General features: G+C 38.9%; 9 protein-coding genes across 17 annotated transcripts; 5 read left to right on the top strand and 4 right to left on the bottom strand.

Annotated features, from left to right (window-relative positions):
- The first annotated feature begins 17,400 nt into the window (after nt 1–17,400).
- On the top strand, nt 17,401–31,690 carry mrtfbb (myocardin related transcription factor Bb). 3 transcript variants are annotated; one of them, XM_054608040.1, is made up of 14 exons: nt 17,401–17,582; nt 21,029–21,094; nt 23,078–23,133; nt 23,232–23,307; nt 23,565–23,726; nt 24,412–24,587; nt 25,025–25,171; nt 26,079–26,326; nt 26,665–26,800; nt 26,911–27,777; nt 28,427–28,531; nt 28,731–28,856; nt 28,950–29,010; nt 29,119–31,690. In XM_054608040.1, the coding sequence occupies exons 1-14, from the start codon at nt 17,501–17,503 to the stop codon at nt 29,580–29,582; spliced, it is 2,772 nt and encodes a 923-aa protein (XP_054464015.1). In that variant the 5' UTR covers nt 17,401–17,500; the 3' UTR covers nt 29,583–31,690. The 3 variants fall into 3 exon arrangements, with proteins under 3 accessions (XP_054464015.1, XP_054464013.1, XP_054464016.1); XM_054608038.1 differs by having other exon boundaries at nt 17,401–17,597; XM_054608041.1 differs by lacking the exons at nt 17,401–17,582; nt 21,029–21,094 and adding an exon at nt 21,964–21,994.
- A 4,242-nt stretch (nt 31,691–35,932) lies between these two features.
- On the bottom strand, nt 35,933–38,176 carry snrnp25 (small nuclear ribonucleoprotein 25). Of its 2 annotated transcripts, none has more exons than XM_054608156.1 (5): nt 37,924–38,176; nt 36,828–36,918; nt 36,510–36,615; nt 36,335–36,409; nt 35,933–36,249 (listed from the first exon to the last, which is right to left on the bottom strand). In XM_054608156.1, the coding sequence occupies exons 1-5, from the start codon at nt 38,107–38,109 to the stop codon at nt 36,192–36,194; spliced, it is 516 nt and encodes a 171-aa protein (XP_054464131.1). In that variant the 5' UTR covers nt 38,110–38,176; the 3' UTR covers nt 35,933–36,191. The 2 variants fall into 2 exon arrangements, with proteins under 2 accessions (XP_054464131.1, XP_054464132.1); XM_054608157.1 differs by having other exon boundaries at nt 36,510–36,609.
- Nucleotides 38,177–38,385: 209 nt separating this feature from the next.
- polr3k (polymerase (RNA) III (DNA directed) polypeptide K) lies at nt 38,386–40,123 on the top strand. The gene is made up of 3 exons (XM_054607127.1): nt 38,386–38,609; nt 38,747–38,834; nt 39,981–40,123. Exons 1-3 carry the CDS (start codon nt 38,499–38,501, stop codon nt 40,106–40,108), a joined length of 327 nt encoding a protein of 108 aa, XP_054463102.1. The 5' UTR covers nt 38,386–38,498; the 3' UTR covers nt 40,109–40,123.
- Nucleotides 40,124–41,953: 1,830 nt separating this feature from the next.
- Nucleotides 41,954–45,535, bottom strand: cdip1 (cell death-inducing p53 target 1). 3 transcript variants are annotated; one of them, XM_054607126.1, is made up of 6 exons: nt 45,463–45,535; nt 44,845–44,886; nt 44,001–44,150; nt 43,376–43,522; nt 42,550–42,826; nt 41,954–42,068 (listed from the first exon to the last, which is right to left on the bottom strand). In XM_054607126.1, the coding sequence occupies exons 3-6, from the start codon at nt 44,074–44,076 to the stop codon at nt 41,957–41,959; spliced, it is 612 nt and encodes a 203-aa protein (XP_054463101.1). In that variant the 5' UTR covers nt 44,077–44,150; nt 44,845–44,886; nt 45,463–45,535; the 3' UTR covers nt 41,954–41,956. The 3 variants fall into 3 exon arrangements, with proteins under 3 accessions (XP_054463101.1, XP_054463099.1, XP_054463100.1); XM_054607124.1 differs by having other exon boundaries at nt 43,376–43,525; nt 45,463–45,534; XM_054607125.1 differs by lacking the exon at nt 45,463–45,535 and adding an exon at nt 45,376–45,405 and having other exon boundaries at nt 43,376–43,525.
- A 4,032-nt stretch (nt 45,536–49,567) lies between these two features.
- On the top strand, nt 49,568–58,873 carry mgrn1b (mahogunin, ring finger 1b). 2 transcript variants are annotated; one of them, XM_054607079.1, is made up of 17 exons: nt 49,568–49,879; nt 51,556–51,674; nt 51,840–51,928; nt 52,045–52,191; nt 52,752–52,869; nt 53,328–53,394; nt 53,543–53,586; nt 53,682–53,729; nt 53,886–53,954; nt 54,049–54,208; nt 54,348–54,457; nt 55,481–55,695; nt 55,915–56,026; nt 56,110–56,155; nt 56,259–56,363; nt 56,772–56,817; nt 57,085–57,173. In XM_054607079.1, the coding sequence occupies exons 1-16, from the start codon at nt 49,792–49,794 to the stop codon at nt 56,810–56,812; spliced, it is 1,578 nt and encodes a 525-aa protein (XP_054463054.1). In that variant the 5' UTR covers nt 49,568–49,791; the 3' UTR covers nt 56,813–56,817; nt 57,085–57,173. The 2 variants fall into 2 exon arrangements, with proteins under 2 accessions (XP_054463054.1, XP_054463053.1); XM_054607078.1 differs by lacking the exon at nt 56,772–56,817 and having other exon boundaries at nt 57,085–58,873.
- A 5,547-nt stretch (nt 58,874–64,420) lies between these two features.
- aanat2 (arylalkylamine N-acetyltransferase 2) lies at nt 64,421–65,714 on the top strand. The gene is made up of 5 exons (XM_054607760.1): nt 64,421–64,466; nt 64,585–64,599; nt 64,641–64,814; nt 65,107–65,261; nt 65,409–65,714. Exons 1-5 carry the CDS (start codon nt 64,421–64,423, stop codon nt 65,712–65,714), a joined length of 696 nt encoding a protein of 231 aa, XP_054463735.1.
- A 671-nt stretch (nt 65,715–66,385) lies between these two features.
- rhbdf1a (rhomboid 5 homolog 1a (Drosophila)) lies at nt 66,386–92,897 on the bottom strand. Of its 2 annotated transcripts, XM_054607062.1 has the most exons (19): nt 92,509–92,897; nt 75,256–75,400; nt 75,018–75,157; nt 74,077–74,184; nt 72,542–72,755; nt 72,013–72,219; nt 71,657–71,779; nt 71,375–71,538; nt 70,787–71,038; nt 70,557–70,668; nt 70,369–70,443; nt 70,090–70,251; nt 69,881–69,981; nt 69,735–69,798; nt 69,331–69,425; nt 69,145–69,220; nt 68,650–68,750; nt 67,605–67,758; nt 66,386–67,409 (listed from the first exon to the last, which is right to left on the bottom strand). In XM_054607062.1, the coding sequence occupies exons 2-19, from the start codon at nt 75,370–75,372 to the stop codon at nt 66,990–66,992; spliced, it is 2,685 nt and encodes an 894-aa protein (XP_054463037.1). In that variant the 5' UTR covers nt 75,373–75,400; nt 92,509–92,897; the 3' UTR covers nt 66,386–66,989. The 2 variants fall into 2 exon arrangements, with proteins under 2 accessions (XP_054463037.1, XP_054463038.1); XM_054607063.1 differs by lacking the exon at nt 74,077–74,184 and having other exon boundaries at nt 92,509–92,896.
- Nucleotides 92,898–101,654: 8,757 nt separating this feature from the next.
- On the top strand, nt 101,655–104,683 carry mpg (N-methylpurine DNA glycosylase). The gene is made up of 3 exons (XM_054608084.1): nt 101,655–102,029; nt 103,503–103,707; nt 103,939–104,683. Exons 1-3 carry the CDS (start codon nt 101,796–101,798, stop codon nt 104,382–104,384), a joined length of 885 nt encoding a protein of 294 aa, XP_054464059.1. The 5' UTR covers nt 101,655–101,795; the 3' UTR covers nt 104,385–104,683.
- Nucleotides 104,684–105,061: 378 nt separating this feature from the next.
- nprl3 (NPR3-like, GATOR1 complex subunit) lies at nt 105,062–120,143 on the bottom strand. 2 transcript variants are annotated; one of them, XM_054607137.1, is made up of 14 exons: nt 119,736–120,143; nt 117,208–117,277; nt 115,222–115,260; nt 114,367–114,499; nt 113,140–113,214; nt 111,989–112,142; nt 111,750–111,831; nt 111,497–111,634; nt 110,259–110,415; nt 109,687–109,793; nt 109,253–109,382; nt 106,312–106,501; nt 106,024–106,216; nt 105,062–105,447 (listed from the first exon to the last, which is right to left on the bottom strand). In XM_054607137.1, the coding sequence occupies exons 1-14, from the start codon at nt 119,920–119,922 to the stop codon at nt 105,282–105,284; spliced, it is 1,821 nt and encodes a 606-aa protein (XP_054463112.1). In that variant the 5' UTR covers nt 119,923–120,143; the 3' UTR covers nt 105,062–105,281. The 2 variants fall into 2 exon arrangements, with proteins under 2 accessions (XP_054463112.1, XP_054463113.1); XM_054607138.1 differs by lacking the exon at nt 115,222–115,260.
- Nucleotides 120,144–120,556: the final 413 nt, after the last annotated feature.

Below are 120,556 nucleotides of genomic sequence, written 5' to 3'. Positions count from 1 at the left end.
ATACATTTTGATACGACTAAAAAACAATGTTGAGCAAAACAGGCACTGTGTTGCTAAAGGGATGTGATGTTTACGACTCACAATTTCGAGCTGAGTGATAATAAATTCAAATATGACTTTCATATGAAAAATTATAGCACAAAAATGTAAGGCTAAATATAATATACAAAGCAAAAGAAATAGAGAAATATGTTAGCATTCTGAAATAAATAATACAAATAATTCACTACTATGGAGGTTCAGGATGATATTACAATACTGTTTAAATAATCTATAATTTAAAGATTCCCTTGCCAGAAAATTATATATTTGCACATTTCACTGTCTTTTAGAGCTCAACTATTACATTTATCACCAACTATTAATTGATTTTAGATTTTTTTAAAAGAAAAAAAAGTAAAAATTCTAAAATGTGAACATTTTCTGTTTTCGATACCCCTCTATGACAGTAAACTGAATATCTTTGAGTTGTGGTCAAAATGACATTGAAGCAAAATAACAATACCATTTGAGGACGCCATCTTGGGCTTTGTGAAACACTGATTGACTTTTTTCACAATTTTCTGACATTTTATAGACAAAACAACCAATCAATGTTATTGAGAAAATAAGTGACAAATAAATCAACAATGAAAATAATAGTTTGTTGGCTTCTGCTTGTTCTCTGTGCTGATAATGTGACCTTGACTTGTGTCCTGTAAGAGTCTACTGAGTGCTGATCAGTGGAGACCTCAGTCTAGAAAAGTGAAGAGGACATCAGTAAGAGCTTTAGCTGCATGGGTCTCCTGTGCAATGTAATATGAAACACTATTCTTCGATCAGGCCTATTTTCAGCCCACACATTTTGCTGGAGCAAAGCTGATCTCCCTGACATGCACTCTGGGAGAATTGGCAGGAGTGACACACACACACACACACACACACACACACACACACACACACACACACACACACACACACACACACACACACACACACACACACCTATAGAGCAGACTCTTGGCTGGGCCTCTCAAATCAAATGGGGGCTAATTTTGACCTTTGAATGAAAGTCTCAGGTCTGCACATCCTCCTCATCTGCAGTGAGTATGTGAAAACATTCAGTCTATGCTCTGTGTTTATGTCTCTGTCCTTCTTCTTACTTTGCATACTCATTGGAAGTAACAGTTCAAGGACAATCATCACATAAAAGTTGTCACTAATTTTACAGATTTGTCTTTTATAAATCAAGTTGGTACTTTGTCATGTTGAGTTACAGTACTTGATGTCGCCACTGCATTTCAAAACACGGTTTGTGACTATTTTCACAACGTGATCCAGCTGCCCAATTCATTTGAGGGCCAGAAGACTTTTCCATTTACGTCAAATTGTGCCTTTATTTGCGAGAGCTTTTGTCAGAGCTGTATGTCACTGCTGCTAGGATGGACATTTATTGCTGCTGTTCACTTTCTCTCAGCAAATTTACTTTCTCCAAGTCATAAATCTCTCCACGCTGTTCCGTCTGCCCATTATTTTCTCAGCTTTATTGCTGAAGTCATTTAGTGGAGTTGAATTGAAACTGCCAACTGTCAAGCATCAAAGCTATAAGTTTATTTTTTTATGGAACTTGTTTTCTGACAGCCTCGCATATTTATTTGCTGTCACCCTCAAGCAACACATGCAAATTTAAAAACATAGTGATCAATTAAGAGTCTCTGTGTGTTGTTGTATTATTGTTATTTTACCCATGGATTCCACTGGCTCCTCAGTTACTGAAATATATGAACACATAAAGGGGTTATTATGAAATACAGAGCATATCTATGATTGTTATATTAATTAAGCCCCTTTAAATTACAAATTCACAATCAATTTTTATTCCTATGTATAAAAAGATCACATACTAAACATTATATTTATTTTTCAAATCATACAGTATAAAGATTGATAACCTTTACACCACTGTTGGCAAAACAAAACTTAACTGTATTGAAAGTGCTGCTTCAAAAGAAATATCCAAATCTCCACTTTCAAGGGCATCTAGACGAGTCTAAAAGGGAACAAACCAAAACCTCATTTTAGTATTTGTTTTGTAAAAGTAAACATGTCCGCTTTGCTGGACAAAACTATGCAGCACACTGTCAAATAATGTTATTTGTAATTACATCTTAAACATTTAGTAAATGAGTGAGTTACTTAATTGACAGAAAAACCTCCAGCTATTTTGATAATTGTATCATCGTCAAGCACAAATGTCAAAAATGATCAGCTTCTAGTTTTTCCAATGTGAGGTGAAATATGTATGCGAAAATTATGAACACAAAATGTTTCATCACGAACCTAATTGACAAATTGATGTATAATAAGAAATAATGGTTAGTTTTCAGGCCCACCTTATATTACAGTTGTTTATGTTTATTCTAATATACATTTGTACTCATGGCTCCTTCAAAAGCGGTATTGATACTGATTATACTGGCTAGTCAATTTAATTTAATTAAGCATAAACTACCAGTGAGCAAAAGAAAATGACAGAAAACTATCTTGCAGTCTGCCAAATATCCCTTTAACAAATAGCTGTTTGATTATAATGTGAGTGTGTTCTTTTGTGTCAAAGTAGGCTTATTGTGGAAACACTAATGAACAACTATAAACCAACTAATGAGCTTTTCAGCTACTTTACCCAGGGGGATTTCATATCAACCCTTCAACTGTTATCTATTTAAACAAATGTCATGCTTCTCCAGATGATAGCGCTCCGAAACTTCAGTGGCTACAGGGAAGTTCTTGCCAAATGACAGTGTCCCACCTCTCAAATTGTTCTGACATTTACATTCAGAGAGAGTCAAGTTGAAGCTGGTTTATTTGTATAGGCCATAATCACTGCTGCAGACTCTGAGGACGTAACTGCAGCCACTGTGAGGGAGAAGCATACTGTTTGGAAAGAAATGACTCATGAGTAATCAAGTTATGCATTTAATTAAGAGCTTAGCACAAATTGCTGCCAATTGGTTGGTGCCAATTTTGTCATAAAAGATCACAGCATATGTTTGCTCTTGTGTTTTTTTGATATTTCTTAGTAAAATATGACAAAGGAAACTGAGCACTTGGGCTCATAAGATAGTTGGGCTGTTAAGAGAAAATTTGAAGGCATATCTTTGGACAAAGCACCAGGAGTAATGATGGCAGAATTAGTAGAAAGGTAAACCATTTATACTTGTTGATGATTTAGGCTATAGGGTGTGTTTATCCTCAGAACTTCTGATAAGGACTTTGTTTTCAGCTCTGTTAACTTGCTTCTTCATTTGCAGGACATCTCAAAACAACTTCATGGATTTCAATGAAATGTCGAAAAAAGTTCAGAAAATAAAATAATATGTTTTCACCAATTTTGAGCAGTTGAAAAGTTATTAGTTTTTTCAGTTTTTTTATTAAATTAAATTGCCTAATTCTCATAACCCTTGTGCAACAAAATTAGAATGACACACGCACATATGAACTCAAAGCATTATTGCCAAGTTTATGAGATTTTACCTGCAGGCTGCACCACAGCAACATAATGAATTTGTTTGGAAGTAACACAGCTGAACATTTTTTACACACTTTAATTTTCAATCTCTATTGGGCCCCCGGGTCATCATGGTGCCCCAGAAGCCACTTAAATGGATTAAGCGATAGACTCGAGTACGCAAAAACAACAGTTTTGTGCAGAACAGATTCATGAGCTTTCAAACAGCTTTGTGTTTGATGTAGTGAAACAGCATAAACCCCCTTGTAAAAAAATAGTACTTACACCAACTTAGATACAGTAAGTACTTCAGTGAAATGTTTTTATCCTTCCCCTTCACACTTCATGAATATAATATATTGAAATGAGTGAAATAAATGTGAATGTGAATTTAAATTCAGTCAATCTGATCATGATACCTCAGCATTCGTTTTTATTTTTTATATATATAGTTGGACATTTGAGATAACGGATCCTGCAGAATCATAATGGATTCACTCCTAACGAAATGCCTCCAAGGGGGAAAACCACAGACTAATATTATCACACTCTTGTAGCTTCATACTTAGCTCTATATTTGGACAGAGCTGATGGAGGGCATATGGACTGAAACGATTTTAAAATTATCACTGTGTGATACTGAAGCAACACTTATAATTTTAACCTCCCAGATTCAAAGGAGCCAACTAACTAGATGTGTCTCATAAAGAATTCACTGCCCCCATGTGTCGGTGATTAAATTCAGGCTAGTGGCTTGTTCCTACTTAAAAGGATGAGGAGATATTAAGGTTTAGTCAATCATTCATTTATTCTTACAATGCTCGTCTATCCAAAGCAGCTGAGGTACAGGGTTTGTTTTTGGGAATAATAACATGAGGTCCTCTTAAAAGCCAAACTTGACTATATGAAAAGAAAACTCCTCCACAGTTTCATTGTCCCACTCTAGATCCTCTAGATATATACTCAGCCTTCCAGTCTGCTGATTTCAACTGTCAATACTCTTCAGAGAAATTAAATTCAATTTATTTTGCATAGCCCAAAATCACAGATCATATATGTTCCTTAAAGGGCTTTACAATCTGTACACATGCGACATCGGCACAATCCTCTCTGAATTAGCAAGGTGTTGGTTTAAGTTGACAATCTTTAAGAAAACTATGATAAATCTGTGTTATTTGTACCGCTAATCTATTTCCTTTTCTTAGTTTGGTGTGTATAGCTAGGCATACCAGTTTGAGCATTGGATGATACTTGCGCAGAAGATAGGAGTTATTTTTGGTCAACATGCTCAGTAGATAGAAACACCTCAGCTTGTAATTTATGTCTCCATCTGTGGGTCGACTGTCCAGGAATTATCTGATATTTTCTTCCACACAGCAGGTGATAATGCATGATTGCTTATCATTCTGATTTAAATAGCAAAACAAAATCCAAAGTGTGAAAAATGTTTTTGGCCACTTGCTTGCCCTTGTGGGTATAGTTTCTCTGATGGGTAGAGGAGCTAATAGGTTGCAACTGCTTTTGGTTTCAGCCCTTACCAAATCCTCAATATACAATGTCACCTTTTGCTGTAGCCTCTGTCATATGTCAGCATATGTATATGGAGTTAAAACAGGGCAAACATGATCGCAAGCTCCTAACTCCTACTGCCACTGTTTGGAATGGAAAGGACGATACCTATGGGTTTAGATTATACTGGAAAAAGGATGAAGTCACCTATACATTTCCCCATATGTTACACTAGATGGCAGTGTAATCCACCCATCCATTAGCTAGGAGACTGGAGCCTATTCAATTGACATTGGGTGAGAGGTGGGGGACAGACAACCATTCACGCTCACATAAACACCCATGGGTAGTTTAGAGTTTCAAGTTAACCTCACATGTTTCTGAGCTTCTGAGGAAAACCCACATACAACGGTTATGTGTAGAGATCACAACTGGCCCCATTATTGTAACCTGCCTAGAACTCTAGAGACTGATATTGTGGCATCATAGATTTTTTTGTTCACTTCACGTAAATTCAATAAAATCAAATTTATAGGATAGCTTTAACTTTATTTGCAAGGCTGTAAATAAATCTGTAATATAAAAAAAATCTTATTTGACCTTAATTTCATCACCACACAGCTACAATTCCAAAAATATACATCAACCATTTTGAGCTGCTAAGTGTCACATTTTACAACATGTCATTTTAGAATAAAAAGCACATACATAAGTTATATTTGCCACAATGTAGCAAGGTACAACAGATGATAGGATATTTGTTGTGAAAGTGATGGAGTAGAAAAGGTGTGTCAAAAGTGGAGGTCAGATGTAAAACTAGGAATTGGGGGAAGTTGGAGAATTACAGGTAGAACTTTCTAATATACCAGTATATAATATAAACATAATCATGCAAGATTGCTTTACACATAAGAAAGCTGAGCTCATAGTGCCCTCCTCTGGTGAGACTTTCACCAGAGGAGAAAGTAATGTGGGCCAGCTTGTATTGCTGGACATATTTATAGAATTGCTGGTCCATCTCTCAGTGATAGTGTGCAAGACCAGGTCTGTTTTTATCTAATTATGTCCAGCAATACAAGCTGTCCCATGTTCCTGCAAGTGAATTTCCTGATTGTTTTTCACAATTCAAAATTGGTACTGGTAAGTGCAGCCTTAATTTAAGGAGCATAATAGATTTTATTTTTTTTGGTTTGGGTTAGTTCAACATCAAGAGTGGTGGAATAGTGTTATAACTTCCAGGACCCACAGAAGCTTTAAAAATAAAAACCTGTTTTTCGAGTTTGAAACCACACCAGTTGAGGGAAATGTGGGGGAGTTTCAGGGGGATCAAAACCAGAGGGGGGCGCAGTTTGTGGAGCAAATCCAGTCTTGGGTCTGGTACGGGCACCCATGGATTCAGGCAGTTCAGAAGCTTTTGACATATCAACCAACTTGATTTGATTATGTAAGTTTTATCATTTCTCTTGCTAAAAGACATTTGTTTCTGTCCCTATTAAGAATAATACTCTCCCAGGAACCCTTGGCCTTTGTAGCCTTGATGCATATGCCATGTGGGTGTGGGATCTGCAGTTTACCGCTTCAGGCCTGAGTAAATATTGCAGCCATTCCAGGCATTGCTGTGAATAGTGGAGGAAGGAAATGTCTGTAATCAGGGTAACTTCACTGTTTCCCATAGTTGAGGCAGGAAGTAAATTGGTTGCAGAGAGATGACAGTAGATGAATAGAGGGAGCATATCTAACAGACAGAAAAAGGGAGAGGTCTTAGGTAAGCTTTTAGTTTACAGTTTTGCTTTAGATTACAGCTCAGAGTAATGTATCATATTTTTTTCTGATATGCATCAATAATAGGACATTATTTTTCACATTTTTATAACACATTTCTGCAGGGAGGAAGTACATTTGTGTTTTCATCAATGTGACCTTGTGCTACATTATACATTGTCCCTTTGAAAACAAGCCTGCACACGTTATACTCCTGGCATTTATGGAGCGATTAATGCTTCCCTTGTGGTCTGGACTTTGTTCTGGCAGCCCGCTGCTCTGACTGTCCGTCTCTCCTTAGGCTGAGGCCATGGTAACACTATTATTGTTACCTGTTATTCCAATGAGCAAATGTTATTCCTGATTTTTTTTCTGGGGATACATAAATGGTATGCATACCGCTTTGCTGTGTTGATGGTGAGTATATTATTGGAGAGTTCAGGAAGAAAATGTTCAAATTTAAGATTTAAAGAGGGCATCTGCATACTGAATTATAGCTCCTGAAATTTAGATTCACTCACGTCCCCAGAGTGTCTTAGTTGCAAAACAAAACTGAGGTATAATATTCCATACTGAATAAGGGCAGAGGTTTCCTTTCAGGCATGGAAAAGTTATGTGGTGCCAAATGTTGGCACCTCATCTCTCTGTAAATTGGTGCATTAACAGTAATTTGGATAAATTACTTTTTTCACACTCCAGAAACTCCACAACTCTATTTTTCTGAAACGCTAAAACCAGGTTTCTGTAAATGTCATTGGAATTAAAAGAACATACATCAAATGCAATGTGAATACCATAGCTGACATAAAGTAAGAGGCTTTACCCTCGATAAAGCAGACATGCAGGCCTGTGATGGTATTACGTAAAGTATAGCATATTTTAGCAGTCCATCTTCTCAAATGCAAAATCAACTAAAGCTACTTGAAGAACTGCTTTTTAAGAATTATTATGTATCTCATTTGAAGGTAAGTAAGTAAAGTTTATGGAGTAAAGCAGCGGAGTAAAGTCACAACGTGCTTCACAAGAATAAAAATAATTGAAAATAAGACCATGAAACAGTGAGCAGCAAAAAAACATAAGCAACAGCGGACGTTAAAATCACAAAATCACAAACACCAAACAGCATAAGGCGAAGCAAATGCTAGTTTGAATAAGTGAGTCTTTTGCTGCTTTTTAAAGGTGTCAACAGAGCCTGCAGAAGAGTGTCACACAGTTTTTCTTTTTCAGTCGAGCTAGAGTGACAACCACTGAACCCTGGTTAGAAGAAGAATTGACCTAATGGTGATATATGGATGGAGCAGATCAGAGATGTAAACAGGTTCCCGACCTTGCAGGGCTTTATATGTGAAAACAATAAATGCAGAACTCGAAAGGATGCCAAGGTAAAGAAGATGACTTTCTCAGGCAGGTGAAATGGGAGTTGCAGTAGTCCAGCCAGGATGATACAAAAGCTGAATTATCATCTCTAGAAACGGTGACTTGCAATGAGTGCAGGGGCAGAGTTTGCCCGTCCAATCATTTCAGAATGTGGATGCACTTATTACAGTCCAGCGACAGCATTTGATAAATAAATTTGATATTCTCAGGATTTAGAGAGAATTTTAACAAATATAACAAAGATTGTTTTTGAAAAAGATTAACAACCCTATTAAGATTACCAACCCTGATTTAAACTTGCTAATAAGGGAAGCATATATAATGCAAATAATATTGGACCCAAGAGAGAACCCTGAGGCACACCACAGGAAATAGCAGCAATTTTAGACATGTAGGGACCAAGCGACACAAAAAACTCATAGAGATGGCTGCCGAACCCCACTGCCAAAGCCTTTCAGTCAGGATGATGTGATCTACAGTATGAAAGGCCTTGAACTAATATTCAGCAGCACTAAAACAGAGCATTCGTTCACCCACATCAGAAGACATAATTATGTCATTGGAGACATTGGTTTCTGACTGACACCAGATGGAATTTGTATAAATTGTTTTGTGCAAACAGTGAGCTGTTTGGCAACAACTTTCTCCCAAAATGGACGCTATTTATAATAGTCGCTACTGTACCCTTCTACTTTTACGCATGAAACAATGAATAGTGTCATTTAACCATGGTAAAAAAGAATCACTTTAAGAATGGATTAAACATATTTTCCCTTTGCACTCATCTTATATGAACAGATAAAAAAGACAACCAAGTCTATGCAGTATAAAATATGATAATTCAGAGAGGATGGGCTTGTTTTAACTCAAAGCCTGTAAGTAAGAGTTTTCTGTTTTCTTGAGGCTGCCACTCACAGTGTCATATAATGTCACTGATTCTTGGTTTCAGGATCCACTATGATACTAGATAAAAACACAGAGGCCCTCCCTGGCTCCCAGAACAACACCACGAGTTGCAGCATGCCAGTGAGCAAACAAGAAGTTATTTCCGTCTGTGGTCGACCCCTAACCGACCCCCTGCCAAACACACTGCTTGCTGGGTCCACGAGGAAGAGAGAGGGGAGGTGTGCATTGTGTGCAAATTCTCTGAGTAAGCCACTCGAGGGTTAATTAGAGTTATGGGAAAGTTATGGTTGTTGAAATCAGGGAATGTTAGATGGGAGGTGTATAAGAGCAGCCGTTCCTTTGCTGTAGTTGTCACGTTTTGTTTTCTTCCATGATGTCCAGATTGTGGGGAGACACCGCTACCCCAGACACTCACAGAAATGGAAAATATCTTTTTTTTCTTTGTCCAGCTGCTTTTTCCTGGCTATACGATCAGCTATTTTTAGCAGCATAGTCTGCGCCTGCTTTATAGTGTTGAGTTAACCACTGGTCAATGGGGACATGTTTCTTCATAACAAGGTTTTTGTGGTCTCCTGTTTAAATCATTTCCCCATTTTATTCTTTAGTGCTGTGTGCACATCACTCTCTCAACAAATATTTTCTTATGATGCCTTTCAATTTAGTGGACTCTCATAAACCCATTTTAAAACAACCATTATCTTTTATTGTCCTCATGTTCCAACATGAAACCAGATGAACTTTATGATGACCGAGTGAGGCTACCTCTGTACAGTATAATATATAATAAGCTTTGTTATACTTGGTCATGGATATGGGGACTTTGGAGATACAATCCTTGATGTGTAATCACTTTTGTCTATTTGAGTGTGAAAGAATTATAGAGAAGAGAATTGTTGAGAAATCAACCTCAAGTAGATTTGATGGGATGTTACTCATTAAAATGCCACAGATAATGAAATAAATGCATCCATCTGATGCTGTGACATTACTCAGTTATATTGCCTGGATGTATTGCACCATTGTGTTTTAGTCATAGTTATGGTAAATCAGTCAAACAATTTCCATGGTATTTGGATATCATGGAAAAACCAAATGTTTAGCAAGCCTCAGCTTCACCATTTAATGTTGTCAATATTAACTTATTAGTAATATTTGTGAAACAATTGGCAGTATGATAACTTGCCAATGTTAAAATGCGGGAAGGAATATCTTTTAATGCCAATGGTTCATCCAAAAAGGAAAATACAAATGATATGTGGATGTTGATGCTCATGTTAAAATGTAATTACAGTTTGCCTTTGCAGCTGTGAGTATTTACTTTTTGGTAAGTATGTGCAATTAGTTGTTTTTGGTAATGATGTTAACATGGCCCAAGCTGCCACAGGCCTGCCTTTTTCAGCCTCCCGTGGCAGCTGCATGTAGCTCAGCTTCAAAGAAAACTTGAGGCCTACAGGGATTTCCCTCTGGCTTTCCCACCATCTGCAGAGGCCTTCATGGGATGGGATGTTAGCGGGCGCTGTGGAGACTCCCCTGTGAGAATGCATAGCCACTTTGACTGCAAAAACCTCTCAACACATGCAATCTCTCTGGACATTATTGAAAATGCTCATAATTATGATTTCAAATCATCTACTTTTTTTATCCATTTATAGGCTGATGTTCAGTCACCAGCCGGCATTCATAACATTTTGAACTGCATTCCCATCATTTCTGTCTTTGACTAAATTTAGGTCAAGGTGTCATATGATACACTTAATGCCTTTACTGAAGATAATGCCATGGCAGCCACCCAGACTTTTCATTACTATGATAAAGAACTCTACTCTAGAGTTTTAAATGTCAGTGTTTTATAACCTTGCAATCAGTCCTGCACAGACCAACACCTGATACTTTGAGAACTAGTTTGATTAACAGATTAATAGTTTGATTAAACTGAACATCTGTCTTTGGTGTGGCAGCACATGCTCAACAATGTGCTTTGGATCTTATTCATTCTGACGTCTTGGCTCAGAGTGGGCCAGAAATGAGCTGTGTGTTATGGAAGGAGCTGTCTGCTTTGCATACCTGCACCTAAATTACTCCAAATGTGCAGGGACTCTTTCTGGAACCAAACCAATGAAAATCCACAAAGAATGAAACAGTCTGGGTTTTATAGAAAATACCTATGTGAGCTGAAAGGGGCTGTATTGATGACTCCTTCATCACTGCACCTGAACTTGATTACAGCGTGCCCATCATCAGGAAACTTTAAAAAACAGGGCAGGGTTACTCCCAAAGCCTTTGAGTGGTGGTTTGGAATCAGCTTACCATCCATGAAGAGTGGGGTTTTTTTTACCTTTAATGTTTTTCTTACTATGTAATGAAAGTTAACATCAGTGTTTGACCATGACACTGTACTTTATTGTACTGTTCGCAAAAAAGAAACTGAGCATGATTTGGTAAATCTAAGTATGTGAAGACCCCACATGGGGCTTGATGTTAATGAATGCTTTGATGTTCAAAGAAACTTGATCTGGGAAAAGAAAGTGTGGATTTTAGCTCTGAAGAATACTTTGGCACAGAAGGTCAGGAGTCTAATGAGATTGCCGGGATCACAGTGATGGGGTTGGAGTGCACTTTCTCACCAGGACAACAGTATGACAGCATACCAGCATGAACTATCAAACATTACTTCTAAAACAAAAATACTGTAGGAAACATCGTGGACTGATGCATAATAACGAGCTATTGTTTGTGTCATTTGCTGTCCTTTTTATCATTCACTACAAAAAGGAAACATTTTGCAAGAAAGTTTTTAGTGTGTAGCTCTTAATGATGATTTTAAATGTCTGTAAAGCGTCTTTGAGTACTCTGAAAAGCGCTCTATAAATAAAATGTGTTATTATTATTATTAAGAATCACTTCTATTTCAGTGTGCTGTCATGACATAAGTATTAAATATAGGTGGATCAAAAACACAGGATGTGAAGTTACTGAAGGGTGTTATTGCATTGTCAGTGCTCTAAAATAGTGTGTCAAAGAGGAATAGGAATTAATATTAAATACTCTTCAAAACATAAAGAACGCCCTTTTAGTCATATAAAAGCAGAGAAGATGAAAGATTGTGATTGAGTGAATGTGTTTTACATTCAGTTGTTTAAAGGACACTCAGCAAGCTGTCAGTTTAATCACAGGTGCTAAATACAGATTCCAGAAATTGAAGCAGTTTAACAACACACAGACACAGCTAATAAAAGCCAAGAGTTGTATCCTGTTGATTCAACCTTGCCAAAGCCAGTAATAAAAAACCACGCAGTTACAGATAGTTTAACTCCAATTAGTTCCTAAGGTGATGATACTTCAACTTCCCTGATCAATGGATGATCAGACAGACCAGCGTATACTCCTCTTGAGAACCTACATATTGTATTTTTTTGAATTTATGTCCTATCAAGCAAAATCACAAGAAATCCTCTCTTCATCTTGCAGGAACGAGTGAACTATGTATGCTCTGGAAATCAGCTTTACCTTAATTGATATAAAGAGAAAATTAAATCTTAAAGAATCACTGGAGCATCTTCTTTTTATGTGGAAAAAACAGCAACAGTTTTGTCTAAAAAACCTTCAGGCCAGTAGTGTTGATGTTTTTTTTCCACATAAAATGTAAAGTACAATGAATAGTAATGTCCCTGCAATTTTATTATTTGGCTCATCTGGAAGATCTGGAACAGAACTAATTCACGCAAACTTTATTTAATCACGGATATTTGCCATAGTGTGGCCTTTGACCTGGTCCTGTTGTGACTTTGAGTGCTACTTTACTTAATGTTGTGGATAAGATGAAACAAGGATGTAGAGCAGTGAATACAATCGTTGCAGATATTCTTGACCCGGAGTGAAATAAATGGACACGCACCCGACATTCATACAGTAATCAATATTCCTTTCAGGCCTAGGTATAACAGCTTTGATGTTGAGAGGCATTGGGAATGAGAGTATGGATTTAACATGGACAGCACATTGAGGCCTGGCATTATTCCTAGCTAAGATAAAGGCTCATGTTACAAATTGCCCTACAATACCAACAACATTAACATTATTATTACCAAACATTAGTTTAACTTCTCATCATTTGAAGGAGTTTTTGTAACAAACCATGTAACGCAGCTGGTTCCTCATTGAAAAACCATGACGCTGTGGTAATGGGACAGATGAGAATGGCATTGTCCACTGTTGGGGAATGTGCAGCTCACAATTACAGAGATTCTCATCTAGAGGGGGAGGCTCAGAATGAACTGTGCAATGTTTGGCTCTGCGTCACAGATATTACTCATCCCACTGTCACTCTGCAGTTTTTCACATGAACATAAAACAAGCTAATCTGAGCACATACATTGGAGTAATTGACATATATGGCAAAAAACTCTCAGGTTAACGGTCATTTATAGTAACTTGAGAATTGAATGACTTTTCATGAACTACTTTATGTGTGTGATTAATATCCATGTATCACTCATGCATAGATAAACAAACTGGTAAATAAATGACGCAGTATAAATTAATACAATTGATTTCCTCTCCCCCTGCAGAATCACAGCTTCAGGATGACCAGGCGTCAGGTTTCACCGACATTTAAGAAAGTCTTGCTCTTCCTGCACAACCAGAAGATCTGTCTCTACAGCCTCTGCTGCCTCAAAGACTGCAAGATTGGTGAGCTGACCTAAACAGGGCAGAATCAGCGAACAAAAGTTCGATAACACATACTGTATTTTGACCATTTAAGAGCAAGAACACTCTGGGAAAACAAACGCTTGAGTGATTTGTTTGTGGAATTACGTTAGGAATTATATCAAATTGCCCTTGGATCCAACACATAGTCACATCTTAAATTGCTACTGGTATCAAAGATTTTTCTTGGGAACATGGATTTGTCACATGTTTACAGTAAAGCTTTTTGGCATTGTCGCATCATTAAAATATTTTACTTGTGATTCAATGTACCAAATATTTTTAGCTACGACTTTTTTTGACTGAGAAAAATGTCCATCTCTGAGTATCCCAGTTCACACTCTGCTTTCTAGAACCGATCACTCTTAAACAGGACATACGATGAATTATTAATCATGTATAATTCACAAAACAGATACTTTCAAATAAATTCATTAACTTGTTTAGAGTGCCTTGAGTTGTTTTCATCCTGTAAATACACAGTTCCCTTTTGGTAACACTTTATTTTACAGCCAGAGTGTTGCTTTGTACACATGGGGAACCAAATAAAACAATTCCAGGTGTCTTCTGGTACAAATATGTAGGTACACAGGAAGAAGGCGATAGTTGTGGCATAGGGGGGATCAATTTTGTGTGTAAGAGGGATGCAGAAATATATTCGACTGTAAGTAAGAAAGAGTGTGGGGGAAACAGTACTGATGTTCTGAAGAACTACTTAATAGTGGCATAATTTCTTTAAAATTATGATAGTGACTACAGTGTGGAATATGTGTGCTGCGATAAGCTTAAATGTGGCCTGAGTAAAGTTCAACAAGCATGACTAACAAGTTTCCAGATGGAGAATGTGTTTCGTCCTTCATTTCTGCACTTAAGTATTAAGATATTTTTCTGTTCTTCCGTTGTGATTAAACACAATTTAAAGCTAAGTGCTTAAATTCTGTTCTTAACTCCCCACCTCAAAACAACATGATTGTACCCCAGCATCATTAGTAAGTGGCTATATTGTTAATTAGCCTAATACCTCTCTTCTCTGTCTCACCTTAACACGTTTTTTCCCCTTCCCTTGTATTGTAAGTATTTTCTAGGTATTTTCTAGGTACTTTATCCGGTACAAACTACACTGTAATTGGTATGCTACTATTTAATACTGTTCAAAAACATATTTTCTTGAACAAAAAAGGGTCGAAATCTTCAATCCTTTACTATATAATCCATCTGATGATTTGTATTTTGACAGTTTCTCTTAAAAAAGTGAAGGAAAAGTAGCAATCATACAGTAACTGAACCTTAATATGACTTTTAAAGCCCCTCTTTTTGCTTGCTATTTCTACCAGGCAGCAACATCAGGGTCTAAAACGTGAAGCCAAGTCTTCTTCAATACAGCATGAAGTTAATTTAGTAAATGATTGTCCCATTTAGAGTAAAATAGACCATAAAGCAGGGTATGCTTTAGGGCAGGGCTACCTTGTGTTTGAAGGGTTGCTGTCACGGCATTATTCAGCATTGGGTTGAATTGAGCTCAACCATCTCGTATCACTGATGGTTGCAAATACCAAGATTGGGACGGCTAAGGTCAGGACAGTGATTTAAAACTGATACAGTCTATGGTTTCTTCCTGGTCACTATTATTAAAAAAAAGTTTTTTAGTAGGAGTCTCAACTTATAAGTTATTTCTGATGAGCGCTTTATATCCACTAGAGAAAATATAGTTAATAAACACAAAAGGGGTGAAAGGTACAGCATGTCAGTCCTGCAGGTGGGGCCATGTAGCTCTGATTATACAGGATGACGTCAAAGCTGTCCAACAAATGGATGAAGGAGTTGCCTCTCTGTCTATTTGGCTTTGTGTTTACAGCCCTTGGTTTGATTAATGACTGTTTTGTTCCTTGGTCCAGACACAAAGAACAGATCTGCAGCACTCCCTTGATCTTCTCATACTTGTTGGGACATTTCAGACAGTGATGTGATTTGATGTTAAGTTATAGAAAAAATATCTTTCTTCAACACAAACCTGCAACATGAATCAAACAATGCTTATTGACGCTAACCGTTGAGTTGACTTTCTCCATAAGTGAGTAATTATGATGTGGTAAATTAATGAAAAACAGCTGGCCAGCGGGAAGCAGATGGATATAATACTGTGAGCATGATCATCATCAATGCCGTGACAGTGTTGTGGTGCTAAAAAGGTGTTAAATTACAAATGTCCTTCATACAGTCTAGAAAGTCCTTTTTTTAATATATAAATATATTTGTGTGAATGGAAAACATCATGAATCAATACACCTTATGGTTTGAGATGAGAAATTAGACTTTTAAATTGTTAATTGTTAATTTGAGAACCCACAGCTGACATTGATGCAGGAGAAATGTTTTGATTGTGGACAAAACAGGTGCAAAGCATTCATAAAGTCTGTTGTTTTATTTATGTGGCCAACACAGTTGCGAAATAGTAATTTGAAAGTATGACATGTATTTATGGACGGTGTGACAAGAAGAAAGATGTTTTTTCCACACCATTATTCAATCCCAGCTGTGCTGTCATAACATATTGTGCCTGACTGTACTAGTCCCATTTACTTTATCAACTCCATATTTACCCTCTCCCATGCTGTTCAACAAGCAGATGTCTTGATTATTAATCCAGAACACAGCGGTCTGATCTTCCCTGGTCAGCATTTATTGTCCTGCTTAGTCATATCCCAGGAACAGCCTGAGGACTGAGAGCGTCCTGATTCTCTGCAGCTTCACCTTGACATCAGACCATTCGTGGGATTAGACGCCTGCTCTTTAGCATTGACATATTTTCTAACCATCCTTCCTGGATCCGCTGAGACACACAGAGCTCACCACAATTAGTGAAATTCCCTTTTTATCTCACTTCCTGTTAGTGCATTTTGTAGTCATGGATGGCATCTAACCACCATTGTAAGCCACGACTAAGCATGTTTTTGCAAGAGCTGCTGCATTAGCTGCTCCTTGCTCCCTCTTTGAATGTTTACACATGTTATCTGTTTAGTTCAATGTTTTCTCATAAAATGTGTTGAATAAATAGCTGCTTACAAGTTGGAGTTTCTGGAAATGAATACAAGTTACAGATTCAGTTAAGATAACATTGACTGCTTTAAATGAATAGTGTTGTAAAACAATGAAAAAAATCACTTAATGTTAAAAGCTAAAAAGAAAACCTCATATCTAATCATAAAAAAATGTTTAAAGATAAGCTTCCATTCCCCTGTGGACCCAGTGTGCTTACTCGTGTCATTGTTATTTATTGCTTCAAACAAATTCTGGAGAAATGAACAGCCATGATGTTTCTCATGGAGATATTCCAACTCAACAAGCAGCTTGTTTTGATCAAATATGTATTGGTTGATTTGATCCCCTGCTGGTTATGCAAAAAGGAATATCAAAAGCTCCCCGGGGTTGTGTGCTGTAGTATGATGAGCCCTGTGAGTAGAGCAGAGTGACCTAGCGAGGGTTAACATGAGCAGAGCTGTGTTCCCTCCTCCTGACATTGACTGAGCACTCACTCTCTCTCTCTCACACACTCTCTCTCTCTCTTTTTCTTTCTCTCCCTCATACACACACACACACACACACACACACACACACATACATATACAAACTTTCTCCTCTGAGGCCAGCACAGAGCCAGAGAGGAGGGACTGTAAGCAGCCCTGAGAGCCAGCTGCCGGTCGCTCCGAGTCCACTCTCCCCGACTCCCTCGATCTCCCCCAGCCTCATCACTCCATGGGACTCCAGACCTGGCCACCAAGCAAACCATTGCCCTCCATGGCCTGCCTTGATGTGGAGAACCCTTCCATCTGCAGGGGTAAATTTAAATCAGGTGCTTTTTCTTTTTTTTTTTTTTTTTTTCAAACCTGCATGCAGTTTATCATTTTAATTGTATGTCTAGGTAAATAAACAAGAAGTTTGTTTACTAATGTTTACTGATGCTGGCAGCCCTGGCAAGCGGGGTTGTAGTCACGTACATGCAGCCCCAACAGGAAATGACAGGGCAACAGTAGGGTTCATCACAATGATTCATGCCAAGCATCGTTCATACTGGAGACTATTGTGTTCTCATGGATAATAAATCAAACTCACTTTAAAAAAACAGTCACAGCCTATGAGAGAGGGAATACTCTGTTTATATTGGCACTCTGTTGAAACACTATTATGGTTTTCTGTCACAGTATACCAGCACAAAGTCACTCCTGTTATGTAAGTTGACACAAAGAGCTTCATTCAGATGAAGTACAATAACCAGATATGCTTCTGATCAAGATTCTGATCATTATTTGCATCTTTTAAATTTTCCTTGTTTGCATTCATCTGTAGCAAATTCCTTTGATTAGACCAGGCCATAACTGGACTCTTTTTTTGTTTTAAATAAAACACAAAGCTGTCCTTGAATTATTACCACTGTTACTGGGGTTTATGTTCTATTGTAGATCAAGGTTTTCTTACTGTTACATCTACGAAGTCACATTGGATTTAAATATTTGCCAACTATGCTGGTTCTTGTGAGGGCCTTTTGAGATAGATTAAGAAGATGCATAACATAACATCTCATGTATAATACTGAATATGTATGGCATACAAGGAAAATGTAAATTCCATTCTGTCAGGGCTATTGTGCAAGATTTGCAGGTTAAATATAAATTCTATAATAATACATTATAAATCATGACCCGACTTAAGATAAATATTTCTTAACCAAACCCAGACCAGTTTGCCAACACAGACTCAGAGGACACGCCCACTCACGGGAAGGGAAACTTATGTGCTTTTTTCTCATCTCTCTGAGTTTAGGCCCTTTTGCTTTGGGAAAATAACACACCACCAGGATGCGCTTACAAATTATCGCAAATTAAGAAAGCCACTGACTACCCATCAGTGTTTTATTCAGACATTCATTTTTTAAGTAATAGTTAAAGTCCATTGTTCAACAGGCGCATATTGTCTTTTATACATTCTCAGTCATTATTAACAATAACCTGATTCAAACTGCTTGAGCTTTGCTGATACATTTCTGCTTTGTTGAACTGATTTATGATGAAATGAGTCACGGTATAGTTTAATTTTAGAACATTTCACCTCATATGTTTATTGACATTTCATACAATCACAAGCTGAATATGCAATACTTCATACAAGACCATGTCTATCAATTCAGTTGAATTCCTGAAGATTTTTTGCCCCATGTGAGTGCAAGTTTAGAAATCATCATCGGAAAATGCCTCTGAATCGGCCACCGCACACAGAAATAACTTTTTGATAAACCAACGTAATCTGTATATTCATGGTTTTGTCTATCTCTGGTTATAGATGCCTCTTTGAAAAAATGGTGTCCTGTTTATAGTCACACTAAAGTCAACATAACCCAGTGTCAGTCTGTTTATAAACTACAGTACATTCAGCTTAAGTGTGGCTTCCAATTCTCTTTGCACAGAAAAAAAACGTTTTATTATTCTTGGTGCAGTTTCTTAAAAAAAAAAGAAAAGTCAAATAAAATAAAAGTTCTGATGGGAGACCTCCAGGGATGATTTGCTGAGAACAACATGGGTCTGAAATTAGAGATTACATCATTAGACAGGGATTTCAGCAGAGCCCTCTCTCTGTGTTTCTCTACAACCTCTGTTTACGCTCTGCTGGTGAGCAGGAGAGCAGAGCCAGTTTGCATCATGTAGGGGTTAGCCAGGGTTCAGGTTTTACACAAGAAGTGAGGAGCACCCTGGGCATGAGGTGTACCCCCATACTGATGCTCAAATCAAACTTTTGATTTTCTTGTGGCCCTGGAAGGCAGCTTTTGATGTTATTGATATGCAGCAATGTGCACTCATAAATGTTCTTGCCTGTGGCATTTTTTTCCAAGTCAGGGTGGATATGAATATTGAGAGAAACCAATGGCAATTTTTTACAATCTCCTGGTATAATCTGTCTCAGACCGACCATAACCCCCCTGGCCTGGGTTTGTAATAGAAAACACAGCAGGCGGGGCAGGCACACTGTGTTCTGTTCCCCAAAGTTGATGGGCTGCTGTGAGAGTAGACTCGGCTTCCCACCCTTTGCCTCGGCACTTGTCACTTTTTGTTCCCTTGCCCACCAGTGGAAGCCCATGAACGTCCCCCTCGGCTCTGCATACAACCAGAGACCCCACCCCCTTAACTACCCCTAAATTTCATGATTCCCAGGCCTTGTTCTCACAGCTGCCCAGTTTATTTTTGCTAGAGTGAGTCACAGAGACTTGTTCAGACGCCATTCCCAGGAGAGTTGAGCAGGTCTGTGTGTATGTGTGTGTGTGTGTGTGTGTGTGTGTGTGTGTGTGTGTGTGTGTGTGTGTGTGTGTGTGTGTGTGTGTGTGTGTGTGTGTGTGTGTGTGTGTGTGTGTGTGTGTGTGTGTGTGTGTGTGTGGGAGTAGCTGTTTCCCCTGAGCCACTGAGTAGCTCTAGCAAAGCCAGAGTCTCTTCACTACAGTGGTGACCACAAGGGTCCCATGTACCACACACCGCTGCCTAATTTGTCACCATCACCCGTTACCTTTCTATTCAAACAGTTTTTTTTTCTCTGTTATTCTACTGAAATAACATGACAACGCTCACTTGTTTATAAATGTTTAAACTGGGATCTTACTACAGTTTATATTTATGGGAAAATAACAGGGGGGGGACATCCAAGTGTACGAGGGGCCTGCATGCAAGACTCAACAATTACTGCTGGAAGATAGTCATGTCTTTGATATTCCACAATAACATAACGGATCACTGCTTTCCAACCAAAGCAAGATTACATTTTAAAAACTATTTATTAAATACCCATGACTCACTTGGCTTTTGCTGGTGTCATTAACATATCCAGTGTTGCTGATTATTGTCACTGCAGCCCTGACATTAATCCCTTTTTTATCCGTTTGTATTCTGTACTGTAGTTACTTTGTGCGACTCCTCTGTGTATTTGCATCCAAACAGAGATATTGAGTCTCGGTGGGAAGGCTCTTGGCCAATCAGGGTGAACTGTTCAAGAGCAACTTGTGGTAATCTTAACAACCCTAGTTAAAACCATACAGGAAGTGAATAGGATGTCTGTGGTGGTGAACATGGTCTACTGTCGGGCATTTGGGTAGCATATTGATTGAGAAATAATAAGTACTTGGTTTTATTTGAAGTCTGGCCGGTTTCGCTTTTAAAGCCAGAGAGGGTAGTTAGATGACTCGTAGGACTTGGCTCTGAATGGTAGCAGTTCAACTCTGACCTCTGTGTCTCTGCACTCCCACAGTCCTCCAGCTCTGTTTGCAGCAGAGGAGAACTCGGGAGCAGCTTGTGGAGCAAGGCATCATGCCGCGTAAGTATTCACATCACACACAAACAAAACTCTCACCCTACGCTTTGAATTGTTTTTAACTAATTGATTAGAACCTATGGATTTACAAGAAGAAAGTAAACAATACGTCTTGCTATTACTAATACTTGCATTATTTATCTCATAAAATAGTATTAGAGCTTTTTCTCCTTTTTAACTTTTTTTAACATCCAGCTCAACAACAGCTTCTTCGTAAACCAAACTTTTTCAAGGCTTTTGGAGTGCATATTTGCAGTTTCGTTAAAACAACGTGTTAAAGACATTATGCTGTTATCTGTGATTATGCAATTACTTGTTTTCAGTGTATTCACAGCAACATGCACAGTCCTGATTTACTTCTAGTTAAGGCGATGATGTTGAAGCTCGTACTGATCTGACAAAGGCTAAAAAGATGGCATTTGTAATCTTTCCACATAAAACAGCTGTATTATGGCGAGTTTTATGTTATAGAGTTGTGCAAATGGTTTAATAACATGGCCTGTGTCTGCACATAAATAAATTGCTTTATTTAAGACAGTATGAAGTGTATTGTTCTACTCAGACGATTGCTAATGGGAGCGTAATTGTGCTCATGTAAACATAGCCAATGATGAAAATGACTCAAAGATTTAACACGGATGAGGCTTATATCAGAAAGAACTCGCTCCTACTTTATACTATTCCTCCTTTGATGTGACAAAAGTGGAGCAGACTCAGTCCCTGTGCTGCACCTTATAAAAGATGAGCTGAATATGTGACAGAATTGTGCTGATAGCTGGAAACCTAGAAAGAGAAAAAGACAAAGCTCTTTCTCTGTGTCCTGTTTGCCTCCTGCAGTCGGGCTTTCAGCTTCTCTCTGAGTCCACACGGCCACATGAGTCAGCGACTGAGACTTCAGTGGAGGTCAGTGGCCTGGCCAAGCGTGGCCTGCACACAAACCTCCCAAGCCATTCTCTCTACTAAAGCACTACGCTGCTCCCACACTTATAGGCTTATGGTAGGTATGCAGTGAGGTTTAGGTGACGAGCAGGAATGTTTTACTTTGCTCCTCTGACACGCTCCTCAGAGCATCCCCCCCCCCAAGGCCAGCGGATCCTTAAAACAAACAGCTCTCGTCATAGCAGAGGTGACTACTCAGTGAGCCAGACCCGCTTAAAGCAGGATGAGTTTGTTCTGCGAGATCAAAGATTAACTCTCTGCTATAATCTCTCAACTTGAGTCAGTAAAGCTGGCACTTCCTGTTTGACTCCCATGAGCTGCTGTTTATTAATATCACTCTCATGCAAAATGACAAAGGCAAAAAAATATGAAAACAATGATATGAATGATGGATTATACTGTGCTCAAGTCAGGGTGGAAAGTTCTTGTCGTGATATCTGGGAAAACAATAACAACATGTTAGAGCTAATTACTGTATGAAGTTTAGATGGATTTGTGCATAATTTGACATAAACGTTGCATATTTATATAACAACTTTCAATTCTTTTGAACTTCAGGCACATTTACACTGTTCTGAAGTTCACTTAGTGCATTGGCAACTTTAATGTTGTAAAAACTATTCGCTGCTGGATGTCGATGATTTACATTACATTAGGTATCTAGCAGTCTTCATTATCTACAGGGATGTAGCCTTGTTATACTTTTTATGAAGCTCATTTATAACTTTAAACTGTTTCCATAAGTCCATTACAAAGAATGTTTACAGTAGAACTATTGTGTAATTCACATTATTCCACTTATGTTGTTACATTATCCTTTCTGTTGTTTTGGAGATCATTCTTATTAATAAGTGGTTTACTAATTAAAGGTAATCTGTCATAACTGCAAAAACAACCAAAGGGAAATGGCCTTTTGAACTAATAGGAAGGAGACCTTAAGTCAATATCTTTTATTTTAAAATGGATGGAACATTATGCTCATATGTGGAAATACACTTTTTTCACCTGAGTAAAGTTATGTTGTTTTTTTTATTCAACTTCTCACAGCTCTGAAAACACCTGCTGCCTTTCACGAGCAGATTCGCAGCCTGGAGAGAGCCAGGGTAGGACAAATATCATAACACTGCAGTTTGTGATTTTAATTTGTCCAAATCTAAATAATGCCCCCAAATGCATATTTATTAAATTATCTTTTTAACAGACTGGAAGCTTCCTAAAGCACAAACTCTGCAGCAGACCTCAGCGCTCCGAGCTGGTCCGTATGCACATTCTACAAGGTAATATTCTTTCTGTGTGTTCTTACTGGGTAAAGGCTTCTAGATAACATGGAGATGAATAAGGTACTTATTCATACAATCTCATTTATTGCCTGTTTGAATTTGTTTTACAAAGTTAGAACCAGATAAATGTCTTTGAGGTTTACAGAAATGTGTGAGGTCTGTCTGAGCGTGCAGTGAGTCATTCTGACAAAGCAGTTAGGAGTTTGATTGGTCACGCTCTTATCACAGCTAATCATCCTGCGTTTATTTATCAGAGACGCAGGCTGAAGCCTCCCTGCAGGCCACACAGATGAAGCTGAAAAGGGCCAGACTGACTGATGACCTCAATGAGAAGATCGCCCAGCGGCCTGGACCCATGGAGCTGGTGGAGAAGAACATCCTGCCTGTGGACTCTGGGGTCGAAGAAGACATCAGTGGTAGATACTCAACAATGCCCTCATATCCTCACTGTCAGAGGACAAGAGCCATTCAAAAAAAATGTTTTTAGCCCATTCTGGTGCCACTCTCACCGCTTACTGTTCACCACTGACAGTGATAGCCAGAGAGTAAACTCAAGCCTGCATTGCAGCACATCAGGCGTATGATTTAGCCATTATTGGTGTTATTACACCTGTGTTTGAGAGTTCACACTAAAATATATTTTAATGGATTACCAAATGTAGTTTTGTACACACATTCATGGAGCCCGATGGATGAAGACTACTGACTTTGGTGACACCCTGACTTTTCCTCTGGTGCCACCAGGAACATTTTTAGTTGTCATAGTGAAATATCTTGAAAACCTTTGTAGTGGTCTGTTATGAAACTTGGTACAGATGATCTCGCTCTAAGAATGAATTGTATCATTTTATTTATATCCAGACTCCCATGCACCAACCCCATCAACAGGTCAAAATATAAATGTGTATAAAACAGTGTCACAAAGCAGGCTGAACCCTCCCTGCACACACAGATGAAGCTGAAAAGGGCCAGACTCATGTATTGTCGTGTGTTCATTCAAGTGATTGCTTCTTTACTTTGTAGTAACTGATAACTCAGTTTTGATTTATCGTTTAAGTATAATAAACTGTATTTGTTTATGTTTTGATGTTGGGCCAACAGGTGGTGAGGCAGACCGTTCTAAGCCAATAGACATTTTCCACTTTGATGAGGACAGCAGTGATGCCTTATCACCACATCGGCCTGCCAGCCAAAAATCTCCCAGCTCCACCTCTCAAAGGGAGTCTGAAAGGACTGAGGCCACTTCTACTTCCTCTTACTTAAACTGTCCCATAAAGGTACACCAATACCTTGAACCATTACAATTTATAAAACATGAACTGGTAATGTTAGCAGACAAACTAGCCTTCTTGAAGTTCTATAATGTAGCAGAGGCTTAAAAGTATATTAGAAAGTTGTGTTTTAAGGATAGTTAGACACTGGTAGCATTTTTTTACTCATGAGAAAAAAAATATTTTGAGACTTAATTTTAAGTTTATGTGTTTAGTTTTTAGTATACGCATACACACTTTACCAACAATGTATCTGTCATTAGGAGAAACATTTTGTACTTTTTGATTTTATTTATATGTTTGATAAGTGTTTATCCACCTGTTTTTGGTTCCCGTTGAGGTTCTTTTCTTTTCTTGCATGGGATGATGATTAACAGGCATAGCGGATTGACTGTTCTTACTAAACGGATCATGTGGTTTCTCTCTGTCTCTGCTTTTCTTAGCATTCCCCACCACCAAACTCACAGTCCACATCAGATGTAGTCAGCGTTGTTTCCGCCAGTGAGCAACAAAGCAAACAACAAACGTCTACACCTCAGCAAATCACCACTGTTGTCCCCAGTATCACACCCGGACCACTTCTTGTGAAGGTTGGCTTCAGAAGTAATTTCAAAGTCTTCTTAAACTTATTGTAAGGAGTACTGGGGTTTTTTTCAGAGGATGACTTCATTTCCTCACTTACAGTCTCCTAATGTTTACAACCAGCTGACATGAAATTGACCTGTGGTACTGAGCTCTTCGTCTCTCTGATTTATTGACTTTGTTTTTGTTTCTTTTTTTGTTTCTTTTGGAAATGTGATGAGGGGTGCAATGTCAGAAGAACAGAGTCTGTGTTTTGTCACACTGAAAGTCAGTTTTAGTTTTAGAATGAACTGAAAATCAGCATTCAGCCAAGTTAAACGTAGTTCAAAGAACAACAGAGTTTAAAGTCATTTTCGAAAATCCTTGGGTTAAAATATGTTCCAGCCACAGTTTGTCCTCAATTAGGGTCAAATGACAGGCTGGCCTTCCTCATTCAGGTTGTGTGAAATATAAGCCAAAAATCAAAGGATGGGAGTGAAGCAATAACTTTATCATAATCCAGTTATCCTCTCTGAGCATAAGATGAACTCTCCCTTCCTTTGAATACAGCAGGAGAACGAGTTTGACAAATTGGAGGGTGTGCAAGCTTGAGTTTCTGGTTTCATAGCTAGAACCTGCCTCTTAAGCCAAACTGTTTTCATGTGTATCCTGTAACTGCAGGTGGTAAAACAATAAAGATCACATTTCCACTACCCGTTTCCTCATCCTGAGGTTTTCATCGGGTGTCAGAACATTGTTCTACCCTAATGCTTCAATCTACAAATACCCAGTTCCAGTTCCAAGTCTTGTAGTTTTGGTACTGACTGCTAACTGTATTCCCTGATAAACTGGACTGAGATCAATCATAGAAATCAAATATCCTCCAGATGGTCCTCTCAGCTTTTACATGCCCCTTTTCTATGTTGTGTTCTGCAGCAAAGCCTGCCCAAGCTACCCAGCGATAAAAGCCGCAGCAAAAAGAGCAAAGAGCCCAAACCACGGATGAAAAAGTTAAAGTACCATCAGTACATCCCCCCTGACCAGAAGCAGGAGCTCAATGAAGTGCTGATGGACTCAGCTTATGCCCGTCTCCTGGAGCAGCAGCAGCAATTCCTGCAGCTTCAGATCTTGAACCAGCAGCAGCAGCAGTACAGCTACCAGGCTGCCCTGCCTGCCTCACTCAAGTATGGCTCCATTTATCAGGACAAACACCCCTTCTAAGCAGCCAGTGATAGGATTTGGCTCACGCACAAAGTTTGCCTTTATGTGTAAACATTGATAAACAACTTTAAAGAACAAATGTCGCTTCCTTTTAGAGTTACGTTATTTGAATATTGTTTTTCACTAAACTGAATAAAAAGTCAATACCTGGTTTTACAGAAATGAATAACTGTTTAGCCAAGTACTTAACATTTCCTGCCCACAGCTTCCTACTCAGAAGTTGTTTATTGTGAAAAATTGAGAAAAGTTTAGCTTCCCTTTCTAATCTCTACTCCCTTTTTTTCTGGTCGTATTACTACAGACCAACAACTGAGGTACAAACCAGCTGTTCCAGTGTTTTTCTGAGTGGAAACGCTACGTCTACCGCTGTGCAGCCCCGGCACACTCGGACAAACCGCAAGCCAGATCATTTACCAGCTAATCTGGATGAGATGAAGGTGACACATTGCTGCCTGCACATGGTCTTGACTATCTGCACCTCATGCATGTTGCAGAGGATAACGCTACATTTTGAAAGGTATTTTATGCTAATTTGTTATCTTTACAGGTTGCTGAGCTGAAAATGGAACTAAAACTCAGATCTTTGCCTGTTTCTGGGACTAAAACAGATCTGATAGAGAGGCTAAAGTTGTACCAGGAGAACTCTAACATTCAGATTGCTGCTGTCATGGAGACATTAGCCGTCACAGCAGCCGCACAGTCTGAAAACAAAAAGTTAACCCCGCCTGTGTCCCCTGTAGCCTCCAAGGTGTCCAGTCTGGGCATAGAGGACAGTAGTGTGGCAGACAGCCCCACCAAGCTCCCAGAAGCTCCAACTCACACTGCTCCCTGTGTGAACTCCTCACAGAGAGCTCCACGGGAGACAAAGTCCTATGAGAAGGACTCTGAGAAGGACAAACGTCTCCACGATAAGGAGCGTCAGATTGAGGAGCTGATGAAGAAGCTGGAGCAGGAGCAGAGGCTGGTGGAGGAACTGAAGATGCAGCTGGAGGTGGAGAAGAGGAGTCAGCAAGCAGATTCTCCAGCTCAGCTCATACATCTCGCTCCCATCCAGGTCAAAGAGGAAAACAGGACCTTTTCAAACTGCTCAGTGTCTTGCAGTTCTCCTGGTCTGACTGTGTTGGTCAAACAAGAGGAGGTGGCTCCTCTAAATCAGTGTTTCATCAGCGACCAGACTTTCAAGCAGCCTAAAACCTTGCAGCCAGTCAAGGCTGGAGCTCAGATCCTCCGACCTGCATCCCGTCCGGCCTCAGCAGTGACTATCCAGCTCCCTGCCAGCAGCACTAAATTACACACTACTGTTAGCAGCACAGTCCCAGGCCTCATCCAGACCTCTGGAGAGGTGCCACAGAAAATAGAGGCCTCAGCAGCATTACAACAGCAATGCAGCACTCAGACTGAGCCACTGACTAAGGTAAGAAAACACACTAATGATTGCACACACTATTATGGTCCATCTCTTTATAAGTCATCACTATCAGTTGTGATTTTCTGGGAGTTTTGTGTTTCTTTAAAAGGTGCAAACTTGAGTTGTATGAGATCATCTGTATATGTGTCCAACTGATATAATACATTATATTTTCTCGGCAGTAAATTCAGGTCAAGTTGCACATCATACATCTGGTGAAGTGTTTTTGATGGCACCGGCTAATCACACATCACAGGTTTCTTTTACATTGTTGATGCCCTATCATGGTTGATGCATATTTCTTGTTGCCACAGTAATAACAGGCCTCAGCTGGGTAGTAAACTCTTTCCCTATTCACATCAAAAGAAGGCTTGTGGAAACTTTGGTTACTGGAGCAGGCGCTGAGTGAAAGTTGACAGTAGTGCCCTGACTGCCCTCTGTCGTCCCTCTGTGCCAACATACAACCAGCCAGAATTAGCAACAGAAACCACAACTCAATGCTAACTGATGAGAACACTCCAGAGCCAACGCAGGGAGTGCAGAGCAATCTTCATTTAGGCTGCACAAAGTCATGTGGTGCACTACTTTTCTGTGATGGCATTAATGCATTCATTAAAGTATGCCTCCATGCTGACCCATCTAAATGTCTTTGCAGACACAGAGAGTGAGTCCCACTGCACAACTCAACACATTCCCAGCGAGTGGCTGTCCTGTGGGAGCCTCCTCTAGCCAACCTGGTCCTAAAGATCCTACAATAAAGGTCCTTAGTCTCTCCTACTTTACCTTTGTTTTTTTCTTTTTGTCTAAAGCACCTTATAAGTACTGTTTGGCAAAGTATTGGGACCTTGTTTATTACTTTTTTGTACAGTGCCAACTGCAATTGAATGATATTTTTTGTTAGATGTAGCCTGTTCTTTTTATTTGATGTAAAAGACTTTTGTCTTTTGTCTGTTAAACAGTCTCCCTCTACCAGGCAGCGAACTATGATCATGCCAAAATTCACAAACCATGTGGCAAAGTGTAAAGACCCTCCACGCTATGAGGATGCAGTTAAACAGACACGCAGAATGCTAACAGCTGCTCAGGTGACAAATAAATACACTCTTAAGTACAGTATATCCTTTAAATTGTTATTTTAGCCACACAAACATTAACTGGTCGTTCTGGTTTCTCTGCAGGGTCCCACTGCTGCTAGCCAGCAGATGGATGATTTGTTTGATGTGTTAATCGAGAGTGGTGGTGAGAAATACTGCAACTTTTATTTTATTTTTTGGGGGGGGGGCACTTGTTAAATAAGACCTAAAGTATTTATGATTATGGGATTCTCACACTAAGCTTGTTTTTTAGAGATCTCACCCTTCATCAGACAGGATCCTCCCAGTCTGGACAAGCCTCTCCCTGTGACAGCAAGTGTAACCACCCTTCCCATCAACACGGTTTTATCCCGCCCTCCACCCGTGGTCAAAGTGGCCCAGCTGCCTGCAACACAGCTCAACACCTCGCCCAGCTTGGCTGCCCTAACCTCTAACACCCAGCTGGAAACCCTCCTGGGTGCTCACACCGAGCCACAAACACTGAAGCCAATAGAGGAGCTACACTCACCTGGGGTTACCATGGAGGGATACTTAAATGAAAACACATCACCCTCTATTTTGAACTTGCACAGCACCAACATAGACCATATGGATTGGCTGGACCTTACCCTGTCCGTGCCAGCAGAGGGGGTCAACTCTCTGGACATGACAGCGCCAGTGGGCGTCTTCTCGACCGACTTCCTGGACTCACATGAACTGCACTTGAACTGGGACTGACTGCTGTCAATAAAATTCGTACACCCATCAGACAGGTTCAGATAAACATACTTTTTATGAAAGGGAGGGTGCCATTTATTTCCTATGTGGAGAAATTAGGGCTTTTGGAGGTTGGGGCAGCTCTGTTTATTTTCTGGCCATATAAATTAGCTCAGTAATAATCTAATTGTGCTGCGTCAGTTTAGAAGTTCCTGCATTGCTTCCTTTGTGGTCTTCAAACCCTCTGATTGTACAGGGAGATGGTGACTGGTACTGGCAGATTGAGCTGACAGTGGAAGTTGCCTTTACAATTTCAATCTGAATTCATGCCACAATTTTGTTACCAATATGTTCTCATGTTATTGCTTTCTCTTTGTCCTCTAATTGTAAAATATGTACAGTGTTATATTTGCTGTAGAAATAGCAAAAAGAACAGGAAAATGTCCTAAAGCTGGTTAAAGAACCAATGGACAAATACTACATTTAGCTGGGGGTTATTATGCACTTCACTCCACCCTGACTCAGAATGATTGTCACTATCAAATTAGATTAACACACATATGCAAAATGTTACCTGTTTATATGTAAATTGTGAAGCATAAATCATATGTTTAATTGAATCAAGAGTGTGAATATGATAGTGATATGAGACCACTGAGTTACCACGGTGTCATATTAGCCTGACCATCCAAGTATTTACTACATAATACTCAAAATTGCTCCATATCTCAATCAGTTCTGGCAAGATTTCTAGCCGATCAGCCAAATCTTACACTATGTAAAACATACAGCACATGCATTTGTAAAACCAAAGTAGAATACAGGTAAGGGCAACTAATCACAAAAGTAATCTGATGTGCTCTGTTAAGACTGTTTCCAAATGAATAATGATCAAATCTCTTAAAGGTTAAAAAAAGAAATTGAATTATGCTTGTTTTTTGTTAAGCTAGTTTATTTAAGAGGTGTAAGCATGGCAGCACATACCAGACCACAATCTCTCTAAGTAGCAGACATACTGTACAGACATATCTTACAGAAAAAATAAAAAAATATCCATCCATATAAACCATTGATCACTTCACAGTGAAATAACATGAATGCATTACAGTTGATTTGTATTGGAGCGACATCTGCTGGCCACATCCAATCCAATCAGCTTGAGCAAGCTGTCTGTGGGACAACCAGGCAGACCACAGGCTGCCTGGTTGTCTATTATTTTAGCAAATTGCAAACGATAGTTTCTGGTATGATGAAAATATAATTCAGTGTCAAAGAATCCGCCATAGAAAACATGATGAACCACAGCAGGATAGTTTCTGGTCACTGCGCTGAATTATTAGGGATCCATTGTCTTCCTCTGCAGGTTATCTGGAGCATTGCTGACAAACTCCTCTAAATGTTGAGGGAATCGTTTAAACAGAAAAGGAAGTATTGGCTCTGATATCCGCTGGCTACACCGGAACCCCAGAAATATAGCTTCTTGCTCCCAGAGGCTTATCCGGTGTCAGACTGATAGCCGTTGGGCTCTGAGTTTGCTATATAGTTTAACTTAACATCAAGTACCACTGCGATGCATAATTTGTAGACCATCTCTCTTGAAACTTTGTCTGAACTGTTTTAGAGTTGTGTTTGCTTCTAAACCAACTACCTCCTTGTCAACCCTTTCAAGCTTAACTGATTCCTGGACGTTTCTGGGAACTACAATGCTGAATATTGTTAATGTGGTAAAGTCTTACTTATCTGGGGGAACACAGTGTTTTCTTTAGAAATATTACATCTACATGTTTCTAATGTTAATTAATGTTTTCCTCAGGGCTCTGTTTTTGCCATCGGCTTTTCTCTCTTCACCTTTAACCTCTTGGCCTGATTACATTCCACTGTTTTGCTGATGATACTAAGCTCTATGGGCCTGTAAAAGCAGACTGTCATTCCCAAATTATAATTTAAGAGATGTGCTTGTTTAGATGTGTGTAATTTCCTGTTGCTAAATTCTGATAAAACTGAGATGCTGGCCCATCTTGACATAGACAACAATTTGATTAAGAACAGTAACAGTAACTTGATTCCTCAAAGTTTGACATTAAAGAAATCACCAAGATCACAATTTTCTCACCTTTGCGACATTGCTAAAAAAAATTCTGATGAATGCCTTTGTTACATCCAAATTTGATTATTGTAATGTATTTTTGTCTGGACTGCCGCATGCTTGTATTAAAAGTCACGCAGCAGCAGCTAGAATTTTAGGTAAAACTGAAAGTACCACATTCGACTAGTTTAAACTCCGTCCATTGGCTCCCTATCCTGACTCTGTTTAGGCCTTTAAATCCAAACTTAAAACTCATCTTTTCGCCTTAACTTTCAGTTAGTTGCTTATTCTTTGATAACTTCAAGCCTTGTACCCATTACCATTATCCTTCTAGCGGGTAGGTCTCTCTCTTTTTTTTTTACTTTTCTCCTTAGCATCTCCTCCTTGTCCTCTCTTTTCACAGAGGCTTCTCTGCGCTGGACCATCGGCCATCAAGGTACCTCGCTCTCTCTCTTTCTCTTTTTTTCTCAGCTGGCGCTTCTTGTGTAATTTCAGATGTTTTAGATCTAGATTTTTGTCCTCCATTAGTTTCAGCTTCTTCCATTGCCTCCCACTCTACCCCGTGTGCATGTTGTCCATATCCTTGTCATGCTTTAAGGACACCTATAAATGGTAAATGGACTGTACTTGTTCAGGTAGTCTAGTCTTACACCTACTCAAAGTGCTTTACCACTACATGTCATCATTCACCAATTCACAGACATTCATACACTGATGACAGGGGCTACCATGCAAGGTGCCACCTGCCCATCAGGACTAGCTAATCATTCATACACTGCCGACACAGCCTGCAGGACCAATTTTGGGGTTAAGTGTCTTGCCAAAGGACACATTGACATGGACTAGTAGAGCCCAGGACTACCCTGCTCTACCACTGAGCCACAGTCGCCCCACAGACCAGTGTTAATACTACAGTATATTTACAATCATATTGATCAGATTTTCTGATTCAGTGAAAGTCAATTTGATACAGATATTTCTCAAAAATTATTCTAGAATAGATATTAACATACAGGCAGACTGCATTAGTCAACACCACATTTTCCTTCTAACATGTGCTCCATTAAAACCAACGTGATTATCGACAAACATTATCCCTCAACCATTTATATTCAGTGATTATGATGAGAGTAAATGCAAACAGGTAAACTCTGCAAGGGATCCATGGTGTGGAAATACTATTTGGCCGATGTCTGATGCTTCCTCATTCTGAGCTTCAAGTTTCAACCAGCTGCTTTTTTCTCAGAGCCTTTTAACAGTCGTAATTTGCGTTCGACACTTAGGACATTTGTGTGTTGTAGATTTGAACCTATCCATGCAGAAGGGAATGAGGCAACAACCAGCCACGCAGCTGCAAAAAAGGGAACAGGATCAAAATAAAATGTTGACACACCTGTAATACCAGCAGCACAAATAGAAACAGGCCCATCAAGATGTGGTTATATTCTCATGCAAATATTTCACTGGGATGGAGGGAATGGTTTCATACCCAATAGAAGCTAGCATGAAGCACATAAGCCAGGTGAGACTGTTGACAGAAGTAAATGTCTCTGTCGTTATGAACTGCTTACACTCAGGACACTGCGTCCTGCATGAACATGGTGGAAGGTTTTCCACATCCAGAATCACTTTAGGGGCTGTTAACAATAGGAAGATTTTAGTTATAGTTTTTTTTTGTTAGTTTTTCCCAAGAAAACACTCTGAATATAGGCAAAACTGAGGGACATGATCAGTGCAAAAAGTGTTTGAACTTATGAAGCAAAAAATATGTTACATTGATGAAAGACAAAAGTAGGATGAAAAGTATGTTGTCACTAGATGTGACATCAACAAGTGTGACTGGCTGCAGAACCTGCTATGAGAAAACAAAATTTTAAATAAAAAGTTGTGCATTAACAACTCACCAGGGATATTAGGTGGACCCTCAACAGAGAAAATATCGAAGCAAGGAACAGGAACATCAGGCACAATCTGACAGGAAGTGATACTAACCTCTAACAAAGAAGAAGAAGGTTGTTACAAAACCAAAGTATGGTGAAGTAATGATTTGCGACCACTGAATTTGGACACAGATTTCTTGCCATTTTTCATGTCTTTGGCATTTAGGATGTTCTCGTGGCTTTTTTGGAGCTCAGTCTTCCTTTCTGACAGTTGTTCCAGTTTGTCATCAATGCTGTCAATCTCGTGCTGATTTGAGGCTGCCTCCTCTGGCAGAAAAAAAAGGAAAACATGTTCATATAAATGAGACAACAGAGGCAAAATATATAATATGCAAAAGACTTGAGATAGCCACTTTATCTACATTATGCAAATATGTGTTGCATTACTGGTTATGAAAGTCTTTAATGCTCTGTCATATGTCACCTGTTTGTCCAAATTCTGCACGATTCCTCAACTCATGAAAGATGCACTGGATTTTTTTCCTTTCCAGAAGTTGTTGTCTCTTCAGTGAAAGATAGTTCAACTCAGTCACTATCTTTTCAAGATCGCTGTCGGAAGAAGTCATGGTGGATGCTGAACAGAGAGGGAGTTGTTGGATTTTTTTAGATGTAGTTTTGATATTTGGTTGACTGTATATGCTTGTTTGGAGTAAAAAAAATTGCCATACTGGGGCAGTGATAGCCAAAAGATTAGCAAAGGGAGCTTGTGAAATGACCTTGAGGGCGTTGGCTTTATCTCCGCCTGGCAGGATAAATCTGGGTAGAGAAACCACAGGTGCCCTTGAGCAAGGCCCTATACCCCAACCGCTTCAGCGGAGCTGCTCAGTGGCCAGCAGATCAGACTGGTTACACTGGGCAGCTTCCAGATGTGATTATATGTATGAATGGGATCAGGGTGTTCCTGTAAATGAGAAGCATCTTCTCAGTGTAACATCCCTGAATTAACACAAAAAGAAAATAAATAGAAATTAACGCATGTACCTGGACAGAATGCTGAAGAATTTTTTTTTAGGTTATATAGTGAGAGAGAAAACAGTTACTACCAAAGATAAATTCATATGTGACCAAACTTTTTCTGTCGAGTGACACATTTTCAAATTGTGGAGTTTACAGTGGGCTGCATGGTGGTGTAGTGGTTAGCACTGTCGCCTCACAGCAAGAGGGCCAGACAACCTTCTGTGTGGAGTTTGCATGTTCTCCCCGTGTCAGCGTGGGTTCTCTCCGGGTTCTCCGGCTTCCTCCCACAGTCCAAAGACATGCAGTTTAGGTTAATTGATGACTCTGAAATTGCCCGTAGGTGTGAATGTGAGCGTGAGTGGTTGTTTGTCTATATATGTCAGCCCTGTGATAGGCTGGCGACCTGTCCAGGGTGTACCCTGCCTTCGCCCATTGACAGCTGGGATCGGCTCCAGCACCCCTGCGACCCTTAACTGGATAAGCGGTTAGGGAAGATGGATGGATGGATGGAGTTTACAGTTTCATAAATAGTTGTATCTATTTAGGTGAATCTATCATTTGTATACTTATACCATGTGTAATATGAGCCAGAGAGAAGTTTCATGATTAAAAAAAGATGGCAGGACAAAGTAATAAAAAGACCAAATGTTTCTGATGCCTGCCTTGATATCCTTTAATGGCTGAACAAGTCTTTTGATAAAATAGTGAGTAGACAACAATGGTGATGTACATCATTGAATTGTCAGCAATAAAGTACAAATTTACATTAAACAAATACTTATTGCCTTTAAAGGTTGACTTAGAAACAAATGCTCACTAACTTTCCACTCTACCTTAACTTTATTTATATCAAGTCCTAGATTAAATCCATACTTTAAAAATGCATTTTAAGTTGGTTGGTAATGAAACTTTGCTTTTCCTCCGAAAAATAATAAACAATAAAGAGAGCTTTGGTTTAAAAAATAAAATTAAAAAATCTGGTTTGAGCTAGCAAAAGCACCAACAATAATAATTAAGACTAGATAAAATGCTGAAATTAGTTGTCAAAGTAACATGTAACACAAATCTCAAGCTGATAACTAACTTAAGTCAAAAAATGTACTCAAACATCCAAACTACTGACTCCATTAAGTCACATTTAAACTGTATTAACTTGATTATGTCAAAGAGAATTACCGTATTTTCTCCGCTGCTCCCAGTGTATCCTGTACAGGTAACATTCAAACCAGGTCAACAAGGCCATGTAGTGTTCACTTATACCAGGAAATATTCAAATCATTGGCTTACAACTGCCCTCTCTGGAAATGTAACAGAAAGCTCTTGTTGAGATGCAAATAAAACACAAACACAAAATAAATAGATAAATAAATAGAATACTGTAATATGTTTTAATATTTGCAGACAACAATACAAAGTGACTTCACACTGGCATTAAAAGGGGAGTTTAACATCTCCAGAAATGCTATTTACATGGAACTTCTTAGAGTGACAGGCTCAGTTTGTAATGTGTACAAGAAATGCCCCAAAACACTTAAAATAACAAGTCATACAATAAACAATACTTGGTGAAAGTCAATTTCCCATCTGCAAGGCAAGCAGGACCAGTACACACACAGGAACCGGTGAATTTTCCTTGCTTGACACACATCATTTTTTCCTGAGTCTCTTCATGAACGTCACTTCATCTCTGTTCCGGATCCCGTAGCTGAAGATATAAAGACATAGAAAGTCAAACAGAGCTGATGATAACAGCATCACAAGTGAAGTAAGTGATTATTTTATGCAATTACTCTTTAAGCCTCATCTTGTCATCTTCAAGCTTTTCTCCTTGAAAAATTAACTGATAGGTTCTCCAAACATATCTCCTGTAAAAGAGAGGGAGCACACAGTTTCAATCAGTTTGGCCATTTCATTTTAAATCCCTTTTATGTTATCTTGTGTTTGTGAGTGCGTGAGTGTATTTACCAGCTGACATGTTTCACTCCACCTTCACGTTGTTGTTTCAGCTCCATGAATCTGCGAATGGCCTTCTTCAGATCAAGGACGGTGGCATTTTGCACCACCACTATGGCTTAGGGAGGAACATATTTCAAGGTATGGTTAATAAGAATAAACTTTGTTATTACAAACAATTATTTTGATCATTCATTATCATTTGAATAATTGTGCAGTAATGTTCACAAATGAAACATAATACATAAGAATTATGTGATCAGAAAACAGTGTATATGCAATTAATGTTTAGGGTTTAAAATAAAACAACATAACAATATCTACACTCACGCATTATCTCTCCATCTGCCTTTAAAACCCTCACAGTCATCGCTTGGCCGTACTCCAAAGCAATCTGAGAGTTGACCTCCTCCAGAGTCACCTAAAGATAAAGAAGATAAAGGTTTAGTCAAATATACAGCACGTCTTCTATCAGCACTTTATTCCCAAAAACACACTGCTGTTTCTAAAACCTGGGAGCTGACCTCCCCAAGGTGTCAACTCAGACACAAATAAAAGCAAACAATTTTTATAATGTAATTATTTTCATTTTACTTAAAAACCCTTTTCTGCAAGCATAGGACTAACTATAGTGTATTCTATTTGTATGTAAGTATACAGTACTAGTGAAAAGTGTGGACACACCTTCTCATTCAACTACTTTGAAGAATCTAAAATATAAAACATATTCTGGTTTGTTGAGCATTTGTTTGTTTACCACATAATTCCATATGTGTTCCTTCATAGTGTGGATGTCTTCAATATTAATCTACAATGTAGAAAAAAAATAAAATAAAGAAAAACCATTGAATGAGAAGGTGTCCAAACTTTTAGTACATGATGTCTACCATTTTAGCTTTTTTTTAATGTATTAAACATAGGGGTTGGTTATTAATAAGTGTATTTACAGTTTCTCTTTTAAAGTGAAATTATCTATATATTTGTTTCATAACAATTTCCCAAATCTTATCTATAGTGTATATACAGTACCAGTCAAAAGTTTGGACACACCTTCTCATTCAACTACTTTGAAGAATCTAAAATATAAAACATATTCTGGTTTGTTGAGCATTTGTTTGTTTACCACATAATTCCATATGTGTTCCTTCATAGTTTGGATGTCTTCAATATTAATCTACAATGTAGAAAAAAATAAAAATAAAGAAAAAACATTGAATGAGAAGGTGTGTCCAAACTTTTGACTGGTACTGTATATGTTTACATTTTTATATATATATATATAGTGACCAGCTCTGTATTCAACCAGGAGTGTGGATGAATACACTGAATGTTCATTTCATATTTCTGTCTTTTAACACTTAATATTTTCCCAAAACTTTCATCACGAGAATTCCTAAAAAGTGTATTACCAACAGATCAACCCAACCTGAATTGGCAGATCACAGAGTAAAGGGTCTTGCACAAGTCGAGCAAGTCCCTCCTCAAAAATATCCAGGATCTCTGAGTGAGGAAGAGCCTCCTCATCTTCCTCCTCTGTGTCTAAAGCTGCCACCTCTTCATCCTTTACAGACAGTCCTCCTTCAACAGTGTCCCGACTCTGCTCCTCCATCATCAACAAATATACATGTGTAAACAAAAAATGTGCAAAAAATCCATGAAGTAAACAATGCGTACAGCAACTAATGCGAGCCGGGTGGCAACCGTAGCTCAGAACAATTGGTTCCCCCTCAGCGGCGGCATTTCAGACTCTTCTTTAATATTTTATTACAAATAAATATATTTATATTATTTAATATTATTCAGTGGTGATGGTATTTTTGGGACGTGATTTTAAATCAATATAAACCCACGTTCCTTATTAAAATGATGTTTCCCACCGAGCCACAAAGAGAGTAGCACCAGCTTCCACCAGCCACATCCGCGTCTCCACATGTAGCAAACTGAGGAGCGTTTTTTGAGATTATTTAAGTGTGTATTGCTACATATATAATCACAGGTATCATGCTTCTTTTCTGTCCAACCTGTGGGAATGTTTTAATAGTGGAGGAAGGACAGAAGTGCATGAGATTCGCCTGCAATACCTGTCCCTACGTGCACAACATCACAAGAAAGGTGAGTAATGTGATGAAATATCACATGTAACTGTTAGTCTGTGTTAATGTCTGTGTGCATGATGTCAGACAGGAGGTGTGACTGCTCTGCTCACAAGTGTCTCTGTGTTAAGTTTGACATACTTTTGTTTTCTGCAGGTTAATAACAGAAAATATCCCAAGCTGAAGGAGGTGGATGATGTTCTTGGTGGAGCTGCAGCTTGGGAAAACGTGGACTCTACTCCTGGTAAGTGACATCAGATCATTTCATGGTGTTTGAGGGTTTATAACTGTATCAGAGGCCAGTTATCCTGTGTTGTCTCCATCAACTCAAACCAAACATGGTATTGGTTATATAATGCCATAATAAATAATAATAAAACCACCTATATCACTCTTCAGCCTTGTCACCCCACATGCCCATGCTAACACCCAGACATCTTTCTTGTAATGCATGTTTACATTGCGACACATGACATTCAGTGCAATTTTTTGTTGCACAAAATTATTTTTACCTAAAAAAAAACGTTTTTTTAATTATCTCAGATCTCCACAGTTTTTTTAAAAAACATTAAAGTAATAAGCAAATTGGGAGTCACAGAAATGAAAAGTAGGATATCCAAAAGTATGTTCATGCATTGTGTAAAGCCTGATTTGGACATCTGAGCACTTATTTTTGGGATATATGATATTTTAATTATAAATCGTATAATTGGATGATGCTGTGTGTGGCAGTCTACTGTCAGCTGTTAATACAGTTCTGTGAAAGTTTCATGATTCACAAAATGTTGTGATTATATGTGATTCTTCAGCTTTTTATTTTAACCCATCGATGAAACTCGCGTTCAAAACTAATCTCATGTTCTCTGAATTTAAACTATCCTACTCCTAAAATCTATTAATCCATTATCATGTTTGAAATTAACTAGTAACTGTATTGATTATTGTTCAAAACTTAAAGCATGCAGTATGAAATTCCTATCAGTATATCTTACTATTGCAAACACTGTTGCCAAGGGGATGTGCATTACTATGAATGCACTGTTGTTATAAACAGTGCATTCATATTTTATTACTTATTTTCAGATAACTACATGTGCTGTTTCTTTTCATGTTGAACACATTTTTTTTATAAAAACTGTATATTTCAAAAAAATATTTCTATTAAAGCAAATCTCTCCTAGAATAAGTAAGTGCTGCACGCACACAGATTTGGATTTGTTTTTCCTGGAGATGATTCTTGTATTAATTTAAATATGAATCAAGTGCACTTTTACAGCTGTATCGTCTTATACACGATGTCTTCTCTTTTGCACGGTATAAACCAAATATGGCAAACTCCACAATTTCTTGTGATTGATAGCTGACACTTACTACTTGTATCCGTTTCCAGAAACCTGTCCCAAGTGTGGGCATCTTCGAGCGTATTTCATGCAGATTCAGACCAGATCTGCTGATGAACCAATGACCACTTTCTACAAATGTTGCAGTGCTCCGTGTGGACACCGATGGAGAGACTGAAACCTTTGCACTTTGAAAATCATAATGTATTTAATGCTGATGTGCTTAAGATACTATTCATATACCTCGTCTCATTTTTGAGACTATATTTAATGCCAATGGGTTCTGGTAGTTATGGAAACTGTTCTGATGGTTTTCAGTTTGTGCAGTTTCTACTCTGTGCATAGGCCCAGCTGAAGAAACTTACATATTCTGTTTGTGTTTGCAGATCATACTTACATACTTGTAGGCATAGTTTATTTTCCAAATTATATTAAATTCAGTTTCAAGGAAAAGTCATGTTCTGATTTTTATTGATAAAATAATACCTGTATACAACGGTCAAACAAATTTTGACTTACATAGTTATACACATCACAGACATTTAGAGAGCAATGCAGACCAGCATTATCCACAACAATAGCATACAGTACTTTGTATTAAAAGTTCAATGCAATCCTTCAACTCAAAATTCACTTTCTTGCACAGTTTAGCTAGCCTCAAGAAGAAAATAAATCAAATGCATAGAGTCAAGAAACTAGCAGGTGAGAATTATTTGTTTTGATGTGTGACTCATGCAGACAAACTGCACTTCGTGAGTGAAGGTGAACAGATTGGGCATGCTCTGGTGGGCATACAATGTTTTTTTCATTGTTAGCATTAATCTCAATGGAATCACAATGTTTGATACAATCATTTATTTTGAAGCTTATACCTAGCAGAGAGGTCACTATTTAGTATTGGTCAAAAGACATCTGTATTATCTAACATGCATCTTAGCAATGCGGGTAATCTTAAAGGGCTTGTGCCATATTAGTAGGGTTACAGGCTAAACAATGTTATGTGATCATGATGGTGCCACCACTGTAACGTGTTTGCCAACATCCTCTTTTAGAGCAAGGACACATGATTGCTAAAGTGTCAGTGTGTCTCTACTAGTAACTACTAAAATTATACACCGCTTTTAAAGAAAGTCCTCAAAGCCCAAATCTCTCCAGTACTAATGATAGCTGGGGTTGAAAGTTAATAAGAATGTACCAGCGGGGGAAATTAAATTCCAACTTAAAGTGCAAATATTGGCTTTATTATCAAAATTAAATACATCATGGACAGAGGGCAGTAACCGTAAGTCACTCAACATTTTGTGACTACTGACTGAAGCCCAGAAGATTAATAAATATAGCAAGTAACATCAATCTTGGGCATTCCCAAACAAGCGACTACATCAGTTTATCTAGCTGAAAAATGGTTCATTAGTTGGCTCACATTAGAACAGGGATAATGATGAAAGAAAAACTAGGTCCGTTAGAACAAAATGATCAGAAATGGACAAAAAAAGATTACAGTTCTCCATATTAATCGTTAAAATATTTAAAATAAATACAAAAAAAACAAGAAGGCTAACCCAGTATGTTTGACCTCAATACGCTTGCTTTTCAGTAAGATTCACAGATGAATTCAAATAAATAGTAACCATTTTCACAGCTTTCGCTAAATGCCTGTCAATCCAGATCTTTTAACACCGTTAACATGCGATACATCACAAGCCTTTTCACCAGGATGCAACACAGGATTAGATGCACCAATGTGCCTGCTCCATTTTAATTTCCGTGTATGTTTTAGTGCCCTACATCTTCTGTAGTTCGGTGAGATTTGTACATTTCAAATGTTAAAACAAAATAATTATGATGAAAGATATATACAGTAAATACTCTGTGAACTAATGAGAAAACTGCACTTACAATTTAAGAGGGCTACACAACACTTTGCAAAAATGCGGGGCGGGGGGGGGCTGTCACTACCAGCAGGAGGAGCTGTGAGTTTACGTGTGTGCATGTACATGTCTCTGTAGCATACAGCTGTCGGTGGTTAGCATATACGCTTGTATGTGTAAATGTAGCCCTTACAGTAAGGGCAGCTGTGTGTCACATCCTTGAGGTCATCAATCAGACAGGGAATCAAGCAGCAGCCAAGATCACACCTGAAAATGAGGAACAAAATAACATGTTTACTGTAATGGAGTAATGGCACCCTTAGCAGAGAGAAGTCACGAAAAGAAGAAGTGGAAGTCAAAGTGAAGCAAAAATGAGACAAAATCTGCAGGTGCATAATACGAAACCGACTGGATAAACTCTGTGAAACTATTGTAACTCTAGATGTCTGCATGTTTTGTCTTCCAAAGCAACGTTTGATTTGCATGTGTCAAATCATATACAGGTGCACTTGCTTTGAATATAGACGGGCTGCTGAGAACAGGCTGTGAGAGTGAACTAAAGGACAGTTTAAAAGGCATGATCATGAGTTTGAGCTCCATATTCTGACGCTTAGTATTTTGAATGTTTATCAATTTAGATTAAAATATATCAAGACACGATGACATGTCTGTAATGCCAACTTAAGGGTAATACTACAAAACCCATCACAAACCACTGTTAGGTAACCTTTATCAGTGTACTGCTTACCCTACAAAGAAGCAGAAGAGGCAGAAGAGTGAGTTCATTAGGCCAACATCATGGGAGATGCGGGTGACGATTGCCTGCTGACAGTGCGGACACACAGTCTGCACCGGTGAGGTCTGGAACATTTCCCCCTGCAGTACGGTCACAGTGGTGGCTGCTCCAGGAGGAGCCAGGACGGTCGCTGTGTGACCTCCCATGTGGACAAAGTGACTGGGACCAGGGCCCATCTGTCCTGGCATCGGGTGAGGAAAGTGACCGGGCGGAGCTGGGTAGTGGCCACCTGTACAGAGTTAAACAACACTTATTCCTACTCTAATGTATATGAAATTAGACCCAGATCAACCTGTTATGTATCATGATAGTTAGGGTTTCAAATGGTAATTTGATTTAAGGTGAGTGGCTTACAGTAATGGGGCTTTACCAGCAGGATAAGCGATATCAACAATGAATTCAATAAATGATCAAGTGTCCCTAATACTGTCAAACTCCCTGAGAATAAGCAACCAACATTCTAGCTCTATGTAGCTTTAAGACATTATAAACCCTTTGTTTTGGTTTTCCAGCTCCTACTAACGCAGCCCAATTACAGTGTCTGGTAAAGAAAGTTTGGGTAAAGTCACATGTTTTTCTGAGGTGTTGGTGGACTGAACATAGATAAAAGGTGAATAAATATTGGAATTTGTCCAGTAAAGAGGCCAAAAACATGGCTCTGAATAAAAGCTAATGTAGCTTGATCTGAAAGTAGGGAGTCATATGTTATGACAGTGTGTTTGTCAGCTTATTTTGATGCTTCATGTGTCTATTGTTATTTGCAGACTATCAGCAGCACCTTGTGGTGGAGGCATTGGCATGGGCATGGGCCCCTCTCCAGGGACATGTGGGGGAAGGAAGCCTGGCTGTGTGGCCTCATAGGGTGGAGGACCGTAGTCTGGAGGCAAGGGCTGTCCTTGTATAGGAGCATTTCTTACAGGACCTGCTACTGAAAGAAAACACAAAAGGGGGAAAATGGCATTGAAGACAAAAAAACATCATACTGAAAAATTCTACTTTATATTTTAAGTAGATAGTAAACAATTGCTCCTTCTATATACATTTTTGCAGTTCCTGTTTTTTTAATTGGTGTTTGTTTGAAAACATCCAAGCTGCTATATGATAGCAACAGCTAAGTGTTACATTTCAGTGCTTTGCTGTGTGTCTGGAGCTTCTCAGGTTTAGATTTCAGTCTAATATCAACATGAAACCAAAGTCTAACCACCACACAGCTGGCCCTGCTCGGTTATCACTGTGCTCAAAACGTGTTTCCTCTTCAGGAGAGTTTTCTAGGTTGGTGAATCAGAGGTGCACCTTTCAACACACATGGACATTTTTAAGTGTCCATGGTTACATTTACCCATGCAAAATGATTAACAATAAGTTTTAATATTGATCAAATCCTGCATGTTTAGTCTTCTTACCAGGTTGTCCATTTTTCTCCTCAATGAGTGGGGCACTGGGACCTCCAGGGTACGGAGGAGGAGGATCACTGGACATACTGGCCGGATGTCTGTATAGGGAAAGGGGATTGACACGAAGCTACCAGCAGAACTCTCCTCTGGACTTTTAACCTGTGAGGAAAAAACAAACACACACATGCACATGTAGAGTCAGACTTCTCTCAAGTCATAAAAATATTCCAGCAACAGTCAGAAACCTTAATGAAGTGTGTACATTTTAAGAAACTTTGTGATGGAAATATGACAGTTTGTCGGCCTGCTTTATTGGATCACTGCCTGATATTATTGAGGAATCAAATCATTTTACTTTGACGTGACTGTAGAGCTGTGGGCAACTTTGTGGGCAACTCAGCAAAGTAGAACACTGTGTAACTGTGAATCCTGTGACTTTAAAGTGTGTTAGTGAAAGCAAATGGGGCGGCTGTGGCGTAGTGGAGAGTAAGGTAGTTCTCCAATCAGAGGATCGGTGGTTCGATACCCGGCTTCGGCAACTTGGGGGCACTTAACCCCAAGTTGCTCCCGAAGGCTTGCCATCGGTGTGGACTGGATGTTGCATGAATGTTAGTTAGAGTCTGATGGTGGCACCTTGCATGGTAGCCTGTCATCAGTGTGTGAATGGGTGAATGATATGTAATATACTACTGACTGTAAGTCGCTTTGGATAAAAGCGTCTGCTAAATGACTGTAATGTAATGTAATGTAAATGTTTGTTCTTTCTTTTCTCTAAACAGATTGAGGCCTTTTTAGTTTCCATCTCTCAACATATTTACAAATAAATGGCTTCAAAGGGGAAACATATATTTACCTGCAATTGGGGAAAGAAAGGCCTCCAGTTGTGTGCCACAACCTGTAATATAACACAAAGGTTGATGTTACTTTCATAAAGTAAACAACACATCACTTACATTGCTGCATTGCCCAACATCTAGATTATTCTGGTCTGTACAGGACCGCCCCCTGACCTCGTGTCAATGAACCCCAGCTGAGTGACACCAAGTCAAAACCAAAAATGACTTTAAGCAAAAACAACAACAATCACTGTTATTTATGGAGGCTAACGCTTCTAAGCTAACCAACTAGCTAGCTGGTGTTATTTTAATCCCACCCCAGATAATCCAGCTCAAAGCTACTTGCCCAACTAGCCATGCATAACTGAGTTACATAACAGAGTCCTGCATCACCCCTGACCTTGCTTTTTAAACGTTAACTAACTTAAAAGACAATGTTGTTGTTTTATTTCCAAGCCAAAGCAGAGCATGTTTGCTAGCTGTTGTTAAGCTAACTAGCTAGCATCGCCAATTCTGTGCATATAAAACAAGAAACCGGAGGTAATAACCGAGACATGCAGCTGAAATAGACAGTCTGTAGTGTTGTGGAACAGGGTGTGAGGTTGAAACAGGTGATGTTGAAGCCGATGCATTACCTGGTGGAGAGAGAGAGAGACGTGTCCTGCAGACGGCGGCGTAGCTTCCACTGCAGCCTCCGAGAGAGTCAACTTCCGGTGAGACGGATTTACAGCCCACGTCATGAATCATGTGGGGTTATGTTTTTTTTTTATGTTGTACTATTTGCATACATATGACCATATTAAGTAAACGTGCAATGATCTAAAAAAAATAATAATAATACAAATAAATAAATATATTTATTTTGAAAGTGCTCACCGGAAGAGGTGAGGATTTTCAGAATAAGGTATAGCAGAGTAGTTAATCCTATGAGATAAGATAAAATAAGATAAAATAAAATAATCCTTTATTAGTCCCGCAGCGGGGAAATTTGCAGGTTTACAGCAGCATAGAGTAAAGTGCAACAAGATACATAGTAAAAGAAAGACAAGATAAAAAAGTATTATAAATAAGCAATAAATAATAATAAGCAATAAATAATAATATAATAATAAAATGCCTTATTCTGCAATAATCAACAAATAATGAGATGTACAAATATTTAATAATAATGATTATATTTATATTAACCCGGTGTGTTAGCCTTTTGCAGTTCATCTTTGTGGAGGCAGTAAATGCAAATAAATAAATATATTTATTTTGAAAGTGCTCACCGGAAGAGGTGAGGATTTTCAAAATAAGGTATAGCAGAGCAGAGCAGTTAAGATAAGATAAGATAAAATAAGATAATCCTTTATTAGTCCCGCAGCGGGGAAATTTGCAGGATTACAGCAGCATAGGTAAAGTGCACACAAGAGACATAGTAAAAGAAAGACAAGATAAAAATAAAATGCAATAAAAACAACTATTATAAATAAGCAATAAAAAACAGTAAAATCCACAATAATTGAAATATTATATGTACAGACAGAATAACTATTATAATTATAATTGCACGGTGTATTTGTATTGCACAGGTTTTTAGTGTCATGTGGTCTACTGGGAGCAGAGCTGGTTGTGCAACCTGACAGCTGCAGGAAGGAAGGACCTGCAGTAACCTATAAAATGCCTTATTCTGTAATAATCAACAAATAATGAGTTGTACAAATATTTAATAATAACAATTATATCGATATCAACCCGGTGTGCTAGCCTTTTGCAGTTCCTCTCAGTAAAAAATACAAAAATAATCTCCATTTATATACTATACTATTAAAGTTTAGGTAAATCCCAGTCAATAATAATACATTGTACAAATTTATACAAAAATGTATTGCACTGTTACTATTTAATAACTGACGGTTGAGTTCTCAGCTGGTTATTTGTATTAAAAGATCTGTCTTGATAACAATTTGCTGCAAGGAAACTGCAGCACTTTATTTAATAGCTAAATCTTTATGAGCATTAAAGCTGTAAAACAAATTACTAATGTAATTTTTATAAATAAAGACATAGCACCAGTATTGATACAAATGTTTCCGGTCAATACTTTAAAATTAATGCAACCAATAAAAAAACTAAAAGAAAATAGTTTCATTGTTCTATAACGGTCACAGCTAGTAGGAGCTTCATCTCCACAGCCTTCAGTGGAAATGCAATAGATATTTATGTTTGTATGCATTATTTGTGTATGTGTGCACACAAGAGACATCACTCACAGTTAGCAGTCTAGGTGTGTAACAACACAGCAGTTATTTTGACAACATGGTGTGGCCTACACCATGTTGTCAAAATAAAGGCCTGGTGAAGGTGCAGGGAGCTGGCAACATGAACGTTGGTGGTGTAGTGCCCTAGAAATTATTAGATAAAATAAGATAATCCTGCACAACCAGCTCTGCTCCCAGCAGACCACATGACACATGACAATAATAACATGACAATAAAAACCTGTGCAATACAATACACTGTGCAATAATAGTTAAATAATAGTTAAAATAGTTTTTCTGTCTGTAAATATAATATTTCAGTTATTGTTGTTTTTCTACTGTTTTTTATTGCTTATTTATAATACTTGTTTTTTTTATTTTCATTTTTTATTTTTATCTTGTCTTTCTTTACTATGTCTCTTGTGTGCACTTTACTCTACGCTGCTGTAAGCCTGCAAATTTCCCCGCTGTGGGACTAATAAAGGATTATCTTATCTCTTATCTTATCTTATTATTATTATTATTTCTATTTTTTGATTGTTTACTTTATTTCCAAAGTTCTTACCGGTGTTGAACGTCTGCATGGAGTGTAACGAAGTTCTTCCTTGTGGCCACTAGAGGGCAGTACAAACACGTTGATAGAGGGCGGACTTGGCTCCACAACATCAAAACGTTCATAATAGGAAACTGCAATATCACATTGAATTCCTCCCTTGAATATAGGGTAAATAAAATGTATTACCATTTTTAATATTGATATTTTAAACTCATTATTAGCATGCTATTATAAATATAATAAAGTCATTTGTATTAATACATTGCAAATTTCCCCGCTGCGGGACTAATAAAGGATTATCTTATCTTATCTTAATAGATCGGTCTTCATACCAATTTGGTGTGGGGAAAATGCAATACAAGTATAAAATCAAACTGTTCAACATATTATTAAAGTGATTATTATGAATAAAGACAGCACCAATATTGGTAATTTTTGTATTAACAGAACTTTTAAATAAATGTTTTCTCCTGTGGAGTCTAAAGGAGAGACACAGTTTCCTTAAGTGTATTTAAGTTATCTGCCCTCTGGTGGACACAGTTGGGAACTACAATATTAAATTAGTCAAAGTAGCTTCAATGCAGAAGTTAAACAGTTAGAATACTTCCGGTTAATACTTTCAAATTAATGTGACCAAGATTAAACGAAGAAACAAAAATCTTTTTTAGTAGTATCTATTAATGCCATAGATATTTATAAGATAAAATAAGATAATCCTTTATTTTGCAGGCTTAGAGACATAAAAAATGAAAATAAAAAAACAAGTATTATAAATAAGCAATAAATAATAATAAGCTAATAATAATATAATAATAAAATGCCTCACCATCCTTCAAATATTTAATAATAATGATTATATTTATATTAACCCGGTGTGTTAGCCTTTTGCAGTTCATCTTTGTGGAGGCAGTATTAATGCAAATAAATAATATATATATATATATATATATGTCTGTCTGTCTGTCTGTATATATAAATCTCCAGGGAAATAAAGCATACCTGTAATCACTTGTTACCGATGATGGTTCTCTAGCATCTCAGTACCGCCCAACTTCTTTTTAGATTTATGATTATTATCATTATTCCTAAATTGTTTTATTTACTTTATTTTGAAACAGGAAATCTATACCTTCTGCATTGATGCTATTTTGATTATTTTTGTGTCATGCAATTCCTCACTGTGTCCACTAGAGGGAGGCAAACACATTCGCACATAAATTACCATCCACACCTAAAATAAAAACAATACAGAAAATGTTAAAAAGTTGAGTTTCTAATATGTTCTCTACCGTCAAAACATTCACAAGTACATTATTCATTGAAGTGTTTTTATGGGGCATATTGTTGAACATGATGATATGCTTATTGATACTTGAAAATGATCTGTCAATTCATTTATGTATGTCTCTTTGGAGCACAATACACGTTTATTTGGTCATTTTAGAACTAGTGTGCACATTATTTTATTAATATCATGTGTTATGTGCCGACAAGATATAGATCGATATATTCCTTTATTGATTAAAAAATAAATAATAATAAAACATTTTTTAAAAAGGCGACATTTGTTTTTATTTTGCTCTACTATAATTTTAATTTTACATATAAAAAAAAACAAAAAAAAAGGCGACATTTGTTTTTATTTTGCTCTACTATTATTTTTATTTTACATATAAAAAAAAAAAAAAAAGGCGACATTTGTCTTTATTTTGCTCTACTATTATCTTTATTTTACATATAAAAAACCAACTTGCGCTGACATCAGAACACCCGGACAGCCAATCAGGGACGCGTCTTTCATACAGCCAATAAGAACGCGTCTTTCATACAGCCAATCAGGAACGCGTCTTTCATACAGCCAATCAGGACGCGTCTTTCATACAGCCAATCAGGACGCGTCTTTCATACAGCTCTCGCAAAAAAAAAAAAAAACCACAACAGCCGTCTCTCTCGCCTCGCTTTGCTTCCTGTTAGCGTTAGCATTAGCATTAGCATTCATAAACTGAACCCGTAACATGTCAAACTAACGGAACGTGTTCGTGTCTGCTCTGCTCTGTCTTGTTGTTGACCGTAGTGTCCGTCTGGAGGAAGAGGTGATCAAAGCAGGTGACGCGCTGTTAGCTGCTAGCTAAGCTAAGCTAACAAGCTAGCACCAGCAGAGGAAGATGGGCTCCATCCTGAGTCGCAGGATTGCTGGTGTCGAGGATATCGATATCCAGGCCAACTCTGCTTATCGATTCCCTCCCAAATCAGGTAAAAGATCAGCACTTCAATGTGATCAGCTGGTGTCCACAGTGAGGTATTGATCAGGGTGAACCACGTGCTGCTGGACAGGACTGTCAGCTGGTTTGTTGTGTTTTTGTGGCATCTGGATTATAAACACATGAAGCCAAACAAAGTGTTTTAATCACGTGGTGTTAAAGCTACAAACGAGGCTGACACACAGAGACATGACAGCCATGTCAACAAAGCTTTCCCATCTTCAAAACAGACCTTTAAGGCAGTGTTTGTAATGTGATATTACCAAACAGTATTGATTTAACTCATAACTCTCATAAAAACACGTTACTGTCAACTGGCCTTTCACCTGGTCAAGAGCTACCCTGAGCCTTCCACTTAGCACTTATTGTATTAGTATTAGTTTGTTTGTTTCACTTATTGTATTAGTATTAGTTTGTTGGTTTCACTTATTGTATTCCTATTAGTTTGTTGCACTTATTGTATTAGTATTAGTTTGTTTGTTTCACTTATTGTATTAGTATTAGTTTGTTGTATTAGTTTGTTGCACTTATTGTATTCCTATTAGTTTGTTGCACTTATTGTATTCATATTAGTTTGTTTGTTTCACTTATTGTATTAGTATTTGTTTTGTTGCACTTATTGTATTTTATTTAGTTTGTTTCACTTATTGTATTCGTATTAGTTTGTTTGTTTCACTTATTGTATTAGTATTAGTTTGTTGCACTTATTGTATTCATATTAGTTTGTTTGTTTGTTTGTTGCAATTATTGCATTCGTATTAGTTTGTTGCACTTATTGTATTAGTATTAGTTTGTTGCACTTATTGTTTCTATTAGTTTTTCTATACTTTTGCTCTGGTTTATGCTCTTAGATGCTTGTTTAAGAAAGGAGATGCTCTTATGACTTCTGGTGACTAGTAGTTCTCTTGAATACCTATGTTGAATACACTTATTGTAAGTCTCTTTGGATAAAAGCGTCTGCTAAATGACTGTAATGTAATGTAATGTCATATAATCTCCTGCATTTCAGGACACACCTGTGAGGATTGATATGGTGATGATGACGATACTCTTCATCATATTTAATCCTCCTATTTTTTTATGGATGGTTAGAATGATTACACTTCAAACAAAAACCTGAAATGTAATGTTGTCATTACAAGTGTGACATTGTTTTGGGGTTCAAGACTTGCTGAGGCTACTGTACTCGTGCCTCTGAAACATTACATTACATTACATTACAGTCATTTAGCAGACGCTTTTATCCAAAGAGACTTACAATAAGTGTATTCAACATAGGTATTCAAGAGAACTACTAGTCACCAGAAGTCATAAGTGCATCTCCTTTCTTAAACAAGCATCTAAGAGCATAAACCAGAGCAAAAGTACAGAAACAAACTAATACGAATACAATAAGTATTCGACTGTATTATTAACCAGGAGCTCAAACATATATCTTAAAATAGTCATATTACACTTTAGCCAACCATTTGTACAGCTAAACCATTTTATTTTTCACAGGCAGATCATTTTAAGTAACTATATCATAATTGAGATGTTGAATGCATTGACACAGACACACCTTTATAAAGAAATGTAGAAAAACAAAGTAAGAAAATGATCAGTGTCACTATATGATGTTTCTTGCAGCAGCTTTGTTATTCATGTTTTTTTTCCTCTGGTCTTCAGGGAATTATTTTGCGAGCCACTTCTTTATGGGAGGAGAGAAATTTGACACACCCCATCCAGAGGGATACCTCTTTGGAGAAAACATGGACCTGAATTTTCTTGGAAATAGGCCAGTGCAGGTGAAAACTGATGTTTCTTCATTCCAGTTGTTTTAATCATCTGAGGACAGCTTTAAAACTACTATGATGCAGTTCTACATTTTATAGCAGTAAAAAGATTAGTCAGACCATGTTGATAATTACAAACAAATATCATCATCCATAATGCTTTTATTATGTCAATAGTTTCCATATGTGACGCCTGCACCCCACGAGCCTGTGAAAACCCTGAGGAGTCTCGTCAACATTAGAAAGGACTCTCTGCGTTTGGTCAGGTAAAGATAACAAAACAGTAACACGATACAAATCACAGTATTAAAATACATAACTGTTTTCTGAAAGAAAATAATCTCCATTGTATCAACCTAAAGTCTAAACCTCTTGACTCTAGGTATAAAGATGACTCTGACGCCACGGTGGAGGAAGGTGGAAAGCCAAAGGTTCAGTATGGTGTGGAGTTCACCTTTGATGCTGATGCTCGGGTGGCCATCACCCTCTACTGCCAAGCTTTTGAGGAGTTCTCCAATGGGATGGCAGTGTAAGATTTTGATCTCAAAACTCCTTTTTTATGGGACAGGGTCCGATGAAGCTTAAGCTTTTAGTAGCACAGAGGGTGAACTGTTAAAAACTCAGCTAACGGAATCTGACTCTTATCTACGCTCTTATTTCATTTGAATCATCACATGTGACTCCATTTGTGAAACGACCTTAGCCCACATCTATCGGCCTTTGAGAGGATCCATTGTTCAGACTTAAACAAAGAAGCATTATATTAGTGGAAAACCTTGTGCCAGAGACATTTCAACTCTGTTTTATAGATAGTGAGATTCAAGCCTGAGAGCGTGTAGACGAGAATAGATACAGTGGGTTCTTAGCAACCTCCCGTCACCATGGATACTGTCAAGGAGACTTGGAAGAAGATGAAAGTAACAGTTTGCACTGAACTTATTGTGTTACGATGAGATGAGACAGAAAGATGATGCATTATTTATATATTTTAGATATTGCTACTGTCGTGCTATGATATTCAGTCCTCATTATTTGTGTCTTCTCTAGGGACGCTAATGAATGTATTGATTTTTCTCATATCGTGTGCAGATACAGCCCAAAGAATCCATCACTGGTGTCTGAGACTGTGCATTACAAGCGAGGGGTGAGCCAACAGTTCTCCATGCCATCTTTCAAAATAGATTTCACCGAGTGGAAAGAGGAAGATGTAAGTATATATATATATATTTTTTTTTTTTTTTTATAACTTAAAAAAAAAAGATGAACAATACATTTTGTAATTAGTGTTTGCAGATACAGCCTAGATCTGTCTGTTTGAATGTAATTTAAGATAGTAATTTCTTCAAGAATTTCATTGAATGAATGTAACATTTGGCTAAAATAATTAGCAAAACAAATGTTACAGCGTTTCCAACATTTAATTACAGAAAGAGCCTTTGTCTTAAATATTAAGAATACATTTAAAGATAATGTAATATATCGGGTTATATCTATGTATAAATATAAATAACAGGTCTTTGATTTAGAAGAGAAGTATCTGCAGCAGTTAGTGGAGTTTATTACCGGATCACACTTCACATAATCAATTTTTCTCCACTGGTGTTGGTTTATGTCTGTAAGCGTGCCTCATTGAATAATAAAATCTATTTAACTTTTCCGTTAAAGCTGAACTTTGACCTCGACCGGGGTGTGTTTCCTATGGTAATCCAAGCTGTGGTTGATGAAGGGGACGGTAGGTCACTCGAGCTCAGGAATAGTGAGACTGGCTGCACTGCATATTTATGAAGTAGTAACATAAAACAGTAGTTCATCAGTCACTGTTAACAGTTGCTTACGTACACATTTAGATAAACATCTGTATTTTCTGTGTTCTTTTCCAGATTGCCTCGGACATGCTCACGTACTTTTGGCAGCCTTTGAAAGAGTACGTATACATCTAAATAAAAAGTAAATCATTTAAATCTGAGTAAAACAATTTTGTAGCTAAAACATGTTTGTTTTCTCATTTCTCATCTCCAGCACGTTGATGGTAGTTTCTCCGTCAAGCCTCTGAAGCAGAAGCAAATTGTAGGTTTATGATTGTCCTTATTTCAATCATTATTTGTTAATCACATTCACAGTGATATTACACTGTTTCATTTCTTTCAACATTGGATATTTCGCTTTTTTATCACCGTACATGTGTTTGTGTCCCTGATTATTTCTGTCTCTGCATCCCTTCAGGTGGACCGTGTGAGCTACCTCCTACAGGAGATCTATGGGATTGAGAACAAAAACAACCAAGAAACCAAGGTTTCATTGAAAGTTTTACCATATTTATGAATCACAATGCTGTTAAAGTTATTTAATGTTTTACTCATGATTTAGTTTTGTTTTCTTTCTCCAGCCATCAGATGATGAGAACAGTGACAACAGCAACGAGTGTGTCGTCTGTCTGTCGGACCTGCGAGATACACTCATCCTGCCCTGCAGACATCTGTGTCTCTGCAACTCCTGTGCAGACACCCTGCGTTACCAGGCCAACAACTGTCCAATCTGCAGGCTGCGTAAGAAGTGTTGCATTATTTTTATGGAGTTCTGCTCTTTAAGGTGCTTAATTGATGCTATTTTCAGAGTAGTCAAAGTTAAACATAATAGATTTAAATTACAAATGTGTTTTCATTCGAGCCTGTGTTTGTTTACCAGCCTTCAGAGCCTTGCTGCAGATCAGAGCTGTGAGGAAAAAGCCTGGTGCTCTTTCCCCCGTGTCCTTCAGCCCCGTTCTGGCTCAGACTATGGACCACGACGAGCACTCAGTAAGTCTCATGTACATCTGTGTGTAATCAGATGAAATTGGCCAAGATGTGCACAAACATCAAAGGGAAACTGGGCATGAATTTGGGTGGTCATAGTATCATGTGCCATAAAGAAGGTAACTACACTATGCCATAAAAAGTGTCATAAGAAATGTCACAGTATAGTATGTCAAAAAATATATAGTATAGTATGCCATAAAAAATACATAGTAATGTATGTAAAAAAAATCAACCTTGTATAGTATTTCATAAAAAAAATCATAGTATAGTATGTCATACCAAAGTCATAATATATTATGTCATAAACAAGTCATTATATTGTATTTCCTAAAAAGTATGTAACAAAGAATTATGTTATAAAAAAATGCCATAGAAGATGTCATAGTATACTGTGCCATAAAATAGACTTAGTATAGTACGGCACAAAAAATGTCATAAAGAAATAATAGTATTTATGTCATAAAAATGTCAGCAAAAAAAGTCACGTCATAGTATAGTATATCAGCAAAAAAGTTATAGTATAGAATGTCAGCATTTTATTTATGCCATAAAAAATGGCACATAAATTTCCTAGTATAGTTAGTCATGAAAAAGTATTTCAAGTCATAAAAAATGTCATAGAAATTGTGGCCATGTCAACATCTCCAAGTTATAAACTGGCTGCTTCAGGGTTAAAGACCAGTAAAAGCAAAGTACAGGCCTGCTGAATGGCCAAATCAAGCGGTAGCAGACCAGAGATGCATGAAATATTGAATTAGCCACCAAAAGTTAACTTATTGCTCCACAAAAGAAAGTAAAATATCTATATTTGGATTGTTTCTCATTTTGCCTTTGCAACTTTGTAAAGCATGTCATACAGCACCTATTTCAGAAACTACTTAACACAGACTGATGGCTACGGTTCTGACGCCTAAACCTGCAATAGCCCATCTCTGATTGAATTGCAAGGTGCTGTTATGATGCAGCCAATTGTTCATAAATTGTGCATTGTTACAACCAGTCCTCGTCCATGTCCCTTTGCAGAGCACAGACTCAGTTCCTCCCGGCTTTGAACCAATCTCCCTGTTAGAGGCTCTGAATGGTCTGCAGTCAGTGTCTCCTGCCATCCCATCGGCCCCCCTCTATGATGAAATCAACTTCTCAGGGGTTCCCGGCGGCGACAGCAGGCAGCTTAGCTCCCCAGAGCATTTAAGTGATGGAAGTCTGCAGAAAAGCAAAGTCAGCAAGTCACCTGACAGGTATAATTTACCTGTACATGCACATAAAGACATTACTGTAAGAAATCGGGTTTGGACAGGATTTTAGATAATATGAATATGTTTGTATCTGTAACAGTGAAATTGGAATTCATATTAGAGTGAAAATCTGTCCATGTAGGTAGCTGTGATTGATTGAATTACCTGTTCTACTTGTATATTTCTGTATTAATTCATTTTTTGTCTTGTCCACGACTCCAGCACCCTTAGATCTCCATCCTCCCCCATCCAGGAAGAAGATGAAGAGAAGCTGTCTGAGATGTCCGATGCTCAGCCACACACACTTCTGTCCAGCAGCCCCGCCCCCACTGACGTAAGCCGCCATTGCATCAACTGACATTTAAACTCTGCTACAAACAAAAGCTTTATTCTTTTCCTTTTTCCTCTGTCTTCCAGGCCACAGCCACAGAGGACGTGGCTGAATCTCTGTCTCCGGATGATGGTGAGTTTCGTTGTTTGGCAGACAGTTAATTATGTGGCACTGGTAAAGATTTGTTGGCTTTGAGGGTCAGATTCATTCACATTTACTCTCTTGTGTGATCCAGAGGACAGGATGCAAGCTGGAGAAGACATCCTACAGGACTGCAGCAGTGAACACAGCAGCTTGACCAAAACAGAGAGCGACCCACCGGGCGACTTGTCTCTGCCAGGTGAGAAATTCTCTGCCAGGAACAGAGAAGAAATACCAGACTGTCAAGAATAATCTGTAAACCCCCCGCAAACAGGAAAGGGAAGATTAGAATCGTCTCTCTTCATCTATGAAGCCATATACAGTATAGACCTGTACTTACAGACAGCTTTAAGCTGGTCAATACTTTAGGACCTGTATATAAGGTCCTAAAATTGACAGCATTATCAACTACAAACTGCCTAGTTCTTATTTTTGACGACTTTCTAGTTCTAGTTCTCTAACGTTTCTTTTCTGAAAGCCAAGACTCGAGGCTTTAATTCTCTGTGCTTTGCATCTAACCTGTGTGCTATTGTTCCTCTCTGTTTCCTAACTCTCCTCCTCCTGTGTCCTGCCGTCTTATCCCTTCGTTCCGCCTCACTTTGGGCAGCTCTAGGTCCTGATTCCTGCTCTATTGGTATGGAGGAATAACTGTGGTATGTAGGCTTTCATGTCTGCTCTGCTTCTCTGTGTAATAGCTCTACTACTCACACTGAATCCTATTCCACATAAAAAGATCCAGAGGCATCCATCCCAGCTAGTATAACAAAAGATCCAGCAGGTATTAGCATATGAATTTCTTGTGATAGGCCCATCTGATCAAGAATGAGCACTGTTTATTATTAACGTCTCTATTTATGTGAAGTCTGACTGGGAAGTTCACTTTGAGCCATGTTGTTTATCCATTGCTTCTTCCTCTTCAGGGTCATCTGAGTCAACAGAAAGCCTGAAAAGTCAGAGCACAAACTGCTCCAGCCAGCCTCTCCTGTGTCCCACAAGCAGCCTTCATATGGAAGATGACCACCTCAACCCCTAACTCTGATCCATCCTTTTCCCTCCCATCCATCAGAACAGATGTCTGCGTTACAAAGATCATCAAGTTCCTCTATTCCTTATACCCGACCACCCAGTCTTCTGATTCACTGATCAGAGCAAACGAAAGCCCTGAAAGGAAGTCCAACCGGGCTAATTGTCTCTGACATTAGAAAAGAAATTTGATTCCTGCAAAGATGTTCTTGGTCCCTTTCTCTATGACTGATGTTAAAAAAGAAAAGTTCCCTGGCTTTGAAAACATTTCATTAACTGTCGGATGGTTGTTCAGTTGTGTGTCTTGACCAGAGTTTTGGTCTAGTTTTGTGGATTCCAGAGATATTTCACTACCTGTCATGGTGGTTTTAAGCACACTTACTTTAAATTAACTGTATCAATTGCTTAACACTAAATTCAAAAGAATTTATTAATACGGTTTGTGTCTAGATATTGTATTCATCAGTGAAATACATTAATGACTTGAGAACTTATTTTTACAGTAAGGCTGATTTGAGTTATGAGCAAACATTTTAAAACATATTACCTATGTAATCGTGTGTTCATTTGAAGTGATTTTGCACTCCAACAAAATCGTTTATAATCCATTCCTTATAACAAGAGTTCATGATGAGATGAGTTTAAGTTGTCTACAGTCTTAAACATCTACATGTAATGTTTATTATTTTAATGATGTGATATCTATGTATCAGAACTTTACTAGAATCCTGTGTGGTTACCTCCAAAATTGTATTCTTGCATATAACATAAAAAAAAATAGATTCAGTTAACATGCACATTATATAAGACTTGGATAATAAATAGGAGCTACAGATTCACATCCTAACAGCTAAACTCAAAGATAGCAAAAGCCTGCAACAAGCATTGATTCTCCTGCTACATGTATGCTGACTCACTATGGCACAGTAAGCGTGCTTGTCGTAGATTTCGCAGATCTCTGTACAGTCTTTTCGTGGCAATGCTCGTGTCAGCTTATGTGACGTAGCTGCAAAGAAAGGGGGTCTAGTGTTTGTGTGGCTGCGTCACATTTACATGACATGGTCCTTTATGTGTAGCGCCATGCGTATAGATCTATGTGCCTTGAATTGATATGGCTGCCTGCTTGTTGCATTGGACATTTGTGTTCGTTTAAATGCTACAATATGAAAACAGTTTTCATCCCGTAGACTGGATTTTGATGTTCATGTACAGAGCCTTTTTTTTCTATCGCAAACTTCATGCTACAGGAAAATTGTATCTCGTTATAGTTGTTGCAATATATAATTGAATTTCTTAATTTACTATTTTATGGACATTTATTAATTATGCATTTAATCTTAGTACTTGAGGTTCAAGCAGATGTTTGATTGGAAGGACCACATCCAATGCAATAAGTGCAAACATGGCATTTTAATAATTGGGCTAGCATTTGCATGTGAATTTGTAGTAGATTAAACCTCTCACTGCTTTTAAGTAACACGGTAATTTTGTCTTTCCCCCTTCCTCTTCTGTGCCATTTCAACTTGACACTGTGCCTTCCTGTCCCTGTTCTGACCACTATTGACCTGGTATCCAGGATAACTCCACGGCAGGTGGTTTGTGGCTCTCTGTAAAATCAATACTGTCTTTCCTTGTGTGTATAGCAGCATGTGTATGACAATAAAGAACAAATATTCAGTACTTCAACTATCAGTGGTTTTGTGATCCATCATAACACTTATTTACTACTGTTGTGTCAGTAGTGAATTTTTAATGACCCTTTTTTCGACATACTATGCCTTATTTTTTAACATACTATACTAGGACTTTTTTCGACATACTATGACTGTTTTCGACATACTATACTATGCCTTCATTTTTAACATACTATACTATGACTTTTTAATGCTTTTTTCGACATACTATAATATGACTTTTTTCGACATACTATAATATGACATACTATACTATGACTTTTTTTTTTTTTTTCGACATACTATACTATGACTTTTTTTTACATACTATACTATGACTTTTTTTCGATTTTTAACATACTATACTAGGACTTTTTAATGCTTTTTTCGACATACTATAATATGACTTTTTTTTTAACATACTATACTATGACTTTTTTTTTTTTCGACATACTATAATATGACTTTTTTTTTCGACATACTATACTATGACTTTTTTTTTTTTTCGACATACTATAATATGACTTTTTTTAACACATACTATAATATGACTTTTTTCGACATACTATACTATGCCTTCATTTTTAACACACTATACTATGACTTTTTTCGACATACTATAATTTGATTTTTTTTAACATACTATACTACTTTTTTTTTTTCGACATACTATAATTTGACTTTTTTATGCCTTCATTTTTAACATACTATACTATGACTTTTTGACATACTATACTATGACTTTTTTTTTTCGACATACTATACTATGACTTTTTTTTCGACATACTATACTATGACTTTTTTTCGACATACTATACTATGACTTTTTTTTAACATATACTATGACTTTTTTCGATACTATACTATGCCTTCATTTTTAACATACTATACTGGGACTTTTTGATGCTTTTTTCGACATACTATAATTTGACTTTTTTCGACATACTATACTATGACTTTTTTTTCGACATACTATACTATGACTTTTTTTTATGACTTCGACATACTATACTATGACTTTTTTTTCGACATACTATACTATGACTTTTTTTTCGACATACTATACTATGACTTTTTTTCGACATACTATACTATGCCTTCATTTTTAACATACTATACTGGGACTTTTTGATGCTTTTTTCGACATACTATAATTTGACTTTTTTCGACATACTATAGTATGACTTTTTTTTTTTTCGACATACTATACTATGACTTTTTTTTTTTTCGACATACTATACTATGACTTTTTTTCGACATACTATACTATGACTTTTTTTAACATACTATACTATGACTTTTTGATGCGACATACTATACTATGACTTTTTTTAACATACTATACTATGACTTTTTTTTTTTCGACATACTTTTTACTATACTATGACTTTTTTTTTTTTCGACATACTATACTATGACTTTTTTTCGACATACTATACTATGACTTTTTTTTCGACATACTATACTATGACTTTTTTACTTTTTTCGACATACTATAATATGACTTTTTTTTCGACATACTATACTATGACTTTTTTTTTTTTTTCGACATACTATACTATGACTTTTTTACTATACATACTTTTTTTTTCGACATACTATACTATGACTTTTTTGACTTTTTTCGACATACTATAATATGACTTTTTTTTTTAACATACTATACTATGACTTTTTTTCGACATACTATACTATGCCTTCATTTTTAACATACTATACTATGACTTTTTGATGCTTTTTTCGACATACTATAATTTGACTTTTTTCGACATACTATACTATGACTTTTTTTTAACTTTTTTTTTTTTCATACTATACTATGACTTTTTTTTTTTTCGATACTATACTATGACTTTTTTTCGACATACTATACTTTTTTCGACATACTATACTATGCCTTCATTTTTAACACACTATACTATGACTTTTTGATGCTTTTTTCGACATACTATAATTTGACTTTTTTCGACATACTATAGTATGACTTTTTTTTCGACATACTATACTATGACTTTTTTTCGACATACTATACTATGACTTTTGTTTCGACATACTATAATATGACTTTTTTCGACATACTATACTATGACTTTTTTTCGACATACTATACTATGCCTTCATTTTTAACATACTATACTATGACTTTTTGATGCTTTTTTCGACATACTATAATTTGACTTTTTTCGACATACTATACTAGGACTTTTTTTTTTACATACTATAATTTGACTTTTTTCGACATACTATACTATGCCTTCATTTTTAACACACTATACTATGACTTTTTCATGACTTTTTTCGACATACTATACTATGCCATATTTTTCAATAACTTATACTATGCCTTGTATTTTGACCAACAATGACTTATTTATGAATTTTTACGACGTACTATACTATGTTCTTGTAACCCAACATGTCTTTGAAACATTGTAGGCCTAGTGTCAGCTCTCAATTAAAATCCATGTGTTATTTGCTCAACTGTAGTGTGACAAAAACCCACAGGACAGTTTTGCTTTCTGCTTTGCCAACAGGGGGCACTGCTTATCCTGATAGAGCACTCATCTCTGCCAGCTTTACACCTTACACATATATGAGGCAGGCTCAAAACACATGTCAACAGATGACTAGGATAGCTTTGATTTTGAAATTAGTTTTAGATAAACAATGATGAATCTGTGAAGGAATAATTTGTGTGAAGGAGGAAAATCTATGTTGCCACAGAATATTAACCTCTCAGATCTCTTCCCCAAACATATCTTCCCTGAACATAATATGCACTTAATAACAGAATTGATTTAGACACTTATGTAGTAGTCATCAAAAGGCAGGAGAGGGTGATTATTTAGTTCAATAAAAATCAGTCTGTGCTATTTGTTAAAAAGTGTTTTAATAATCTTGTCAATGTCATTGATCAATAAACCAGTCACAAAACATTTTGTGCCACGTTACAACTACCTCTCCCTAAGTTTTCCTAGGTATTAATTTCATTGGTCATGGATAAGGTGATTCTTATTATCTAGATAACAGTAACCATTATTATTCCCAGAGAAACATCTGAGCTATGACCCTATCATTTAACATTAGGTCCCAGGTTCAAACTTAGGACAAAGTAAATCATTTTACCAAATTAGTATTAGTATTAGCATATATATTAGTATTCCAAAACTATTGTATGCCATACAATTTTGAAAAAAACATAGTCAATATGCCATAAAAGTGTCATAGTATAGTATATCATAAAAGTGTCAAAAACAGGTCATGACAGAATGTAAATAAAGGGCCAAGGAACATTAACAGCGCTTGTAAAACAGAGGAAGTAGACTCCCTTCTTCCACCTCCAAATTTCTCGGCAAGTGGCAAGGAACCTTTGTGGTGACATGGCGTGTGGGAGATGTTGACTATGAAGTTGTGTGATCTTACAGAGTAGGGACAACATCTTTTATATTGAAAAAAGCCTTCATTGTCGTTCTTTATTTTCTTTCAATGAAGAAATACTCCCCAGTTCTACTAGTACTACTTTCTTTCATTAAAGTCAATTTCATATAGTAATTAGAAATGTAAATGTCTATGTATACATGTAGATACACCTTGGATACGTATAAATTAATTAGACTTACACTTTGGTGGCAATAGCCAAACAAAACCCCTACGAAAAGACTGGAAAATGCGTCAGAGCAAATAGTGGCCGGCTAGTGAAACAATTCTGCTTACTGTTGAATTATTGTTCGATAACTGTCTCTTTTAACTTTACTTTAATATTGATGTTTTTTGGTGATACTAAATTCTTCTTGGCATTGAGCACATTATAAATGTTTATTAGAATTGCCTGGAGAGTCATTTATATAGTCAGAAAATGATAATGGTTACTGTAGATAGGGTGTTATTTATAGATTTTGTATTATATACCTCTTAGTACAAAAAATAAATAAATAGAAGCATGTCTTTCTCATTGTATGGGATCTTTTGTATATTATTAGGTCTCACTTAGAAACTAGAATAACCTGCTGTTTTTGTGACTGTTCCTTTAAGGATGAATTCTTGGTGTTTCAGATTTCAAGCATAACATTCTTCAGCAGTATTGGTTAACGGTTGCTCTCTGCTCAGCTGGACCAGCAGGTGTACACCAGTTTAACATTTAATGAGTTTTAAGTTACACCGTGGCTATAAAAACATAATACAGTGAAAAAGTGTGTGTGCAAGTGTATGTGTATACTTTACATGTGCTGTAAATGTGATAAGGATCTATGACACTTTAAACTAGAGAGGGCCAGTGGCTGAGGTTATACTGTATACATATAAGATCTGCAGTGCCAGAGCTCTTTTAAATTTATTAGCTCGTCTGAAAAACTAAAACGTGTTTTGGGATTCTGAAAACTCAACCTTATCATTCACTTGGCTATAACTGGCTTTAAGAGGCCATGGGGAATTATCTCAGACTGCCCCTCCCCTCACAGGCCACACGGATTGACAGAGTTGCAAAAGGCGATTTAATCTCTGAACAACTGTGTACATGCTTGCCTCTAAAATCTGATGATCTCACTGGCAGAGATGTTCTTGCATTTGTGATTGGCCAGCTGTCCAGATGACATGGGAGATTTCCCATTCATCACTGAAGTGAAGCCCAAAAGGAAGCAATGGGGTGAAACAATAATCCTTTAAACAATTCTATTTTGGTTTCATCTCTTAAGGTTACGTTTAACAATATTAAGGTTAAGCCTCAAGCCGGGTTACTGTGGCGTGAAATCTGTTTTTCTGCAGAGAATAAGATAGACCATTTCAAACAACTGTTTACTTTCATTATTTGCATTTGCTTTAAAAAACAAATCTTTTAGGAATGCCGTTTTAAACTATCAGACACTTGCACAACCATAAAACAATAAATGAAAGATTGAGCTGAGATTTAATGATATAGAGCTTAAGGATTGTCTTTCCATGAAACCACTCATTTACACTGAATTGTCTACTATATTGTGTGGACAATCAAGCAAGTCTGTCTAAACAGGCTTACCTCGCCAGTCAAAGCAAGTGCTCTCTCATTTAATTAGCTTGTGCTAAACCTCTGAGGCATGAAATCATCCCAACAGCAATCCACACAAATCTCCACCCTCCGTCATTACGGTTAAATTAGCCCACATGCCCTTGATCTCCCAAAAAATGTGCGTATCACCCATCCAGTCTCACCCCATCTCACTCAACCCCACCCTGAAAAACACATACCTGAATTAACAGTAAGTGCATGTGCCAATATACAGTACATGTTTTTCTTTTCGTAATGAAGGTGAACAGTGATATAACTAATCTGCTTTAACTGTTCAATCTAATCATGCATAAAATCTCATTGTAACACAAGATCCTTTACACACAGTCAATATCTGAAAATATCACAAACATCTTAATTAAGGTGTGGGGAATATAGCATACAAATAATTGATGTCAAAATCTTTAGCTGAGGTTAAACTACAAAATAAATACCCGTGAACATAATGTCTTTCATTTGAAAGAAGGGGATTTAGAGCCACGTGCACAGACAGCTACTTTAAGACGACCGCTTTACAGTATGAGATCAGAGAGAAGGACGAGGAGAGAGCTGGAGCGACACCACGGTCGGCTTGCCTACTGAAGTAAGTTACATTACAGTCAGAGCTGTAGGACAGATGTGTTTGTTAGAAAGGTATTGTTTACTTTGACTAGATCATTTATAGCATCATTATATTGCAAAAGGCTGGAAGAGAAAAAAAACAGATAACAATAATCAGAACCCCCTGTCTTGTATTATTGAGGCAACATGGCACAACAGGTCAGTGGCTCACCGTTCATCAAGCCCTTCTTTTTGAAGACACCGGTCAGAGTGGTCAACCCTCTGCGACAGAGACGACACACACTCCCCGCCAGCGAGTTCAGGAACCTCACGCCACAGGACGCCATCAGTGTGTTTGAGATTGAGAGAGAAGGTAAGTCAAGTTTCTGCACACCATATAAGTTATTTGTTATAACACTGTGTATTATCAGGTAAAAACTTGACTGACTTTCTGTGTGTATTTGATAAAGGGAATACACTGTTTATTCCATTCTGTCATTGGGGACGGTATAAATGTATCATATCTTTTAAGTATTCAATATCGTCTTAGTGCCTGCTTCAACTTCTAAGAAAACACATTTCATTCATCCGGTAGTCTTTTTTCTTCATCCTCATTATTCCCAGGACATGACCCAATGAATAAACAGTTTCTTTTTTCCCCCCAGCATTTGTCTCTGTGTCTGGAGAGTGTCCACTTATCCTGGACGAAGTGCTTAACTTCCTGGGTCAGTGCCCTGAGCTGTCGCTGGGTTGGTTTGAGGAAGGACAGCTGGTAGCTTTCATCATCGGCTCTGGCTGGGACAAGGAGAGGCTCTCGCAGGTATAAAAACACTTACGAAAATTTGTAAAGAATACAATGTGACAGGCCTGGCTTTTCCATGCAAATGACCAACTTGCTCTGGTGCAGGTGAATTTTGTCTCATGGGAGCTTTTACTTAATTATTGCCTCTATGTACTCTTTTTCCAGGAGGCCATGACTCAGCATGTCCCAGACACCCCCACTGTGCACATGCATGTGCTCTCAGTGCACCGTCACTGTCGCCAGCAAGGAAAGGGCTCCATCCTCTTGTGGCGCTACTTGCAGTACCTGCGCTGTGTGCCAGGCCTCCGCCGAGCTCTGCTGATTTGCGAGGACTTTCTGGTGCCCTTCTACCTCAAGGCCGGCTTCAAGGAGAAAGGACCATCAGCCATCTCCGTATCCAACATGCAATTCCAAGAGATGGAGTACCTGGTGGGTGGGCAGGCGTATGCACGGAGGAACAGTGGCTGCTAGTCCATGAGCCTCTACTCCAGGCACTCACCTCTAACATGGACTCAGGGCAGATAAGATTAACATAACACAGCCGAAAGATAGAGGCACAGAGCCAGTAAGCACCAGAGGACTGGGTTCAGTATGGGTAGAAGCTCTTACTGGACCCCCTAAGCATCAGCATCTCACAGTATCCTGCAGACTGTGTGAGGGCAGAGGGGACCAGAGTGGATTCATGCAAAAAGAGGAACCAGTGGCTTTATAGTTAATTTGACTTATCAGACATCCAATCATGTTCCCTCTGTCACCATTAGCATCTTGGCTTTGTGAACTTTATGATGTTTCTTCATTTATTTATTGTTATTTGTCAAATCATTCACATTTCACTTTGTAACGTAATCAAGGCAATTAATTGTCATTTTCAGCAATAATGACCGCTGATGATGTGATGTAAATATTCTTCTATTTTTGTAATCCATTTAAATCAAAAAGGTGTGATGAATTCAGTGTCATTACTGTAAAAGTTAGCAACTTGAGGAAGCACATACTGATTATGCAGCCGCTAAAAACCCTTGAATTTGTCTGTCTTTGATATTTGCTGTTTCTTTGTTGAATAATTTGAATAAACAAAAAAAGTCTTCAACAGGCATTTTCTGGTAATTGAGAGGAAGACACAGACCCTTATCATTTGTAGATTTCTTTTACTGTTGTTTTCAGTTACATGTGAGTAGACAGGTAGCTAAAACACTACCATCTTCAAAACAATCATCACTTCTTGAGAAGCAATAAACAAATAAAAGAAAACATTCGAGTGCTCAGCATAATGTAACAAAAATATGGCAGTAGTTGGTACTTTTATCAACAAGGCACCAATGGTATCAATATTAGATTTTTGTCCCTGCTTCTGTTTGAGGTTGCCGGAATAATAAAACTAATGTCTGAAGTGCGAATGTCTCTCTGCACCAGCACTGGCTTCTATAATTCCTGCCTCAAGTGTAAAGGGCAGCTGGGAATTTTGATGAGGTTCAGAAGTGCCATACCTTTGTTTCACTGGACAGTGAAGGAGTGATAATGACTGCCGGTGAACAGGGAGGTGATTAAAGGAAGTGTTTAAGATGAGTGGCATAGGTATTCATACTAACAGAGTAAAAAAAAACACAAGTATATTGTCATTGTTCATAGAGAAAGGGCAGTCCTCCAGTCACACAGGGGCAGAGTGGAGACAGATTGGCTGAAATCATCTGTTAGTCCACATCTTTTGACCTGATGCCTTCCTGTTGTGTTAGAACTGTCCACACTTCAGTGGAGGTGAGCGTTGAGGTCGTACTTCTCGCAGAATTTGTCCGTGAAGGGGATGCAGGTTAGCAACTCGCACCAGTCACACTTGATTGGGTAGACATAGAAGAGCACCACAAGGCCCGAAAAGAGCCCGACAAACACCAGCAGGAAAACGATGATCTGACAGCGTTTGCGGTACATATCCATGCGGCCAAAACTGATGTAGGGTAAAAAAGCGAAGGACAGAAAGAAGCCAGAGATGAAGCCACAAATGTGGGCGAAATTGTCGATCCATGGCAACAGCCCAAAGGCAAAGAGGAAGAGCACCACACACAGAAGCTTGGTAAAGGCCCTCCAGGGCTGAGCAAGGATCTGCCAGCTCTGAAACAGCTCCACGAATAGGCAGGCCAGGATCCCAAACTGAGAGCCGGCTGGGCCCACCTGACACAAAGGGAGCAGAGAGAGGGGCGTTAGCCTACAAAAACATGGTCACATCATTTACAATGTCATTTAAAAGCATAATATGGGGTTCTTAGTAAACCTGAAGAATTCCCAAATGGGAAATATCTGACGCATAAAATGGCTGTGATGTCCCTGCACTGATATTTTGTGAGTGTTAATAAAGTGGTGATTCACCTCTGCTCTATAGGGCAAAAAGATGGCTGAAGCTAAGTTGCCAGTGATGCCACTGAGAATGTAAATGATTGAGATGCGCAGCCAGCCTGCCAGCTTCTCCAGGTCCCTCAGGATGGTCATCTGAAAAGCCACCGACACCAGGCAGTGAAGAATCCTGGGAGGGCAGAAAAGGACAAAAGTGCTCATGTGTGTGCCATGTGACATGTGTGTGCGTGTGTGCGTGTGTGTGTGTGTGTGTGTGTGTGTGTGTGTGTGTGTGTGTGTGTGTGTGTGTGTGTGTGTGTGTGTGTGTGTGTGTGTGTGTGTGTGTGTGTGTGTGTGTGAGAGAAAAGATGCACTTGTTGAGAAGATAATTCCTCTGTGTAGACGAGGCAAACCACTCAGCAGACCGATGACTTTGCCCATCAACAAAATCAGTTTCTATCTCACTAAAGCTTAATGAGTTCATGTAGCGAAGGCACTTTGTTTAATTACCCAGGAGACAGATAACAGACAGCTCTTAACAGTGAGGTCAGCTCTTTGTGCTGATTAAATGACAGGTCTGAACTACACTAAAGTAGTGCTGTCAGTCTGAAATGCAAAGTGCATAACTGCAATTAATTCATTCACATGTATTTGTGACATGCAGTATGGAAGCACAATGAGAGCAACCCCAGCTATAAGTGAATACATTTTTTCACTAAAGTTTACCTGAGTATCTTTACTCAGACAACCTTTATATACATTTGTTTTTGTTGTTTTTGTGATACGAGCTGGAGTCAATTTTCTTGTATGTGCACAACACATACAGTCCTTGAAAACACTGATCTAGTATACCAGGCTGGAACAAAGTTGGCTTTCAGTACTTTGTTTTGACTGACGCATAGGCTGATAGGCTGACCTTATCTGCAAAATTGTGGTTCTAGTTAGCAATATTTCCTTTTCTCTATACCATTGGGTAGAAAGTACATATGTAAGGTTTTTGTTTTTTATACTATTCATATTTGAAGCTGAAACTACCTGCACCAAACAAAAAAAGCAAATTTGTTGACAGCTTCTGACTCACCCAGCATGCAGGAAAAGTGAGAGCCAGAGCCTGTAAAACTGATCTGGGATCTCAGGGTTGAGGAAAGGCAACAGTCCACACACATCGTCCATGCAGTGCACCTGAAGAAAGACATAACACAGCATATTAAGTAATGGCCCTCAGTTATACTTATACTTTTAATGTGGCAATCAAAGATCACAAATAACATGCAAATGAAGACATGCTCGGGTATACAAAATAGTACATCAGACTAAAATTAGCAACAGATGCAGCACTTCTTGCATTAAATATCTCCATCTATCCATCCATCCATCCATCCATCCATCCATCCATCCATCCATCCATCCATCCATCCATCCATCCATCCATCCATCCATCATCTAATCTAGTGCCAGGTTGCAGAGGCAGCAGTCTTAGCAGGGTATTGCAGACGTAAATAGTCTCTATTAAATGCCTTCTCCTTATGAGAAAATAAAAATCTCATTTGTGTATAATAAGGAAAAAGTTGCTTACTTGAGAGCAGAGAGTAGCCTCCTCGTGAAAGTAGCCGTTCATGAAATCACAATATTCCCGGGATGTGATTTCACACCTCAAAGAAAAAAAGCATTTCATAATTTAGTAAACTAGTCGTGTTTTTTTAATCCTGTTTTCAACCAGTTCAGGTTAAATGTTCATCAGAGGTTCATTAGCTCTGCTCACCTCCCTTTGGTTCCAATGCAGCATGGTCGGCCCGTGATGGTACAGTCTATGTGAGGCAGGTTGGTGTGGTTCCCTGTGTTGTACCTGGTACAAATCTAAAGAGCCAAAGCATCATTTTTTTTAACATTTTTGTAGCAGTGATTTTAAGTTTTAAATCTTCATCAGTGCCAAAATGTGATATCCTTCCCAGATTAATCAAAATGAAACAAGATACAACAGTTTTACTTGCGACAACTTAAGATTTCAGAAAGAAGTATTACAAAGTAAATGTAATTAATTCCCCCAAGCATTTAATCAAGGTCAAACCATACAGTATGTGAGTGATCAATTATGACTTTCAGACACCTTTATCTATAATATACATCTTTATGCTTAAATACCAGACACAGTTTTACTGCACTTACTGGCCACTTGCTGATGTCATCAGGCCATTCATGAGGTGATACTGAGGCAGGCTCTAGACATATCCTGAAACGAGACAAACACGCATTATATTTACCAGCCAGTATCATTTAAACTGTACAATAAAATAAGTACTAGTGTATCTTACCTGGGATCCTGATGACACACAGAGCCATATTGTCTGTCTTTACCAAGTAACTGGGGAGCGCTGGAATGACTCGGCCACTTTACCCACACAGCTAGAGTACTCTAGAAATAAAGCCACAAAAAAATGTGTTAGAACTTCCCACATCGTTAGTCTGTAGTGAAATTATAAAGATCGAAGAACACAAATAAGAACTGGGCTTGTTTACCGACCGAGCACTCCTCCTCTGAGGTTTGGACACAGCCGGAGCGATCGTTACGCACACAGCAGGCAGAGTTGCTTTCGATAGCTCTCTTTTCCCTGATAAGTTCATGCACCTGTTTGTCCTGCCGCATGCACGGAGAGAATTTGGCCCCCAAGTGGATAAGAGCTTCCTAACAATGCATAGATAAAAGGAAAAAAACATCTCAAATTTAGTATTCATTTAAAAGACATTTACACATGTTTATTGCTCGTATTTTTTGATCGTCTATCAAGAGAGGAGTGCTTACCGACCCCGGCCCAATCCAAAAGTTCTCCTGCTGTACAAACTTGACATTTTCATACACACCTTTGTTTCTTAAAACCTATGTCAGAAGACATACACACATCACAAAGAGTACTCACAAACTGAGTCAAAATGATATGAAAATGTTATGAAAGTGTGTTAACAAATCATCAAAACTGAGCCGTTACTCACAGAATCAACTGTCTCATGCTGAGAAAAGCCCACTGGTGCAATACCATAGATGCATACAGCCAGTATAGTGATGAGCAAGTGGACAACAGTGATCCAGTATGTAAAAAAAGGCCTAGAGGAGATAGAGTGTATGCATTTAAAAAAAAAAAAAAAAAAGTTCTCATCATCCATCATTGTCATCCAGCAGAGAGAAAACGCTCATTAGTCAGATCTGTGAAGAGGTGCAGTACCTGTGGTCGTCCATGTCCTCTATCTGCCTCTTTACGTAGCTGTCAATGCGCTTGCGGTAGGTGCGGTTTGTGAGCTTCCCTACCATGCCCAATCCATAAGGCCTCTTCTCTCGGGCAAAAAGCTTCTTGACAGGTACAACGATGCGCTGGCCACGCCGCTGCCCTGTAACGCTCACCACCTCCTGCCGCAAGGGCACCTTTGGTGGTCCTGGTGTTCCTTCTTTGGCTTTGCGCCACCCTCGCTCCAGAGGTCTGAAATAGTTAGCAAAAGAGATGACACTTCTGCATCCTCTGGCTATATAATCATCCAGATCAATAATTACAGGTTTTTGTCAGATTGGTTATCAATAGAGCTTAAAAAAACGTATTATTTGTTGTGTGTATATACATAAATCAAGCAAAAATTAACAACAACCATTTTTTTAACCACATCCCTTTATATTATACACTTACTGTTGGTTTGAAATGTTGTGCAAATCTCACTGTGAAAACTGTTTTTCAGTAACATGGATTGTGTTATTCATTATTTTTCAAAATGATGGTATCAGTACATCCTGAATGGTTATCTCTGTGGCCACAGTTGCTTACAGCATGAGATGACTTCTCTCCAGTTCCGTCTTATCAAGGGCGCTGCCTGTCAGCTCAGTCTCATCGTTCTTGCTGTTGGGCTCTGCGTCTTTCATGGCCGCCTCAGACGGCGACTCAAACACCTCGTCTGTGTATGTAGACAGCTCCTCCTGCATCAGAATATCCTAAAAAGAACATTGTGGAAAGAAAATAGTGGGGGTTTTAAAATGAGAATTATCATTCAATTATAAATAAACATGGTTACACGGCAACATAACAACATTGTTGTTTTTCCTGTCTTACTCTGGCAAAGAAAGATGTGTCCAGTTCATCAGGAAAGTCAATCATGTCCTCCTCCATGAAGCTGGCGGGGGTGAAGCTGCGTCTTTGGGCCCGTTTTAGAGTGCTCTCCCGTATTGAGCGCCCCTGAGAGACAAACACACACAAACAAACACATATGTGCATTAACAGCTGCAATCTTTCCATCATAGACGGTGAAAAAGGATTACCCTACCAATAAAGTCCAATAACAAACAAGGAACATGTGCAGCGTTTTGATACACCTACCCTCCTGTTTATTTATTGTGTATATATATATGTTATTTTTGAAAGCATATGCGTATTTAATCTGTTAAATGTATCTAATCCCTCTAGTTCACCTTGACCAGCGCTGCTGCAGCCCTGAAGCTCATCTTTGCCACAGACTCCCTCTTCCGTCGACGAGGCAGTCGGTTGAGACCTGAGCGGGAGCTAGTGAAGGAACAAAGCGAGGCAGCTCCAGGGGTGATGGGGGTCTGAGGCACGCTGTAGCCATCCACCTCCTCCACCATACGGAAGGCACGTCCTCGTGCCAATGGGTCCACGATCTGGACACCAATGGGTTCAGCAAAGGGAAGTTAGAAAGAGCCACACAAAGATTTATCAAGACAGGGAGCCATATTTAACCTCAGACATTCAACATTCACATGCTGTAAATAAATCTATTTTACAAAAGACGAAGGCTCAAAGTAAGGGGAACATTTGCTCATAATGCCCCTGTGTGCCAAGTTGAACACAAGCCTCTAATTTGTATATTTTTTTTCAGGTTTAAGTACATGATTTTCCAACATCTACATGACATAACTTCACAAAAAACATGGATTCAAAAAGGGACAGCATTCATCAAAAGCAACCCATATATTCCTTTACCTTTTGCATGCCATATTGTGAGGAGGGGACATAGAGAGGAGGCGGGGTCTCCGTGCTGGTTAAGGAGATGTTGTCCTGGCTGGGCAGATCCATCTCTCGTATCACCTGTGGCTTCAGCTTTCCGTATCGCAGGCTGCAGTGGCGAAGGCTTTTCCTCTGCCATTTCTGCGTTGCATCGCCGTCCTTACTGACCCCAAACCAGTCCGCTGTTCCCCTAACACCACAAACACTGACCTTTCAGCTCTGGATCACCAAACTCGCAGCACACATGCTTCACTTCTCACAGAGAGATTAAATGCTGTCTGGCATGGTGAAACTTGAGGTGTAAAGGCACTCATTGATGGCCCTCTTAAGAGCCCCCGTATGTGGATGAATGAATCACCAAACATGCGTGAGACTGATAAGACTTTACTTCCCGGGCTGAAGGAAAGTGTCCTAGACAGTGCAAGTAATAGGCACAGTAGAGGGAACAAGCCTGGGCATGATCAGGTACACACACACTGAATGTACAAAGTCTACATGTTCAAAGAAAGAGTGGGCAAGATAGCTATATACTGGAATCGGATGCTGCAGATAAAAAGCAGATTTTTTCAGATTTTCTAATTTTAATTGACACAAGCAGACAGCAAATCCAATTACCAGAGAACAGGGAAATCTTCTGAGATTTGAATTGTGTCCCACTCCACTCCCATTCCACCAACAGTTGATGAATATACATGCAATCACGTTGTTGAAGTTGAAGCCTAATAAGTACCAGAGCAAACAATGTTACTGCACCCCGAGGGCAGGAAGTGGAAGTGGAAACAATCTTCAAAGGAAAGTTCAGGCAAGCTAGCTGTTTCTGCACTAATTACCAGCTGCAGAGTGAATGTTCGGTTAAAGTCTATTTCTCACTAGCTCAGCTCACGCTTTCCATCAGTGAATACATTTTGCTAGTTTTCTGCTCTCAAAATATGTTTCAGTTACAACATTGTTCAGCTAGTATTCTAAGATATGTGTGCATTTCACTGCAGCAGCGGACATAAGCTCACTAACCTTGATTTCTATGAGTATGTTTTAACATTCTCATGGCCCAGCAGGCTTATATAATTAGTGTCCAAAGAATCCTTCAAACCTGGCATAAACCACTGGCCCACTAACATGTACCACTCAGCAACAACTTGTCGTGATGAAAGCTGTTTGTTTGCCCCTATCAATACCCGGCTGCATTAGTCATGCACCTCTGAGTAAAGGGGAATTCATAACAGGACAGCTTTTAGTTTCAGGTCCTCTTATGACTCATTAAAAAGGTATGTATGACTTACAGCTGCAACAGCTGGTGACTGAGTGAGAAACTACATCTATTGTGACTCTCGTGAGGTGTGAAGTGAGTAATAATCAAAATTTAAGGCAACATTGTCAAAAAATGTTTTTTGAATTATGATTGTACACTAGACATACAGACAGTATACTCACTGTTTTCCTATAGTAAATAAGTAAATATACACCCCTGACCCGAACACCTCTACAGTCTTGTGAGGGGCTTCCTGCCGTACCTGAGCAGGGTTCTGGAGAGCGAATGGTGTTTCCTGATGCTGCGACGAGCAGCCCGCTGCCCCTTAATGGGAACCGTGTTAATCCGCTCAAAGTGCACCCTTCTGCTGCTGTGACCAGGCAGAGCAGGAACGGAGGGTGGCGAGAAGGAACAAAAGGAAGGAGAAGGAAAGAGAAAAGACAACAACAGGCAGTGAGAAGGAAAAGTGCAGCTGGACAGTGCTGTAGCCATCATGCAGAGAGAGCAAAGCAGACTGTTAAATTAAGACTTGGTTTTCATTGAGATTTAGAACATTAGAAAGGTTATTACCAGGCAGATGACAGAAACAGTCATGCAAATTGGAAAAAGGTAAGGAGAGCAGAAATACTGTAGTAAAATGGAAAAGGTTTTTTTTTACATGCCATGGGACACAGGCTGCTAAAATCCTCCATTATGTAAGCATGAGCTGCTTATATTACATGATGTAGCATTTCATTCTATAACCTACAAAATCTGATAATTCTTCATTTTAGAATCCAGTGGTTCTCAACCAGGGTGTTGGAACCCCCAAAGGGATCGCGGGAAAATTTCATTGGGTCACCAGATGTTTGTGTTGAAAAATATTAAAGAACATATTAAAAGTCAAATGACACGATTTAGTCTGGGTAATTATCAGTAATATAATTTGCCTCAGAAACAAATTTATTGAGTGTGAGAAACATCTGGGATTTCCGGCAGGTTGGGGAGAGAAATGCACCCAAAATCCACAGTGCCTGGAGCATACTGGACAACAACTAGGGGCTAGTTCAAACTGAACTAGGGGGTGATGAACACAAACGTTATTGTTTGGGGGGTCGCGACTGGAAAAGGTCGAGAAACACTGTTCTAATCATGAAACATGCAACAACACACTCAAATCAAGACATAAATATTTAAATCCAGTGTATTGCTAGCTGCGTTTACCTCTTTATGGTTTGAGTGATGGATGACTGGCGTTGTAAGACTGGCCGCCGGGTGTCAAAGAGGTCGCGGGGGGGTGACTGGAGGTGAGAGGTCTCGACTGGCATACTGATGCTGCGCAGGAACCCCTGCCTCTTTACCGGCTATACAGGAAAAGATGCATAGGAGAAGAGTGAGCAATAGTCACAAAAAATGACAAAGATGACAAAATAGGAGAAGGGGATCTGGCGAGAAAGAACACCTGAACAAAAGTGGGAGGCTCGTCTAGTGACATCTGAGCCGTGGGAATGTCCAGTCTGAGCCAGGGAGGCTTTTTCCTCTGCAGGCTGCTGGTGCTCTCCCGCCGTGGTTCAGCCATGTTCTCTGTCCCACCCCAGGCCTGCCAGCTACACGGACAGAGAAAGAGAAGATGATGTTATTATGAGTCTCAATGAATCACATGTTATCTTAAGTAACAACACATAATCGAAATGTTTGTATTTATAAATGTATTGGTCACAATGATTTTGTGCTGCAAAATTGTTTCACAAGAGGGTGCTAAGGCCCCTTATTTTATTCAAACAAGGGCGTTCACATATTTCTGTTCATTTGATAGTAAAGGGGAAACCACTGAGAGCAGCCTACAGCTGTTAATCCCTTCCCCAAAACAGTTCACGGAGCCTCTTAAAAGAAAAAAAAGTATACAGGAGACTGGGAATGTTTGCAGGCTTAAAAAGAGTTCCTTAACTCTAAGGTTAAAATCAAATTGAACCCCTCTTAAAGTTGCTCTGCATCCAGCAGACATCTATCAGAGACTAATGAGTATGTATGCATTACCACAGCGAGGTCTGTGGTCCAAAGGAGGTGCACAGTCAACCCCACCATCTGACAGCCTGCCTGTAGCTGCAGCCTTGTTATCACCAGGCCCTAGGTTTATTGTCCCACCATCTAACCTCACTTCTCTGGGCCTGCGGGTTCATTTCCTGTCGTTTTCTAAACTCCCACGGAAAACTGCTCAATTATCGCTTAACAGTACACATGCACCATTTGCACTTCAAATAATCAAGCAGTAACACACATAAATATATTTTTGAATAGTTATGCATTCATCATTGATTAAATCAATATTTCACCCAACAGACAGGAGGAATGTACAAAATAACGACCGCCTTTCTGCAAAGCACAAAATGTGTAAACTTGCGAAAGAGGGTGTCTCCTCAACTATGGAGCTGTAAAACCAAATGAATTTGAAGAACCCCTGAAATAAGTACTGTTTCACAAGATGGCATCGTCACACACGTCTTTATGTCGCATCAGGGGCTTTGAGTTTGAGCTCTGAGCTGGTCACATCCTCACTTCTCTCGTTACAGATTCAGCTCCTTCTAGTGACCACATCTGCTTCCCATTGCCATTTCAGCGCACCACAGGCTTCTGTTTTAGCCCTAGTGATGATGGGAAGTGTTGTCAGTGGAACTCAGCAGAGAGGGGAGGAAAACCTCAGACTGAGGGCAGCAGGGGTCATCACCATCATGTGTTAATATTTAAACATGGTCTCGCTCTAGCTGACAGATATTTCTTAATCCAGCAGTTCCCAGATGCATTATGGTATTTACTATATCACACGCTGACATTCCTACCACGTTATTGAGTGTGCCAAAAGAGGCAGAAAAACTAGATTGGATGTTTATAAAACAGCAGTATGCATTGTTAGTTGTTAAAAAAAGGGGTTTTATCTTTCATTAACTGTCATTCTGGAAGGTTATGGCCTATTAGGCTTTTACACTGAATGTTGACTCATTCTGCTTCACTTTACTCTATTTTTTTGTATCACTAAAGAAAGACTGCAAAGTAATCTGCCTGTAAATTCACTGAGATGAATCATAACTGCAAATCCAGTATCTCTGCTTGTGCACAACAGCCCTCCCTCTTGCCCCTGGCTAGGACCGCCGACATTTAATTACTTTCCCCATTAGCTCAATCAGCGGGGCTCCTGATGTAGAGCAGATCAGTGACAGGAGGGGGCATCGGCTTCATGGTAGCATATTGAAACAGACTGGGACTGAACTGAAAGCAGACAAGGCAGGAACGTTATTTCCCCCCATGCTAAACATTGTTTGATTGCTTAAGCTTTGGCTCCTCCTGATGTAACTCAGTTTGCCCTGAATGCTGCGTTGATGCTGTTCAGCCTCCAGAGAATGAAGGAGGGGCGGTTCGAAGCAAACTGAACAACTCTCATTGTTTCTGCGCTTCTCCTCCTGCTTTAGGCTTTCTTCCCAGCTAATGTCTCCCACTCCTATCATCCTTACATGCATGTGGTCTCTGTGTGAGTGATTGCCATTTACAGGCAGTTACAGATTGATAGTTTCTTTATGCTTTCTGCCTACTTGCTTGCCCGATTAAACCCACAAAGACAATCTTTGAAAAAAACTAATCAAACTATGTAAATGAAGTCAGAGAGTGACGGAAAAATGTCACAGCCTTAGTACATTTGTAACACACACAGCAGCAGATCAGTTTTCTGATCATGCCAAATACACATAGACATGTAAAAGTAGCCTTGCAGAAGATGCCATGAACACTTGATGCATTAATGCAGTCATGCAGCTATTGTTATGGTTTGCCATTAGCCCACTGATCAGTAGGCCGTAAGAGCATTTGGTCACAGCCCAAGGTAAACCTCCAACGTTTGTCAGACAGCTAAGCCAAGTGCCTTGGAAATCCGTCTCCCTCTTTCTCTCGTCCTCCTCCAAAGTCAACATGGCAGCCAAGCTGGCATGGGTTTGCAACTCGTGTCTTGGGAGGAGTTTAGCTTGAACAGTTGGCATTGTCATTTCTCAAATGCAAGCATGTCTATGACAGCCCCCGACTAATTTCTCACCGTGAGGGAGCACTCAAAATGTCAGTCATCTCCGCCATCGGGTGATAAGAAATTGCAGAGAACAAATCACTGCACAGAGAAGGTAAGACTCAAGGCGGGTCCCCGTCTGAGAAAGACGGCTCTTTAAAGGAAGAAAGTCCTTCAGAAGGAGAAATATCCTTGGGGGAATAAGAGCTGATTGAATTTTGCGTTTGGCAATTATCCAGGCTGGAGGATTAGCATTCCCTTGAGCATGTTATCTGTTCATGGTCAAGTTTGACGGTTAAAGAAAAGCAGTTGTAAGGTAATGGTTTTACTGAGACAAGACTATCCTATTGAATTCATTCAACCTGATCAACTGCTTAGTGAAAGCACAACAATGTCTTATCTTACTCTCAAGGTGATGGTACTTTTTTCTGGTTGAGATGTCGTATGGTAACAATTCAGAGCATGTAATAGTTCCCTCCAGTGTTTACATTCCCACCACATATTTTAGACCACAATGATTTAATCTAGTTTCTCAAAAAGATTTGTTTTTACTTCACAATTCACATCTAAAGAGAGAAAAAACCCACAACCATTACTTTGCAATGAGCCTCACAAGATTGGCTTCCTGCCGTTGTTTGCTCCTTGAGAGAAACTAACACTTCCTACACAATTAAAAAGACCCATGACAACCCTACAATGATTGTTTTTAATTATGTGGCTGACATTGCTTCTGCAGGCCACTTCTTCTCTCCATTAGGCGGGGGAAACGACCGGAGGACAAAACACAGAGGACAAGCTGACGTCTCTCCAGGTGCAGGGACGTCCAGCAGGCAATAATGACCGGGGCTGACAGGCATAACCAGCACTCTCTTTCTCCGTCTGGGGAGCTGCGATCTATTGTAATACCTTCTGCATACAAACTCAAGCCCAATGATGTTTTCCATGCAATTATTTCATATAATCACTTGGTAATGGTCTCCAGTCATGCAGAGAAAGGCACTGGTTTATGACAAGAGCTGCCACAGGTGAGGCTTAAAGACAAACAGAAGACTGGCTCAGTGGATGGAGCTCTTAAGTGCCACTTTGAACACATTCAAGTAAAAAAAGAAATCTAAGTGAGGGTAGGGGCCGTGCTACAGCTTCATTTTGTGCTTGTTCATTGTGCACAACATAACCAGCTTTTCTCAAACTGCCCTCACGCTTCAAATATGTGCAGAGGCTTGCAAGAGAGCATTGCCCTCCTGTTTCACATTCATCATGAATAAAATAGTAATCTGGCCATGGCCTCTTTTATTTTGGATCCGTCATCTATTCTGCAGATGCCTTGTTTAAAATCTTCAGTCCCTACTCACTATTGTACATAAAGATAAATTAAGAACGCAGAGCATTATAAACTGAACGCATATGATCTCAAATGTACATCTGGCACTACCATATTACACGTTTTAGAAGAAGAATTTATGATTCAAACATTTCTTAGATAGTTTTGTCAAATATTTTTTTAAATCCTCTCTATCCGGAGCCATTTCGTATCTCATTGCATGCCATACCCACATTCCTTAAGATCTCTGGCTGCACTGGACCCAGCTGAAATGTCAGAGAAGGAAACCACATGAAGTCTAACCATTATGGACAGGAGCTGGCTGGTTTCCGGGTACTGAGTGTACTTTATTGCTATGCACTACTCTACATGAGGCAGGCTAGCTGCGGCCACACTGAGGGGGGCTGACAGAGCTGTGTCATTGACGCTGACAAAGCCTCAGGTGGCTGGCCAAGTAGGGCCTTGCTTGCTCCCAACAGAGATTAGAAAGTCAGGGTGGACAGTATGTAGGAGGAATTGCTGCCTAGCATGCATGGTAAGTCGCCATGATGGATGACCTCATTAATCTGGATAGTGAGAAGGCCGGATACCTCATTCTTGAGAGGGGCAGCGCTTCCTGGCCCCAGGCCTTCGTTCCCGCTCTCCCTCGTTCTCTTCCTGCATGTTGCTTCTGCTTCTTTGTCCATTGAAGGTAAACTTTTTGACCAGTTTGGCTCAAATCATTATTGCAGTGTTACCTTAACAATTTCCCATGTACTAGCAAGCTTTTTTGAAATTTCCAGGTTCCAGTTTGCTGAAAACCTCATGGCACAAACAGGTTATGTTTTGTTTTCCCCATGCTCTAACAGTTAGTCATTCACTATAAATGCTCCTGCTATCCATTGTTTCTTATGTTTAACTCCATGCTGGAGGCAAGGCTTGACACTGGAAACAATGGAGGGAAACCAGGCTATTCAGACGGTCACTCTCCATATGTTATTCTCTCACTAATATAACTAGAAACATTCTTGGTAAAGCCTCTACTCAATATAAGAAGACATGCAAAGCAAATTAGATATTTTCTACACACACTTCAAGCTAATGTTGTGAAATCAACCTTGATATACAGTAGCTGTAGCCCCTGAAAGGGGAAATCATAATGATGAGCAGAAACTCGTGACCACATAGTCATTCTAGTAAATGGGTGCAGGCATGTGGGAAACCATATGAAGAAGCAACAGATCTGGCAAATCACCCCAATAGACGATCTAAACATAAATAATTCACACTCAACACTACAGACGCATGTTCTGTGTAGGTCCTACAGGCGTCTGAGGCCCATCTGCGCATTAATTGCAGAACTATGCTTTTGATCTTTATATAGCACACTGTGCTTCCAACCAGGGTTGAATTAAGAAGCTGACAAAACTACAAAGCTACTGATATTTCATTTTGGTTTGGAGAACAGAAACCGAGACAGAAACAGGCACTAAAATAAATGTGTTATACTGCAGAGCAAACATTAACTCCAGATGACATTACCAGTAGATTTGGATAAAAAGTTTCATCTATAATATGATCAGTAGAGCATTTCTCTGATGTTTCTCTTCATTTCTGGCCGCTCTGGTGACTCTGAAAAGTGTGTGACTTTAACACATGACTTCAAGACTCATTGTTCCTAAACAAAAATAAAATTGAGCTATTCAAAGTCCAGCCTTAAAGCCTCTCTCTATCTCTCTTTCTGACCATCTTACTAGGAAGAAAATACTTTGCAAAATACAGCCGAAGGCAAGAGAGTGAAGTGAAACTGAGCACCAGTAAAGCTGCAGTCATCTGAATTGACCCTAGTGACATGTGACAGGCTGTCACACCAAACCTTACGACATTAAAAAACACACACAGCGAGACAGCAGAAATATCCTTCACAGCTGACCCTAAGATCAAATGTCACAGCTATCTGAGGGGGAGTCACGGACGCAGGGCGGGGCTGCTGCTGCAAGGTGGGTGGTGGAGGGTGGGCATGGCTGATATGCCCAGCCAAGAAGGGTGGAGCAGCTCATGCCTTTTCCCATGTTTTCCACAGATCTTTAGCTCAGGCTGTCAACACTCTGTGGGGTTTTACAATGAAGACTTAACCCCTTACTCTCAGTGGTTTCAGTCCGTAGTGACAGATTTGTATCGGGTCCATTGCCAGACTCCCTCACTGTCATAACAGTGTTTACTAAATGACAGGATCGAGTGCCAGAGATATGAATAGCTCATGAAAGTATAAATGGCCTCCTAATAGCGGGCTGTGTGCATGTGGTGTATTTATAGAGCTCAACTGCAAATGTACGTCTGGATGAAACTGTAGACCAACATGAAAAACATCCTGCTCCAGATCTCTAGGCAGTGGACTGTTTTCTGTAAAAAAAAATATATATATATTTTTATCTCAGTCTCAAGAAATAACCACCACAAGAAGCAATATCTGTATGTGCCTGTACCATCGCACTGCCTGCCCCGCTTCCCGTCTTTCTCTACAAAGCCTAATATATTGTGAGGTGAACGCAGGTCCTAGAAAATTGTGCTTGTTTATTTTATCTGCACACAATCCAGCCTTTCTCTGTGCAGCAATATCCTGCACAGGAAATCAATATGAAGGAGATGTGAGGTGTGTTAAAGAGTACAAAGGAACAAATATATTCAATTACTTTAATCTCTGTGTGTTTACAAACATCAGCCAACTCAATTTTTGGAGTTGGCACAAAGTTTTCTTCCTTTTTGCTGTACAGGTCAAACATTATTACCTGCGTGACTAATTCAACACTTGAATTATTTAGTAATAAGTAGTCCTGCAGGTTAATTATTTACTACATACTTGCTACTGGAGCGGCTGTGCACAGCACCCGAAAACATCTCTGTTCTCAGGATTGTTAGCGGGCCTGGTTCAACTCACAACTGATAGTACGGGGCCTGTCTTCACTTCAGTGGAAAAATTAAGCTCACTTAGTAATTCTGTGTAATGCATCAGTCCAGAGCTGTGGTTGTGTCTCTGATCTTGAGATAGAAGCTGACGGTAAAAACTCCCTCAGCGTGGGCTATATATATCTCACAGGCCAAGACAACTAAATACGGTTTAATACAATAACAAGGGAGCTGTGTGAATATTCCATGACCACTTGTGTTAAATAAGGTAACACCCTTGTTGAATCAGCTCACAGTCAAACGACCTTCACCACTTTGGGATGAAGCAGTTGATAGGCAGTTAGTTTAAGGCTGGAGCTCCAGCTGCCAAACTTGAAATCTCTTTGTTTACTGTAATAGCTTATATATCTTCAACTTACTGAATCTCCAGCTGTACTGCCTATCACAGAGTGGGAAAATCTGCTTTTATCCAAAGCGACTTACAATAAGTGTATTCAACATAGGTATTCAAGAGAACTACTAGTCACCAGAAGTCATAAGTGCATCTCCTTTCTTAAACAAGCATCTAAGAGCATAAACCAGAGCAAAAGTATAGTGCAGAAGCAAATTACTACGAAAACAATAAGTGCAACAAACAAATACAAATACAATAAGTGCAACGACTGATACGAAAACAATAAGTGCAACAAACTAATACGAATGCAATAAGTGCTACGAGGAAGGCTCAGGGGCCCCGAGGCAGCAGAGACAGTATGTGCATGACAAACATGGACACTTAATGAAATTCAACAAGACTGTGATACTCTGACCTCTTCTCAGAGGCTAACAGTGAACGGTGGTAGATGTTCAAAGCTACAACTAGAATGTATAAATAAAAATTATGACTGCAATGAACCTACATGTCAAATATATAATACCACAGTTTATTCTGCACAAAGGGTTGAGAGGGATGAGAAGCAATTAGATTAAGCTAAAATTCTGTTTGCATAATACAAGCAATGAATGACAATAAAGATATTAATATAATTCAATTCAAAATGGCATGGAAACTCATAACTATCAATGATATTACCACAGCATGCAAATGCTATCGTTTCCATTTTGAATTACATTATTAGACGAGGCCTGCAAACCAGACCAAAATTATGATCTTGGAGTGCAGCCCTTGTCAAAGATGTAAATGTCCAAATCTCTATTTGCACTACTCGACATAATCAGGAGATCAATAATATGAAACCTCAAACTTTCTGACAAGGTGATTTCCCAACCACTGATCTGCCCTGGATTGACAAAACATCTTAGATTTATCTCTTACTACGGGAAGACGCTTTAGACAACAAAGGGAAGTAAGCCATCTTTCTTGCAGAGCCCTGTCCTCCCAAAAGTGTCCTGAGAGTACAAACAATCCCCTCATTGTCTTTAGGTTTGACATTCTCTCTTTAAGTGAGTAAGAGGAGAATCTCAGAAACAGTGTGCCCTAACAACATGTGATCCCCATCTAAATAGTTTCCAGCATGATATCAGCCTGAATCAAGACTACAAAAGGCTGCATTGTACGGCCTAATGTGGACTGGGCTGAACAAGGGTCATTGAGCAGCCTGATCGTAGTCAAAAAAAGCATAAGCAGGCTGAAGTTTTCATTCCTCCATCAATAGAAATGGCGCACTAAGCAAATTTCTAGCGGAGATAATTACTCAGGCAAGACGAAATAACTCCCTTATGGTTTAGCAGAGAGGTCGTATTTGTGTGAACGGTTAAAGGACAAAAGCTACATCCAAGGTGACAGAGAAAGATGGCACACAGTGTCATGCTACTATCACAACTGTTTAGGTTTATCTCTGTGCTCTAATCAATCAACAGGACTCAAAATACAAAGGAGAGAAATCAGCTCTGTCAGCTCACTTCCTCTGTGGGAGACCACCAGCATGGAGAGGGGTTCTTATTTTACATAGTGATGGAAGGAAGGAAGTGCAGAGTAGAGGAGGGGGAGACGTGCAGACCGAAGGCAGGAAACACACTGCAGACCGGGCGCATTCTGCATGTCCGGTCAACACAACCACGGAAACAACATACACATGCTCGTGCACAGGAACACATCCGCACTGCATATGTAAACATACACATCCCATCCATGGCCGAGGTGAAGCATTGTCACTGTACGCAGAAAATAAAAAGGCCCCGTTTGATTCAGAACGGTCGCCCACTCCGGCCTGGCGCAGAGAGTGATAGTGAGATCTCAGTGTAGTGTGACATTGAAGCTGACACATCTATTGAAGTAAGCGGATGAAGTGTGGCCTGTAGCACTGGCACAATGGGAATCAGCCTTTATTTGCATTGTTTCAAGCAGAGGAGAGAAGGGAGGCTGGTTTTTCATGACACAGAGCTATAAAAAGGTAACTTAAAGGCACTTAAAGGGATTTCCAAAAGCATTAAGGAATGATTGTTTGAACAGAATTCTTATTAAATTATACCTGTATAATAAAATGTAGCTTTAAATGGTAAAGTAATCCACAGCATGATGACGACGTGTGTGTATGTATAATATGTATAATAATGTATAATTTTATTTTCCAAAACACACTCAGTTCACATACAAATGAAATTACTTTACAGTGACAATTAACTCTTCATTTCTTCGGAATTTGAGGATTGAAATCTAGCTTCTTAGGAAAAAATATTTTAATGAGCAATAAACTAGACTTTTAGATTAGATTTTTTGTTTTTTAAAAATTGGTCAAAGAAAACTGAACAAGTTGGAAAAACCCTCTCCAAATGATTTATTCAGCTGTTGGCCTTCAATGTCCACAATCACTGCTAAATGTCTCAAAAAGCACCCTAAACTGAATCTGTATCAACAAGTGAGGAGGAACATCCATATTAAGGATGTGAGATGAAAACGTACATGCAGGTGTAATAAATACAAAAGTACCTTTACCTTTAAAAAAACCTTTACCATGGCTTAAAAAACTAAAGTGTTCGGACATCTTACAGTTACTAATCATAACCAGGATATTAATCATTCAAATCTAATATTAGAATATTCAAATGTTTGACTAATTTACTCTTTTCTACATTAATCATCCTCCTATCATACACTGAAATTACTGAAATGCCTCAGACCGGCAGACCTCTTACAGCCCAGAGTATAAATTATTGACTGCATCGGTTTTTACCACCGCAGGTTGTGAATATATGTACACATGTGGGCGGGTGAGCATGTGTGTCTATGAGTGTGTAGTGTGTACGTGTAGGTGTGCACAGCCTGAGTTCACAGTCAACTGAAGGACAGGGAATATAAATTGAGGTTGTTGGTGCCAGCAGTATACTTATGCACCAAAACACACTTACTGTCACAAAGAACCAGATTTTCTGTTTGGATGACGGTACAAACTTGATTCTGTCACAGGTAGAAGGATTTTATTTCATTTTTGCAGAGGCAGCAGCCGCAGAGACCTATTCAGTCTTTTGGTTTCCCCTCTGGATTGGAGGGAGGGGAAAGCATTTTTGTTCCAGACAACATCTAGGTCATTTTAATAAAGACTACACTTGTGAATCTGTTTCATCTGATAGAAAGGTAAATATGTGGAGGAAAAAAATCTGAAGAGGTAAAGAGCCATCATTAAAAAGAATTACACGCACAAATCTTGTCTGATTGGGAACGACTTATAGAAGATAAAGTAGTTTGACCAACGGATAACAGCTTATCAACAACTACAGTATGTGCTATAGTTCCCAGCGCTGGATGTGGTGGGAAGAGCACACACATTAATCCCATATACATCAACTACAATATGCTCAAAAAGGAATAAATTATATTTAACAAACATTGTGCTCGACATTTCCTTCAGACACACATTAGAAATCTGTGGGTCTGAAGGTTACTCAGTCACTGTGGTGGGACATAAATGTGGGTCAGAATGCATTTTGGCAGAAAGTATGAACTGTTGAGCAATGATTCAGAAAAATGTGAGGTCAGATTTGGGCGTTTGGGCAAGTGAGAATCACTCATCATGTCAGTGCCATTTCTATGACTGAATTTCAAAAGAAAGTTCAGTTTTTCAAGAAAAACCTTTCAGATGATAAAGAGCAGTCACAGATCCACGTGTTACTCTGTACATGGTAAATACGTGTTTTGAAAAACACTGAATGTAAACTGGTTACATTAGATGCACCATTTAATATAAGCAGCAAAAGTATTTTTACTTCTTATTCGCCTTTTCCTACACAATTGAATAAATTTAGACTCACGTGTGAACAAACTGAAATTCTGTTCAGTGCAGTGTTACTTATTTTAGAGATTCCCCAGAACTCTGATAAAGGCTACTTTGAGGAAGTGAGGGGGAACCCAAGGGAACACCCAGAGGTGAGGCCAGGGTCTCTGTGCTGGGATCAGGGAGATGTTAAAGAGAGGATGATGGGGGAGGACAGAGGAAGAATGAAGCCATACAGCTGGGCCAAGAGATCAGTGGAAAACTCCTGACAAAAGCACAGGAAAACTGGGAAGGCTGGGGCAGGTCCTCTGGGACGGTGACAGCTCCAGTGGCCTCCTCAATCCTGATTTAACTTGAGAAAACACACAGACTCCATTCTAAGGAAATAAAATCAGTTTCTCCCCCAGGTCACAGAGCACACATGTAGGGATGCGTCCTTACTCTGCTCATGGTTTGACAACAAGCAAATGTTGTCATGCAGCAGTAAACAAATGATCAGGGAATGTGATATTGGTGAGGAGACAGAATGTCTAAGTTGAGAGAAGTGAAACAAAAAAAGGCAACAAATTTGTCTCCCTGAGTGGGAGTACAAACTGACAGCTTCCAGGAATAATTGACTTTTCATTTGCATAACTTTTCATCTTTGTTTCTGCAAAGTTCTGAGTAAATATGCATCACCACATATTAGGCTTCCAGCGTGATGCCCTCACTATAACTGGGCGTGATCAACTGGGCACCATAAATGAGAAGCTTTACATCATTTTCCCTGGCACGCGACATTACAAGCTATGTCAACTGGAGAATGGAAGGGAAAGTTGGCACGGGTGTGAAGAGAAGCAGAGACCGTTGAAAAGGAAAGTTGAGTTACGGGAACAGGTACATGTTCAAATATGCCAACGACGCCTGGCTTGATTCCATGTAAATCCGTATGACTGACAACCATTGAGCACAGTCCAACAGATTACCTACAATTTATTTGTATAAAGAACAAAAAGTAACACTGAATAATAAAATGATACTTAAGAAGATGCACTATGGGCATACTTTAATGATCTCTCAGCACTCGTATTTCAACACTTTGATGGCTCAAGCTCAGTCAATAAATAGAGCATTATAACCGACTCAGATCCACCTCTTCTGAAAAAAGCCAGTAAAAGAAAAGTCACAGAGGAATCCAAAACACACCCTCATTTCTGGGAAAGCTGCTGGAGTGAGTTTGGTGCATGGTATGTGATGTTGGTGGGACTGTTGAAACGGTCCAGATATAACTGTGTGTGTGCAGCTCCATTGAGGGAACAGTCAACTTGAGTTTAGCAGTCTGGTTCACAATGAGGATTCACAGCCTCTGGGTATGACGACCGACTGTGCCAACGATCTCGGGGAGGGGGGGGTTATCCTATTTAAAACTGCACCCTCATTGCTGCTGTAACAGTGCTGGGATACTGTATCAGCCAGGTTGTTCCTTGGGTAGGTCCTCCAGCCAGACAATGATCTGTGAAAAACTAAACAACACAGTGCTGTCATTACAGAATTTAACAACTCAGCATGACCTCTTTGTATCCAATGAAGATGAGCAACGAACACAAAAAAACATTTTCTTTCTGTGTTTTTAAATGTTACGTTCTGGTAAGTCTAACTTTTCTGTGATAAGTAAAGTGGCAAGCTCACAAGTTGTTTTGCAATTATGGATGAAATCATTTATTAATGATAACACACCAACAACATCTGGGTTGCCAGATTATGTAAAATCCCTGGTGCATATCCTCATCCTGCATAACTTGCCCTTGTCTCAGTAGGTAGTCTTTTAATTAATGCAGGACAACCCCTCTCCAATGGACAGTCAAAAACCAGAGCAATAACAACAATCAATTGCACAAAACTAAGTGCATTTCTAACAAGGATACTGCACGGATATTTCACAAGTTGACCATCGAGTTATACCACTGTTATTTAAGCTTGTGGGAGCTTTGAAACAAAACCCTCTATCAAGGCATTTCACCCAGGTAAAACAACGCAATTGCAACATCGCTGACATATATATTTCTGTCTCGAGGTAGTGGGTAGTGTAAGATATTTATTGGGTTATCTGCGGACACGCCCTCTGAGAGCTCTTCACGCTTGAAGAAGAAGATCAAAGTTCAAGGAGCCATTGCTGTATGTCTATGAGCACCAGCCCGCTGGGAAAAAAATCCCATAGACCTGAGAATGAGCGTTGTCCTGAGGTTAACCAGCATCAGACACCATGTCAGTGAGAACAGAAGCTACAGGAACAAAAACACCCTGTAACTACAGACTCCAAATGAGATGTTTTCATCTCTGCCCCAGCCTAATGTTGGCCTCAACTAAATGACTGTGAAAACAATTCATAGTAACCTGTATTTTCAATTTAGACACGCCTCCAAATCTTCTCCAAACCTTTGCATCAGAGGTTTCTAGTAAATCCTGTGAATGCTGGTTCATGTACGACTGACTGGCTCATGACAGATGAGGTGCTGACTGAGAGAAGGGCAGGGTGGCAGGGTGGCATGCTGGCAGACGGAGGCCTTGGAGGCTCAGAGGTAGACCTGAAATAGCCATGCTGCATTACAGCATTACATCACAACTGACTTCACCATCATGGCTGCCGCTGCATCATGCCACCACCGAGATGTCATAGGATGGGAACAGTTGAATGCAACTGCTGTGAGTCACACAACCGAGCCGTCAAACAGGGGAAGAAGGCAAGCAAACAAGCAGCCAAAGGATGATGATCTGTACTAGCAACAAACACCACACTTCCTGTATAATTAAAACCAATCCACCACAACCAATGTATTGGGCTTTTTTCCCCCTGCTAACATTCCTTGTTGTGTGTGCATGACAGACACTAGAGAAACAACACTATTTCTGATTTTCCACAAATACCACATAATTTCACATCTGAGACAAATCACTGTTCCTGCTCCTGACAACTTAGTCAAAACCGTAACCACATCAAAGTCAAAAAAGGTACGAGCTGAGAGAGCACCAGAGCAAACACAGCCTGTGGGCTCTCTCACCATCAATCCCCTGTCAAAGCATACCTGACATGCTTTTAAAGCTAATGTCTGTTTGAGCTCGGTTGCGGGAACAGTTGTAACCAATATATTTAGCAGGAAAGTATGTGTATTGTCTGCAAAGTAGCAGAACAAGTTGGTTAACATGTTTGACCTCTCCAGAAACTGCTGCCGTGCCCCACATTCACAAATCAATCCAGGAGACAATCTTGTTGAGACTGTGGCAGTTTTCACACAAAAATGCCGGTGATGACAGACACATGACAGTCCCAAAGAAATATGTAATTCAGCTCTTATACACTTCTGCACTATACACTAACAGGGAGTAGGTTAATCACTAGTTGACTGGAAGCACCGTTTATCTTGAGCTGAATTTTTGCAAAGCAAGTATAGAATAAGGCCCAAAAGTTGTATAATGTTTCACTGCGCGTGGTGTCTTGTGTTTTGATATATTTCCTCAAAGTAAGAATGAAGAGTTGGACATCTAAAATAAGCAGATTCAGAATATATAATATTAAGTGATATAATTATATAGCGTGGATATTAGAAGCTGCTTCGGGGAACTCTTAAGAGGAAATGAACTTCCTTCAACAGAATGTTTACATATGAAATGCTTAAAGGTGATAGTGATATAGATATCGTGGAGTAAAATCTACTTGAGCAGAGAAGGAAGTCGCTCTCCCTCTGTGTGTTTTTTAATCCAAGCTTCTTTTTGCTTTGTTAACATAGCTGCCTGCGTTTGCTTTTAGTGTATCTGCACTGCGTTCATATGGCGTTTACAGCTTCTGTTTGTTTTGTTTTTGTTTGCATTGTTAGCTGAGAGCCGCCAGCTCAGACGTCGCCATGTTGAGAGCCATTAAGAGGCGAAAGAAATGCTCACAATTTCTTTTTTAGCACCTTTAAACTAAAAGCATGGAGAATAATGAGATTATTCTATAGGATAGAAATCAATATAGTGGACCCTTCAAGAAACACGTTCCCATTAATTATTACAGAAAAGGACAGACTTGAAACAGTAAGCTATATGTTAGTGTAAACTTCAGGTCGCCTTTAAATAAGGTTTCTCAAGTGAACACTTTTTTGACTTGTGATACAGATGTGTTTGTTGGAGAAACAGCCTGAGGTTACTTAGAGAAGCATGTGCTACACATGGGATTGTTCAGCCCAGTGACGCTCACTTTGCCTGAACTCAGAGCGAGGTCCGTCCAGAGACTGAAGAAAATGACCAGCAATCACAGGGAGTACTCCCAGGTTTGGGAACGGGCAGATTTCAGAGGGCTTCTTCCAGGAAATCTATTGCTGAAGACTATGTCATCTCATCAACAGAGCATCAAACCTACAAAGAGAGATCATTCTGGGCTAAATAACCGTGTCCTGCTTGTCGATGCATCATCTTGAAGTGATTAGGCCACACATGAAAAAAATCCCTATGGCGCTATAGAGTTTCCATAGATGTATGGGAATAAATATCTATTGAAGAATGGCAATGAATGAAGGTTGACCACATGATCGCTGTGCGTAAAATCACGCACCGTGGCTCTTTTGAAGGTAACACCATGAAGCAGTTGTACGGGACTGAGCACTTGGCCAGACTGACAGACAGACAGATACCGCGCCATGAGTCATGCAGGCATGACTACAGAGTGGCCCCCTCTGCAGCCCCCTGAACGACTCACATACCAGCCAGTCAACACAGGCCAGCCCTGATGGTCCACCTGCCTCTAAAAGAGCTTCTCACAGCTCCCAAGTATCACGTACCCACATGCACCCACATAAGCATCCAAACACACACACACAAACATTGGGAATACTCTCTATGGAGTCCAGTTGGAGCAGATACAAAAGATGAGCATGACTGCCAGTATCACACATCAGAGCCCCTGCTTTATTGGTGTGATTACATCACCCAGAGCCATGATCTCCCCTCCCTCCATGTGATAAGGTTTCAGGAACACTAGGCACACAAACCAGGCCATGTGCTCCTATGTCCTGTCTGCCAAAATAACTCAGCAGTTTCTAATACAGTACGTCTATGGTTTCACTTCAGTCTGCCCAGGTATTGTAGGACATTGGAGCGCGTAACCTTTCCGATGTCAACAAGTTTGCAGTTTGTTAATATGCAAGCTCCCCTCGTGGAGCTCTTCAACTGGGATATGAGTCAAATCTAGACATTTAGATTTGACTCATATAACCCCTCCATGCGAAAGATTTTGTGGAATTTGTGCCATTTTGTGACTGCCTGCCATGAGTCACCATGTGTAAGCGCCTCATGAAAGCCACATTTTAAAAGAAAACAAAGCTCAAAGGAAGAAATAATATCATCAAGTTCAAAGGGTACGAGTGCAGGGAGAGGATATGAGAAGCGCTTACTGTATCACACTCTTCTCAATCCTCATTTTCATCATGAATTATGCAACATTTGTGCGTATCAAATGTGTGGTGCTGCTATTTGATTCACACAATCATGCATTAACATTCACAATTGCCTTTGAGGAAGATGATGGTGATGCTGATAATGAAGGTGGGAGAAGAGCGATGAGTGGGAGGAGGCAGGCAGAGGAGGAAGATGACAAGGAGGAGTGAGGTCATGGTGTGACTTTATGCATGATGTGCTGCATGATTAGTCAACAACATTTAGGTACATTCCTTTGTAAAAAAAAACATTACAATCAGGCTCATAAATCTTCCATCAGTCTCCAGCCTCATGAGAAAATGTTGCCTGATCTTTAAAATTAAACCATCCTGCCTTTGGCTCATACAGTTTGGTTGTAATGAAAGTAATTTATCCCTCATTTGACCAAGTTTTATTAAAAGAAGAACAGAAAGTAATGTAGCTTCTCAGCCTGTGGCTCATTTTGGACATGATGACATCAGGTCACACATCATTCATTCCACTTAAACATTTCTTGAATGTGTAGGGTATTTCACATTCTTTCACAGCTGATTGGGACCCAATTATACTACAAGAGCACTTTAAATAGCCTATTTTCACTATAAAAACTCCCCTACAAGCTGCACAAATGGCCTCATGTAACCTGGATGTGCCTCAGCTTACTGTGTCCAGGCTGTATATGAAGTTTTCCCATTTTGACCAATTGACCAACAATTCAATCGACTAACATAAGGTCGTCTATCCTCCTGTATCACGACGCCTGCTGCCTGCTGCCTGCCTTCCGTATGGGCGACCACAGGAGAATGAAATAATGACACAACTTACCCTTATAACAACCAGCTCAGATGATCCCCAGCAGTGGAAAAAAAAATGACACAGATGATTTTTTCCAAGGCAGCAGATGAGATGATTTGTCACATCATCCTGACAGAGGCGCAGTAAATAAACACGCTCCTTTTGCCCACCCCGCAGATGTTTCTACGCAAAGCCCCGGTGTGGTGGTATCAAACCAGGTCACTCTCGATCACACACCGGCAGAGGCAGTCCAGGGTGCTGGTACCGAGATGTGTCTGCCGTCCGGGTCTCTGCTCCCCACCTACAGACAGAGCATTCCCACACTGCTCCATGAATCCACCCGGGGTAAGTTTTCTTCCGCCGGTTGTAGCCTAATTCAGTTTGGCGGAGAGTCAGCCCCGCCCTGGACCGGAGACGGTCTGTGCAGCCCGTCAAGATCACCGACCAATCGGTGTGGACACGGGGAGGCGCTGCTCCTCCCGGTGCAAGGCGGTGACTAAGCGGTATCCTCAGTCAGAGGGGTCCGGGGATCGAACCCGGGGCACTGACGGCTCCACACATCTCCGTCAACCCCACTCAGTGTTTAATGACTACAATCTTAATAGCAATCAATTATTTTTATAATAGTCATTTCAATAATGTTGGGATTTATTGTCTGTTTTTATAGTATTTATTTATAATAGTCATTTCATACTAATGTTGGGATTTATTGTCTGTGTAGTTGTATAGTATGTGTATTTATTGTCTGTGTAGTTGTATAGTATGTGTATTTAGTTGTATAGTATGTGTATTTATTGTCTGTGTCTGTGTAGTTGTATAGTATGTGTATTTTGTGTAGTATGTATAGTATTTATTGTCTGTGTAGTTGTATAGTATGTGTCTGTGTATTGTATAGTATGTCTGTGTAGTTGTATAGTATGTGTATTTATTGTCTGTGTCTGTGTAGTTGTATAGTATGTGTATTTATTGTCTGTGTAGTTGTATAGTATGTGTATTTATTGTCTGTGTAGTTGTATAGTATGTGTATTTATTGTCTGTGTTGTATAGTAGTTGTATGTGTAGTTGTATAGTATGTGTATTTATTGTCTGTGTAGTTGTATAGTATGTGTATTTATTGTCTGTGTAGTTGTATAGTATGTGTATTTATTGTCTGTGTAGTTGTATAGTATGTGTATTTATTGTCTGTGTAGTTGTATAGTATGTGTATTTATTGTCTGTGTAGTTGTATAGTATGTGTATTTATTGTCTGTGTAGTTGTATAGTATTTATTGTCTGTGTAGTTGTATTTATTTTATTGTCTGTGTAGTTGTATAGTATGTGTATTTATTGTCTGTGTAGTTGTATAGTATGTGTATTTATTGTCTGTGTAGTTGTATAGTATGTGTATTTATTGTCTGTGTCTGTGTAGTTGTATAGTATGTGTATTTATTGTCTGTGTAGTTGTATAGTATGTGTATTTATTGTCTGTGTAGTTGTATAGTATGTGTATTTATTGTCTGTGTCTGTGTAGTTGTATAGTATGTGTATTTATTGTCTGTGTCTGTGTAGTTGTATAGTATGTGTATTTATTGTCTGTGTAGTTGTATAGTATGTGTATTTATTGTCAATAGTATGTGTATTTATTGTCTGTGTCTGTGTAGTTGAGCTGTGTGAATTTTTCCCCATGGGGATCAATAAAGGAATATAATAATGATAATGACTGAAATAAAGTAAACCTATTTCACTTCACATTGTAATCTGTATGGTGTTTAAAGACTGACACAAACCTCTGTGGCTGAAAATAATGTAGAAATCTTATTTGTAGTAGTTTTTTTAGTTTAGTTTATTTGCACAATTGAAAAATATAAAAAACATAACATTGATAAATGATATTTAAGTGCAGGAAGAGGCAGAAAGCCCACTGGGCTTATTTGAAGCCTTTTGTAAATCACAATACTATAAGGAATACAAGTGTCTGAAGTGCAGCTGATTGTACTTCCTGGAGGTTCAGAGGTTATGAACAGCCTGCTGCTTGATCATTTAGCTTAGAGGACAGTAAAAACACACTGCTTATGTAAAATGACGTGTTATAAAAGCTTTTATTTTGTCTGTGCTGTCATCAGCCTGGGTCATCGCTGCAACATGTTATCTACACAGACCAATTATGGGCCTAACACGTGTTTTATGGCTTAAATGAATGAGTAATCAGTATGTAACAACAACATAATATAAGAATATTTAAAAATAAAAGTCTCAGTGACAAGCCATAATGATAAACATTACAAAAGAGATAGTGGTTCCATTTTGTAATGGCACAATGTGATAAATAAAACCTTTGGGTCTTGTATCAAAACCCAAAGATTGGACTTTTCAGTCACCAGCAACAATCCAAAATGATAAGTCTCTTCATCTGGTAAAAAGGTACAATTTCAGTTTGCCCTCAGATATTTGTCCAATTAATGATCTTATTAATTTGACTTTAAGTGATGTAAACAAAGACCAAAAATAGAATAAAATTGTGACTAAATTCAAGACTTTTTAGTGAGTGAGCACATGTTCTCTTCTCAAGAATCATTTGAGGTTATGCACTATGCATCACATTTCGCAGACTTGAAGGGGTCACCCGAGCTTTGAGACATGACAACCCCCTCGTTTACTCCTCTGCATATACTCTCTTAAAATGTTTATTCTGCGCTTATTTCTTTTAATTTGGGGGTTTTCAGTCATACAAAAACTCCAAGAAATGCCCCAAGAAATGGATTTTACATTTGCATCATGTAAGTGATCTGTTACGCCATAAAATCACATCCAAACAAGCCTACCTGAGAGTGGGTGAAATTAAAAAATATAAATACATAAATGTTGATGAATACATTGTGTAAACAGGTCAACTGACTCTTACAAATGCATTATGTAAACTGTTTTTTTCCACCATTTTTAGTCCATTCTTAGACAAGTCATGCAGTGTTGCCACATGACACAATGAGCTCATGTTATCATTGAACCCTGTGCTCCCAGTAAATTTCAGTGAATTATACAGTGCTGCTTAATACTGAGCCAGTGAAGAGACTGGTGGTCTATTACATAAATCCCGCACACTTTCTTCAAATCAATGAACATATTACACCACTGTTATATGAGCCTGGGGTTTGGATCTGCTGATGTTTTTATGGCTGACAGAGGCCTATTAAACTAGGCCTGAACACTTTCTGTGTACCCGTCTGCTGCTACTGGTTGGTCTTCTTCAGTTTGTCAAGAGTGATGTACAGCAACATTAAAAAAACAACATAACTCCAAACAATGGTACAGAATGTGATTGTCAATGACAGGATATGTTGTTTATATGTTCATAATAAATTAACCAGAGTCCAACACCTCACATTCAAAATCACTTTGCTTTATAGAGTAAAAGAAAAAGAAATGGAGCCCTTCTACTGTGTCTGGTAATACAGGCTGCTGATCCATTTAATGAAAAGACCATTACGGTACATTCCAACATGGTTTCAGTGAAAACTCAGATCCACCTGGGGATATTCTTCAGGAAAGAGATTGATGTTGGAAAGCAGAAGGTTTCTGAGGTGCCGACAAGAGGCACCAAGTACGCAGCTTTCCTCAGATGAGGTTTTAGGGCACAAGCGGTTCAGGTTCCTGGAAAAGTCTCCTTTGATGAAACTCACCAAACTTCCTACTATTAAAATAAAGGAAGTATAATGTAATCCCATTTTTATGCTGACAGAGCAGATCATTTGTTTGAGTAAGTAGAAAAAGGAGTCATATGAGTGCATGACTTTTATATTGAATATTATTTTCTGCAGATCTACTGGAAATAGCAGATTAATACAGTTTTTGTGGTGGTGGAAGAAGTATTCACACTCTTTACACAAGTAAAACTAGCAATACCGCACTACAAATATTACATTACTTAAATAAAATGGTAGTATTAACAGCAAAATATACTATACTTTAAATCATTTTTCTACACTTTTACACTGTACCGGTTTAAACTGGCAATGCATCATGATTTTATGATCGATCCCATGTTTTGTATGCACAAAATACTAAAATCACATAAAATAACAGATATAATTGTAGTCAGGTAAACGTACAAAGTAGAATAAAGTATAAATACTCTAAACTGCCTGACAAACTGTTCTTAAGTACTTTGTTACTACCCACCACAAATATTTCTGAAGCAATACTATACCCTTTAATATATATATGTATTCAGCAAAAGAGAACATATTTTTAAACCCCTAGCAGTATTCTTGCTACAGGAAATATAATAAGTGTCTTTAACTGTGGTTTTAAAATGTTGTAACACCTCCTCCACAGCTCCTCCGCAGCTAAACAACATCAGCAGCTCCTCTCGCATATGTGAGTAATATCTGTAGCAAGAAACATCCTACTCCTCTTTTTTATTTCATCAAGACTGTTCAAATGTGAGGCTGAGCCGACAATATGCCACAGGCACGAAGCAGACAGGTCTCACAGCTGGTCTTGTCTGTAGCTCGCAGTATGAAAGGCGAGCTGTCTCTGAGCTCAAGTCTCCTCTCTGTCTTGCACCCGAGGGTCTCGTCCCTGCAAGCATGACTGAAAGGCACACTCAAAACAAAGCTGATCCAGACATGCTCCTAAACTAGGCTAAAGTCAGTATTTCTACCACAGGAGTTTATAGGATTGTTTGTACAGGTACTCAGCTATGTAAGGACCCTTCAGTGACCTGATTGATACACCATGAAGTTGAAGTAATTAATGGTGACGTGTCCCCTGGGATCTGAGGGTTGAAGCTGGGGCAAAGGCAACAATTAGGAAGTGACGCAGGACCTGTAGGTGCACTCAAGGTCCCCTGAAGTCCCATCAATCAGACACAGATAAAAGGGTTGAGAGGAAGCAAAAGGACAACGTCACATGGTCCATTAACAGCTTCCTCTTTCTTCAAGCAGAGTTTCTAAGTTAAGAGCCCAGAGAAGACCACAGAGAAGTTTCGTTTGTACAGGGGTGACATGGTTTACCACTCAAAATAAATATTCAAAAGAAGACTTTTTTTTAAAGAGTGCTGAAAGATGTTTTGCCAGAACAGCACATGTTTTCATTCAATGATTACCAGCAAAGGGCAAAATACTGTACTGCTGCTAAAAACCACAGCAGCAGGAGGCTGTGTTCATGTTGAGTAGATGTATACTCAACATGATTTTGGTGATAAGACCAGGGAGATCCTTCAGACAGCCCTCCCTCCCTTTCTCCCTCCCTGACTCAACGGTTGTTCCCTCTGAGAGCCACAGGTGTGAGCTGTGAGCTGAGACAAGGAAGCTGTTATCAGAGTAGGCCGAGAAAGGTCATGGGGATTTTAGTGCAGGCTCAATCCATAAACCAACCAGATGGAAGGCTGAGTTTTTTTGTCTTTTGATGATCTACTAAAACAACCCTTAAACTGTCATTGACTCTCATTTATGCTTTGAAACTGCTATATGGTTTACAATGGGTTTTTCATTGTACTTGGCAGGTTTAAAAAAAAAAAAAAAAAAAAAAAACATACAGTAGACTCATGCATGCATGGTATTCCCTAACATGTGTGGTTCTGTTGGCTCATGATCCAGATGTTTCTCCATGAGCATGTTTCTGTTCTGCAGATGTCTGAACTGGGTCTCACATGGAATAATGCTCCTGTTTCCCCCTCCCAGTGAGAACCCAGCCACCTGTGCAGCACACACCACACCTCTGCAGCAAACAAGAAAAGAGATTCATGAATCATTCATTGTCATCAATTAATAATTAATCCCATCAAACACTGGGGATGCAGATGACTACCAGGCTCTGCCACTCATCGGCTCGGTGAGGAAGAAGCTTCTTTTGTGTAAGAGGAGGTTACCTGTCACAAAGATGATTTGCAGATAAAAGGTGATACTGGAGAGAGTTCTTGTGCACCATTCCAGAGGCTCATATGCAGTATTTGTATTAAAGAAGCCTAGGGAAAGCAGATTTTTTTTTTTTCAATATTCTAATTTCGAACAATCTGCTTTTTTCAGACATGCGGTTCATAGAAGAAAATGAACACTACCACTGTACTCCTTGATTTGTTTACATGCTTTATGTGACAGTTGCTCTGAGGACATTCATGCCACACTGATGCACGGAGGTTACCACAGAAGAAGTCACCAGAGAAAAAACTAGAGACAATCAAAATCAAATAATTTCAATATAGAGGATGTTACACCCAGCTGATCGGCCCTTATTCTTCATAGGATTATCTGACTCATGGTGTAGTAATATATTTTCAGTCTGCCTGCATTCTGCTCGTCCATCTGCACACACAGATGAGTCTCTGGCGTCCCTGCTCAGCGTCACTACCGGTGACTGCTGGAGTTGAAAGTGATCCAGAATGCAACGCTACAGCCGCAGTAACAATGAAAGCTGCCCAGCAAAGACCACAGCATCACTGCTGACGGGCAGTGGAAACACAGTCAAAGCAAACAATCGCCTTCACTGGTCCACCAGCCAGGACAAAGTCAACTATTCATGCCAGAACTCTTCTACTGAACATGCTCAGCAGATTTCTGTCTAGATCATATCCTGGCCCAATAAATCAATCCATGTATTATGTCCACAACTGCTCTAATCCTTCAGTAACATTTGTGAAGAAGCAATAACTCTACTAACAGCATCACTTGTCTCTTGTGAGTTGATTTTATTCTCTCAATTATTTTGACAAATCAAAAGTAATAAATAAGAGATACTACATATATATGTAATTACATCCAATAACTAGCCATGCAAATACTTGCATTGGGAATTATTAATGTTATTGCAGTATTTTAACTTACCCTAAATCCTTTGGTGTGCGCCTTTAACCTTTTTCTGCAATGCAACAGACACACAAATGCTGCACTTTCTGCACACACACACACACACACACTTTAACCACACACTGCAATGCAACAGACACACAAATGCTGCACTTTCTGCACACACACACACACACACACACACACACACACACACACACACACGCACACGCACACACGCACACGCACGATCAACAGCAAGCTGCACTTTCTGGCACCTCTCCAAAGATCTGACTGAAGGAGGAACTGAAGGAGAGAGGACTCTGTGGAGGTAGATTTTTTTAGTAATATTGCTCTCTGTGTTTTCTTCTTTCAAGTTAATGAATAAAAGACTGAAGAAAAATTCCTTATTTTACTAAATGTAATAATTTAATAGCAAAACAGTATACAAAAAATGCATAATATTTGGAGTATTAAAAGTGGAAGTGAGAAAAAAACCCAACTTATACTACAGTCAGGATGTACTTGTTGACTACACACACAATCATACATATAGTCATATCTATCATCCATTCAACTGTTTTCTCTCTCTGAAACTCTTTAAAGGTTTGAGGAGCTGTAACCTATTTAAAATCCCTAATGCACAGTTAATGTAATAACAATTTGATTAAATTACTCTTTAACAACAGCTCACTGGCACAAATGCACATAAGCGTTTCGATAGTTTGTGACTCTTTTGTATTCATCATATTTGACAGATCAGGTCAGGTAACAGTGAGGTGAACAAGTAGTTACAGTCCCCAAAGCACTAACCCAGCTGCAGGAGAAGACTCCCGTTCAAAGCACAAAGGTTTTCCAGACTGAAGACAGGGATGTGTCAGAGCTAATGCTGCAGCTGTAGAAAGCTCTGGAGGATCTGCAGGAGAACACGGATATGCTGAGTCCAGCAGGCAGAAAAACAAGGCTGATCAGAACTAAGAAAATGCCAAGGCTATAAAGAAGGGCATTGTGAATCTACTCTATGAGTAAAGGTGCAGCAGAAACTGAGATTACATCTGTGGACAAAGCCGTCTTAGCAGAACAGGTCTGTACAACAGGAAGAGATTGAGAAGGTCATCTAGTTGAAATGCCTAAAATGCAGCTCAAAAATGGTCTGTAAGGAGAAAAGGCACCTTCAAAGTCCCAGTGCTGCAAAACATATAGGAATAATCGCAGTATAATGAGCTTGAACCAGCCGTGCAGAACCAGTGTGGGCTGCAGCTACAACAGGAAGAAGATTTGGAACGATGGAAATTTAATTTGCTGATGGCTATAGTTAGTTTAGTAACTTGGGGCAAAACATGCAAATGGAAACAAAGCAAAATTAAGAAGTATTTTGAAAATTCTTGCAGAAGATCTACATAAATGTGCCTTTTTAAACCTTAATCAAGGTTTTTAATCTGTTAGCAATACATCTCAAAAAACCTATCAATGTATTTCTTCAACAATTTCAATAACACAAGAAAGCAATCTATTTTATATATAACATCACTCTTCTACTCATCCCCCAACTCTGCATCTGTCTGACTATCCCTCCACTCATATCAGTCAATGCATGCATCCATGAGCTTCCAGGTCAGCACAGTGCTTCACAACAGCACAGCACACTTGTTCTTTCCTGATAAAGTTGTAGTCTGTGGCATGGCACCATGTCACACACTGTTAGTCTTCCAGAAAGCCACATGGATCCACAGTGCCTGGGGCCAAACTGGCGCCATCTACTTCCTGGGCACAGGCAGGCATGAGCACACCAGCTCTATTTATAGCCTCTTATTAGAGCAAAGTGTTTTCACATGAGGCTGAGGAGATAAGACAGCCAGGAAAAGGCCAGGGTTAAGGGGGTGGGGTGGGGTGGTGTTTACCTATCAGGACATTTGGCTGTCTTTTGAAGCTCTTAGAAACATTGGGCTGCAAAGTCACATTTGAGGAATATGTGGAAAAACACAAGATGGACACAAGATAGATTAGTAATCTCTTTTAAATCACTTCTTAAAACACATTTTTACCGAATGGCTTTTATGTGACGTCGTCGTTTTAATGTTTCACTTTCATTTGGTCTTAGTATTTTATCTTATATTCGTTTACTATATTTTTGATTTTATTTATTTTATTCGTTTATTAGATTGTCACTTGTTATTTCATTTTGTTTCTTTGTTTAGTTTTATCCTAACGATTGTTCTTAATGTTTCTTATTCTTGTAAACCTTGTTTTTAAAAGGTGCTCTATAAATAAAGTTATTATTATTATTATGGATTACTTCCTCCTTTCAGTCTGGATCAACACGCTTAACAGGAAAACTAAAGTGACATAATCAAAAGTGGTTGCACAAAATAGTGCGTGGCCCCTTTAAGAAACACAAAACAAGCGTGACTTCCGTGTGTTAGTGCTTGCACAGTGCCTTTATTCTACTGTCAGACACAAATACATTGTGAACTAGCTGGTTTACAGAATATATGAAAGGGATTCTGTGATTGTGACAGTGCCAGACAGACAGTGAGGGTGTCGTATAAAGCTTTTATGATGGCAGGGAGAAAAAGAAAGAGTTTAGCATTGACAGGAGCAGCAAAACCTCTACAAGTAAAGAAGGATCATAAAAACCCGACGGATTCAAAGGTTTCACCTGCTGAGCTGAACAAGGATGACCTGCAAGATGACCTGCCAGGTGACCTGCAAGGTGACCTGCAGCACAGACTTGGAGAGGAGTTTTTCAACCAACCCTGCATCAGTTTGGCTCAAGCTTTACTTGGCAAGGTAATGCTGCCATCTCACCTTCAACCCTAAATCAATGTATTTTGTAATGATAATTTCTGAAAGCCATACGAGGCTCTGTAATAATAATAATAATAATAATAATAATAATAATAATAATAATAACTTTATTTATATAGCACCTTTTAAAAACAAGGTTTACAAAGTGCTTCAACAGACAAGCCAGCAAAACAGTGCAATAGAAGAAACATTAAGAACAATCTAAACTAAGAAACAAAATGAAATAACAAGTGACAATCAAATAAACAAACAAAATAAATAAAATCAAGTGAAATAGGTAAAATATAGTAAACGAATATAAGATAAAATACTAAAACGAAACATTAAAACGACGACATCACATAAAAGCCATTCTGTAAGAAGTGATTTAAAAGAGATGACATATTTTGTATGTCCTCTCTTTTAAAGAGATTTAGACATATTTTGTCCAGTCTGTCAATAATGAAAGTCTTGCCACATCTGGTTACTTTGTATTCCATTCAGGAGCTGTTCAGTCCTCCAGTGTGACAATGTAACATTGTATCTCAGTTGATTAGATACAACCTTACACATCACAAAATGCATCCAGGCCATTCCCCATTAATGTAGGTCTGCAACTAAAGATTATTTTCACCCCCAAAAGATTAATTGTTTGGTCTTTATAGTGTTTGCAATTAGGCCTCTTGAAATATGCCCATTACAAGGCCATGGTCACACATCTTCAAATGTCTGGTTTTGTAGGATCAACAGTCCACATTATAATATATGCAATTTACTGACACAGAAAGGTTAAAAAACTACAACCATAAACTAATAACCAAAACATTTGATACATGGATTTTTGCCACTATATGGCTATATCTCTATCAATATACAGTACCAGTCAAAAGTTTGGACACACCTTCTCATTCAATGGTTTTTTCTTTATTTTTATTTTTATTATTTTCTACATTGTAGATTAATATTGAAGACATCCAAACTATGAAGGAACACATATTTATGTGGTAGGAAAAAAAAAAAAACATAATATAAACTGGATTTACATTGGAAACCAGGGGGATTGTCTCACTTTTCAGTCATTCACAATGTATTATTGTTTATTTTATATTTTATATATATATATATATATATATATATATATATATATATATATATATATATATATATATATATATAGTACCAGTCAGAAGTTTGGACACACCTTCTCATTCAATGGTTTTTCTTTCTTTTTATTTTTTTCTACATTGTAGATTAATATTGAAGACATCCAAACTATGAAGGAACACATATGGAATTATGTGGTAAACAAACAAATGCTCAACAAACCAGAATATGTTTTATATTTTAGATTCTTCAAAGTAGTTGAATGAGAAGGTGTGTCCAAACTTTTGACTGGTACTGTAGTTGCCAATTAATCTTTTGTTAATTGACTAACCATAAAATAAACATAACCTGTGTTGTTCCTTGTCCCTGCAGGTGTTGGTCCGCAGGTGTGCAGATGGTACCGAGCTGCGAGGGAGAATAGTGGAAACTGAAGCCTACCTTGGAGGGGAGGACAAAGCTTCACACTCATCAGGAGGCAAACGCACTAAGAGGAACGCAGCCATGTTCATGGCGCCTGGCACAATCTATGTGTATTCGATCTACGGCATCTACCTCTGCATGAACGTGTCTAGTGAAGGTAAAAAGCATTGCCCACCAAAGGTGATAGCCATTATGTCTGCTGAAGCGTGCGAACAGACACATTTTATGAAGCCTTTTTTGGTTCAATCTGCCCCCTTCTAAGTGTTTTATATTAATATGACACTAAATCAATACAGCAGTGTTTTTTATCATCAGTGGATAAAGGGCAAAAGGAAGGAGACAGAGTGGAGCCTTGCTGACTGATGCATATTGTGTGCTGTATCCCCAGGGGAGGGTGCTGCCGTGCTGCTGCGCTCCCTGGAGCCCCTGCAGGGTCACCCCGTCATGAGGCAGCTGAGGGCAGCCAAACGCAAAGAGGGAGCCCAACAACTGAAGGACAAAGAGCTCTGCAACGGGCCTTCCAAGCTGTGCCAGGCTCTAAATATACCCCGCTGTTTTGATTGTCGACACCTCGCCTCAGACCCAGAAGTGTGGCTGGAGAGCGAGCCCAACACAAATCCACCAGAACCCCAAGATATAGTATCAGCACCACGCATCGGAATTGAATCTCATGGGGAATGGGCCAAGAAGCCCTGGCGGTTTTATCTTCGTGGGCACCCCTGTGTTAGCGTGGTGAATAAGGAGGCAGAAAGACAGTCTGGAAATGTAATGAACAATTTAGGTCCCTCAGATGTGCAGTCTGACACAGGACAGCACAAAGTCAAGAGGGCGTAACAGGAATATCCCTCGAACTACTCTGCCATCTGTTCCCTCTGTGGACGTCTCCATTTAGGCACTAAAAACTCAAGAAGAAAGTCAAGATGGTAGAATAACCTTCTTGACTGGTTGAATGTGTCTAAATTCCAATCTGCATAAATGATGCAATGTTTCTCATTAAATTTTGTAAACTGCAACTTATTTTGACACAGTATTTATGGTACTGATGCAAAGTTATACTTGAAACTAACAGATTATAGTTTAAATCAGCTAGAGTAAGACTCAATTTATCAATCTACAAAAAAAATAAAAATGATTCTGGTACCTTTAACTCACTCGAGTCTTTTTTTTTTTGTTAAGGTCCTCCGTCTGTGCTTTTTAATAAACAGTCCTACTTGGTAAATTCTCTTCTCGGTGACTCAGTGATTTCACAGATGTTTGGAAATATCTGCTTTTCTCAAAGCAAAATAGCCTCTGATGTTTACAGTCTTCCCCTTCTTGCTGTCTTTTACTTCCCCACCTCTGGGATTCCAGAGGAGAGGTAGTTGAAGGTCTGGAATGACCATTACTCAGTGTGCCCCTCTGTGGTAAGTGCAGATGATCTAACACATCTGGGACAGGGGAAGATGAAGTTAAACCCCCACTATACCAATAGTTCCAATATTCAGAGTAAACACTTGAGGCATTTCTGGTATGTGCAAAATAATTTAATATTGTAAACAAACATTTGGCTCATAAAGGAAAAACAGTTCCTACATTTTGTAAATCTGCACTCATTTATGCAATCGTTGTGTCAGTTCATATTAAAACAACACTGCTGAGTAATAGCACTTAGCTGGGAGCACAGCAGGCCATTACCTGCTCTCAAACAGACATATTTTCCAGTTGGTGAGAGCTGATTCCGTCTCTGTGCCACTACTCCATGGGTGACTGAAAGATGGAAATAATGGGATCCTCATGGTTGGTCACCACAAGGACACTGCGGAACTTGTCAAACAGCGTCTTGAGCTGCGAGCGTCTCATGTTCTCATTGTACATAATCTCTTCCAGGTGGTGATGTCCCCGGAAATAGTGCAGCAGCCTGGAAGCAGTCAACATAACAGGCAGAAAAATGGGTAGAGAGCTCGAGTTTCATTGAATCATTATCTGTGTTAATCGACCACGAGACATCATTTTCACCGCTCTGGTGACATTTTATTTTTAACTTTAGTTTCATTTCCCATTTTGAACGAGCAAAACTAACAGCTCAGAAATGATCTTAACTTTCCAGCCAATATTTTCCGATTCAATTTCTTCATATTCTGTGAATGCAATAAAATAACTTTATTTCCAAACCAATGCACAAATATTATTTCCTAAGAGACAAAGCATTAACAGTGATTTATAACATCATTTATAATCATTGGATTCTCACTAAGACATAAACCATCTGTTAATGTGCATTTAGACTGTTTGACAACAGCGACGACGTGAGCTCATTGCAAGTCACACTGTGCGAGATGGGTCTAATAAAATCTTGTAGACAATCAGTCTGTGTCAGAAAGCCCAAAATCACACAGTGTAGAGGGGCCTTTAATCTGACAATGGAGAGCTGAGAAACATTTAATATATTAACAAAAAAAACACAGAATATGCTCTGGACTTCTGACTCAATTACCTGGCAAACATCCGCAGATCCTCTGGATTTTGTGCAGCAGGAATGTTGAGAATAACCTGCCTCTCGTGCTCCGACAGGCTGGCAAGCAGCGTCTCTGTCATCCTCTTGTTAAGCGGAGAGTCCCCACCAGGCAGTAGCTCTGCACTGGAGTTGTCCATACTGGGACTGGTGAGGGTCATGTCATCACTGCTGGCTGTACACAGGGAGCAGACAGATGATCATGGATTACGTATTGCAGTGTTATACCTCTAAGAATCGGGCAGAGGAGAGAGCTGAGTGAGGACATACTCGGGGAGCCGAAGCTGAGAGCGCTAGGGGTGCTGAGGCTGCGGCCTCCTACTCGGGCAGCCAGCGGAGGGTCTTCATCCCTCATCCCGGGCTCATCCTCGCTGGGCGGTACCAGCAGGCAGACATAAGTGTGCAGCTGGATCAGCAGGCGGCGCTGGAGCATCCACACCACCATCTGGATCAGCTGGGCCTTGGTCAGGAACAGAGACACGATAAACTCCATGAAGCATAATATCACGCTCATCACCTTAACCAGGTCAAATGTTTTAAATCAGGCACAGGTACCGCACAAGCTCAAAATAGAGCCAAAAGAAAGAGCCCTCTGATCTTGTTCTCATGAAAAATAGAAGCTGCAGACGCTGGAGCTGATGTCCCTTTGCCATTTATAATTCATCACCGATGCTCAAGCAGCGATGCCAAATCTGGATGGGTCGGAGGAGAACACCAGATGGTTCTGCTTTTACAATCCAGTATCTACATTTACATGAAAAGCCCTGTATGTGCGAGGGATTTACCAGGATAATATCATTTCTAATTTAGTTTAATTTGTTCAAAAAAGTCTGTTTTTGTTAAAAATGTCACAGTTAGCTATTTTCAATCTCAATCTATTAGAATTCTTCAAACTTCAAACATTCTTTACATAATTACATTAATTTCCAAGAAAATCCGCTTTGTTCAGTTTATAGAAAAATACAGTTTTTTTTTCTTTCTCGGAAAAACAACAATGAATATTAATCTGATTATTTTCACCAACAAAGGAAAAAAACATAATGACAACAGGCGGCAAAATGCCACCGTGTCCAATAGTTAGATGCCTAAAAATACAGAAATTTAACAAATTACTGTAGCGGACCCTATCAGATGAATGGAATGAAAATTTCAGGGTTTGTTACAGTATGCGATGCCGACATATTCTGTAAGTTTCGTAATGATAGGCTAAACGGTTTTCAATTTAATTGTGTTGTACAAAGCCAGAGAAAGTTTGGAAGCAATAGGAGGAGTATGCAAAAATTTGTTTTTTTTTAAACAAAATTCCATCTAGGAGGAAAATCTAGGAGGTGGAGCCTAAAAGTTAGAGGGCGTGGTTGGTAGAGCAGATGGAACTGGATATATGTGTGTGTAAAATGTCAAGTCAATTGGAATTACAGGACCAGGGCCATTCAAAATCTAAATTCTATAGGGGGCGCTGTTGAGTCTTTCTGTTTTTTTCCAGAAGGTTCCCATTACTCCTGACTCTCTAAATCACACTTTGAAGACCTGAAAGGACTCATCAAAATTTGATCTACAACCTACTGTTTATTTACCACTAAGTTTACTATGTAACAAAAACAGATGTTTTAGCAAATCCCTGACTTATATAACAATGTATTTCACAAGAGATATGTATAATGTATAAGTATAGAAGGCTATTTGTGCAAGAGTTGTCCGTTTGGGTTTATAATTAGCACAACAATCATTTTCACAACAGCAGTGGTTTTACTGCTAGCTGTATGCTAGCGCCGCGCACGTGTTCTCCAAGGACACATGCTACTGCGCTAGCATGCAGCTAGCATCTGCAATGATGGGTCAATGTTGCATTTTTAATTACTCAAAAGTTGTCCTAATAAATGGTGTAATTCACCTCTCATATATCAGAGCTCCATTAGGATTTGTATTGAAAGTAAACTCTATTTATGTTTATTTAGTGTTCAGAACCAGGAATTTAAAAAATGATGAGCACAATGAATGCTGTGTGTGTGTGAGAGACATGGTAGGGCCACCATTTGCATCTCTCACACCTTAGTGCTTAGTGCGGGTGGAGTTTTCCTGTAGCAGCAGAGTGAAATGTTTGTAAGATTCCCAAGCAACCCATTTGCATGTTTCGCAATTTACCTGCTAAGTGTGGGCGTCTTGATATGCAATTTTCTGACACTTTGAGAATGATGAAGCCCTCAAAAAGGCAATTCACTTTCCTGAAGAATAATAAGGAGCGGAATAATAATAAACACTACAGTTCCAATAGGGCCTTCGCTGACCGACGTTGTCGGTGCTCGGGCCCTAATAAACTGGATTTACATTGGAAACCAGTGGGATTGTCTCACTTTTCAGTCATTCACAATGTATTATTAGGGCCCGAGCACCGACAACGTCAGGCCGCGAAGGCCCTATTGGAACTGTAGTGTTTATTATTATTCTTCTGACAAATTAATTGCCTTTTTGAGGGCTTTATCATGGTGAAAAGCTCATCAAATTTGACATGCAAATCAGGACTGGTGAAAAATGTGATATTTTCAAGGTCTCCCATTTGGATATGACAAAATGGCTCGCTAGCGCCCCTACAAAAACGACTTTTCAAAAGTAATCCATTTGGACACAGTAAGTCGAATTGACTTGAAATTTCACACACATATGCACCTGAATGAACTCTACAAATAAGCCTCTTGGGACCCTAAGCTCTGCCTTCCGAAATTTTCCGCCATTTTGAATTTTCTGAAAAACACATTTTTGCAAACTCCTCCTGAACCCTCAGTCGGATTTGCAACAAATTTACTGTGGCAAAGCTTTGTTCGCCATGAAAAAGGAAGTTGATTTTTCTGTGGCTTGGGATGCTTATGGATCTTCTCACGTGTGTAATATGTGATGTAAATAAATATTTTGTATCAGATTGCCATTTGAAATTGCCTCGATAGCGCCCCCTACAAAGTTTCAAATAAGCTGCCGCAGCGCAACGTTTGACCTAGATGCATGGTGGCGACCATTTTGTGGCAACTTCGTGCCTGTCGCCATGAAAAAGGAAGTTGTTGTAACTCCAAGGCACATAGTCCAATCTGGCCAAAATCTCTTGTGCATGATGCTGGTTCAGGGCTGAACAGATTCAATATATATATAATATCATTGCAAAAAACATCAAGAGTGGTGAGGTTATTCGCTGTGTATATTTGTACTTGTCCTTTAGTCCTACCTCCTGTGCAGGAGCTTCCAGGGGGTTTCTGAACTCGGCCAGTGAGACAGGCAGTGAGAACTTGGCTAGCATGGAGGGCAGGTCGTGACCAGGAAACTGCTGGGAAAACTGTTCAGCCAAAGGTGAGTATCTATCCAGGGAGAGATGGAAGTCATTCATCGACAACAGCTTTTCCATCAACACAGCTTTTAAAAATCTATTTTCTACAAGGTTTTAAAGGGGAGGCTATTTAAGAAAATAACAAGAGCTGCCAATGGCCCAATCCAGTTCTTTCATAACAAAATCTGAGGTGATTTAACAAATCTGGATTTAGTAACAATAGAGATATGTTTTTGAAACCAATGCATATGAGGAAATAACAAAGATAGGGTGTTCAGAAAAATTATGGTCCATCAGCTCTACAGTAGACAGTACATCACATCATGAACACTCACAGGCAGATGTTGGCGTGAGGCGACAGCATGTAGACGTTGTTCTCACACAGCGGGTAGATTATGATCGCTTTGCCCCAATACACCAAGTGAGCAGCAATTTGAAATATCTGATAGGGGGAAATAATTTGGGAATGATACAAATGATGTGAAATAAAACAATCCAAACAACAAAATTATTTGCAATTGAAAACCAACTGTGGAAGGAAGAGCTTCTTTTCTTTCTTTTTTTTTAATACACAAATTGTCCACTAGATGGTAGTAAAACATCATCAACACCTCTCTGGGTATACCACATTTACTGGTATATTTCTTTAATATATCTAATACTGACAAGAAGATATCACTCCCATGGTTGCACTTCTACTATTCAAATGGATTTCCTTTTTCAAAACACCATACAATCACAACCCTGTTTGATTGTGAATCAGCTTAATAATTGTGTGCAGCTATAAATAAATGTTCATAATGACAAAAACAGGCTTCAGATTTGAAGATAAATGCCTTTTGATCAGAGAATAACATCTGTGGTTGTAAAGTGCAGAGGTGATGCAGGCTGTGTGACTATCCTCCACCTGAAGTAAGGCCAGGTCAGCATCTTGTGCGAGCTGCTGCAGGTTTTTCACCGCTGAGCAGGTTTTGATTAGGCGCACCATCGCAGGCGAGCAGTCCAGAGGAAGCTGGCTCAGCAGTTCCTTCTCGCTTTCCAGCAGCAGCAGTGCATGATAGGGCCTGAAGGATCAAACGACAGATCATTCAGCCTCTGTAACCACAGACTTTCTCTTTGGAGGTCAAGACTGCTTCCTCAATAGAAGCCAGAGGGAATCAGCTTTAGTGCCAGTCTGTACAGCATAACAGTCTGAATGTACAGAACAACGGAGTATCTGAGACCACAAACTGACCACTCTGATTAATTTAAAATAAAATCATCTTTCTGCAGCGCTGTTACAATTTCATGGCTTAAATGCACTTTGCACTAATTTCAGCTTTGCAGCTTCAAAAGACAGAAATAAAGAGAGAGGTAGAAGTTGATCACAACCTCTGATGTATGTATGCTGAAGTAACAATAGGTGGCAGTGTGGTCCATAGAAAACGTTTCATGGTTTCTTCAGACGGTTTGAATAGTAAGTCAGTACTGAAGCTCATAATTTACACAGCCCTTCATCAGCTGTTAAAGACACAACGCCCCTCTGACATAACAGACTGATAGGGGACTAGACTCTTAGTTTTGAGGGTCTGAGACTTCTTGATCTTCTTAAGTCAGTAGATCAGTGGGTCGTGTATAGGCCTATACATGCTGGCTGACTAAATGTAGAGTCATGAGTTTATCCCTCCTTATTGTTTTTTTTCTTTAACCAGGCAGCCTTGCAGCCAAGTCAGATTAACAAATAAACACAAAGCTGCTTTAATGTTCCATTCAGAATTATGGAGAGAATAATTAACTATATTAAAAATGAGAGTAAAAAGGAGACAGTCACATTTTTTTCTTCCATCACCAAGAGATGTTGCATTTTTGGACAGAAAATAAGTAAACCATATTAGCAATTAGTTATAATATAAATGTCTTATTTAGTCAATTAAAATGTAGCAATTTCTATGTAATATCTAAATATCATTTTAAAAAGTGCATAAGAAAAGGCTCAATCTGCAATAAAACTTCCTACATAAGGCTTTGAGAAAGGGGACATTGGGTGGAGTATCCGTGGTTTGTTATGATATGACATTTTCAGTTTCACATTCCACAACTGCTGATTCATTTTTCAACCCACATAGAACACTATAAAAACGCTTTACTCTGTACATAAAAACAAACCTTATAGCCTTGAGGCTGCGCTCTAATGCCTCGGGGGGGATATAGGTTCCACCAATCCTGTGGATCTTGTGGGGCAAACAGAAGCTCACCTCGAGCCAGTTGTTGATGTGGAGTCGCACCACGCCAGTTGTACAAAGGCTGCAAAAACATGAATGTTAATGTTAAGCTCTGTGAACAATGTACAACCTGCATGGTAAGAAAGATGGAGAAATAACTAAACACAAACAACAATGTATAATGTTTAATCACACACCTGTCATAGGCCTCCTTCAGGTCCCTGGCTAGTTTACATTTTGGAAGAATCTGTCTAAATGGGGACTGTGGGCTTCCATCCGCTTCAATCAAGAAAAAAACAGAACACTGTCAGTCAAATCTAAACTATTATACATATATATAATAATTACATATATAATTAATTCCATGAAATTCTCTAGCTTGACTGAGAGCAGAATATTTCTGTCACTTGTGTGATGTGACAATTGTGTATCTCACTCTCAGTTGTCGTCGTAATCTCATCCTGGACGGCGAGCATCAGTTTGGCCTCTCTGGTCAGGAACTGGCAGCGCCGCTCCTCGTGCTGCAGGGCTATGGCGATGCGACGAGACAAGTTGTGCATGCAGCTGATGACAGACGGGTCAGCATTCGCCTGTAGAGGCCAAAGATGAGAGGGAGGCACTTTATGAACATTGTAATTTTGACATAAAACATGTTCGTAGTAGGTTTACAACTCTGTGAGTCGCTGTTTCACTGCATTAACAACACCAGTGCTTTAACTTGGAGTTATCGTTCATGTCAATCAGCTTGTTAAGCAGCCTGTTAACTGTCAAACATGTATGAGCCTTTAATATTAAAATGACTTTTGAGCTCCCTTGTGTGAGGTAAAGATCCCAGAAAGGTTTGGCCTCATCTCTGTGGTACTTTTGAAGTTTATTGGTGGTGTACTATTTCATCAAACGGAGAGGTTTTTCTAATATTGTGGTCTCTCCTGTATTTAAATTGGGATGGATAAATTATATAAAATGAACAGCTTCTCTTGGCATTGGTAAGTAGATCAGCTGCCACTATTTTCTTGCAGAGTTGATATATAAAAATAAAAAAAACAAAGCTAATGGGTATAAATTCAAATGTAGAATTATATAAAATACTTTATTGGTATACAAATTTGAATGGTTCAATTTTGTACAATTAAACAACCCAATGTTATTCTTATGCAATTTTGTTATGAATTTCTAGGGTACATATAGTACAGTTGCTGGGCAGATATCGTCTACAAAACATGACTGAGCACTTCTCGCCTCAGCTGTACTGGGCCTGACTCAGTACAGTGACTCAGCATGGGGAGGAACACGCTGTGCCTTGTTGGGCAGCTACTCCCTCTGAGTTCCCATGCGCTCACAGATAGTGAGAGTTTACTGGAATATTATCACTCACACACACCACTCCCGTTCACAGCGGAACACAGATTAACAGAACACAGAATATAAGTGTCCCACCCACAGCCAGTTGACTAAATTGTGCCATTATTAAAAATAAAAACATCAAGTTGATTTGTAATAATAAAATGTATACACAACAAGCAAAAAGATAAACCTAATACAATACAAATACAAAATCTAAATTCTTTAGATAAAGTAATTTCATACCCTTAGTGCAAACACCACATTAAACAAGATCATTGTAGGCATTTCTCTCTTGGGTGAAGGATCCATTTTAGAAACCTGCCCGGAGAGAAACATTTTTTTTCAGAAGATGCATAAAATACATGTTTTCAAAAAAGACTTGTTCAGCATGTTGATTTATATACGATATAAATATATCAATACTTAATTTAAAAAGCAGTTGAATTCACAAATAAAACACAATAAAAGCTCAAAATGTTTTTCTTGAGACTGTGTCAGAGACGTGTTATTTGGGCTCTCTGGTATTTTGTAAGTCGTGAACAAGGTGTTGTATTGAATTACAGTATGTACAAATGTAAGTAGCTCCTGTTATTTACACACAAGCACCTTATAATAGAATATGTTATTGGATTGCATTGTTTTTTTACATGTTTTTGTCATCACCAATATCTAGGGCTGGGCGATATGGAGAGAATCAGATATCGACATTTTTTGACTAATATTGCAACGATATTATGGGATTGACATTTGGTGTTTTCACAACATTTTTGATAAATAATAATCAGTAATGTGGATGTAATAACTGATTGGGTAAAGGAAAATAATAGAACAACTAGAACAGTCTGGTAGGTTCAGAAAATGACATCTACTTCACAGTAATGCAGCTTTTGAAACCAGGAAAAGACGACACTTATACTATATTACAATATTATCTAAGATGATATCTAGTGCCTGCTTATATCACAATATTGATATATTATTGATATATCCATATCCCTTTTAAATACCTTCATCTTGGCAACATGGGCAGTGAATCATCAAACAGACAAACTGTCAGTAGGGGGCACTGCTGAGGTTTAGGCAAATTTGACTAAATTCAAAGCTTACATAAATTTAGAGGATCATGTTGAAATAAGAAACGGTCTTATGGACTCATGGAAGCCAGAGGGCAGGACACATCAATATTACAATAAAGATATTCATAGAATTATTTTTATAAAAAAGTTTATAATAACAGCTACCGCAAAATACACAATACAAATGGCCGTACCTACTAATCAAAACTCATAAATGTAACGACTCTACAAACAACATATCACATGTTTTGTTGTGCATTCAAAACCAATTTATGTTCCATATCACCCGATTTCTTTGACAGTAAATCGCTGGGGAAAAATCCCACAACATCTTGTTTTACACTTGAAATTTATGACTTAACATGTTTTTATTGGGACTGATTTTGTTCCTTACCTGAATGATGGGAGGATGCTGAAGGAGAGTAGGGTGACCCACAAATCGAACATTGTCAATCTTCAGTTCAAACTTCTTTCCACAGATATCAGACTTCGTGGCCAGAATGGTGGCGAGGATGATGTCAGAAAACCTTGAAAAAGGAAAAACATCCTCAATAAAAAATATAAGCAGGGTGTGATGGGAGGTTACAGCACTGTAACAGCTGGGACAAGTAAGAAAGTTTAAATTAGCTCTGTTTGTTTACTTTTTTCACATTCTTGTCTATGAGAGGGGTTGAATTAATCAGATGCATCTGCCTGTAATGTAATTCAAATAAGCTTGTGTGGCTACTGGAGAGGAGAAGGAGGAAGAGGCCTCCTTGCAGAAACAGTGAAGTCGCTGTATGAATGAAGAATGTGAAAGACACATGCTGGTTTGACTTAAGTAACTCATGCTGCAATCAAAGGGATAAAAAAATCAAGGCGTTAACTTTCAGAAACAAATTAAACACACTATAGACTTACCTCACAGCACAATTGAAAAAGATTTGCTTGATTGTAGTTTGCATTTGATTTATATTTTGTTTTGTATTGCTGAGTCTACATCTAATATAATCAATTCGAATTAATTATTAATTAAAGTTTTAAACTGTTGGATTTTATTTTTTTTCTCAAAAAGGCATTCAGTACAGATGAAAGCAAAACTCCTGAATTGACCAAAGCACCGATTCACTGGATCTGCTAATGATAAGGGATTTCACTGAGATTAGGGTTGGGGATCCATAAAGGACACAAAATAGGAAAGAAGGGGATTAAAAAAAAGACAGGGGTGATCTAAGCGAAGGAAAGGTGGTTTAGAATGATTTGGTCTTACCCTGCTACCAACTGTTCGTCAGTTAGTGGAGATTGTTCTCTGAAATGGGAATTGGGCCATAAAAAAGAAGAAAAAAGCAAACAAAAGGGAAAATGCAACACACAGTTGGGCTGAATGCATAAAATGGACATCAACACAACCCCAACAAACATGTGATACTGTGATGTGAAAATGCTGGTCTGCAGGTTGATTCAAGCAAATGACCAGTTTACCCTGACTGAGTTTTAATGTCATTAATGTTGAAAAATGTCAGCTGATAGATATGTGATCTTAAAAGCCGGCATCATAAAGTCAACTAAAAATGTTAACATTACTCAAAAAAAGTGCAGTAATCCAACCACTTAAACTGAAAACCACTTTATACTTGTTTAAAAAAGCTGTTAGAAAACCAGGGCCTTAAAAAGTGTTAGTGCTGCCAGGTTCTTGACCAGGACAAAAATCTCGTTTGCCTTTCTCAGTTCTATATTTCACTGTAACCTCTCTGAAAGGTAATTTAAGGTCATTCATTTTTAAAAAGCTGTAAACCTGAAGTGAAGCTTGTTTGTAGTGGAGTCAGAAGCAAAACAAAAAAACAGCAAAAAAAAAAATGTTCCAAGTGCCGTCTTAGTATTTTTATCCCTGGTGAGCTGAATTGATAAAATCTTTTTAATTATCTGCTTCTCACAGCCTGTGACCAAAGCAATTTCAGCCAACCAACGATGGACCAGCATTACCATCCGTACCGTGGAAGCATGATGAAAACTAAATACTGGGACTAAAAGGTTCTTTGTCCGATATCTTCACATTGTTTTCCAGAAACAGACATCAACATCTTTGAGTGTCCAAACTCCAAATATTGTGTCCTATTTCACAAAATATTTATACAATGAGATTCTTGATAGATAATTATCAGTAATGTGGTAATTATAAAAGAACAGTCAGAAAATGACATCACTTTATTGTAATGTGGCTTCTAAACCAGAAAACAACACAAATTATGATTTTATCTAAGACAATATCTAGTCACGATATTTATATAATATTTATATAATGCCTAGCGCTACTGTTCATCGTGAATGGAAAAACTCACTTTATCTGCATTTGTATTTATTTTTATCTGTAGCTTACACAGCTAGTGGTCAACACATTGCAGGGAATATATATTTATATTTGTGGCTTTGTGTAGAGTTTTTCCATGTGAAATGTTTGTCCTTTTTTTAGTAGCGATACTCATTTTCCATTTAAACAACAGATGCATCTTGGTTTAATTTACTTAAACAAATCTCCCACATGGTGTAGTGATGGTGGACTGAGCTTAACATAACTCAACTTAATTATTGTCACATCTACTGCACCTGTGTACATCAGTTTCCCTCCTCCTTCTTTTACTCAGTGGATATACAAGTCATCCCATTTTCTTTTATTTCATAGCTTTTGTAAAACCATGAAATTATGCAGCACTGCCACCATCCTATTTGTATATCCATGACCAATTCCTGTAATCTTACCATTTTCTGTGATTGAGAGCTTCTTGTCTCAACAGTCATGTTTAGCTCAATAAAATCTGATGTAATTTATTAACACATTCTATAAACTTGTTTATTCATCAGCAGATGTTTATAAGCTTGTTATTTGTCACCAGTTCAGATAAACCAGCATATTCAAACAGCAGCTGAAACTATGACAGTTTAAGTGATATTTAGACACATGGTAAGGTTATAGCTTTAGGTTTTGAAGTACAACCTGTACATCATTTTTTCTTTTTTATTAACATCGTTAAATAAAGCTCAACCATATGAGTTTATTAAACATTGTCCAGCTCCTCAATTCCTCTTGAAAAATACAATAAGGTTTTTAAAAATGAAATCAGATCCAACGCAAAAGGCAAGAAAAGCCTTTTGAGAATAAGTGGCTCATGTGAATCTTAGATTGATCTGTGTCCACCTACAGTCAATTTGACCTATAATTAATTTATATCATATATTAAATAAAAAACCAAAAACATACCTTGAATCACCATCCTGATCTTCAAGACTATCCCCTGCTGTGTTCAGAGCATATGGACTTCGTTGTTTTGCTTGTGGACAGAAATAATAGTACTAGTTAGTGAACATGATTATTGATGCTAATTAGAAAAATAAACACATTAGTCACAAATAACATCTGTCAGAAAACTTTTGTTAGGTGTTATGTAAACTCTTTTTTTTGTATGAAGCCATTCTTTGTTGAGGGTCTTTCCCTCCGTTTGCAACAGTCGATTTGTGACGGTTGTTGCTCTTTTGCAAAGCAGTTTTCTACTGTTTGGCATGCAATTATTAACCTTTTTCTAACATAATACATTATATTCACAAGATGGTGTCAGACAAACTGCAAGTCATCGAACAAAGATAATATCAGGGTCCACAAAAATCAGCAGCTCTGCTGTTCGATAGAAAAACTGCACAGTAAAAGTAAAGAAAGAACTTCTTCTGAGCTGCAGCTTTTTGTGAACAACAATACTGTAGATGAAAATGTTAATTGTGACTTGTGTACTGCAATGACTATACCTGTCTTTGTTTTCTCGTATTGTATGTATTTGTTGTTATTTTATCTGTTTTGTTTGGACCCATGTGTCTGAAATAATAAAAAGTTGGAAAGTTGGATAATAGGCTTAAATCCAAATTTCCCTATGATGTAAAGAAAACTGAATTATGTGTAAGTTATATTAAAGGCAGATATACTGCTAGTTTGTATTCATTCATCTGTTTTAAAGGTTGTGGACAAAATAACAAGCACACAAATTTACTGTTAACAGTATGCTCAAACAACAACAAGGACATATTTAAAACAGGAAACGCGTTTTGTTTTTTCAGAAAGGGGAAGAGTGGACCAAAGTGGGCCTTGAAAGCACATACTGAAAGAAACCTCATGTTTGCTTTGCACTTTAAGCTGTAGCCCTTCAGATTACAATCACACACTTCCTCTTCTCTCCCTCCTTCTTTATGTATTAATCTCCTATTTATGCACATTACTGATTTTGCTTCTTCCCCGGAGTCCTTGTGCTTTCTCGCCTCGCAGGTTCCCAGGAATCGGAGTTAAATTTGAACTGTCATCGTGCCACCTGCTGAGGCCCTGCTGACACCCACTGCTACTACCACTATCATTATTAGTCACATTACTATTATTATTCCCTGTACTATTACGCTTATTGGCTTTGCTTCTACCCTGGAGTCTTTGTGCTTTCTCGCTTCGCAGGCTTCTATAAATCGTGGCTGTACCTGGACTGTGGTCGTGCCTCCTGCTATGGCACCGCTGACACCCACTGCTACTACCATTATTATTATTAGTCACATTACTATTACCTGTACCATTACACATATTGGCTTTACTTCCACCCTGAAGCCCTTTTTGCTTTCTCGCTTCGCAGGTTTCCATGAATCGTTGTGGTACCTGGGCCGTAGTCGTGCCCCCTGCTGTGACCCGGCTGACACCCACTGCTACTTCAATTATATTATTAGTCACATTACTATTACTATTCCCTATTTCATAATTATAATTCTACTATAATTGCTGCTGTTATTATAAGTAGTCTTAATTTTTTCCTTCGTTACTCTGCTTACTATTGTGACTATATGAGTCATATACATTGAATGTGTTGTATCTCTGTTAAGCTGTTCATTCTGTACACATGACGTCTATTGACTTCTGTCCATCCTGGAGAAGGATCCTTCCTCTGTGGTGTAAGGACAGAGGGTCTAAGGACAGAGGATGTGAAGGTCTAAGGACAGAGGATGTGAGGGTCTAAGGACAGAGGACGTGAGGGTTTAAGGACAGAGGATGTGAGGGTGTAAGGACAGAGGATGTGAGGGTATAAGGACAGAGGATGTGAAGGTCTAAGGACAGAGGATGTGAGGGTCTAAGGACAGAAGATGTGAGGGTTTAAGGACAGAGGATGTGAGGGTGTAAGGACAGAGGATGTGAGGGTATAAGGACAGAGGATGTGAGGGTCTAAGGACAGAGGGTATAAGGACAGAGGATGTGAGGGTCTAAGGACAGAGGATGTGAGGACAGAGGATGTGAGGACAGAGGGTTTAAGGACAGAGGATGTAAGGACAGAGGATGTAAGGACAGAGGGTATAAGGACAGAGGATGTGAGGGTTTAAGGACAGAGGATGTAAGGACAGAGGATGTGAGGACAGAGTTTAAGGACAGAGGATGTGAGGACAGAGGATGTGAGGACAGAGTTTAAGGACAGAGGATGTAAGGACAGAGGATGTGAGGACAGAGTTTAAGGACAGAGGATGTAAGGACAGAGGATGTGAGGACAGAGGATGTAAGGACAGAGGATGTGAGGACAGAGGATGTAAGGACAGAGGATGTAAGGACAGAGGATGTAAGGACAGAGGATATAAGGACAGAGGAGGTCACATGTGTACATATTTAAAGCCCTCTGAGGTAAATGTGTAACCTGTGACTCTGTCTCTACTCAATAAAGTTAATTGAACTGAGCTGTGATTCAGGCTAATGCTAACAGCTAACAGGTGCAGCATGCCTACCTGTGAGAGCTGACGGACACTCAGCCACTCTTTGGAAAGGATACCGGAACAGCAGCTTGTTCCCTCTGCTCCCAGAGCTGACCAGTATGACGCTGATGGGACTGGTTTTATCACCAGTCTTGTACACGCCGGGTTGTGCCCGACTGTACATGGACTTCCGGTCGTCTGGTGACCCGGCGAACGTCATGTTAGCATCCTAGCTAGCTTCAGTTTAGCCGGTATGCTAACGTAATAAAGTCGTTTTTCTGGCCGATCTTCGACCAAACGGAGGGAGTTCTCTTGATGCACACGTGTTCTTTGTATGTCAGACACAAACACGGGCCCGGAACGGATCACAGAATCGCTGGAATGGACTCGGAGGCCTGACTGAAGTCCTGCCGCTCCTGCGATTGTTTTGTGTCACCTTGAAACGTGTTCGGCTGAAACATGAACGGCTTTAGGTTCCCCCCCTCATAAACAATACCCAGAGCTTTCCTCCTTCCATCTTATGGACTTAATATCTTCAACTTTTTAATGATGGTATATTATAGACTACATTATTACAATTGTAAATACCAAGTGATGCCTACAGTACCATATATATACATACAGTACCAGTCAAAAGTTTGGACACACCTTCTCATTCAATGGTTTTTCTTTATTTTTATTTTTATTATTTTCTACATTGTAGATTAGTATTGAAGATATCCAAACTATGAAGGAACCAGAATATGTTTTATATTTTAGATTCTTCAAAGTAGTTGAATGAGAAGGTGTGTCCAAACTTTTGACTGGTACTGTATGTGAGGATGGAATGGAAGTATATCCATTATAATTAACTA

Source organism: Anoplopoma fimbria, chromosome 11 (genome assembly GCF_027596085.1).
Source record: "Anoplopoma fimbria isolate UVic2021 breed Golden Eagle Sablefish chromosome 11, Afim_UVic_2022, whole genome shotgun sequence".
Classification (NCBI taxonomy): domain Eukaryota; kingdom Metazoa; phylum Chordata; class Actinopteri; order Perciformes; family Anoplopomatidae; genus Anoplopoma; species Anoplopoma fimbria.
This window is presented reverse-complemented; position numbering and strand designations above follow the sequence as displayed.

What these genes read in the sequence shown, in the direction of transcription:
- mrtfbb (XM_054608038.1), top strand. Translation starts at nt 17,501, where the DNA reads ATGGGACTCCAGACCTGGCCACCAAGCAAACCATTGCCCTCCATGGCC. An exon ending in CCGTATGCACATTCTACAAG is followed by an intron (nt 23,308 to 23,564) that starts GTAATATTCTTT and finishes TTTATTTATCAG; the next exon opens with AGACGCAGGCTGAAGCCTCC. An exon ending in GGTCGAAGAAGACATCAGTG is followed by an intron (nt 23,727 to 24,411) that starts GTAGATACTCAA and finishes TTGGGCCAACAG; the next exon opens with GTGGTGAGGCAGACCGTTCT.
- snrnp25 (XM_054608156.1), bottom strand. Translation starts at nt 38,109, where the DNA reads ATGATGGAGGAGCAGAGTCGGGACACTGTTGAAGGAGGACTGTCTGTA. An exon ending in GGAGTGAAACATGTCAGCTG is followed by an intron (nt 36,410 to 36,509) that starts GTAAATACACTC and finishes TCTCTTTTACAG; the next exon opens with GAGATATGTTTGGAGAACCT. An exon ending in GACAAGATGAGGCTTAAAGA is followed by an intron (nt 36,250 to 36,334) that starts GTAATTGCATAA and finishes TTATATCTTCAG; the next exon opens with CTACGGGATCCGGAACAGAG.
- polr3k (XM_054607127.1), top strand. Translation starts at nt 38,499, where the DNA reads ATGCTTCTTTTCTGTCCAACCTGTGGGAATGTTTTAATAGTGGAGGAA. An exon ending in TGCACAACATCACAAGAAAG is followed by an intron (nt 38,610 to 38,746) that starts GTGAGTAATGTG and finishes TGTTTTCTGCAG; the next exon opens with GTTAATAACAGAAAATATCC. An exon ending in AAACGTGGACTCTACTCCTG is followed by an intron (nt 38,835 to 39,980) that starts GTAAGTGACATC and finishes ATCCGTTTCCAG; the next exon opens with AAACCTGTCCCAAGTGTGGG.
- cdip1 (XM_054607124.1), bottom strand. Translation starts at nt 44,076, where the DNA reads ATGTCCAGTGATCCTCCTCCTCCGTACCCTGGAGGTCCCAGTGCCCCA. An exon ending in GCCAATGCCTCCACCACAAG is followed by an intron (nt 42,827 to 43,375) that starts GTGCTGCTGATA and finishes AACTCTGTACAG; the next exon opens with GTGGCCACTACCCAGCTCCG. An exon ending in CTCTTCTGCTTCTTTGTAGG is followed by an intron (nt 42,069 to 42,549) that starts GTAAGCAGTACA and finishes CCTCATTTTCAG; the next exon opens with GTGTGATCTTGGCTGCTGCT.
- mgrn1b (XM_054607078.1), top strand. Translation starts at nt 49,792, where the DNA reads ATGGGCTCCATCCTGAGTCGCAGGATTGCTGGTGTCGAGGATATCGAT. An exon ending in TGTGGTTGATGAAGGGGACG is followed by an intron (nt 53,395 to 53,542) that starts GTAGGTCACTCG and finishes GTTCTTTTCCAG; the next exon opens with ATTGCCTCGGACATGCTCAC. An exon ending in GCAGCCCCGCCCCCACTGAC is followed by an intron (nt 56,027 to 56,109) that starts GTAAGCCGCCAT and finishes TCTGTCTTCCAG; the next exon opens with GCCACAGCCACAGAGGACGT.
- aanat2 (XM_054607760.1), top strand. Translation starts at nt 64,421, where the DNA reads ATGAGATCAGAGAGAAGGACGAGGAGAGAGCTGGAGCGACACCACG. An exon ending in GTTTGAGATTGAGAGAGAAG is followed by an intron (nt 64,815 to 65,106) that starts GTAAGTCAAGTT and finishes TTTTCCCCCCAG; the next exon opens with CATTTGTCTCTGTGTCTGGA. An exon ending in ACAAGGAGAGGCTCTCGCAG is followed by an intron (nt 65,262 to 65,408) that starts GTATAAAAACAC and finishes CTCTTTTTCCAG; the next exon opens with GAGGCCATGACTCAGCATGT.
- rhbdf1a (XM_054607062.1), bottom strand. Translation starts at nt 75,372, where the DNA reads ATGGCTGAACCACGGCGGGAGAGCACCAGCAGCCTGCAGAGGAAAAAG. An exon ending in CACAATATGGCATGCAAAAG is followed by an intron (nt 72,220 to 72,541) that starts GTAAAGGAATAT and finishes ATTGGTGTCCAG; the next exon opens with ATCGTGGACCCATTGGCACG. An exon ending in GTGTGTCATCAGGATCCCAG is followed by an intron (nt 69,799 to 69,880) that starts GTAAGATACACT and finishes GTCTCGTTTCAG; the next exon opens with GATATGTCTAGAGCCTGCCT.
- mpg (XM_054608084.1), top strand. Translation starts at nt 101,796, where the DNA reads ATGATGGCAGGGAGAAAAAGAAAGAGTTTAGCATTGACAGGAGCAGCA. An exon ending in CTCAAGCTTTACTTGGCAAG is followed by an intron (nt 102,030 to 103,502) that starts GTAATGCTGCCA and finishes TTGTCCCTGCAG; the next exon opens with GTGTTGGTCCGCAGGTGTGC. An exon ending in CATGAACGTGTCTAGTGAAG is followed by an intron (nt 103,708 to 103,938) that starts GTAAAAAGCATT and finishes CTGTATCCCCAG; the next exon opens with GGGAGGGTGCTGCCGTGCTG.
- nprl3 (XM_054607137.1), bottom strand. Translation starts at nt 119,922, where the DNA reads ATGACGTTCGCCGGGTCACCAGACGACCGGAAGTCCATGTACAGTCGG. An exon ending in GTGTCCGTCAGCTCTCACAG is followed by an intron (nt 117,278 to 119,735) that starts GTAGGCATGCTG and finishes TCTGTCCACAAG; the next exon opens with CAAAACAACGAAGTCCATAT. An exon ending in CTGAAGGAGGCCTATGACAG is followed by an intron (nt 111,635 to 111,749) that starts GTGTGTGATTAA and finishes ATGTTTTTGCAG; the next exon opens with CCTTTGTACAACTGGCGTGG.